Here is a 120,354-nt window from a genome sequence, read left to right on the forward strand (position 1 = left end):
AGCTTTGCCCCTCCTGAGGCATCAGGGACAATGTGGAGTTATTATTATGATTACATTTGTATACCACCCCATAGCCAAAGCTCTGGGCAGTTTACAACAATTGGACCTACACAATTCCGTTTAGCATGCCTTGATGAACTTTGCTCTTACGCAGTAGTGAATTGTCACACTTCAGCCAGGTAAGAGACTGTCATAGTTTGGCTTTAACCCGAGAGTCACTCCAAGTGTCTTGCTGTGGAAGCACCTTTCCTGTAGTATAACTGATTTCCACTTGGGGCATCATGCTGTACCTTGCACAGACCAATAATGAGGACACAGAGACTGCCAAACAGACGCCAGGCCAGAGACTATGGGGTGCAGCCCAGGGATGACGAGAGCTGGGAGTCCAGCAACAACCAGAGGGCCGTAGATTCTCCACCCCTGCATTAAAGTGTTGCAATGCTGCCCATTCCTGCACTCTATAATGCTTGTGCTCAAGTGGAGAAATCAACGGATGAACCAAAGCAGCTATACAACTACTGGCCTTAAAAAGGTGGAAGCTGCACCAAGGCTCACCAAGCTGGCTCTCTGTTCCTGCTCAAAAGGATTCTACTGTCACCAACACGGCCTCTCTGGGCAGTCCCAGCACCGGGAGTGGGGAGAAGAGGGAAGTGGCAACAATTTGTCTAGGCACTATCTACTGTCCCTAAAAACCCAGAGTGACAGCTAGACATTGCAAGATGATGCCGCAGCAAGGAGGTAGTTTTTAACATGTTCTTTACCCATCCAGAGTGTGTCTGGAAAAGGGTATGCCAAGTGACAGGAGGCACCAGCCACAAGTTCTCAAAGGCCACAGGAGAGCACAGACTGAGCTCTTGCACCTGCCGCCTCAACTCTAGACCATCTCCTCTCTACCCACCAGAGAGCAAACTTGAAACCTTGCACTGAAGGCTAGTATGGCCAATGAAGGCAACTCGCAGCCACAGCAGCTGCCCCACCTACAGCCAAGCAAGGAGATGAAATCAGACCACAGCACGGGACTCGTTTCCAGAAGTTGGCTTTACTCGGCAGTACAGAAGTCACCTGGAGCCTTTCCCACCAGACAGCAGCAGCCCAGGCTCCATCAAATCAATACTGCAGTGCAGTTTGGTCCACTGGAGAAGCCCACACGTGGTACAGAAAAGGGGGGGGGGAAGAGAGAGAAAATACTTGCACACACACCTTGCCTGTTTTGGAGTTTTGTTCTTGCACCAAGTTTTTTTTTTATTAGTATCGCCTTTAAAAACACAAAACAGTTGTGTCCCAACAGATGTAAACGGTTTGAGAAGCTTTTAGTAGGGGGGCCAGGGTGGAGGAAGAAGAGCGCACTGGGTAGAAATGCTTGCCACATGGCTACAGTTGCCATGGGCTTTAGCCAGAATGCAGCTTGCCATGACGTTAAGACTAGATGGGAAGAGGCTGCGTGGGATGAGCCCCTGGCAGATGTGCGTGGGTTGAAGGCAAGAAAATGGCCAGGAGGGCACCTCTTGCTTTCACTAAAGCACACAGACCAAAAGAAAGGGGGCGAGATGGGTGTTAGTGGTTTTGGCTTGCACCCCTCCCCACATCTAGGTCAGAGGGAGAAGTTTTAACATCTGCTTACCCTTAGCCAAGTTAGCAACAGCTTAAAAAAGTCAAGAGTGTCAGTCTCTGCCAATTTTTGACCCAGAAACCTTGTTTAACGAGTAATTAGCACATGATTATATCCAAAGAGGGGAGGAGCGTTTTACCAGTGCAGGACTCTTTTCAATCTCAAGAGATATGATTACAAAAAGCAGGCTTTACAATATTGAACTTCATATGGTGCTCACTTAAGTTCCTCTGTGTAGACACACACCCCAAACACCAGCCAATTTAGATCTCTAACTTTAAGACTTAAAAAGCACTGTTACTGCTGGTCCTCCTCTCCATAGATATCATTCTTCTTCCGCTTCATCTCTTCGAAGTCAAACTCTGATCCCATCATCCTCTTGTAAATGTCTTTGATGTCATCACATGTTGTCTCAAAGTGGGTGGTTGCATCATAGGTGCGAGAAATGAAGATCTAGGGAAAAAAGATACCAAGAAAAAAAAAGATACTCTTAAAGCCTCACCCTTCCCACCCACCCACGGGGGTTCTTTGCTTCCCGGTTCACACAAACCTGACTCTCTCTGCCCAGGTCGGTTGGCGCATACAGGTCGCTGACGATAACAAACCTAGGAAGAATGAGAAAAATCAGGTCACTCTGGGCATGTTTCTAGACTCTAGAGACACAGTATGGAAGATGGACTCTCATGTGAAACTACTTCATGTTAGGGGATTGAACCACATTTCTTCAATGTAGGAGGAAGACAACATGCATGTTGCTTGGTGGGGCCTATGGCTGATCTCCTGCTTTACTTGAAGACAGCCCTCAGTACCCAGGACCTCCAGCTGCAGCAACCGGGGAAAAGACTACGGAGACTTAAGAGCTGAGAATCTAAAGAGCGACTGGCCTCAACGGACCAATGGCCTAGCTCAGTGTAAAGGAGTGCCATGTTATGTGTTCTGCTGCAAGTGTATGCCTTGGGATGCTGCTAGGAAAACCTTGTGCACATCTTCCTACACCAAAGAGAATTGTGTGGGTCCCTCCCCAATCTCTAATCTGGAAAGTTACATAGGACTTGTGGTGCTGAGGGCTTCACAGCACCAGCCGTCAAGACCCATCACGGGCTTGATGCTTTTGTCGATTTGAATATCCAGACACACACCCACCCAAATGAACACCTCAAAATAAATGGTGCCTAGAATGTAGATGCTCAAATAGTGATGGAGATGATCAGATAACTCCCATTATGTATGGCACAGCATCGATGGCCTCCTTCCCCTGAGCAACCTTTCTTCGAGAGTTAACACGCCCTGTGCTCCCAGCTAAGATGGCCAAGACCGGAGCAGCTGAGCCCAACGGCTCCTGCAGGCTCCCTTACTTCTGTTCAATGGGCTCAAGGAGCTCTAAGGCAGGCTTGATCTCCTTTTCTGGGTCGCTCGTCTCCACAGTAGTGCTCACAATCGCGATGTACTTCCCTTGTGCTGCCACGTTGTGTGCAGATGAGATCATGCAGACATAGATGTCTAAGAGACAAAAAGGGAAAGGAGTTAGCAGCTCAAGTCAGAGACCTTTGCCTGCCCCATCCCCAGAAAAGCACAGACCAAGCGGAGCAGGAACAGACAGCACACGCTGCAGCCCAGGCCCTGTGAACAGATGGGAGAGTGCTTGCGGGGTGTGTGTGTGTGGCTCAGGCAGGAAGCCCCAGACTCAAGTGACAGGTGCAGCATGTGTGTCCTATCCACCAACAGGGAAGTTGCATCATCCTAAGAGTATCCCTTAGGATAGCCCCTATAAGTCACAAGTAGCAGCTAGTAGGAACCAGACTCATGCATGCAAAGAGCACTTCGATCCCCAAATCTAGACTCTGAGGCCTTAAGTACCAGGATTTTATCCAGCAAAGGACAGCCTTATTCTGCACTACATCCCATGGTGCCCAGGGATTTAATGAAATCTTTCTATTCCAGTTGGTCATTACACAAATTCTGTTAACTAAGAAAGAGTTTCGTAGTTCACTTTTCCCCTTTTTTCTTAGATTGTAAGTCTAAAAGGCAGGAGCTGTTATTGCCAACTGGTCTGGGAGCGTTTCCTTCAGCTGAACAAACATAATTTGAGCACTATTTGAAATAATGTGGTACAAACCCCCCCCTTCCCAGAAAACAAGACTGTCCAGTGTAGAGGCAGTAACCTGAATATGTAGCAAGAAGAGAAACAGACCAAAGTTTCTCCATCCGTTCCTGAAAAATCCATTGATGCAAGCTTGCCTCTTCTATAGAATTAGGTGCGTCTCAACAGGTACTCAACAGTGTGGTACAGTGGTTAAGGCGTTGGACTACAACCTGGGAGACCAGGGTTCTAATCCCCACATAGCCATGAAGCTCACTGGCTGACCTTGGGCCAGTCACTGCCTCTCAGCCTCATGACAACCCTATTCATAGGGTTGCCGTAAGTTGGGATCGACTTGAAGGCACTATAACGAAACAAATTACAACAGGTCTGGGCTACCTTGCTCAATGAAATGCCAATGGAACCCTAGGAAAGGTCTCCTAATCCCTGCAGGAATCCAAACTGGTTCACGCCATCTGTCAGTCTCACCTCAGACTACTCCAGGTTGCAAGGTTATTTATTTATTTATTCATTATTTATTGAATTTCTTAGTCACCCATCTGGCTGGTTATCCAGCTACTCTGGGCGACGTACAAAATAGGCATACAAATATAACAGACATTAAAAATCTAAAAACAATGACGGTAAGATCTAGACCACCCCAAAAGCCTGCCTAAAGAGCCAGGTCTTCACGGCCCGGCGGAAACTCATTATAGAGGGGGCATGGCGGAGATCATTTGGGAGGGAGTTCCACAGGGCGGGGGCCACAATTGAAAAAGCCCTCTCTCTAGTCCTCACCAGTCTGGCTGTTTTGACTGATGGGATACAGAGAAGGCCTTCTGAGGCTGATCTTGTTGGGCGGCATAGCTGATGATGCTGTAGGTGCTCCTTCAGATATTTATTTATTTATTTAATTTCATTTATAAACCGCCCATAGCCAATGGCTCCCTGGGCGGTGTACAGCATACAATAATACAGTAAGTCAGCAAAAATCACTAGATATAGGAAGGTTTTAGCCTGGCGCCGAAAGGATAACAACGTAGGCGCCAGGCGTACCTCCTCGGGGAGACTGTTCCACAATTCGGGGGCCACCACAGAAAAGGCCCTGGATCTTGTCATTACCCTCCGAGCTTCTCGATGACTCGGTACTCGGAGGAGGGCCTTAGATGTCAAACGAAGTGTACGGGTAGGTTCATAGCGGGAGATGCGTTCCATCAGGTATTGCGGGCCCACACCGTGTAAGGCTTTATAGGTCAATACCAGCACCTTGAATCTGGCCCGGAAACAAATCGGCAGCCAGTGCAAACGGGCCAGAACAGGTGTAATATGTGAGGACCGATTGGTCCTCGTCAATAATCTGGCTGCTGCGTTTTGCACTAGCTGCAGCTTCCAAACCGTCTTCAAGGGCAGCCCCACGTAGAGTGCATTACAGTAATCCAATCTAGAGGTCACTAGAGCATGAACAACTGAGGCGAGGTCGTCACCGCCAAGATAGGGGCGTAGTTGGGCTACCAAATGAAGATGGTAGAACGCATTCCGAGCCACCGAGGCTACCTGAGCCTCAAGTGACAAGGAAGGATCGAAAAGAACCCCCAAACTACGAACCTGTTCCTTCAGGGGGAGTGTAACCCCATCCAGAACAGGATGAACATCCACCATCTGTGCGGAAAAGGCACTCACTAACAGTGTCTCAGTCTTGTCTGGATTGAGTTTCAGTTTATTAGCTCCCATCCAGTCCATTATCGCAGCCAGGCAACGGTTCAGCACATCAACAGCCTCACCTGAAGAAGATGAAAAGGAGTAATAGAGCTGCGTGTCATCAGCATACTGATGGCAACGCACTCCAAAACTCCGGATGACCGCACCCAGAGGCTGCATGTAGATGTTAAAAAGCATGGGGGACAGAACCGATCCCTGAGGGACTCCACAATGGAGAGTCCAGGGTATCGAGCAATGCTCCCCAAGCACTACCTTCTGGAGACGATCCGCCAAGTAGGAGCGAAGCCACTGCCAAGCAGTACCCCCAACTCCCAACTCCGCGAGTCTCTCCAGAAGGATACCATGGTCGATGGTATCAAAAGCAGCTGAGAGATCAAGGAGAATCAACAGAGTTACACTCCCCCTGTCCCTCTCCCAACAAAGGTCATCGTACAGGGCGACCAAGGCTGTTTCTGTGCCAAAACCGGGCCTAAAACCGGATTGAAACGGATCTAGATAATCGGTTTCATCCAAGAGCGCCTGGAGCTGGCTGGCAACCACCCGTTCCAAGACCTTGCCCAGAAATGGAACTTTTGCTACTGGTTGATAGTTGTTCAAATTATCTGGGTCCAAGGACGACCTCTTCGAGGTCTCACTACAGCCTCCTTGAGACGACGAGGGACAACTCCCTCTCTCAAGGAGGCATTGATCACTTCCTTGGCCCAGCCGGCAGTTCCAGCCCGGCTAGCTTTAACTAGCCAAGAGGGGCAAGGGTCCAGTACCGACGTGGTTGCACGCACCAGTCCAAGCATCTTGTCAACTTCCTCAAGCTGCACCGACTGAAACTCATCCAACAACTGAGGACAAGACCGTGATCTAGGTACCTCAATGGGTTCAACTGTCCTAACATTAGTCGAGGTTCCTACGGATGCATGCGATTTTATTTTGGAAGTGCTCCGCAAACTCGTTGCAGTGGGCTTCAGATGACTCTGTGATATCCTGAGGGCCAGAGTGTAAAAGCCCACGTACTACCTTAAAAAGCTCCGCTGGGCAGCATAAAGATGATCTAATAGTGGCAGCAAAATAACACTTTTTTGCTGCCCTTACCGCTTCTATGTACAACTTAGTGGAGGCACTTACCAAAGCATAATTGCATCCGTCAGGAGTTCGCCTCCATCTGCACTCAAGCCTCCTCCTCTCTTGTTTCATCACTCTCAGCTCCGGGGTATACCACGGAGCTGTATGAGCTCTACATCGAAGGGGGCGTGCAGGAGCGATCGTGTCAGCAGCCCGGGTCATTTCCGTATTCCACAGTTCGACCAGGGCCTCGACAGGAGCACTAGTCTTATCAGCCGGAAAATCTCCCAGAGCCTTCTGAAAACCCAAAGGATCCATTAGTCTCCGGGAGCGGACCAACTTAATAGGTCCCCCACCTTTGCAGAGGGAAAGGGACGCCGTAAGCCTAAATCTCAGCAGGTGGTGATCTGTCCATGACAATGGGGTAGATGAAAAACACCCCACCGCCAGATCACCATCTCCATGTCCAGTGGCGAAGATCAAATCAAGAGTATGTCCTGACACATGCGTTGGTCCAGTAGAAAATTGAGACAGCCCCATTGTTGTCATGGCGGCAATGAAGTCCTGAGCTGCTCCAGATAAGACAGCCTCGGCATGGATGTTGAAATCCCCCAGTACCAAAAGTCTAGGGGATCCCAACAGCACCTCCGAGACTATCTCGGTCAGCTCAGTTAGGGAAGCTGTTGGGCAGCAAGGTGGGCGGTACACCAACAGAATTCCCAATCTGTCTCACTGGCCCATCACAAGGTGGAGACACTCCAAGCCAGTCGCCGTCTGGACAGGGTGCCTGGTGAGAAGAAAAGAACTCTTATAGACCACAGCGACCCCCCTCCCCGGCCCTTGGATCTACCACAGTGCTGAACGATATACCCGGGTGGGCAAAGCTGGGAAAGGGCAACTCCTCCCTGCTCCCCCACCCAGGTCGGCGCCCTCATCCACAATTATATCATGGACTAGGGAGGTTTTATTATATACCGACCTGGCATTTAAAAGCAGCACTTGGAGATCCGAGAGCTGGCTGATAGGACAACCCGAAATCCTGTGGATATGAGGAGAACCGGAACAAGCCACACACACGACTTGTCTGGGTCGAGTTCCCCTTAGACTGGGCCAAGACCGTATAGGGATTTAAAGGTCAAAACCAACACCTTGAATTGGGCCCAGCAACAACGGGTAACCAGTGCAACTCTTTTAGCACTGGAGTTATGTGATCTTGCCAGCGGCTGCCTGTAATCAGGTGAGCCGCCACATTCTGTAACAGTTGCAGCTTCCGGACCGTTTTCAAGGATAGCCCCACGTAGATCGTATTACAGTCATCTAAGTGAGAGGAGACCAGGGCATGTACCACCAATGGGAGCAGATGATGGGGAAGGTAGGGGCACAGCCTCCGCATCAGATGGAGTTGATACAGCGCCGCCCGGCTTACAGCCGAGACCTGAGCTTCCATGGACAGTTGGAAAATGATCCCAAGGCTGCGGACCTGGTCTTTCAGGGGCAATTGTACCCCGTTGAGCACCAGGTCCAAATCCCCTAACCTTCCCTTGTCTCCCATGAACAGTACCTCGGTTTTGTCAGGGTTCAGTTTCAGCTTAGTCCTTCCCATCCAGCCACTCACCGACTCCAGGCACTTGGACAGGGTTTCTACAGCCAACCTCGCTGAAGATTTAAATGATAGAGCTGCGTGTCATCCGCATATTGGTGACACTGCAGCCCAAATCTCCTAAAGATAGCCCCCAGCAGCTTTATATAGATGTTAAATAGCATCGGGGAGAGGATGGAGCCCTGCGGCACCCCACAGGTGAGAGGCCAAGGATCCGAAACCTTATCCCCCAATGCTACTCTTTGGTGCCTATCAGATAGGAAGGAATGGAACCACTGCAGTACAGTGCCCCCTATGACTAACCCCTCCAGGTGGTCCAACAGGATACCGTGGTAAACGGTATCAAAGGCCGCTGAGAGATCCAGGAGGACAAGGAAGGTGCTCACCCCTATCCAACGCTCTCCTCATATCATCCACCAAGGCTGTTTCAGTCCCATGTCCAGGCCTGAAACCCGACTGAAATGGATCCAGATAATCCACTTCCTCCAATTGTGCTTGCAACTGCTTCGCCACCACCTGCTCGACCGCCTTGCCCAATAATGGTAAGTTCGAGATTGGGCGAAAGTTGTTCAAATCTTGGGGATCCAAGGAGGGCTTCTTTAAAATTGGTTTTATTACTGCCTCGAGAGCTGATGGCATCAGGCCCTCTTCCAAGGATGCATTTACCACCGACTTGATCCCCTCGCCCAGTCTGTTCTTGCAGCTCATAATGAGCCATGATGGGCAAGGATCGAGTAAGCAGGTGGTTGGCCTTAAGGCTGAAAGCACCTTGTCCATTTCATCAGAGGGAAGAAGCTGGAACCGATCCCACATCACCGGAGAACCACTGGCCGACTCTGGCTCACTCACTGTATCCATAGCGTATGGAATCGTACTCTTTAGACCAGCCTTTCCCAACCAGTGTGCCTCCAGATGTTGTTGGACCACAACTCCCATCAGCCTCAGCTAGCATTGCCAATGGTCAGGAAAGATGGGAATTGTGGTCCAACAACATCTGGAGGCACATTGGTTGGGAAAGGCTGCTCTAGAGGGTTACAGGCTCTAACATCTTCACTGTAAAGGCTGCTTTAGACGATAAATTTTATCCGCAAAGTGCTTTGCAAACTCATCACAGGAGGTCTTAGAATGTCCCATCGGTTCTGAGGCAACTGGACCGACCAGGCTTCGGACCACTTGGAACAGCCTCCTGGGACAGCACTGTGCGGACGCAATAGAGGCAGCATAAAAATCCTTTTTTGCTGCTCTTATTGCCACATGATAGGCTGCTGCAGCTGCTCTAACCCATGTCCGATCATCATCAGAGCGAGATTTCCGCCACCGGCGTTCTAGCCGTCTCACCTCCCACCTCAGAGTTCACAACCGTGGAGTGTACCACGGTGCCGTCTAAGTCCTATTCAGGGGGAGATGGCATTTCAGAGCCACCCGGTCGAATGCCCCGGTGATCACCTCGTTCCACTCCTCAACCAGGGATTTGACCGGGTGTCTGTCTGCAAGGCTCCACATCAACACACATTAAGTTTTAATGACTACTATTGGAGTTGTCTTGGGTTACTCACTTGTGACCTACCACATCAACAAGAGTCCTGGTGAGGAGAGGCTGCAGGTGCTATGAGCATTCAGAAAGCTGATCACTCTCCCAACTTACCCGATTTCCGGTTAACCTGGTTCTGGGGAATGATGATCTGGCACGAATTGGCATCGTTGGTGTTCCTGATTGGGTGGCTCAAGATACAGATGACCCGGATCACCTTACCAACCTTTTTCACTCTCTCCGGGACATAGCTAGGGTCACAAATGAGCTGCTTGCAGCGGGCAACCTGCAAGGGAGGCAGCATAACGTTAGAAAACCTCCGGTTTTTCAAATTGAGCGGTGACCAAGGTTCTTCAGTAACACTAAAAAAATGTTACAGCAAAAAGCAAAACAAAACCAGCCAATATAGCTGCTGCTGCATCTCCTTGGGAAGTTACAAGGACTGCAGAGGGATGCAGCAGTGCTTCAGCCATGGACATGGGTGCTGCGGACAGCACTTCTTCCCATCCCACGCCCTGCCCTCATCAAGTCTTCAGACACCGACCTGCTGCAGTGGTCAACAAGAGTAACACCCTATGGTCAACCCCCTTCCCCTGCCCCCCAACTCTGTATTTGTCCCAGGGACTTTTCAAAGCTAGGGCATGGGGCCATATTTTCTACCAATATTTATGCCATCACCAGTTTCAACCCAGAGACTCAACAAAGGTGGAACGTTGCAACAAGAGGGAAGCATTAGCAGGACAATAAATCAACACCAGTATCTATAGGTACCAAGAGGCATTTCCCCCACAAATTTGGTTTGGAGATATATAAAGGAGAACAGCTGCACACAAGGGACGCCACTTCTATCCTCCATGCTACATGAGGGTCACATCCACGCCATGTGGAGGTTTGCTTAAATGACCTTCCCTACTTGCAGGTTAACTCTAATGGCCAGATAGGTTCCAGAGAATGGGCCATGTGAATCTGTTACAAGAAGAAACCAGAGTGTCTTTCTACGCAACAAAGAATCTTGTGGAACCTTGAATTCTTGGAGCATAAGCAGAGTCCACTTGTCAAAGCTGCTGCAAAGAATGCCAGAGCTGTCATTCGAAGAGGCATCTAGCCAAAGGAGGCCTGAATGGCTCTATTCAAGGCAATTCTGCCACTGACCAGTCATGTTTGGCCAAGTGTTATAGTGTGCTCAGAGGGACCTGCAGGCATCCCACCTTTTCAGCTCCATTTCCACATCCTCGCTTAGAAGCCGGCTAACAGCAAATAGCTTTGAGCAGATGAGAATATAAAGGAGCATTGCTGTACCTCCCCTTCCGATTTCACTCCAACCACTTTGCCATTTTCTGTGACAATCTCTTCAATTGGTTTGTTCAGCATGTAGGTTCCTCCGTAGATGGCGCTTAACCTGTCAATGAAGCAAATTTACCAAGATATCCAGTTGGTAAAGGCGGCTGATCACACGCTCCGGGGGTTGAGCCCCAACATTACCCCTGCCTCACAGTTCTGTCAACAGCAGCCACCACCACCGCGTCTTCCTGCAGTCGCTGGAACAGAGGAAGCTGCCTTACACTGAGACAGGCTGCTGGTCCACCTAGCTCAGTGTTGGCTAGAGCAGTGGTTCCCAAACTTCCCCCCCATGGACTAACTGAAAATTGCCACGGGTTTGGTAGCCCACTTAATAATTTTTCTGCCAGATGTAGCAACTGGAATGGGCTGTGCGCTTCTTTCATTTCTTGTACAGTAGGGTCCCACTCATATGGCAGGTTACGTTCCAGGCCCCCGCTGGAAAGTGGGGCCCTACTGTATTCCAGCTGCTGCGTTCCAGCTGTAGCGCGTGAGCTCCCTGCACTCCAGCTGTAACACATGATCAGCTGTAGCACAGGGAGCTCCAGCCACCGCACTCCAGCTGACAGCGATCAGCTGTAGTATGGGGAGCTCCAGCTGACAGCGATCAGCTGTAGCACGCAAGCTCCCCACGCTCCAGCTGACAGCAATCAGCTGTAGTGTGGGGAGCTCCAGCTGACAGCGAGCAGCTGTAGCACGCAAGCTCCCCACGCTCCAGCTGACAGCAATCAGCTGTAGTGTGGGGAGCTCCAGCCGCACTACAGCTGATCACCCCGCTGGTGCCACCATATTAGCGGCACGTCAAAAAGCAGGGCCCTACTGTATTACAATTTACATTCCATAGAATTCAAATTGTAACACAATATAAGAAAAATGCAATTAGAAATCAATATGAATACTTAAGGCAGACATGCCACAGACTACCCGAATGAACCTTGTGGACCACAGTTTGGAAATGCCTGGTCTACAGTTACTGATAGCTGCTCTCCAGGATCAAATCCAGACCTTCTGCATGCAAAGCATGTGCACTACTGCTGAGCTGCGGCCCTTCCCACTTCTCACTCCTCCTCCTCTCCCTACACCACCACCACCACATTGGTGCTCAGTCAATGCTGAACTGCACTGGGCAGGAGAAGCTGGAGCATGCCAGAACCCGACGACAGGCGTAGACACGTTAGCAGAGGGACCACGCTGCTAGAGCCATTTCCAATTGTCACGGCAGAGACGGGGAACCTTTTATCAGCCCAAGAGCAAGATTCCCCATAGGGAACCCTCTGGGAACGACGTGCCACTAGTGAGCGGGATCAGAGGCAAAAGCGCACAGAGCAATGGATGATGCTCATCTCTGCAAAGGATCCTACATTCCAACCATGTACAAGTGAGAGATTTCCATACGCCTCTCCATCCAGGCAAGCCAGAGGCATTGCTGCTGTTTCAGGACACATCCCAGCTGGGAAAAGACATTCAAGGAGGACATAAAGCAGGGCCAATGAAGAGAGTGCCCTGCGGAAGGGGCAACAACTCCCACCCCCCCCGGCCTGAGGTTCCTGACTCTTATGTTACAGCATGAACAGTTATCTCTGACGTTTTATGCAGGAAGTGCTGGAGAAGTCATTTCCTTGTCTTACTGTAACTGGAAGGTTTTTTACTTCAGGTATAAAAGTTTGACGAGAAAAACAAAATTGCAGCAGTGCTTTTACTTGCAGGCAACTCTGCTGGTAAGACATTGTAAGTCTTTAGGGAAACGAGCCAAGATTTCATTTATTTAAAATGGTTTCCTATTTATTTATTTATTACATTTGTATACCACCTCATAGCCAAAGCTCTCTAGGCAGTTTACAACAATTAGTTTGTCTACATCCAAGATGGTTGTACTGAGGACCAGCAGCAACTCATTTCCCTCTCCTAATTATTACCAGGCAGGTGGCCGTGTGTTCTAGCTGCAAGGTTCATTACGACGGCTGCCCCCCCAAAAAAACTCTATCAGGCAGGCAATTGCCTTTTCACATAGACACCACACACAGCTCAATGCTTCACTGAGGAAAACCATGGAAAAGGCAGCACCTCCCAACTGTTTTACAAATAGCACAGTCCCCTCCACTGGACAATGACACACAATTCCTCCACCAGCTGAATGTAACATCCCGTAGGAGTTCAACGGGAAAAGCAAGTGAAATCTGAAGCAGAATTCAAGGGTTCAAGCCCAAAGCCTATAGCACAAAGAATGAAAAAGGATTCTCTCACCTTGCAAACCCCTGGGGCAGCTCTCCCAGACCATAAAGGGGATACAGGTATGGACTTTTGCCATATCTAGCCAGAGACTCACTGTACAATTTAATCCTGTTGATTGTTTCTTGGCAAGGTTGGTCTAAGTAGCTGGGAGAGAGGGAGAGTTAGTATAAGCAACCAGTAATGACTGTCTGTTCTTCAGACACCTTGACTTTATCGCTGTCTCTGTGCATTTCCCAGTAATTCTTCCCTTACTTCTACAGCAGTTCATCTTTCTTTAAATGCTTCTTCCACCAAGTCAACCGTCAGTTATGCACTACACTGGAGACCAAAATACCCCCCCCAAGTTCCAAGATTCTCACCATAACAAGGTAAGGAAGTGAAAGCTGGTGCTGAGAGCAACAAAGTGCACAAGATGTGTGATTTCATGCTGTCCAGGATATCTGCCCATTTCCAGCTCTGCCCATAGCCTGGATTCCATTACACACAGAAGCCTGTTATCATCTTCCCTTAATGTACCTGATCTGAGAACTCTCAATAGTCATCTCTGTTCTTATAAACTTACCATCTCGGCACACAGAGGGACCACTTTGGCATTATTTATAAATTCCTATAATGCTAAATCAGTAAAAGTTCTCAAAGCAGTGTACATAAAACCAAAGGTAACACACAAAATGGGAAGTCCAGGAGAACAGAAAACTGGGTCACCTGGCAAGGGAAGCCTGTGTAAATAAAAACATTTGAGGTAAACACAGAAGACCCCTGCCTAATACATAAAGACAATGGATCCCACAAAATAGACGCTGCCACACTAAAAGCCCCATTCCTTATGGACAAATAGATGTCATGAGGGACAGCTGGCAATGCTTCTCCATCAGATCTCCAAGAACAGGCCGGAATGCATGGAGAAAGGTGGTTCTTCAGGTAGGCTGGTCCCAAACTGCTTCGAGTTTTATACACCAACAGTAACATTTGGCCCTGAAGTATATTGGCAGCCAGTGCAGATTCTTCAGCAGTAGTGTCACATGCTGTCAATAACCAGCTCTGGTCAATAGTCAGGCTGCTGCATTCTGCTCTAGCTGCAGTTTCCAAACCAACCTTAAGGGTAGCCTCGCATAGAATGCATTGCTATAATCCAGTCTTAAGGTGAGCAATGCCTGGATCATTGTGGTTATGTTATGTAGGTCCAGGAGTAGCCACAACTGTTGTACCAACCAAAGATGGAAAGAAGCACTTACAGCCACTGAAGCTACTCGAGCCTCAAGCGACAAAGATGGATCAAGAAGAACTCCAAGTCTGCAGATCTGCTCCTTCTGAAGGAGTGCAACCCTGTCCAGAACAGGCAACTGATCTCTCTTTCAAACATGGGAGATTAGAAAAGACAGCCACTTACTCATCAGTTCTGTACAGTGCAAGGGCATGGCCTGTAAAATCTATGACATCCTGGCCCAGGTCGAACTTCTTGTACACATCACGCATTGTATTCTTCTTGGGATCAACACCTTCGAAAGTGCGGGCATCATTCTCGTCAAAATTGGCAACATACACTAAGAATTTCCTGAAGCGTCTTTTCTCAAACAAGCCCATCAGACCTATAAAACCAAGAGACTGTCAGATCAGGGAACGTACCTTTGCCCCAACTGTGAAGTTAAGCCTTCTGCTTCCTATCATCAAGTTCTTCTGGATCCAGAAAAAGGGGGATTTCAGCACTATGTTACTGAACTTGAACTGGTGACAACACTGGCTCAGTTCAGGTAAGCCTCTAAACCATGGTTTGGAGAAGCATCTAAACTGAGCCACCAACGGCCCAGAAGACAAGCCAAAATGGAATTTTATTCTCACATGCACCAAATCCAATGTAGACTATTTGACAAATCCCAAAGAATTCTGAGTTTGTTGCAAGCTCTTCCAGGGGAGAGAAAAAATGGTCAGAACCAGGCTTTAAGCTGGGACCTTCATCAGTTCAGTTTTCCTGACTTCTCCTCCTCAGAAAATACTCAGCTGAATTTAACACACCATTTTCTTCCTTGCGCACCAGCAAAACACATAGTATTTAAGAGCGGCTGTCTACATATATGTGACGGTTACGTTGTTGAATTTGCATCCTTTCGGCCTTTACGTTTGGTTCTCGAAGACTGCTATGCCTGATTGAGAAATGCAGGCCAGTGTGTTTTATACCAACAGCATTCCTGCTGGAGAGCTCCACGCTAACAATTCCTTCTACCGGTTGAAGGATAAACCTTGTTTGAAGCCCTGCTGATTTGTTCAACGAAGCTTGCCTCACAATTCTGAAAGGGTGGGCTTAAACCAAGAAAGACCATCTGTCTTACTTAGCTTAGGGGTTTATACCAACGTGAAAGATCCTCTAAGTTACAGATTGCCAGCAACTGAACCTGTGCCTTATGCATGCAAAGCAAATGCTTTAGCACCAAATGACATGCCCCAAGTCTTAGAATTATTGGAAGGTGCAAATAGGCAGGCAGATAGGAGCGATCGATGGTAACTGTACTCATGAAGACCAACGCTACTGGACTTCCGGGAAGGGTGACTTCGCTTGTGCCTGCTTTTGAGACGGGCTCCCGCCTCAGAAGAAGCTTTTTCAGATATAAATGTCAGAACATTTTTTTTTTTGACTGATGAAATTTCTCCCGGGCAGGGAGAAACGTAGAGATCAACCTCAAAAGCCTGTTTTTGTTGGGAGGACTGGATTTCATTAATTTATGAGAAAAGGTCCAGCCAGCAATGCCGGACGGACTTCCGAACAAGCTCTATCTGATTAATGCGACATGTTTATCTTTTCTTCAAAGAGAAAATGGACTAACAGGCAAGCACCCTTCTTTCTATCTTTTTTTTTACTTGGTTTAAATTGTTGCAGCAAAAAGAGATTTGTCAAATGAATCAGCTTTAAAGAACTTCTGGGTGAGCTATAACTCTTCTCTGTTATTCACGAAATTAACAGCTTATCTCTGCTTCTATTGCAAAAAGCTGTTCTGGAAGTGCATTCTAAAGATATAAACAGAAGAGGGATTTCTATTCCGAGGAGAAAAAAATAAAAAATATGAACTTTGGAACATTATATTGACTGGGACCATTCTCTTTTTGGTCTATTTTATTTTGACGAATCTGCTTCTTCACGACGCCACTAACTGTTTTGATGCTGGGAACTAAATTTGTTTTGTATTCTTGAACATAGAGAGATAAGGCAGGCTGCTCTGTTTATACTGTGATGTCATCAAGCCTGGAATATTAACCCAATTGTTGCTGAAATAAGAAGTGGTTCTTCTTTATTTTTGTTTTGTTTTGTTTTCGTGGTTTTAAAAATGGCAATCAAGAAAGTGGCTGAGAATCTGGAAGTAACTATGTTTCAGAAAATAATGGATGAGATTGAGATAACGAAACAAACCCTGCGACAGGGCAGTAAGGAGCTGAAAATGGAACTGAGCAAAATGACGCAGGAGCTTAAAGAAATAGGGGATCCTGTGAGAGAGGAGAATGAGATCAGAGATGAGAAAAGACAAAATAAAGGGAAGATACAAGCCCTGGAGATTGGAACAAATGTGGAATTGGAAAAAGATCTGGAGTTTATGGATATTAGAAATAAAATCTACTGTTTGGAATTTAACGTTATCTCTGAAGAAATTAATGAAGATATTAGAGATAAAGTTATCAATGGCTTGGATAATTTTCTGGACTGGAATGACGTGATGGAGCTTGATGTAGAGAAAATCTATGGAATTAACTGCAGCCATGTGACAATGGAAAAACTCTCAAGAGATGAGCCAGTGCATTTTGTAAAAAAGAAGAACAGAGATATGACTTTACAACAATATTTCAGCAACTTATTCAGAATCGATGGCAAGAAAATATTTGGGATAGAGGAAATTCCCATCAGACTCTTATTATATGACTATGGCTATGACAGCAAGATTATTAGGGAATACTGATAATGGAAGATTGGACACTGAAATTACTGGACTTAACAGGACTATTGAAGATGGAAGATGGAATTAATATGGATAATGGAATAATGGCTATTGAAATTATTGGACCTAACAGATTTTGATGAGATGGATTAATCGATATGTTTATTTGGACTATGGTTATGACAATAAGATTATTATTATTATTAACGAGATGGATTAATCGACATGTTTATTTGGAGAAAAATTGATAGATATATTTCTTAAAGAATTGAAACCTCTCTTTGACTTTTTGTGGAAAGAATAAAGTAATGTTTATGAGATTTGATGATTAATTAAGATAACTACTGGAGGAAAGTGATTTTATAATATAATTTAAGAGACAGGATTGTTATATATTGTAGACCTATAACTGATCTGCGACAAATGGGAAGTCAACATTTTATTTTTTTGTTTAATCATTTTTGTTTTGTTTTGTTTTTTGTCTTTGAATGTTTTATGATTTTGTTTTGTTTGTTTTATGAAAATTTGAATAAAAATTATTGTAAAAAAAAAAAAAGACCAACGCTACTGTACCGCATAAGCTTTTCTAAGTTTATTGCTAGCTTATGGAATGGTATAGTGGTTAAAGTGTTGGACTAGGACCTGGGAGACCAGGGTTCGAATCCCCACACAGCCATGAAGCTCCCTGGGTGACCTTGGGCCAGTCACTGCCTCTCAGCCTCAGAGGAAGGCAATGGTAAACCTCCTCTGAATACTGCTTGCCATGAAAACCCTATTCATAGGGTCGCCCATAAGTCGGGATCGACTTGAAGGCAGTCCATTTCCATTTCATGGAATCATTAATACATAAGGTAGGGACGGTCACTGCACAGATTGCTTATAATGAGGCAAATTCAGGGAGGCTAAGTCTATGAATGGCTATTTGCTAGAAGTGGAAAGCCTCTAATTGCTTAGTGACAGACTGGAGATGGCCGATTGGGGCATCTGGCCAGCAACTGCTGGGAGAGTGAATAAGCAAAGGAAGGGCGCCATTGTAGAGCATCTGCTTTGCATGAAGAAGAGCCCAAAAGACATCTCCAGGAAGCGCTGGGAGAGATTCCTGCTGACACCCTGAAGCACTGCTGCCCGCCCACCCCCTGAGCTAGCAGGACCAGTGGTCTGACTCGGTATACGGCAGAGGCCTGTGTTCCTAACTGGCAAGGCAGTTCTTCTCTGCTACACTGTGAGAAGTGACAAACATTTTTCTAAGGCATGACAAGCTACGAATACTCTGGCTACTCTGCAGATAGAGAGATTTCATATATTCAGTTCAAGTCTGCCGCACAAATCCATGCATTTCTGATGAAGTCATATGAGCAACTTCCAGGAACTATAGAGTCAGACTCTCTTCATTTCTACACTTTGAACAAAACACTAGTACACATCCCTCAAACATTCCTGGTAAGTACAAGGAAGCTCTAGGAATCTCGGGCACCACGTCTTAGAGATCCAAGAGAAGTACAGAGAAAGCTCCTTCCGCTTACTGGATGCCAGGGCTTCTGCCTCAGTGGAAGGAACTTTGTAGATCTTTCCTCCTTTGTAGACAAAGCTGCCTTCAATCACTTTGAAGTCCAGGTAACGAGTGACTTCTGTGTACAGCAACATCTTAACCAGCTGGCCTGGAACCAAAACAAGGGCAATGAATGCGAGTCAGCTGGAGGCCACGTGCTAGAGGACAGGCGTAGACTTGAGAGGCTGAAGGGAGATGGTGGGGTGCTACAAACTCACTAGAAGGTGAAGGACTTTGGATGACCAGTCAACTGTCTATTTGCTGGTTCAAGAAAATGATGGCCTAAAGATGCCCTTGAGTACACATTTGTAAGCATTGCTTACAAAACCACATGCCTGATTATTTTTTTTTATTAAAAAAAGCAGGGGTGGCACAGAATTCTGAAACTTCAGCTACAGTCAAGCCGACAGTTACATTACAGCAGAACCCAAGGTCTCGGCCTGCTCTTATTCATATGAAAGTCAGCCCTGCAAGTGCCCTAAACTTGGCTTAACTCTTAAACTCTGGGTGGGCGACCTGTGGCTCTCCAAATGTTGCTGGACTACAGTTCCCATCATCCCTGACCACTGGGTATACTGGCTAGGGCTGATGGGAATCCAACAACATCTGGAGGTCTCCACAGCAGCTAAGTAGAAAACCCAACATGGCTTGTAAGAGGCAGTGGTAGCATTAAGCCCCTTACCGGAGGGAAAGGCTATCAAAGGTTTTGACCAGGATCAAACTTCTCTGTGGATGGACGACACAATGAGGCGCTCATCTCACAGCATCCCACACAAGCAAGCAACATTGTACCCCTTTGGAATGGCACTTCCATGAAGGTACGTAGGGCCCGTTTTAAAACGGATGCTATACAAACACTTCAGCTATGGCATAGCTTGCCCAAGAGCAGATCCTTTGGGCTAAGTGGACCCTAGCACTGTTGGGAAAGTGAAAAGGATAAACCAAGAAGCAGGCACCCGCATATCACACAAATCCACAAGGATTTGCTGAAAGACTGACATGCAGGGGACAGCAACATCCCCCAGGTATTTGAGGCATCAAGATAAAGAGGAGGAAGTCCACAGTTTTTTATTTCAGACAGGGGAAGGCCCCCAAGGAAGATGCCAGCCACTCACCATTAGCCATCAGGAACTTGGGGATCAAGTCCACATTCCAGTCTCTTCCTCGGCCCATGGACTCCGGTGGAGATCCTGGCAGGTTAAACCTTTTGTACAACTGTAAGAACAAAAGGTGGTAACTAGGACTGTGGTTATGCCCACAGGAAGGGGGTGGGGGTGTCTATCGACAATGAAAACTGCTTCATCCCCAAGGCCTTCATTACAATATGGGAGTGTGATGACCGAGCACCAGTCCCTTCGCACTCTTCACCGTCCCAGGAGCCAATTCCCCATCAAGGGTAAGTGATCCTGGCAAAATATCCTCACAACAACCCTGCAGTGTAGGTAGACTGCCACCACCCCTTATACTGGTTAACCACCTGGAGCCCAGGAGAAGCTCAGAGCCCAGGAAACTTGCCAGGGATCCCAAGAGTCAAGAGCCAAACAGGCACTCCTTGCTCTGAAGCCTTAGGCAATCACCCAAAAATGCACAGTAGTCATGGTCAGTGGCCAAGGTACCAGGTTCAGAACTACCCTTCTCCTGAAATGAACACACACTGGTAAATAGAAGTAACTTTATTAAAGAATAAGAGGTGCACAGTTACAGCAACAAATGATTCCTTAAAATCCACACCCAAAAGGGGCAAGGTAAATCAAAGGAGAGTTCAGTCACAACAGAAAAACAAGAAAGCTATCTAAACTAGCCTAACACTTACATAGAGGCACTCAGTTGTATAGCCCACCCCTCCTCAGAGAGATAAACAGTCAGGATAGTTGATGGCAAATGAAACCTCTCCAGGCAACATCAATAGGCATGATGGGACCCAGAAGAGGAACAAAAATTGAGGTTTGAGCCCCCATATTTATGGCAAAATCCCCAGCAACAGACCAGAGCTAATTATCCAATCAGGGGACTTCTTCGTGAGGTAAGAGCCCATCAATCAGGGAGTATTCTCCCTGAAACTTCCCAGACTACATGGCCTTGATGGCGCCAGGCCTTTGCTGATAAGCAGGTGTGTAGCTAAGCTTCCTTGATTATCCTCAGCTAGGCCATAAAACTGCCGAATCACGGTTCTAACACAGAGGCCAACTTTTAGCAAAGATGCAATCCCACAATTCCTTCCCACAAAGCCATTTTAAATCCAGGTTTTCATGACAGGGAGAAAAACCAGGAAGAGTACTTAGAGAGTGTAAAATACAGAGGAATCCTGAAGCAAGGACTTCCAGCTCAGCAGGGTCCCCAAGATCAGCCTCCACCCAATTCTTCTGTATACCAACCCTCTGTTGTTATTCCCAGATGCCATGCTGGGACTTTTGGGGGTACTCCTGGGATATACCGTTGCCGTTAGAGGCTACAGCGCCCTCTGAGGTGAACAGTGCTTTCTACTAGCTTTGTCTGGTAGGCCAGTTTCAGCCATACTATTTATTAACTTGATTACAATTGTGCTTTATGTGGGGCTGCCCCTGGGCCTTGCCTGGAAGCTCCAGCTAGCGCAGAATGCAGCAGCTAGACTGCTGATGTGGGAAAATGGCGGACGGCTCTGTTAAAATATCTCTCTGGCTGCCCAGATGCCACTGGGCTGAGTTCAAAGGTTCTTGAATTAATATACAAAAGCCCTGAACAACTCGGATACCTTAAGGACTGCGTGAGCCCTTGCATCTCAGCTCAGTCACTGGGATCATCCAGAGGCCCGACAGTCTTCAACTACAAGTAAGGCATCCTTGCGGCTAATCTTCAGGGGTCTCTTGAACACCTTTTTAAGCTTACAGGTCTATTCAGTTGTGACATTTTCTTAAGCTGAGCCAGTCATTTTGATGATTGTTCTTTGGATGCCCGGGCCAGCGCAAGAGAGGAGGTCTGACAGACACAGGGAGGGATGCAAGCCGCAACCACTGCACTCTTTAGCCCGGCTGGGTCTTTACCTGCCCCACACCTGATGTCATACATGACATCAGGTGTAGGGCAGGTGTGCATGGCTTGGCCAAGACAGCCTCATGGGAGAAATACGGGCATTCTGGTGGGCCTAATTAGTTCTGGACGCTGGAGCTTCCTCACCCCTGTTCAAAAACACACTCCTGATGCCCCCTCTTCCTTTTCAGTCCCTTCCTCAAAAGCAGACTTTTCCCATGAAGCCTTTGGAAGCTCTCCTTAGACTTTATGCTCTACCATAACATGGCTACGTACACGAAACTGAAATAATGCACATTTTCCTTATTTCCACCATCTTCCCTCCCTTTCCAGTTGTCTCCTGTGATGAATTATAGGTTGCCATCTCTCTGGGCCCTCTTGAACTCTGCAGAAAGCCCTGCACAATGGTGGAGCTCTAGTGTTTTATGAAGGATGCTCCTTCTCACAAGGGCAAAGTACCAGCCATATACTTTTGCAAGTGAACCAAATTTATATTAATCCCCGCTGCATTTACTCAAACCCCCATCTTACCAGCCACGCCTCAGCGGCAACCTATGATTTAAATCGGGTGGCGAACCTACGTCCCTCCAGATTCCCAACACCCACCTGCCCCAGTCAGCACGGCTTGGGATGATGAAGAGCTGTAGTGAAGAACGCCTGGAGGACACACAGGCTCCCCACCCATTTTAACTGGTACACTTGGGGCAGGGACAAAGTAAAGCAGTTCTGTGTACGCTGATGGTGCGGATAGAATGCTCTGTCTATTTCCAAAAGAGAAACGAAGCAGAATGTGAGTGTTCATTCGCGTAACACCTGGGGTACTCACATCTTCCAGGGGTGTAATCGATGCACTTTCACCTCCATAGTAAGCGTTGCGATCCATGTGGAGAACCTTCTTTCCATTCACAGACATAATGCCAGAGAGAATGCATTCCTGCGTAAGAGAGAAACAGCCACCGTTAACCCAGGGAAGCCCTCAGGTTTTATCCCTTTATTCGAGATGTACAAGAGCTTCCATGAGATGGGGGGGGCGACTTCCCTTGGGGAAAGGCCATAGCTCAGGGGCAGAGCGCCTGCCTTGCATGCAGAAGGACCCAAGTTCAATCCCTGGCATCTCCAGGCAGGGCTGGGAGGGACCCCTGCCTGAAACCCTGGAGAGCCTCTGCCAGTCAGTGCTGACAATACTGATCTAATGGACCACTGGTCTGATTCAGTACAAGGCAGTTTCCTCTGTTCCCATGAACCACCACCCTGTGCTAGTTTCAACCAAGACATCTCGCAGTGACTCTGCCAATTTGCTGCAACAGAAAATGTGGACTTGGGAACAGAAGACTAGCATGGGAAGCAACTAGGGAGGGTGCCAGATGTCACTTATTAACCACCTTCTTGCAGAAAACCTGCATCAAGGTGGAATCCTTTAGCAGGTACTTTATATAAAACGGCATTCAAAGCCAATCGAAAGACTGACGGCTCTGAACTCCCGGATCCACAAACAAAAAACCTGCAGGTATATTAAAGCCATGATACAGGGCAAACATATAAGCTAATGCAACCACATAAGGCACGTGATGAATGTACAGTCCATCTGCTAAGATGGGAGAACACTTGTTTGCTTTAGAGTTGACACCAAGTAGCAGACTACGCTGTTTTCTACGAACGTTTCACCAAGAAGAAGGCTGCCGAGACAGACCTGCTCAAATATTCCAGAATGTATTCCAACGGCTTGAAATATCAGGCTGCCAATGTTGCAAAGCTACCCTGCCCAAAGCAAGGGAGGTTTCCAGAGGTGTGGCTCTGTCGATGAATGAGTGGGTAGGGAAGGAGAATCAGTCACATGCCCAGTCACTTCCACTTCCTTTAGCAACTGACATCTCCCAAGTTCAGTTCTGGCTTTCCCCTGCCCAGAACCTAAAGCAGGAAGCTGGTGGTCAGGCTGGGGATGGGAGGGGGGGGGGAGAAAGCGGGGGAAATGTAAAGTAAAATTTGCATGTGTAGCTGGGAGGCAGCTCTTCACACGAACACCATCTTCTCTAGAATCATAAATTATTCCAGCAGTGCTGCCTGCCCAGATCACAGCTGCCAGGAGCCAGAGGAGATTGCAGAGAAATGGGCTATTTTCTCTGGGACAGCCAGTGTGGTGTAGTGATTAGAGTGCTGGACTACGACCTGGGAGACCAGGGTTCAAATCCCCACACAGCCATGAAGCTCACTGGGTGACCTTGGGCCAGCCACTGCCTCTCAGCCTCAGAGGAAGGCAATGGTAAACCCCCTCTGAATACTGCTTACTATGAAAACCCTCTTCATAGGGTTGCCATAAGTCGGGATCGACTTGAAGTCAGCCCACTTCCATTTTTTCGTTTTCTCTGGACTGACGTCTTCATTGTCAGCCAAATCTGCCTGCAACTTCTCTCCCCTTCCTCTGGAAAGAGATGTTTGGAACCTGGACTGTTTTGCTAATTCCAGAAGAGACAGCCCTTCCACACTAATACCCCTAATTATAGTGTACAATTTGTGTGTTCATTGTCAGCAGCTGTGGGAGCCAACATGGCTGAAAAGCAGGGTGTGATAGTATAATGTCTGTCTACCCAAAGCCCAGTGGCTTCTAGTTTTGTTGAAACTAATGAAAAGAATGCAACAGGGGTACAACTTGTCATTTTGCTTAATTCTAACCCTTTGCATAGTCCTGCCTTGAAGCTGCTTTTACAGGACTGAAGGATTCAAGCCTTTGAGCAATTTGGAGCCATCATCCCCCTCATTTCCTCCACAACAGATTTACAAGATGGCACATCAAAGGTTAACATGACAAAGTCAGCCAGTGCTGTTGGTTAATAATGGGCAAGGAAGATCCTGCCTACATGTTCTTGGTTGGTTCAGTGCCCAGTCTCAGAAACTTGAAAATCTAGATTTACTTAAGGATCAGCTCTCCCAAACCTAGCTGCTGTAGCTTACTGTAGCAGTGCCTCAGTTTTTGCCACAATAGTCCATTTTGCCAGCTTGGTTCAGGAAGGCTATAATCTGAACAGACCCAGGCAGCAGAGATGCCAATCCGTGTGGTGCCAAGAGGGTGCCCAGAAGCACACTGGCTTCAAGGGTCTCCACTTACTCCACTAAGTGCTTGCAAGTAAGTCTTGTTGAGCCAAATGCAACGTGCAACCAATACACAGGCTGAAAGGTTTTCAGTTGAAGAGTGGAAATAGGCCAAGAAGGACAGATCCAAGTATGTATTCCTAGCTTTGCAGCATACACTACAAAAGGTTAGATATTTAGATGTTGTAATAGTGCACTTGCTTATATTCATTAAGTGTTAAGGTATCTCAAAGCCTTTCACAATTACAAGCCTAACACCCAAACATCTTGGTCATCAGAACATGGTTATATAAAAGGACAACAACAAAATTCATTGCTGGAAGAAAATTCACTGAACAAAAAATTCACTGAGCAAGACATGATAGCAGCTCTCAAGTAGAAAATACAAGTTCTCTTGGCCTCATCAATGAAGTTAAGAATCTGTGTTTCGTTTGCCAACGTTATGGTGGCTAGGACAGTTTTACAGAGAAAGTGGTGGATATTCCCACTTGTGATAGAGCTTTCTCTAGAATCTGATCAAGGCCACTAGATAAGACAGCATTATGGTTAGCTGCTTGTCTGAAGTGCAAGCAAGAGGTTTTCCAAGGAAGTAGGTTGTTGGTGTGACTAAGGTACCTGGAGGTGGCCCAAGCAATGAACTGGTACACTGTTCAGCCCAAGTTTGCAACACTAGATTAATGTTATTACTGTGACAGGTTCTGAGATTAATGCTGCAATCCTAACCCCATTTACCTAGGAGTAAGCCCACTGATTTCAACAGGACTTGCTTCCAAGTAGACATTGTTAGGATTGCGCTATAGATTACTGTACGCCAGAGGTAGCTAACCTGTGGCCCTCCGGATGTTGTTGAGCTGCAGTTCTCATCACCCCTTACCAATGACCATGCTGGCCAAGGCTGATGGGAGCTGGAATCCAGCAACACCTGGAGTGTCACAAGTTAGCTATCTCTGCTATACACAGTGGCATTAGGAACTACACATATGGAAAGGTAGCTCATTTTCTGCTATTCCAACTAAGCAGTAATAGTTAAGCTGTTATAGCATAAAAATGTTATGCCACATGCAACTTTTATTCACTGATCCCTTGAACAACCTCTTATATAACCCAAGTGCAGTTTAAAAGCACATGGGCAAAATGTAAACTACTGATATTTAGATTCTGAATAAGTCTTGCATCTACCAGGCCAACAGATCAAAAGCAAATGTACTTCTAATCACATTTCAAAGTTATATGCAAGCTCACATTATGTTTAAGATCTGACAAGATTTCTCCCTCATTGTACCTAGCAGAGTCGGTTCTATGTGGCTCTCAGAGCTTTAGCAAACTTTCCAAACGGGCCACATTTGTTGTAATCCCATATTTCGTAGAGATCTATAAGCTTCCATCTGGGACTCCTTGACTACATTATATATGCTTTAGCCAGCTTTCACATTTTTGCCCACCATGGCAAGTGTGACAATGCTTCAAGGTGAAAAGCTGGGTGGGGATAATCCCAGCGGCTACATGGCATTCCCTGCCTCCCTCTGCAGCTCCGAAGTTGAGAGGAAGGATGGGGGTTGTTTCACAGCAGTGCTATACACCTGGAGCCCCTCAATGATGCCAGGCCAAAATGGCAAGCCCACCTTTCTTCTTCCAGAACAGGAAGGGAGCAGGGACTTCCTTGGCTGAGGTGCTCTGCACCCAGGGCACTGGGCCAAGCTAGAATGCTTTTTGCCTGCTGGCCACACAGCGGCTCAGCCGACAGCAGAGGGACAGGGACCTGGCAACCGCAAGGCTACCAAGGCCAGCCAAAAATTGTGGATCTCTGTACTTTACAGTTTTGGACAGTCAACTTATGTAAATGATTTTCTTTTTCACTGGAGAAGGAAGTGCTAGCTACAAAATGCATTCACTAACAATTAGAGATGTGAAGTAAAGGTAAAGGTGTCCCCGCACTTATAGTGCGAGTCGTTTCCGACTCTTAGGGTGATGTCTTGCGACATTTACTAGGCAGACCATATATATGGGGTGGGATTGCCAGTTCCGTCCCCGGCCTTTCTTTACCCCCCAGCATATGCCGGGTACTCATTTTACCGACCACGGATGGATGGAAGGCTGAGTGGACCTCGGCCCCTTTTACCGGAGATTCGACTTCCTCCTTCCATTGGAATTGAACTCCGGCTGTGAGCAGAGCTTCGGCTGCGTTACCACCGCTTACCACTCTGCACCATGGAGATGTGAAGGCCCAGAAAAAACCAGAACCCCCCCCCTTTTCTCAGTTCTTTTTATGGGAATGGATGCTTTATGTCTGCTTGACACTGTGGAGGACTAGCGAAGGCAAATAATTTTCTTTGTTATTAACGCTTATGGTTTCTTCTGATTTTTTTTAAATTGTTTTTTTGCCTGCTCCTCATAAAGTGGCAAAACGAAAGAGGTTCCTTACAGTTCAGGAGCTTGTAGATCCATTTGTTACCAGGGCTGTGGAGTCGGTATGTCAAACTTTTGACTCCTCCTCCTCCTCTATTTTTCTACTGTCCAACTCCAACTCCTTCATAAATGGCAAATGTACATTAATTTATTAATATTAATATTAAAATATTAATTTTATTTGAAGCCGGAGTTGGTACATTTCTACCGACTCGACTCCACCCAAACTTGCTTCCGACTCCAACTCCACAGCCCTTTTTGTTACCAAAAAAAGTAAAAAATTTAAAAAGTAAATTCAATTTGTAATAATTGTTTGAATAAAATGTATTTTTAATATACCAAATGTGATAATTTTATTGCATTTTTTCAATTTTTCCAAAAATTTCCATCTTTTTCTGAAAAGATTTCCAAAAATTTTACATCTCTACTAACAATGCATTTATAAAAACTACTACATTTCCCTGGGCTGCTACTCTAGCTACAATAACCTCCTTCACTTCTAAGTAATGCCTCGAGACCCAGGAACCAGCAAGTCAGTTTAATCTGTACTATATGTTTTATACAACACTGCTACTGTTGGAAGTCTCTACCGAGTCAGCCATCAAATGTAGAAAGTGCTGTGGGCTGAAGGACACTATAGTCAGATTCTTGCTATGGCACTGCTAGTAAGCTGTCTCTGACACCTAAGCATTCCAGCCTAGCTCTGTGCCCATGAACAATGTCATCGAATTTCAGTCTTGAAGACTGAGACCAAGCAGGTTGCCCAGAGATCTTTTATCACTCAAGCCTACTCTCACTGGGCTGCAAAGATGTCAGCAAAAAACCTTAGCTTAAGAATTCATTCTGTCCAGCAAGGATTCCTGAAAAGAACTTCTGAAGCCCAGTAACAATGCACTTCTATTACCAACTGCCAGCAAGCTTACTTACAAAGTTAGTTTGCAAGAGCTGCTTCAGGGACTTTGCCCCCCTATGCAGACCTTTCTTGTCAGAGTGTGAGTGAAATCCCACCGTTATTTTCTTAGGCTGTTTTTAAGATGAAAATGAAATGGACTGTCTTCATGTCGACCCTGACTTATGGCAACCCTATGAATAGGGTTTTCATGGTAAGTGGTATTTAGAGGGGTTTACCATTGCCTTCCTCTGAGGCTGAGAGGCAGTGCCTGACCCAAGGTCACCCAGTGAGCTTCATGGCTGTGTGGGGATTCGAACCCTGGCCTCCCAGGTCATAGTCCAACATTCTAACCACTACACCAATAATCATGTATAAAAACTGGTGGAAACTCATGTTTCATGAGAACCAATAATCCTATATAGAGACATGTTGCTATAGATTGGCAATCACTACCCCAAGCAGCAGCGTTACTCCTGGAGTGGAGAGAACGTCAGTAACAAAAACATGAAGTCACACCAAAAGTTTGAGGGCCAAATCAAATACAGATCTGAGGGTGAAACAAAGATCAAATTGCCAAGGAAGAACTACGCACGGATTGCAGACCAGAATTACACCATCTTCCACAAATACCATCAGGTCTGCAGCTGGAGATGTAACTGGGCCGCAATATATCTTCCTTTACTCCAAAGCAAGCTGCACAGAGTTCAGACTTGCTCCCAAGTCTCAATGGCATTTAAGCTGTAGTCACTATTTCATCACTTTGGAATATTTCCTACTTCAGATATCTCCAATATGACTAATGCTGGACTTCAACCTAAATTAAAGTTTCAGATGAGAAAGGGACTCTGTTTAACCACTCTTAAGACCTAAAATGATATATAAATCTAACTAAGATAAGGCAAGACAGAAGTGCAGACCTGGAAAAAGTAAAAAAAAACATACTGGCTGATTTTGGGGTATATTTGGACCCCAGTAAGATTTCCAACGCAAGTATGAGGCAATTTGCCCCTCAGAGACCACTTTATTATGTGCTGTCACCACAAGTGCGCTTGATAATACCAAAGCACTCTGAGCCCAAACGCACTTACTCAGAAGAGGTCAAATGTTTCTGAGATGGCACTTTCTCTATGCGTACTGAGTAAGCAACACAATTTCTGGGGTATTTTTGGATGCTGGTGGTTTTTTGTTTCCCGAAGGAAAACAGTAAGTGATAACTGGCTGAAATTTGGGGATGTTGTACAGATTAAGATTTGTGACAATGTCCTAGAATGACATCCCTTTAGGTCTACTTATGTGTAAATTACACAATGAAAAGTGCCAGCACTACACAAGTCTGCATGAATGCTACAAACTCTTTGCATCTTCATAAAAGGCTTTTAAAGTGGAGTTGTAAGGAATAGGGTTACTTTATTGCACCAAATCAGGTTTCACAGCCCGCTTGAAATGCTACATGCTGTAGAAGATCTAAGCTTAGATCATCCAAAAGCTTGCTTGTTAGTGATATGGAAAAGATCATCAGCCGGCTCAGTTCTTTAAAAGATGCCAAGTTTACAGACAAAGCCAGTGTATATTACAGCTTGGAGCTGAATACTCCAACATGTACCTGTTTTCACAGTTCCAAAGTTAGAGGATTCAGAGTTTGACAGCTCAGATGTAAGAAATCTAACCTTAACACAAGACAACTTGTTATTGTCAATGTACACATCCTGCTTAAACAGAACTGAAGCGACGCTTCTGTTACTTTATCTGTAAACGTTGACCAAGCAAAGCCATTTTATCGATAGCGTTTATTCTTGACAAAACCCTCAAGTCTTTCAACTATATCACAAAGCCTCAAAGGCAAGCTCAGCTAGACATGGGACAATAAGCTTATGGCAATCAAATCCTCTAAATAGAGAAGTACATGAAAGGTTTTTCTCTGGTGGAATTATGATCTAGTTTCAGTGCCGCCTAGCATTTCCTTTGAAAACAGAGGAAGCCACTATGAGCAAGAGGTCAAAATTCAGTCCAACGTGCACCCAAGGAAAGTGCTTTGCTGCCACATGCTTAGACAGCTGCTCATACCACAGCATGAATAGCAGTGTCCAGCTTTCTGCATGTGCTGTTCACTTGTTTCTCAACAATAGGCCTGTGCTAATGCACACAGCAAAACAAATGCCACTGGGCTAACCTGGACTCGAGCAAATTCCATTTATTACTAATGTCCTCCTTGTGAAGTCTGTAATCATGACAGTCAGCTGCTAACCACAGAAGCACTAAAATGCTGGAAATACAGCTCTTAGAGGAATGGCACCCAAGGGCCTCCAAAATCAGGGAGGAATGCAAAGCATGTTTCACAGCCAAAACGCAGAAATCTCTTGTTCTCTCCCTCCAAATTAATAAAGCTTAGGAAAGAAAAGCAGGAAAGAGCTGGCTTCAACAATTGAAGGAAGCTCACATTCATTCAGAGCCATATTTATTTCTCTCTGACCCCTGAAAAGAACAATGTTCCCTCTCATCCCATGATTTGCCATCCATCATTTATGCAGACCTGTTCTTTACGGCAAGAACTGAAAATCGCCAAGTTGTCAGTGGAAGAGTGAATGAAAAGCCATTTCATGAGCACAACACACACTGGGTTGTTGAAAGATCAGGCGACTCTTCTTCACTACGATTACCACCATTTATATACGCGTCTGCCTTACGCAGCAGCTTCTTAGCCTTCTCTGCAAGCAGCTCTTTATTACAGATCATGAAAGGCTACATAATGGTGTCTTGAGACTCATCCACTTCTGTATGATGGCGAAAGCCACCAACTGAAATCCAAGGCCTCAGGACCAGCATTAACCAACTAATGACAATTAGGAAAATGATTTGTAACAATACAACAAAGTCTAAGGCCTCTTACACCACAACAACTGATTTTACATTTCTGCATCAAGCTCTCTCATACACGGAAGACAGCCTTGTGGCCAAATTAAGGCACAAACACATGAGTTTTGGAGAGGCTGACCCCCTTCCACAGCAAGGACATCCAAGCAAGGCCAGTGTCAACTTGAGATTATAGTCTCTAAAGGTGATTACATTTAAAGGGGTACCAGAAAGCAGCAAGGCAAGAATCGATATTTGAGGAACTTTCGATCTTCCTGCGCTCTATATCCAGAATGCCTCGATGTGCCTCAGCAGCTGGCCTCCGCTTCGAAGCGGGCTTAAATTCCACTGAATGCTCTGCCTGGATTTATGTTTTCAGATTCTGGACCAATACTGCTTATGCTACCCATTCTTTAGGCTACCTAAATTTAATTTGGAAAGACCCTCACCTCAGCTCTTGGTCCAAAAATTTTAATGAGAAAGTAAAGTTACTTGGCCTATCACTGGATTTGCTTTCATTTATGGATCTTGACTCTGCTAATCACAGTATTGGCCAGCGTATCAAGGATATAGCCCTCCACTATTCAATGGCCAGTGCTTGAAAAACTTGTTCCCCTTTCTATTTTGGCCTAAGCCCTCCATTCCCTAAACCCATGGCCTATCTTGCCAATTTGACCATACCGAGTTTTCGTCATCTGTTTGCCAGGGCTAGATTCAACTGCCTCCCCTCGGCGCTCTTAGAGGGCCGCTTTCAAGGAACTCTATATGAAAAACAACTCTGTATCTGCAAGAAGGGGGAGGTAGAAACAATTGCTCATGGTCTTCTTACCTGTGACTTATATAAAGATGTACGTGCCAGATTTATTTCGCCATGGATCGAAGCTTTTCCTGGCAGGCCCACCAAGTGGTTAGTGAACCATCTCCTGTCTGATATAGACAAGCGTACCACTGAATCAGTCGCCCAGTTTCTAATTCTAGCTCAGAGCCTACGTAAAAATGGTACCTAACATTATGACTGATTGTTGTAGACTAATTTTTTTAGCTGATGATTCTGTATCGTCTCGTTTTAGTTGTTTTAATCTAAAACTTTAATCAATTGTATATTGGGTCTATGACCGCACAATAAAATTTGATTTGATATTTGAGGAATGCTTCTGACTTCTCCCCACATTTAAACAAGTTGCTTGCTCCCGTCATTGGAGCTAATGTAAACAGAACAAATCAGCTTGCAGTAAGCGCTCAGCTGATGGCAACCACAAAGTGAACAAGGCCTAAGATGTCACTCAGCTATTGCAAGGAAACACCTTTCCTTCAAAGCGACTAGCCACAGGAAGAAGTGAAAGCGGGGGGTGGGGCAAGAGGATGGCACAGTTGACAGGCAGCTGCAGGGGGAAAGAGGCAAGTTATACGAAGGGGAGGAAGAAGGAACCAGGTTACAAGGAATATAGGCATAACTGGGCCAGAAGGGAGCAGCATAAAGAAAGGGAGTTAAATACACGTGAGGGGACCAGCAAAAATGGAATGGCTTTGGAGCCAAAAGGACGTGCAACTTCCGATGCGACCAAATGAGAGTACAGAATGGTCGTTACCCTAAGGAATATATCAGCATTAATCAGAGGGTGCGCTATTGAGAGATGTACAGGAGCAACACATGACAATAAGAAATTTCTGAACATATGGCACAAAACGAGGGATTAGGAGACGCTTTAAAAGAATACCAGGGACTGAGAACAAAGGGATAGGATTCTGACTACTGAAAAATGAGGTAAGTGGATGTATGTGTGAGGAGGTGGTAAAGAGACGGGATACACCAAAAGCAAGGACTGGGAAAAAGAACAGTGGGAGGCCAAGGGAACTGGGATAAACGAGAGGCAAGGCAAGGGTGGCTTTAAGCAAGGAGAAACATGGAGAAGGCAGGAAAGCTAAGGAAGAAAGATCCAGAGTTTGAAAACAAGGACACAGCAGAAAGCTTTGAACAGACTAAAGGAAGGCAAAAACTGAAATGTTGTGTCAACAGAAGCCACATTCAAGGAAAGAAGAGTTCAAGTGAGGAATGTTTGACAGGAGAGATGGAGATACCTGCAATTTAAGAGGACCTACAGAAGGACCAGAAGAGGTAGGCTGTGAAAGCAAAAACACATTCAAGTTAAGGTGCTACAAAGAAGTTCCTAAGCTTCCATGATGGATTCATTTAAATCAGCAAGAAAGGAGCTTTAAATTTTTTCCCACTGCTACTTTATATTTCCTAAAGCATGCATGCAAATTAGAAAAAAACTGTAACCCAGAAACACTGTAAATATTCATGTGGGCTCTTCATTTACATAGGAAACCCTTTTTTAAAAATTTAGTGTACCTGGGTAGAAGACACTGATTCAGATTTTGAGGCTGAGGCTGCAATCCTGCGCCTCTAGGGAGTAAGCCCCATTAACTCAATGGGACTTACTTTTGGGTAGGTAAATATAGGACTACACTGCAACTGTAACATTCAGCCTTAATACTCACCAAATTATTATTTGAGAAACTTAGGATTTACAATTTGTTAAAAAAATAAAGACAGATGCTTTTATTTTTTTAAAAAAGCAATACTTTTTGTCCATCCTTCAGCTTTTTCAGTGATGCAGATGCAAGTGGAAGTGGATGAGAAGAGGGCACACAGTCAGGGGACAGGGCCACAGCTCAATCGAAGAGCATCTGCTTTCCATGCAGAAGGTGCCAGATTCAATCCTGGCATCTGCAAGTAGGGCTGGGAATATCCCCGTCTGAAATCCTGGAGAGCTGCAGGAGGGGAGAGCGCTCATGCACTTAGTGGGATTGTGGGCTTCCCATTGGGGCATCTGGTTGGCCACTGTGAGAACAGGGATGCTGGACTAGATGGATCTGATCCGGCAGGCTCTTCTTGTGTTCCTCTCAGCATAACTCCTCTCAGGGCTGTTGAGTAGGATAAAGACCATGTATGCTGCCCTGGAGGAAAGGCAGGAGGCACATACCACAAACATATGATAGAGGTGGAGAGAACTATTAAAGGAAGGGGCAAATTAAGGATGATGGTTGGAAGATGTAGGGAGTACTGTGAAACCACTGAAGAGTGTGCCAATTACAGAACTGAAAGGGTGATATTGGAGGGGATGCCCTTGTATGGGGTATGGGCTATAACAAAGAAAAATGAGTATGAAAGGGATGGGGGGGTGAGAAGTGAAGTAAATGGGAGGACATAAGGAGAGGGGTTAAAAGGAAGGATGACAGGAGAACAGCAGAGCCATGGGTGGGGAAGAACAAAAAGTATGCCAGATAAAGAGAAACATGAAAAAAATGAAAATGGACTGCCTCCTAGTCGATCCTGACTTATGGTGACCCTATGAATAGGGTTTTCGTGGTAAGCGGTATTCAGAGGGGGTTTCCCATTGCCTCCCTCTGAGGCTAGTCCTCCCCAGCTGGCTAGGGCCTGCTCAGCTTGCCACAGCTGCACAAACCACCCCTTCCTTGCCTGCAACTGCCAGCTGGGGGGCAACTGGGCTCCTTGGGACTCTGCAGCTTGCCCACGGGTGCACAGGTGGCAGGGCACGTCACCCCTGAGCCACTCACTGTGGGGGTGATCTTTAGCTGGCCCTTGACACCCAGGAGACATGAGAAGGGATTTGAACTCACAGACTCTGGACTCCCAGCCAGGCTCTCCTCCCCACTGTGCTATACCATAAGGGATAAGTAACATGGTACTTGAGGAGGCAGTCAAACCACTATAAAAAATATAAAAAAAGAATATGGGGAGCTGAAATAAGGGAGAAGGAAATAAATTAAGAATGACATTTTGAGGGGAAGAGGGTGGCAAACAAGAATGTGCCACAAAGGAACACAGGGTGGGTGGGTGGGAGAGAGAAATGCACAAGGTAAGTGGGAGGTGGGCAGGGGGCCGAGTTGTGAGATTTCACTTGAGGGAGGCACTGCTGCCAAACATGGATGACAAAACACAAATGCTCTAAAAAAAGGTTGGGGGGTCAGAACTGACAAGAGGAATATGGGGTGGTGAATTAGAGGGGCAACAGAGTGGCAGCTGCTGCCAAATAAAAGAAAGACATCACTATCAGGAAGGAGGGAAGACAAAAGGAATTTAGGGAAGGGGCTTGTGTGTGTGTGTGTGTGGGGCAGGCGAGGGATGCCTGGTAAAATGGTCAATAGCTAGATACTCTTGCTGAATGAAGATTTAGGACAGATGAAGGAAGTACTTCCTCACAGAATACACAGCCAACTTATGGAATTCACTTCCACAAGATGCGGCTCAGGACCAGCCGTGTGGACAGCTTAAAGAGCTATTAGACAACGTCTTGGCGGTCTTCCAAGGACTACTAATCACTTCCATGTCCAAAGGCAGCATTGGCACTGCAGAACAGCTGCTGGGGGCAACAGCAGGAATGGGCTACTGTGCTCATGGTCCTGCTTGCCAGCTTCCCAGAAGCATTTGGCTGGCTCTGAGGAGGAACAGGATGATGGCCTAGGCGGGCCTTTGATCTTATCCAGCTGCAGGGCTTTCCTTACGAGCCTGAGTTGAAGAAGAGAGATATTTCATGTGTGTCTGCTGCTAAAGATGCAGCAGGAAAGAGAACCAACCCACAGCTTTGTTGGGGGTAGCCTGAGATGTTTCTGCCGCTCCTGGCGCCTGCACCACACTGTATTTTGATTGGAAATTTTGTAATCGGTGTTTTTTTTAATAATGTTATTTGTTGTTTAATTTTGTAAATTGTATTGTTTTATGGATGTATTCCTGTATTTGTGTTTTTCTTGTAAGCTGCCTTGAGGGCCTTTTGGCCATAAGGAGGGATATGTATAAATAAATAATAGCAGTGGTAGCTGGTGCCCATTGGGACTCGTAGGAGGAAAGCCAGAAGATCAACAGCAGGTGGAGCCAGAGGCAACTAATTCTACTTGTGCCCCCATCCTCCTCACTCGCGAAGGCGACCCTGAGGAGGAAGTTGACAGCAACCACCAGGGTCCGGGCAACAGGCAGGTGGGGGCTGGCTGAGGGCAGATTGAGACTGGTGGGGCTGTGCCCCATTTGCCCTAATGCGACAAAAGGGTAAATGCTTGGAAGTGGATTAGGGGGGAAGGTGCATGCAAACAGACAAGAGGGGAGCAAGAGTGAGACGCACACACACACACGTGTGTATGTGAATTAAAATATGCTTAGTGCTATTATGAAAATCGACAGACTCACAGAAAAGGAGGACAGCTGTGGGGAGGGGGAGGGAGGACAAGAGGAAGAAATGCATTAGGTTAACCCTAACCCTTCAGGAGGAAAACTGGGGTGGGGATGAGAAGAGGGGGCACAACTACAAAGGGAGAGCAATAAAAAAATGAGCAGAGGCAGCACACAATCAGTGAGGAAAACGGGAGGAGAGTAGAAATAGGTAAAAATAAGGAGGGCACAAAGGGGGGAGGAGCACATGGTCAAACTGAATTAGGGCAACACTTGATGCCCTCCCCCGATTTACAGTTGCCAAAGCTGGAGGAACAGCTCTTAACAATAACAATGTCAATACCACGAGGAAGACGGCAAGGAGGAAAGAGCATAGAAGGAGCAATGAATGATGAACAAGGAGGCAAACGCGAAGAAGGCAGCGCTGTTAAGACATGGAAATGGAAGGAGGGTTGAACCCAGTTACACTGGGCGGCCATGACCAAATAAAGGGGGGGGGAGTCCATTCGTGTTGGGGGGGGAGAAGGAAGAATTGGGGGAAGAGAAGGGGCACAGAATGGGGGGGAATATGAATTAATAGGAGAGGGGGCGACTTTCCTGAAAGCGGCTGGGAGGGAGGGAAGAAAGGCGGGCAGGGCAGGGCAGGTGAGAAGAACGAGCGAGCATCCGGCATCCGGCCTCCGCCTTCCGGGGCCTCCTAGGCCTCGCCTCAGCCGGCCTGCCTTCCTTCCCTCTCCCTCGCGGGCGGGCTGCGTCGCTCACCGTCAGGCCGGTGCCGAGCACAATCACGTCGTACTCCTCATTCATGGCTGCGGCGAAGAGGAGGCGGCGGCTGCTGCTGTTGCTGCTGTAGAGCTTCGGCTCCGGGCTGCGAGGCCTCCCTTTCGCGTCGGCTCCTCCTCCTCCGTTGGCGGCAACTGGGGGCTGGGGTCGCGGCGGCAGGGGCGGCTGCTCTCCTGGTCCTCGTCGCGGGCCGCCGCAGCAGCTTGTGGAGGGCCAGGAGGAGGAGCAGAAAATGGAGGCGCCGCCGCTGTTAGGAGACCGCGCCAGAGGGGCGGAGCCGGGCCTGGGCGGGGCCTCCGCCGCCACCCGAGGAGGAGGAGGAGCTCCGAGCCGCCCCAATCTCATCCATCGGGCGCGGCGGGAAGGGGGGAAAAGGGCGTTGCCCGGGTCCGAGCTCTTATTGGTCCCCCGGGGCTACGTCAATCATCGTTGCTCCCCCCCCCGCTTTTCGCGTCCCCTATTCGCTGTCCGGCACGGTCGCCAAGGGGCGGGGCAAAGGCCTTAACGACGGCTCGATGCGACGCGGGGGCCCACCGTTCCGGAATTCTGCGCACGCAGGCGCAGAGGCACGGCCGAGGCGGCTGCCCTTCGTTGGGCTGCGAGGGCGAGCATTGCAAAGCCTGGCTTTGAAGAAGGGTTTGGTAGCGCCACGTGTTTCTCGGGTGGGGCGGACGGGAGAGGGCGAGCGAGCGCTACGTGGCCAGCCACACACACACACACACACACACACACACACACACAAAAGGGGGGGGCATTTATTTTTATTCCCTCCAGACGGTTTTGTCAAGGGGCGCCCGGAAGTAAATCCGAGTCTTGCAATCCAACATGTGCCTACTCACAAGTAAGTGCCATTGGGTTCAATGGGACTTACTCCCAGGTAAGCACGTGTTGGATTGCAGCCCGACTCAACCCTCCGCAGCAGTAATTGGCAGTCAAGCCCATTTGAACTCGGCATGTTCAGTCTGGTGAGGAGAAGGCTGAGGGGTGACATGATTGCACTCTTTAAGTACCTGAAGGGCTGTCACATAGAGGAGGGTACAGATTTGTTCTCTGCTGCCCCAGAGGGTAGGACTAGGTCTAATGGTTTTAAGTTGCACGAGCGTAGATTCAGATTGGACATTAGAAGGGGCTTCTTGACAGTAAGGGCAGTTCGGCAATGGAACCGACTGTCTAGGGAGGTGGTGGGATCCCCTTCGCTGGATGTCTTCAAGCAGAGGCTGGACAGCTATCTGCGGGAGATGCTCTAGCTGTGGATTTCCTGCTGTGAGCAGGGGGTTGGACTCGATGGCCTACAAGGCCCCTTCCAACTCTATGATTCTATGAACTCGGTGGGATTTATTCCTGAGTAAACCTGCAGACGAGCATGTTTGCACTTGCTGCAGAGGATGAGGCAGGCGCAGCGTGGCCCTCTAAACCATGGCTACTCAGAAGGAAGCCCCACCAAGTTCAATCATACAATAATAGAGTTGGAAGGGGCCTGTAAGGCCATCGAGTCCAACCCCCTGCTCAATGCAGGAATCCAAATCAAAACATTCCCGACAGATGGCTGTCCAGCTGCCTCTTGAATGCCTCCAGTGTCATTGGTTCTATTGTCGTATGGCTCAATTGGCTTTACTCCCCCAGGATTCTTTGAGGGAAGCCCAAGACTGTTTAAAGTGCAATGATACTGCTTTAAATCTGTAGTGCGGGGACGGGGCCTCAGTGCTGGGTCCCATTTCGTACCTTGTACCACACAGGAATCCAGCTGCTGTGCAAAGTTTTACTCACATTCTAGAAGGATGGGATCTATTCCTCATACTCAAGAATGTTATCTAATGAAAATTGTAACAAGTGTTCAGTCTGTTTGAAGGTAGACTAATTCTTTGAATTTGTCTTTCTTAATACATACACACAAGATCTGAACAGGGTGGTTCATGACAGATGCTATTGGAGGTTGCTGATTTATACGGTCACCATAAGTCGTAGTCGACTTGAAGGCACATAACAACAATACACACACACACACACACACACACACCTACCTTCTGTTAGATCTTAACAAGTTTACCTCTTCCGGAGGGGTAGGGAACCTTTCTCAGCTCAAGGGCCACATTCCCTCAGGGGCTACCTTCTGGGAGCCTTGTTTCGGTGGTGGGCAGGACAAGATGTCACAAGTGGGCAGACCAAGGGACAAAAGTGTGGAGACCTTTGTATCAAGGACGCATTCCAACTTGGAGAGGTATAGAGCAGAGTCGGCAACGAGTGTGGACTGAAGAGAGAGAGGGTGAGACCTGGGCAGGGGGCGTAGCCTAGGCAGAGGCCTGAGGGCCGGATAGAGAGGGCTGGAAGGGCCACATATGAACCCCTCCCCCAGTTCTGAGGTTCCCAGTCCTGCTCTGCAACATGTTTTAAGAGCATACTTCCACTTCCAGGCTTCCGCTCCAAACCAGATACTTGTTTCGAGAGAGGTGTGAGATAAAAGCACATGGTGTGCAATCTCACAGTTCTGTTATTGCAAGTCTACAGCACTGCCCAGTATGGCCATAGTTCAGTGGAAGAGCACCTGCCTGGCATGCAAAAGGTCCCTGGTTCAATCCCCAGCAGCTTCTCCAGGTAGGGCTGGCAGAGAACCCTGCCTGAAATCCCGGAGAGTCCCTTGCCAGTCAGCATGGATAATTCTGAGCTAGAAGGACCTGACTCAATATAAGGCAGCTTCCTATGCCTATTGATAGATCCATCACAAATTCATCTAATAATCTCCTTCGGAAGCTGTCTGTCCTAAGCCATTTTATAACAGGGGCAGCAAATCTCATCATTGTGCACTCTGTGGAGATGCATTGCCCTTTCCCCCGACCTCCATGCACCCCCTTATGTTTAAAGCAGACGGCTTCCCCCAAAGAATACTGGAAACTAGTTTACCCCTCATGGCGCTACAATTCCCAGCACCCTTTAACAAAGTACTATTCCCAGGATTCTTTGGGGGAATGTCATGTGTTTTAAAATGTATGGTGTGTACACAGCCTGAGCCTACTGAAATAGCTCAGCTGATTGATCCTAATTGCCAGTATTACAAGAGCAGTGGGAACAATTTCTCCGAGACTTTGGTAAGAGGCAGGGATGGCTCAAGATGTTTCGTTGCCTGAGGCAGGGCAGCACCTGATGCTCCATGAAAGGGGCATAATTAATACCCAAGGCTGGCCAAATTATTTTTGGCAAATGAGGCAGAAAAACTCGCAAATGCCTCTCCCTGGCAGTACAAATGTCAATGATAATACATTAAATAATTCAAAGTCCGGTACTTTTTCAAGGTGCCCCCACACCAGCTAGTTGACGGTAGGGCTCCCCTGTCCATCCAAGAGTGCAGCAAGTTTTTTGGGCCTCCTGCAAAACCAATTCAGACATTACTGCACAGAAACTAAGCTGGGGAGTGGCCAATTGAGGCCTTACTGCAGAAATGAGGCTTGGGTGGAGTTTTTAAGTGAACTTTGCTTGTGCTGATGCAAGAAACTACCACTCAGTGAGCCTCTCTGCCTTCCATCTCAAGCTTTTCCCCCCGACTGACTTCCTGTGCACAGCTGGAAAGAGAACGCTTGAATATTCTAATCGCCAATCATTTTCAACCAGCACTCACAGGGTGTCAATTTGTAATCCAATTTGCAAAGAACGCACAAAGGCACAGGCAGGAAAATGCACGGCTTACTCTTTTGGATGACTCTGCTTTTTGTTAGAACTGCAGGATTAAAAACAAGTAGGGCACTTTGTATAAGAGCAGATAGCCAAGGCCGCATCTGCACTGCACATTTAAAGCTGCATTATACCCCTTTAAACAGTCATGGCTTCCCCCCAATAATCCTGGGAACTGTAGTTTGTTAAGGGTGCTGAGCATTGTTAGGACACCCCTATTCTCCTCACAGTGCTACAATCCCCAGAAATCCCTGTGAAGAGGAATTGTTAAACCACTCTGAGAATTATAGCTCTGTGAGGTGAATAAGGGCTCTCCTAACAACTCTCAGTTGTTCATGTCCTTACATTATTCCTTGTTTATGCCACCCTCCTTCTGTCCTCTCCTCCATGGGAAGCTTCACACTGTAAGCACGTGGGGGCAGGGTCCTTAGTTTTTTGTTTTTACTTATGCTGCAAAGTTTCACATTTATTTCTTTATCTGAAATACCTGTACCTTGTCTTTCAGTTTCATCGTTCAAGACAAGCTTACACATCAAAATGAGTTAAACATGCAAGAAAAATACCCAAATGAGAAAAACCAGAAAATAAAATGTCAGCAGCTGAAAATAAGAGAACATCAACAAACATTCTGGTAGCTCAGTGGTAGAGCATCTGTTTTGCGTGCAGAAGGTCCCAGGTTCAATTTCCAGGTAGGACTGGGAGAGACTCCTTGTTGAAACCCTGGAGTGTAGAGACTGAGAACTAAAGCCAGACAGATCTAGATAGATCTGTCTAGCTGGATATAGGGCAGCTTCCTGTATTCCTAGATTTTAAAAGGTGCAGGTAAAATGGAAAGGCTTTTGCCTGGTGCCCAAACACTAGTAAATCTGGAGCTCGGTGAGCCTGCCTGGACAGAGCATTTGAAAGAACGGTTCAATCTGTCCCCGCAGGAGCCCAAAGGCAGCATAATGTAGAAAGTCAGCAGACAAACACAGCTTCAGAGTGATAAATCTTAGGAAATCGGCAACTCCTGGGTGTGGCTGCAGTTTTACAGTGGCAGACAGCTGTGTAACTTGAAAAAGAGAGCTGGGCAGAGCACGGCATTGCACACAGCCAGCATCAGGCTTCCCTAAGTACTTTGGCTTCTGCGTCTGTTGAACATATGAAAGGACCTCTGAAGGTTTCCCACGTTGTGCCAGCTTGTTCAGCAGTGCACCTTTCGCCTGCCTGCACGTGCAAATGAGTATTGAGCATCCAAACGTGCTGGGAGGATTACTGGTTTGCATTACTTTCAGCAGGAATGAGTGGCCTCCTTGTTTAGGACAGAGTTTGAAAATAAAAAAAAGGCAAGCCTTGCCATACCATTATAGAAAAGCTGAAGAGAGTGTGTGGGCTCATTTTTAGAATGAAGGTGTAAAGTTCTGTTCACCCTGTCTTGAAAAAAAAAATACATAAATCCCCAAATGATCAAACGATTGGTGCACCTTCCATACATGGAATGATAATTAAACCTTCTTTTCTTTTGCGTAGGGGGAACGGGGAAGATTTCTGGTTTAGAGGAAAACACACCCAAAGACTAAACTAGCTGCGACATCATTGCATGAAATGGTTTTATTTACTAAAGTAACTTATATCCTTCTACTCTAAAACTGTGCTCACTGGTGACTAACAAAAATTCAAAGAATTCAGTAAAACAACAACAATGAAAAGAATTTAAACAATTTAATGTAACAGAGATAAATTAATACTGGGGTCCCCAACATGGTGCTCATGGGCACCTTAGCACCAGCCCAGGCCACCTGCTTCCAATTTTAGTTTATTTTTGTTAGATGATGGGTGGGCTTTTTTTTGCTTTTTGCTGGTGGCGGCTGTTGGTTAAGGTGGATGTCTGCTGTTTTGGAGGGGGTGGTCTACTTTTCTGTCTATGCTTTATTTGTTTGTATGTAGGTATTTTGCCTATTGTGTGAAGAGGTCAGGGGTCGGAGCATCACCAGTTTTTCTTCTGTGAAATGGGTATTTTGTGGTGCCTCCCCCCATCACCGTAAGGTATGTCAAAACAAAAGTGTTTTAACTTTCCAGCCACACCAAATGAGAGTTGGTACTTCCTGGATCTCAAGGGGCAGAGAATTCCAAAGTCAGGGTGCCACAGCAGAAAAGGCCCTGCTCCAAGTCCCAGTCAAACAGACTTCCGTTACAGATGGTACAACTAATATGGCATCCCCAGCAGATCTCAGCTCATGGGCAGGATGGTACTGGGATCTCCCAGAAAAGCTGGAGGAGGTTTGACTTCTTCACAAGCTGCTGTGCATGTGTTCCAGTACTGTCTGGAGAATCCCGCAAGCCTGCCTGCAGGAGAATTTGCACACATGCTGCGTGCTGGCCTGCACAGGCCATGTGCAGGGCTGTGGGAAGAGAAGAAACAGACTTAACAGTGACATGGAGCATTGGGGAAGGGCTTGGTGGTCAGCAGGCAGGCTGCTGATGGTGTAGCACAATTTTGCTCTGAGCTGTCACCTGATTTATTATGTCTTACCTGCAGGAGTTTTCTGTTGGTCAAATCTTTATACATGTGCATAACACGAGAACCTGCCTTCTGCCAACAAACCACCTAGCTTAGTATTGTCCACACTGACTAGCAGCAGCAGCTCTCCATGGTTTCAAACCGGGAACATTCTCAGCCCTACCTAGAGACGCCAGGGGTTGACCTTCTGTAGGCAAAGCACGTCTTCTGCCACTGAGCTACAGTATTTGTGTAGATACACATTTAGGCCTCTGAGAAAGTTAAGACACTGGGATCTCACTGACACTGCGCACTGCAGCACGCCCAGCCATTCTGGACCTTTTGAGAGCCAGTGGGCACATCTGGAATTTTGAGAAAGTGCCATGGGCGCTGGGAAAAACAGAAGGGAGTAGAAAAAGAGGAAGGCCAAACAAGAGATGGATTGATTCCATCAAGGAAGCCACAGACCTGAACTTACAAGATCTGAACAGGGTGGTTCACGACAGATGCTCTTGGAGGTCACTGATTCATAGGGTTGCCTTAAGTCGTAATCGACCTGAAGGCACACAACAACAACAAGCCATGGGCGCCAGTCACAAAATGGCTGCCCTGAGGGTGTGGCACAAGACAAAATGGCTGTCACATCCCAAAGGGTAGAAAAAAGAGATGGGACCATTAAATGGTGCTGGCATGCTCCCATCAGCCGCTCCTATCAATGGGGGGAGGGAAGGCACCCGCATCAGCTACTGCTCCATTTGCTTGTAGAGAAAAGAAGCTTTTTGCATCTCTCTCCTGTTCAGAACAGATGGGAGGGTGGATATCCCATCCTGGCATCCAGTGAAACATGGGCATGTTTAAGAGGGTGTGTTTAATGTAGGAGAGGCCAAACCAGTAGAAAAGGAACTGAGTAAACAGTTTCATCCTGCTTTGTGGATTTTTGAGGAGATATTTACAGAGACCTTTCGCTGGCATCGTGGGAGGTAGCGGTGGGCACAACGGCGCCTGTGGGTGACATGTTGGCGACCTCTGCCACATTTATTTATAAAAGCGTTTATATAGCGCCCTCTCGCAAAACGTCAGGGCAGGGTACAGCAATATAAAAACATTTTAAAGCAATATAAAACAAAGATATACACTATTCGGGTGAGATAAAGGCTGAAGTACAGGAGGTCTGGAAGTACTGTTCCACTGTGGTACATTTCTATTTGATTTGATTTAGGTTATATATGAATAATTTAAGTCACTTCCTGGTTTTAAATTATACATACTCATATTGGCATTTTGAATTGGAAGGATGGATTTTAAGTGAACTGTAGATACAGAAATATGTATTTATGAATGCTCATTAATTAGTCATCAATTTATTACTTGAACATACATTTGCAAATAAAAAATTTAAAAAGGGAGGGAAAGGGCAGGAGATCTATATCCTGCAGCAAAAGACCCAGAACTCAGACCCACCTATCCGCAGCGCCCCTGCCACCAAATCCATCTCTTTTTTTGCTGCTTTCCCTTGCCTCTTATCCCTCCCAAGATTCAGACTCCTTCAAAAAGTGTTGGCTGTTGCCTTTTTCACATTTATACCACACCAAAGACCTCAAAAGTGCTGTATATCGTTCTCTGAGGCAAGTTAGGCTGAGATGCAGTGACCGGCCCCCAAAGGGCTTCATGGTTGAAGCAGGAATTTGAACTCTGGTCTCCAAGGTCCTGGTCTGGCACTCTAACCACTGCACCATAGTTTCCCCTCCTTACCCGCCATCAGTCAACTGCAGGTTGCCCTCATCAACATCTTGCATCTACTGGATGCTGATCTCCCACCTTTCTCTCCAAGGAGCTCAAGGTGGCATACAAAGTTCTCTTCCTCCTCATTTTATCCTCGCAACAACCCTGTGAGGTAGGTTAGATTGAGAGACTGTGACTGGCCCAAAGTCACCCACTGAGTGACATGGCTGAGCAGGGATCACACTGAAAACACACAAACATTATGTTTGGTATACTAACTTCCCTTCCATAAATGACGGAAGCAGGTGCCTCCTGCTTCCCTTGCAGTTCCCTCCCCCAATCCCTTGCGGTTTGGGGGACCTTTAGGAATGAAGTGGGACACGGTGCAAGGGGCTGCAGACAGAGGAGAGGGGAGTGTTGGGGCAAATACCCCCCCCGCACAAATGGAGGAAAGCAACTTAAGACTCAAGCTAACAACATTGCAAGGGTTCCTCAAGACCCAGACCTTGGCCGCCATGGGTTTAAGCAAATGCCTGATGTAACCCCATTGCAAAGCATGAAAGGGTCTTACCGGTTCGATTTTTCCCATCCTTTGCATTTAGATCGGCGCCAAGAGACAGAAGAGTCTTGATCGTGCCTGTATGTCCTTCCTGCATTATAACCGAAGAGACACAATTTTCATGCTCAGCAAAAAAAACCCCGTACCTTTTCCATTCTCTGTGCCAGGGATGGGGAAATCTGTGTGGCCTTCCAGACATTGCTGGACTACAGCTACCAGCAGCCCTGCTCACTGGCCGTGCCAGCTGCGGCTGATGGGAGTTGGAGCCCCGCAACATCTGGAGGGCAGCCACGGGTTCCCCCGCCTCCACTCTCCACTCCCATTTCCCTTATTGTTTAAGTGGACAGTAGAGGCAAGACAGCTTGGTGGTAGGTGATATACTTTGCCCAAAGGGGATGTCAGAAATGGCAGCGGAAATTACCACAACTCACATGATTGCCCAAGGTGAGGAACAGAAATCACGCAAGGAAATACAAGCGGAATTTGCTATCATTGTTTGAGTCCACAAACCCTACATAAATAATTATTTTAGTTTTTGCATTACTTGGCATTTCCCTTCCACTGAAATGCATTGAAGCTAATGACATAGTTAATAGCATTAGTGTCAACTGTCTGTGTCTGTTGGAATTGCTTTTTAATATGTTCTTAAACCTTTTAAAAATGTTTTTAATCTTAGATGTTTTGAAAGCTTTTTTTTAAAGAAACGTTTTTAAAGATGTTTTGTTTTAATGTGTTTTAAAGTCTGTTTTTATGATGTTTTAAAGTTTTTAGTGCTTTTGTTTGCCGCCCTGGGCAAGGAAGGGTGGGATATAAATCAAATAATAAACAAATAAATAAAAACTGTAGTGGATAGTGAGACGGATAACATAGGTTTTATCAGAAGCCAGATTGCAGCAGAACAGAAACAGTGATGAACACAGGACAGGATGGAAATGGCTTCCTCCTCATCCCTGTTTGCTCCTGGCATCTCCAGTTAAAAGCAATCTCAAACGGCAGGGCTGGGAAAGACCTCTGTCAGCTGTAGACCTTGAAGAGCCACTGCCAGACAGAGTGGAGAATACTGGAGTAAAGGGTCTGGATCAGGATAAGATAGGTTCACATGTTCCAATTGCGAATGATTCTTGTTGGCTATTCAGTTTAATGCCCTAATTATCTATTACAGGCCATGCCCTGGCAGTAATATAAAAGAATACCACAGAATTTCCACATTTTATAAGTATCAAAATAAGCCTTGCTCATAAAAATGAGCTGCAAAAACACAAGGAAAATTCCACATTGTAAAACAGCTAAACAAAATGTTCTCTAAACACCCGGAAATAAAAGATTACAAATGAAAGTCAACTCAACATTTTTAAAAAACATAATTGACAATTCAGCAAGAGAAGAGTTAAAGAAATACTTTTATAAAAAAATACTTTCTATGCCAACAGGCTTTGCAGCTGTTTAATTTTTATTTTTGATTAGCCATTCACTTTGATGATTATTTGTATTTTTAATAATTTTAAAAAATTAAGAGATATTTTTGCCGAGTTCTACAGCGGCAAAATGGAGGGTCCTCAACCACTCTGCCCTCCTGTGTCTGACAGATGCGCATCTGGCAACTTTCCTGTACTGGTTACATTCCTGTTCATGCCGGCATCTAATGGCGGAAGGGGACTGTTCCTGGCAACCTGGAGATCAGCGGATGCAGTAATGTCTTCAACTGTAAGGGTGCTTTCACACTGCACTTTATTCCGTTATTCTGACGATTTATTTCCTGTTAATTTGCGCATTAAATTTGAGCTTTCACATGACATAACGGGTAGTTCCGCAATTCTGGTGGAATGTAGTGGAAGTTTAGCACTAATTTCCGCAATAAATAATACCAGAAAAATTCCGATACCAGGCTGACAACCCGGAAGATTACGGGAGTTTTGCGCTAGCTGCTGCTGCTCACGTGACAGCCATCCCAGCATGCAATGCGTTCCCATCCTTACCAACAGCCCTCCCAGCATGCAGCCTTCGCTCAGCCTGTGCTGCTGCTGCCTGTGCTCAACCAGAGCCTCTGCTGCTGTGCTGCCGCGCCTCTCAGCTGATTGCGATAGCGCCTCTTTCAACCCCCCCCATGCACCAAAAGAACAAGCCTCAAACCAAAGGTAGATGAAGACCTGCTCATCTGGTGTCATGTGAGGCTGAATGAAGGGGGGGAGAAAAACTCTGCTCTGTGTGTGAAAGACTGTTGCGCACAATGCCGGTATAACAAGTACTGCAGTGTGAAAGGGATTTTTGAAATCCGGAACAAAGCGCTACCTTTTTAATCTGTTGAACTAGCGCTATTAGCCCCATCTGTGAAAGCAGCCTAAATGTGTTTTAGAATGTTTTCAGAATGCTTTTCTTTTTGTTGTGGTTAAATTGTTTTGTAAAGCTGGTATAGCACAGTGGGGAGGAGAGCCTGGCTGGGAGTCCAGAGTCTGCGAGTTCAAATCCCCGCTCATGTCTCCTGGGTGTGTAATAGCATTTTTGCTACAACAGGTGTCAAGAGCCAGCTAAAGATCCCCCCCCCACAGCGAGTGGCTCAGGGATGACGTGCCCTGCCACCTGTGCAGCCGTGGGCAAGCTGCGCAGTCCCAAGGAGCCCAGTTGCCCCCCAGCTGGCAGTTGCGGACAAGGAAGGGGCTGGCTTGTGCAGCTGTGGCAAGCCGAGCAGGCCTAGCCAGCTGGGGAGGACTAGCCTCAGAGGGAGGCAACGGTAAACCCCCTCTGAATACCGCTTACCATGAACACCCTATTCACAGGGTAGCCATAAGTCGGGATCGACTTGAAGGCAGGCCATTTCCTTTTTTCAAATTGTTTTGTTGGTGTGTTTCCACCCTGGGCTCCGTCAGAAGGAAGGATGGGATAGAAACCCAACAAATGAGTAAATAAAACATAGAGTTTTCAGCAAATGCTGAAGACACATCTCTGTACCCTGGCCTTTGATACCTGGACCTGAGATGTATATTGTTAGGACCCACCTTGCAATTGAAGCTGTTTTAAACTGTTTTTAATGTTGTGTTTTAAATTGTTGTGACCTTCCCTGGGACCTTAGGGTGAAGGGCGAGTAAACAGTAACAACAAGAACAACAACATTAGGAGCAACAACAATTTTTTAAAAAATGAATAGACGCTACTAATTCAATAGCAGTGCTGAGTGTCCCTCATTAGGCTTCTCTGCCTCACTCTGGGGTAGAGATGGGATCCATTGGCCAGCGCTGGTTTGAAAGCATTCTGTCAACCTAACAGGCCGGTATCGATTTCTTTGTCTGTTAGCTGATGGTTTTACTAATCCATTTTTCCCCTTCACAAAAAAAAATTAATACTGGTACTGAAATGTAATGGAAATATTGGTATTTGAAAGGAAATATCATTAAATGAAAGAAAATATTGATTAAATCATCATTCTTAATATCAGTATTTTAGATACATTTTCAAAAATAGCTGCAGAACACCACATAAAAATCCACGACTATAGTGGAGGAAACGAATTAATGGAGAATTCGGTACCAAATCCAAACTGGGTGGAATTCTAGCACATCTCAGAGCATGGCATCCTTGGCGAGTTGAGGTGGGAGAGGGCCTACACCACCACCACTTTTCTGCAGCAGCTAAGAATTCTTTACCAATTAATGAAAATTTTACAAAATTAGTTTACGTTTAACTGTTTCAAAAAAAAAAATGCCTCACTCTGAGGAAGGATTCCTCCTTTCTCAGAGCTAGGTGGAGCAGAGAGGGCAAAATCTAAGGGTGCCGGTGCATTAGCAATGACAATTCGGTTTAAAAGCAATCAACCGAGGTGAGAGGAGGCAGTGGTGCAGGAGGGGGGGGGGGGCGGTGGAACTGCCTGCCTTGGGGAACACTATGTCTTGCACCTGGCCCCGTGGGGACTGAATGAATCTCTCCTCCACCCCTATGTTCAACTGCCAGTCATCAAAAATAGCTAAATCATGATAGCCATACAGATGAAACAACCCAAAGGTTATCAGTGAACCCATCCCCAGAAACATATTGTCGAGCCCCAGCTCCCCCAAGTAGAGGAGTCAGAGGAGGATGAGGCTTTCAAGAGGGTTGGGGGAGGGGGAGATGCCGACAGTACGCAAGTTCCCATGGACACCCCTCCCATGGACACAGACCCCGCACCATCTATGAGTGCTTCAACAGAGCCGTTGGGAAGCGACCTCGCGTGCACACCAACTCCACCCCCCCCGGGATTCCCTGCCTGGCACTTCAAACATTTCCCCACCAACCTGTTCCCCACCCCCCGAGGTTGAGCTGGCACCTAGCGAGCCTGTGCTGTCAGATGGGCGGCTAGAGAATTGCCCCCCTTTGCCCCGCGTGAGATTACGCGAGAAGCGGGACTGTCAGAAGGTGATACTTTCAAAGAGATTACGGGCGAAGACCTTCCCGACTTAAGGCAGCACCCCCCTGATTGGGGTGCTGAGTCAACTTACTCCACACGCTGCAGAGCATGCCTAGATAGCTTAGGTAGAGCAAGTAGTGAGTTAGCATAGATAGGTCTATGAAGCACACTGCTTTTGATGTAAACGTTATTCTAATAAAGCAAGAATTAATTCCAGCCTCGCCTCCGTCTCGTGTCTCACGCTCTGGGCACACATCTCAAAAATGTAACATGCTGGCTCACTTCCTAGAGGAGTTGGTCTCTCCTGCATTGGAAAGTGGTGACCATGACATTTCTAAGAGCATGCAAACATTAAGGTTTGATGCACAGAGACAGAAACAGGCTAGAGTCAACACAACATCACTGTCCTATTGGCAGGTCTGGTCTAACACTGACTTCTAATGCAAAAATACAGAAAGCTTTGACCATAGACAAGCCAAGGCTTAGAGCAGGGAAACCCAACGTGCTGCCCTCCAGAAGTGTTGGACTACAGCTCCCATGTCAATTGGGCTTCCTAGCTGGGGCTGATGGGAGTTGGAGTCTAACATCATCAACTGGGCATTATGCTAGCAATCCCTGGCCTAGAGGTCTGGTATTCAGCAGTTAAGAGAGAATCATGGCCAGTGGTACCTTTTAGCTTATAGCGGGCGTTAAGACAGTGTGTTATTCTACTCTCTCTTTATGGTTTCAACTAGGATAATATGGACTTAGTGCACAGGTAGTCAATGTGGTGCACTCTAGGGATGTGCTTGAATTCCACCCAGTTTGGATTTGGCACCAAATTTTCTACTAACTCGCTTAGGACCCATCCAAACCTTTTAATCTGTGATCGAACCCCCTTGTGTGTCCATCAATTCACCGCTGTCAATATGACGTTCCCCACCATTTCAGACTTTCTCTAGAGAAATTTGCACTTCCCGTACTCTGCTATAAACTGATTTTTATTTCTGTCCCAATTATTAACCACTCTAACCTCTGTAGTGCGGATGTCTTGCCCCGTTTTTTTTCATTATGGGCAGATCACAGGGGTAGGTCTCACCCTCTGTCCATGCCTCCCTTACATTCTTGCTTCCAGTACTGAACTGGGGCACTTCCTCCTCGGGGCTTCTGTAGCTGTATTGCATTGCTTTTTTTAAAAAAACTACTATTTTGTGATCAAATGTAAGATAAACTTAAAAGCTATTTTGCAATATTATGCATTCATTGAAAACAAAGAATGAACATCTGTATCAGTAAAAGTTAAGTAGTATGTACTATGTTATATGTAATAACCCAGACAAGGGTATTTTATCTTTTTTAAAAAGTTTCAATAAAAGTTGTTAATAATAATAAATAAAAGTAATTCAAGCCTTCTGCAGTTGAAGGAATTTCTATTTAAACACAAACCTGCACATGTGCGTTAATTTTTTTAAAAATATACATATTTTCGCATGCTTCTGGAAAAGCGTGCGAAAAGCAAATTACAGTTTATGGGCCAATCACCGCAAAGGGGTGGACTTAGGGGCGTGACAAAATCCAAAAGCTAGTTTGACCAAAAAAAAAGCCCACATGTATGGATGCTTGAAAATGGGGTTTTAACAGATAAATCCGCCCACAAACATGACATGGTATGGATCTCGAGGCCACCAACAGAATATGAAAAATGTGGATTTGAAGGTAGGTATGGGTGGGCCCACATTCTCTATCATTGTGGATAGGATTTTTATGTAGCAATTTTCCACGGCTATTTTCAAAAATGGATTTTTTTAAAAAAAAAACCGCTTTGAAAATATTGATATTAAGAATGGTAATTTTATCGATATTTCCTTTCAAAATATCAGTATTAATATCAGTATTTTTGCAAGGGAAAAAAGGATTGGTGAAAGCAGCAGTCTGCGGACAAAGAATGGACTTGAATCAATACCGGCCTGTTGGGTCGACGGAACGCTTTCGAACTGGCACCAACCAACGGATCCCATTCGTAATTCTCTCCCAAACTTGTTGGCGTCCAGCTCTCATCATCCTTCATCGTTGGCCATGCTGGCTGGGAGTGATGGGAGCTGGAGTCCAGCAAAAGCTGGGGAATTCCATGCCAGCTAAGTGCAACATCATTGCACGGGCATAGGGAGTGATTTGGGAAAGCAGCCTTTGGATTTATCAAAAACCACCCTGTCGGGAAACTTCCGAGGAAGAGACAAAAAGAGCAGGGACCTTGGCAGCGTAATGCAGTGCGGTGAGGTGGAGCGAGGTGGCTCTCGCGTTCACGTCAACCCCAAGATCCGAAACGAGGAACTGGAGGGCGCCGTCCTGTGCTGTGACTGCGGCTTGGTGCAGTGGTTGAGCACCAAGCACGTCCCTGGCGCTGTAGCAAGCCTGAGGCAGAGAAGGCAAGGCTTTGTATGAGAATCCTGCACAACATCATGAGTCACAATCTCCCAGAATTATAGGCCACACCCAAATCATAAAATTTAAAGCAACATCACACCACTATGCCATGGCTCCCTCCACCACCCAGAATCCTGGGAGCTGTAGTTTGCTGAGGGTGCACAGAGTTGTTGGGAGATCCCTATGCCCCTCACAGAGCTACAGTTCCCAGAATGGTTTAACAATCAATCTCTTTCCCCAGGGAACTCCGGGAATTGCAGCTCTGTGAGGGGAATAGGGATCCCCAACTCCCTTCTTGTGCCTAGAAGGTGCACTTTTGGACACGTAAGGATCGAGGCCCTCAGAGAACGAGCATCTTGTTCATAACCTCAAGACTCAATTATTGCAATGCAATCTATGTGGAGCTACCATTGGTCCTAGTCTGGAGGCCCCTGCTGGTGCAAGATGTTGCAACTAAACTGTTGAGGGGGACAGACTATCACCAGCACAAAACTCCAGTGCTGAAAAGCTTGCACTGGCTGCCCATATGCTACTAGATTCATGGGTCTTGTATAAATGTACAGCTTGGGTTCTGGTACCTCAAGGACTTACTGCTGCCATACATCCCTGCACAATCACCGCGGTCTTTGAGAGATTCACTCTTAGTGGTCCTCCATGGCTCTGATGCACAGCTTGTATTCACCAGGAGCCGTGTATTCAGTAGAGTGGGCCCAATTTTAGGGAACTCCCTTCCAGCTGAGGTCAGACAGCCCCCTCCCTGTAAGCCTTTTTGTTTCAATTCCAGCAATCACGTTTAACTGAATTCTGATTTTATAATTTTAACCGGTTTGCCACTTTCATTGCTTTGCATCCCTTGTACACCTCTTAGAGACAACAATATAGGATTTCAGTTATTTAGCAAACAGAACACTACAGTCCATACACAAGACAGAAATTCTGATAGCAGATAACAAAAAGAACTTAAGATGCATAGGTATTTTTAAAAAATAAAATCATAGAATAGTAGAGTTGGAAGGGTCCTACAAGGCCATCGGGTCCAACCCCCTGCTCAGTGCAGGAATCCAAACCAAAGCATTCCCGACAGATGGCTGTCCAGCTGCCTCTTGAAGGCCTCCAGTGTCGGAGAGCCCACGACCTCTCTAGGTAATTGGTTCCATTGTCGTATGGCTCTAACACCTAGGAAGTTTTTCCTGATGTTCAGTCGAAATCTGGCTTCCTGGAACTTGAGCCCATATTTGGCCACCTCAAAGCAGTTGTAACATTAGATTGGTCAATTTAAATACTGCACAGCCTCTCTATCACGCGCACGTACCTTATGTTTTTCTAGAAGTAGCTGGGCGATATCAAGATGCCCGTGCTGGACTGCATCCATGAAAGGCGTGACTCCGCATTTGTCCGTGCTGTCAGGCCGATAGTGGCACCTTAGAATTAAGTACAGGAAGGACAGGCCTAGCCCAGTGAAATGCAATGTCTTCTCCCTCTCACCCCTTCCCCTTATTTTGCCCCCCCCCGATTTATTTATTTATTTTATTTACTGCATTTATTCAGACTCATAAAGCAACACACACACACACACACACATTAAAATACAATAAAAATTATATCTAATCAATTAAAAAAACACAGAAGCACAATTAAAATGCAGCATATAAATCAATTTAAAAGTAAGAGGCCCAGGCTCTAAAATGGGTTGGTTGACCTTGTCTTGGTCTAAGGGCCACATTCACCCTTGGCTAATGGCTAGTGGCTGAATGCCAGGTGCAGGTAGGGCCAGACGGGGATGTAGTCTCCCCACACCCTCACATGTACATTCTTGCATGCACACATGCACACGCACATGAGTCACATAGCCTCTTTTCCTCAGCTGATCCTTGGAGATCAGCCCGAAGAGGGAGAGGTCATCACCCTCCCTCCATTCAGCAAATGATTATAATCTGAAATCTGGGGAGGGGGTGATTTGTATCCTGCTCAGGGAACTAGGTTTCACCCACCCCAGCAAAGTGACTATTTTTTTTAAAAAAGTTTTGCCACGTTGCCAAAATCGGAAGGATCTTCGGGGCCAGAAAAAAATTGCTTGGGGAGCCAAATTAGTCTCCTGAACTGGAGGTTGGCCAGCTCTGCTGTAAAACCTGAATAGAAGGCTTAAGTGAACAGAAAAGGTCTTCAGCTGTAGCTGGAAATACCATCAGGCAACATATCCGGGAAGGTTGTTCCATCACTGGGGTGCCTCTGCTGAAAAGGGTCTCAGGGCCAAGGGCCAAATGTGGCCCTCTAAACCTCTCTGCCTGGCCCTCGCAACTCTACTAAGGCACGCCCCTCAATGGCCCAGTCCTGTCTAAAAGTCTTGGGGTTCTCTTCTGGACTGGTTTCCAGATCGTTTTTAATGGCAGATCAGCATACAGTGCATCGCAATAGTCTGTGACAATCGGTAACAGTTCATCAGGAAAGGACAGGAAGTCTGCTCACCTCTCCAGGAGCACTTTCACCACCCCCAGGCATCCGTGCATTGCTGTGTGACAGACAGGAAATTTATTATAATTGGGTTTGAAGACCCATACCAGCCTCCCCCAGCCAGTGCCCTCCAGATGTTTTGGACTACAATTCCCAACAGCCCCAGCCAGGCCACCTGACCATACCCTTCTCTGGTCATGAGTGAAAATCTCCATAGCTCTTATTTACATTTAGCTGTCAAGGGCCTCTGTGTGCAGTCAGTTATCCTGAGGTAACCCTTGAATGCCAGCAACGTGTCCTCTCGACCCTTGCCCTTCTTGGCTTATTGAAGCTTGACAAGGGGGGTTGACCGAATGGATCCAGGGTGTGGTCAATGCATCTTTGCAGGAGGGAGTGGTTCCAGCCGCCTTGAAAGAGGTGGTGATCCGACCACTCCTGAAAAAGCCCATCCTGGACCCATCGGTTTGCAACAATTACTGACCAGTCGCAAATACCCTGTTCTTAGGGAAGGTGATGGAGAGGGTTGTAGTCTAGCAATTTATTTATTTATTCATTATTTGATTTATATCCCACCCTTCCTCCCAGCAGGAGCCCAGGGCGGCAAACAAAAACACTATAAAACATCATAAAAACACACCTTAAAATACATTAAAACAAAACAACGTTAAAAACATTTAAACAAAAGCTTTAAAAACATAGTTAAAAAGGGTTAAAAACATATTGTTAAAAAAAAAAAACATTAAAAAGCAATTCTAACCACAGACTGGGATAGGTCTCAACTTAAAAGGCTTTTGGAAAGAGGAAAGTTTTCAATAGGTGCCGAAAAGATAACAGAGATGGCGCCTGCCTCATATTTAAGGGGAGGGAATTCCAAAGGGTAGGTGCTGTCACACACATCCGTTTCCTATGTTGTGCAGAACGGACTTCCTGATAAGATGGTACCTGCAGGAGGCCCTCACCTGCAGAGCGCAGTGATTGACTGGGTATATAAGGGGTAAGGCGGTCTTTCAGGTATCCTGGTCCCGAGCTGTATAGGGCTTTGTACACCAAGACTAGAACCCTCTTCTTAGGGAAGGTGATTGAGAGGGTTGTGGTGCAGCAATTGCAAGTACTCTTGGATGAAACAGATTATTTTGACCCATTCCAGTCTGGGTTCAGGCCTGGTTGTGGGACTGGATTGGCTTTGGTTTCCCTGATGGATGACCTTTATCGAGAGGACAGGAGGAGTGCAACCCTGTTACTCTTATTTGATCTCTCAGTGGCTTTTGATACCATTGACCATGGTGTCTTTCTGGGCTGACCTGGTGAGATGGATATTGGCGGCACTGTTTTACAGTGGTTCCGATCCTATCTCCAAGGTTGTTTTCAGAGAATAGCATTGGGTGACTGTCTTTTGGCCCCTTGGCAGTTATGCTGTGGGGTACTGCAGGGTACCATCTTGTTCCCCATGCTGTTAAACATCTATATGAAGCCCTCAGAAGCAGTCATGAGGAGATTTGGGGCGAGGTGTCAGCAGTACACTGACGAAACCCAGCTCTATGTCTCTGTAACATCTGAATCGGGAGAGGGCGTGCAAGCCCTGGACTGCTGCCTGGACTGGATGAGGGCCAATAAACTGAGTCTCAAACCTAGCAAGATGGAGACACTGTGGGTTGGTGGTTCCTGATTTCAGATAATTGGTCAGTTGCCTGCTTTGGATGGGGTTGTACTCCCTCTGAAAGAGCAGGTCCGTAGTCTGGGGGTGCTCCTGGATCCATCTTTGTTGCTAGAGGCCCAGGTAACCTCCATGGCTAACCAGCTTTGGCTGGTTAGACAGCTGTGGCCGTTTCTGGACTGGGATAGCCTGACCACTGTTGTCCACGCACTGGTAACCTCCAGGCTGGATTACTGTAATGCGCTCTACGTGGGGCTTCCCTTCAGGTTGGTCCCGAAGCTGCAGCTGGTGCAAAATGCGGCAGCAAGACTGTTCACTGGGGCAGGGTATCACCAACATGTCACCCTGCTGAGGAAAGAATGGCACTGGCTACCTATTAGCTGCCGGGCTAAGTTCAAGGTTCTAGTTTTGGTGTACAAAGCCCTATACAGCTCAGGACAAGGATACCTGAAAGACCGTCTTACCCCTTATATACCCAGTCGATCACTGCGCTCTGCAGGTGAGGGCCTCCTGCAGATACCATCTTATTAGGAGGTCTGTTCTGCACAACGTAAGAAACGGACCTTTAGTGTGGAAGCACCTACCCTGTGGAATTCCGTCCCTTTGAATATTAGACAGGCGCCATCTCTGTTATCTTTTCGGCACCTGGGGAAGACCTTCCTCTCTCAACAGGCCTTTTAAGTAGAGACCTTATCCCAGTCTGTGTCTGTGCTGGAATTGGTTTTTAATATGTTTTTAAACCTTCTGTTTTAAATAATATGTTTTCAAACCTTTTTTTAAAGATGTTTTGTGTTAATATATTTTAAAGTCTGTTTGTATGATGTTGTAAAGTGTTTTTAGTGCTTTTGTTTGCCATCCTGGGCTCCTGCTGGAAGGAAGGGTGGGATATAAATAAATGAGTAAGTAGGTAAGTGGGCTGAGGAACCTGTGGCCCTCCAGATGCTGTTGGACCCGGGCTCCCATCAGCCCCAGCCAGCATGGCCAATGATCAGGGGTGATGGGGAGTTGTAGTCTAGCAACTTCCAGAGGGCTGCAGGTTCCTCGCTCCTCCTGTAAAGGGGATGGGAGCTGATGGGTGAAAGCACCAACTCCCTGTCCTCAAAGTTCTTTCACTACGAAGGTGTCGTCTACTGAAATCAGACAGGCACCTACAGCTTTGATATTTCATTGCTTGCTGGAAATGTTTTGGTTTTGCCAAACACTTTTAGAGGATTAATTTGATTCAGTGTTGATAATTTGTTCTGTATTTTATGATTTTACACTTTTATGGTTTTAATTACCCTATTGCACCTCTCTATGGGTTTTTAAAGGAGTTGGGGGTATATAAGTATTTTTTAAATAACTAAACAAAAATAAACTAGGGGAGCTGGTCAGCATTATTCCAGTTGGCCTCAATTTGACTCAGAAGCCAGCAGTTTCTGATCATAACACCCTTGTATTTTAGCCAGAAAGGCCCAAGGCAACGTAACAAGATACAAAGACAGGATATTCAGACTCCAGGCTCCAGAAAGAGGCTCAGACTGAGAACTGGGTAGGAGCAGAATATATACATATCGTGATGCTAAAATGTGTACATGAACAAACTGGAACTTTAATCCCACAGTGGTTTTAGCCATATCTTTACTGTATATTCAGATATTTTGTGGGATTAAAGTTGCATTTTATTCATGTGCACATTTTAGCAGCACTTTATATACATATTTATACATTTTGCTTTTACCAGTTCTGAATCTAGGGCCAAAGCAATGCACCATCTTGTTCTCAAGTGGCGGGACTGCAGTCTGTGGGAATATGGAACTTCTTATTGTTGAGGTGATGCATTGCCCTAAGGATATTATGTCAGCTAGCACACATCTTACCTGCTGTATGTAGGGGAGTCCTCTTGATTTTGCTTTCTGTGTCCCAGATGCCAGGCGAGACATCAAGTAAGTACTGGATGACTTGAGGATCCCCTTCACGGCTAGCGATATGGAAACAATTCCAGCCATCTTTGTTCTTCAGTAACGGGTTTCCTCCATGCTGGATAAGATCCTGAATGACCTCCAGATTCCTCCTGGTACAAGCCATCATGAGGGGAGTCCTAGAATTGGAGGGCAGAGTTGTGGGAGAAACAGAGTTCACAATTTATTATCAGGGATGGAAAAAAATATTTCCAATTCGTAAGAGCCAGCATCCAGTATTTTAGAGCCAGCTAGTCAGAAAACTTCACATCCTGAAGAGCCTGGAAAATAAGTCACATGGCAAATATCCAGTCCAGCTTTTATTAATCTGTTAAGTAGTCAACACTTCTTGAAGACCTTTCTTTTTCAGTAAGTCTTTCAAAGTGGAGGTTTTTGTCCCAGTCTGTAACTGTACTGTGTTTGAAATGCTTTTTATATATTAAATTGTTTTAATCATTTTTGTGCATGAAATTGTTTTATATATGTTTTATTGTTAAATTACTTATGAGACGATTTGCAGGAAGAGATTCATAAATGGAATGGAACAAAAGTAGTCTGGGAAGTGTTGCACAGTCTCTAGTTCATTCATCCCAACAACTCTTGTGAGGTATCACATACTTCAATATTTTATGGAAAGCTGGTTCTTTAAGCAATATCCGATGGCGATTTTTTGGTGGGGGCAACACCAGCCAGTCTGACCTCAAAAAATGCCTTACTAAGTAAGGAACTTGAAACATGCTGGGCAAGGGTGGGTGTGAGAGGGGTTCCACGTGGGGAAAGCCCTTTGTAACAATTCAGACTCACAAAATGTGCTTACTCTGTTAAAGTCATCAGTTGAAAGCAACAGAAGTTGTCTGAATCATCAGAGGAAGCTGTGCCTAACATTTGCTTTCATTTATTTATAAGAGTATTTATAAGCTGCCAACTCATAAAAAAATCAAGGCAGTATACAATAAAATCTTAAAATAGCATATAGAGAGATAACAGAGGGCCACGATTATAAGAGGCAGGAGCATCCTTGCGCCAGGAAGCACAGTTAGGCTAGACCGTTATGCATCACAAAAAGAGGGCAGAAATTTGCATATGCTAATTTATATGTATAGATGATCATGAAGAAACAATTACTATAATATAAGTAGAAACAATACATCTCACCAGAACAGGGAACAAGACTATGACCAGGTGACCTGCCCCCTCAGTGTGCTGTCCAGGTGCTAACTGGGGATGAGCAACTTCAACCCACCCACTTCCCTTCTTATGTTTTTTTATCTTTAAACCAGACTTGAACAGGGAAGCTCTTCAGACAGAGAACTGTCCCCTGTAAAGTACATCACACGGCCACCCTAAGTGCGAAGTGAAAAGATTAGCAGTCACACAAGAGCCAGTGTGGGTGTAATAGTTACAATGTTGGACTGTCCATTGAAACCATAATATGAAACCACGGTTTGGTGCAGCCCTGAGCTTGCACACTCCCTCCCCATCTCATGTACTCTAATTGCTTTGGTTACTTCCTGGTTTGTGGCAAACCATGTCTTATCGTTGCATCAGAACTAACAAACTATGGTTTGTGCTTGCACAGCAAGCCAATTGGTAAACCAAAATTTAATCATGGTTTTCAGGACAAGCACAAACCATGCAACTATAAAGCTTACTGAAAACCAAGAATTAATATTACTACTAAGTCACAAATAATTAATTTGTTAGTAAAGGGGTGTGGGGAATGCACAAGCCTCTTTCCAGGCTTGTACTTGTAATCCCAAACCATGGATAGGTGCTACCTCTGAACAAAGCTATCGTGGAATTATAGCATTTTTCCTTTTCTTCATGCCACCACCATAAACTTAGAAGATGGCTGTTGACAACCCCCTTTTTCTTTCATCCTCAGGAATGCCAAGATACAGCACATGTTAAACCCTCCAAACACTAAAAAGGGACTTCTATATCATATATTCAAGCTGCTCCCATCAGCTAGCTGAGGCTGATGGGAACTATAGTCCAAAACAACTGGGAAAACATCAAGCTGGCAAAGGCTGCTCTAAGGGGACAAAAGCCTCAAACGGCCCAATGAAGACTGAGCGTGCTCAATGGGCACAAACTGCTGACTGGCTGTTTGGGGGAGTGGAATGGAGTACCCTGGAAAAGGGCATGCCTGGCTGGTTGACCCCCTGAACAGGAGCACTCCACACAGCAACATTTTGTTGCAGGTCCAACTGGTAAGTATGACCAACGCTGCAACTGAAGACAAAGCAACATCCAACGGAACATACCAATCTGCTTTCTTCAGGCAATTGACAGTAGCTCCTCTGTTCAGCAGGTATAAGACGCAGTCCCTGTGACCCATGGAGCCTGCTTCGTGGAGAGGCTGTTTGTAATCGTTATTAAATAGTTCAGTGTCCATTTCCAGAGTCTCAACTAAGTAGCTGAGGATGCTCAACTGGCCATGCCTGGCCGCATAGTGGAGCAGTGTGTCCCCAGACCTCCCAAAATGCTTCCTCTGCACATCCTCGCTCAGATTCCCAACATTTTCAATCTCTTCTTTCAAAAGGGCGAGCTGCCCTTCTTGAATTAACCTGGGGAGCAATTTCTGGAGTTCCCCTTCTGCCATCGCTGACCACCACGGCTGTAGAACTTAATGGCTCCTAGCAGGGCATAAGAATCCACTGTTAGAAGGAGGACATCTCAGCATATATCAATATTTAATCACACCTGAAAGGTGCTTCAAGGGCACCTCCAGACTGTCAGTGTTTTGGGGGGAGGGATTCAAGTGTGTACTGGAAATTTGGATTTGCCTAATTAAAGTGGATTACTCTGTCATCCTAGTCAACGAATCCAGTTTAAAAAAGAAACAGATTTTTTGTGGCTAGAAAAGTGATGGGGAAATGCATTTAAAAGTCTGGAATGAACAAATTATTAATGGGAGGGCTTTGCATTTTAGATACTTCTAATAAATCAATGGCTACTCTATGGAAATTATTCTCTGTCTCCCAAGATGGACTATAAGGGGTTAAGGCTGCAAACCTAGACATGCTTACAAGGGAATAATCAGGTCCTGGCCACCGTCAGAATGCAAACCCCCAAGTTTTTGATGCATTTTCCTGCCACTTTCCTCGTTGGAATAAGTCAGATTTGGGGGTGGGCATGGGGGAGAGAGTGCAGGTTTGTTGTGCAAGAGCTTCAAAACAACTTTAATCACACAACCTAAATTTGCTGGCATGTGATTGAATCCCACCCCCAAACAGCAAGTCTGGAAGCACCCCTAGATTAAAACAAAGCAATTCAAGGAAACATTATGGTTGCCCATGCAATTCTAAGATACGAATGCATTCTAGTGAATAAATGAAGGATCTGAACAATGCAATACAACGTCAGGAACGATTGTGAAAAGACAGGAGACTTCTCCTCAAAGCATAAGCCCTGGAGAGCTGCTGCCAGTCAGTGTAAACAATACTGAGGTAGCCAGGCTAATTGTCTGACACAGTATAATGAGCTTCTTCTCTTCCTATGTTATTCTTGGTAATTGAGAGATCTGGAAATTAGTCCAATCCTATGGCTATTTACTTACAAGTAAGTCCCACTGATTCAGTGGGGCTCTCTCTCAGGTAAGTGTGCAAAGGACTGCAACTTTAGTGGGAAGGCGCAAATTTTTGCTACATTTAGCAGCTTTTATGAGGGTTGCCTTGGATTGGAGCAACACAACTGTCAGTAAACTGAATCCACAACATAACTGTCACGCCCACCAGCAGCTGCAACAGTCCTTCCTTCCGGGGCACTAAGCACCTCCCCTTGGCCAACGCATCCCTACTCAGCTAGGACAAATAAAACATTTACCCTACAAATAGTACAGGCTTCTCCATGCAGAAATGCAACAGGCTTACTCCCTCCTGCTCTCCGTTGTATTTATTTATTTGTTATTTATTTGTTAAATTTTTTATACCGCCCCACTAGCATAGCTCTCTGGGCGGTGTACAGCAAAAATACAGATATATACAATAAAAACCCATACTATAATACAGCAAGGACGCATATAAGAGAATGAAAGATCTAAAATCAGTTACAGCAAATTTTAAAAACTAAATTAAAATTAAAGTTAGATTAAAATGCCTTAGAAAAGAGGAAGGTTTTAACTTGGCGCCGAAAAGATAGCAATGTCGGTGCCAAGCGCACCTCATCGGGAGGTATTTTGGCCCCAGTGTCTAAAAAACAGAAACTAAGGGGGTGGGAAAGATGAGAGAGGCTCCATTGAGACACATGAGTAGGCAGCCTGATGAAGACGAGGACAGGGCTCTTGCATCTTTAATTACTTGCTACACTTGCTGAAATAGCCTCTTCTACACAACTAAAGGTGCAGGAGCCTTATCTGCATCTGGGTACCCTTTGAGTGTTGCTTCACTGCTACACTTTTGTATTGCTACACTCACCATGAGCCTAAGTTTGTTGTTGTTATATGCCTTCAAGTCGATTGTGACTTATGGCAACCCTATTAATCTTTTTTGGATATATTCATAGGGTTTTCATGGTAAGAGGTGGCTTACCATTGCCTTCCTCTAAGGAGAGCCTAAGTAGACCCCCCTGTTAAAGGACTGTGTTTCAACAGCCGAGAGCAGAAGCAGGTTTTTCCAGGGAGCACAATAGATAATTATTTGTTTATTTATTAGATTTATATCCCACCCTTCCTCCCAGTAGGAGCCCAGGGCGGCATAGTATAATTCTATATATTATTGGCAAACATTCTCCAAGCGCACATTTGTGTGTTGCCAAAACACAACCACAGACACACATCCCACAGGATTGGGGGAACCCTCAAAGTTTGCAGATGTACAAAGAATATTTAAGGGGGAAGCCAAACAGGGTTCTTTCCAAACAGCCCAATGAGCACGTTCAGCCAGCGCAGAATGCTGACTTGACTATACGGGATGGGGAAAAAAGGAACGGAAAACAGAAGCAGGAGAATGGAGTATCCTGGCAGTGGGCATGACTGGCTGCAACCCTGAAGAGGAGCACTCTACTGTGCAACATCTTGTTGCACGTCCCACTTGGAATATTTACACCCTGATCTCCTAAGAAATACCCAGGGTGATTTATGAGGAAGGGAGCTTGGAAAAGTTACTTTTTTGAACTACAAGTCCCATCAGCCCAATCCAGTGGCCATGCTGGCTGGGGCTGATGGGAGTTGTAGTTCAAAAAAAGTAACTTTTCCAAGCTCTGAATCCACAGGAACATGTTAAAACAGGCATGGAGAACCTTTGGTCTCCAGATGTTGCTGCGCTACAACTCCCATCAGCCCCAGCAAGCAAGGCCAATGGCTAGGAATGACTGGGAGTTGTAGTTCAGCAGCACCTGGAGGGCCAAATTCCTCACACCTGACACAGAGTCATGGCCAGACTTTACCCCCACCCTCTGCCACCTACTCTATATGATTTTAGCTCTCAGGAAGCCTTACTCTGAGGACAGATATGGAGATGATGATTTATTTCATTTATGAATGGCTTTCCATTACGCATTCTAGAGGACTGTCCCCTGTAAAGTATGTCACACAGCCACCCTAAGTGCAAACTGAAAAGATCAGCAGTTGTTCAGTCACACAAGAGCCAGCGCAGGCGAAGTAGTTAGAATGTTGGACTGCCCATTGGTTGTAATATAATATGAAACCATGGTTTTGGGCCGCCTTGAGTTTGTGCATTCCCTCCCATCCTCATGCACTCAGGTTCCCCACACATGCATTAAAAAATAAAAGATACAATATTAAAAACACAGACCTAAACAAACAAACCACCACAATGAGGTGTCATTAAAACAATTAAAAAGAGCAGCAAGATGTTAAAAGCCTGTTTAAATTAATGTTATTATTAAATTGTTGACGTATTTACATATCACACTTTCATAAAAAATACAGCAAGCCAAGACGGTATACAGCATACAAAATATCTTCACTGTCCGCCTGAAAGTCAACAGTCAGGCATATAGCAACCCCACCTGCTTTATTTAATTCAGCTTTTAAAATAAACGCACACACCGATCCCTAGCTGCTTTGCCCCACACATGGATAGTCGTCCAACCGCTGCGACGGGAACCGGAAGTGAAAGCTACGTGGAACTCTCGGTGGTCCTTGTTGTTTTTAATATCTCTTTGGGAAAGGGGCAAGGACATGGCAACAAACTCTGGGCAATGTTTCACTCGTCCTCTGAGAGCCATAGCAACAGCTCAGCTGAACCCGGAAGAGCAATGGCCCAGTGATCTCCGTGGTTAGCTAGAAGGAGCGTCAGCCAGTCGGCTGGCGGGCGGGCTCAATTTCCCAAGCGCGTAGCAAGGTAGGCTGCGCGAGACGAGGGGCTGGGAGCCGGTTTGGATGCGCGCGCAAAGGAGGAACTGGGAACTTCCTTTTCTACTTGCAAGGTTCACCAAGATCAGAGTGAGAATCGGGGAAGGAAAAGGCGGAGAATGGTTGACCCAAGCCCCGACTAACTGTTAACTTGGACTAATGATTTTAGGGTCCATGGGGCTAGATATTTAGGGCTATCCACTGCTGGTATAGAGAGCCAGTGGTTAAGGTGTTGGACTACGACCTGGGAGACCAGGGTTCGAATCCCCACATAGCCATGAAGCTCGCTGGGTGACCATGGGCCAGTCACTGCCTCTCAGCCTCATGAACACCCTATTCAGAGGGTCGTCATAAATCGGGATCGACTTGAAGGCAGCCCATTTACATTTCCTTAAGCCAAGGTTGCTGTAAATCCTAATTTGGGAGAGGCAGAATTTGGTTGTGCTGCTTGTGGGGGTAACTTAAAAAATTCCAGGCATTAGGCGAGATTGGGGAGTGGGAGGGCATTATTTTCTTGTGTATTTTAATTATGGATGTTTATATTTTAATGCTTGCGTAATTGCTTTTTATACTCGTAAGATAGATCAGCATCCTAATACTACAGAAGTGTGTGTAGATGAGAGAGAGGGGGCGGCAGAGGTGAGATTTGAACCCAGGACTTCCATATTCATAGCTCAGGCTGCAATCTAAAATTCAGTTACTAGGGAGTTAGCTCCACTGAGCACCGAGCGAGACTTCCTTCAGAGTAAATGTGCATAGAATTGCGCTGCTGCCAATTCTCTTAGCTGCTGTTCTGGGTGAATTGCTGTCAGTTCTCTTAGGGATCTTCTTGCGTGGGTGGATCCCCTTTCGCTTCACCTGCCGTGCTTCCCCAAACTGAATTAAAACTAACCAAAGGGCAATTTTGCCCCTCTCTTTGTTGGTGACAGTGAGACGTTATAAGCAGCTCCGCCTAACAGCCAGTGACTGTGAGGCTCTGAACCAGAGTCCAGAAGGGGCCTCATCCTTGACACAGCCTTTGGGGCAAAGGCGGTCAGGTGGGCAAGACGTCAACAAAGGCCTCTACCCGACTTTCCGGATTAAGAAGCGTCCCAGAGGTATGGCGGCATCCTGACGTGTTCTGCTATCGGAGGTGGTGGGGAAAATGCGCGTGTTGGTCTTGCTGAAGACAGGATTGCTGAGTTGCAACTTGAGATTGGGGCAGGCACAGACAAAAATCTTTCTTCTGGTAATCGGGACAGGGGACCTCAGGTCCAAGGGCCAAATCCAGCCCCTCCCCAACGCTGCTTTGCACACTCCTTGCGTGTTTTTGCCTGGCTAGAATGTGTTTATTTGTTTCTTATTTGATTTATATCCCACCCTTCCTCTCAGCAGGAGCCCAGGGCAGCAAACAAAAGCACTAAAAACACTTTAAAACATCATAAAAACAACCCTTAAAACACATTAAAACAAAACATTTTTAAAAACATTTCTTAAAGAAAGCTTTCAAACCATCTTCTAAGATTAAAAACATTTTAAAAAGAAGGTTTAAGAACATCTTAAAAAGCACAGACTGGGATAAGGTCTCAAAGGCTTGTTGAAAGAGGAAGGTCTTCAATAGGCGCCGAAAAGATAACAGAGTTGTGTTCTTGAACTCAGATCATGCCTCTGGCTTGTCTGGGTGGAGGACAGAGAGGGTGTCTGGAAATAACCTGCTGTTATAAAGATAAAATGTACATTCGTTGCTCTGCCATGGAGCGACTGCCTGCCCCAGTTGAGAGTTGAGGAACTGGGGAGCTGGTTCATGAGGGGAGTGTGAGGAATAAGACCAGAGAATAGCCGAGGGAAGAACCGAGGCCTGTCCGCGGCTGTCCAGGGTGCTGCTCATGCTTACCTGGGGAGGTTCGGGACTGAGCCCGGGACTGAGCTGGTCTGAGAGGCTGCCCTCTGGAAAGGTCTCACCAGAGGGAAGGGGCACAAGCAGGCGTTTAAAACTGGCTAAACCGTCCTAGCAGCCGGAAGAGCAACCAGAGGAGCTTTGGGAGGCAGAGGCAGATTGGCCCCAGTAGCTGGACTGGGTTGTTGTGGGAGCCACTGGCTGGGGTGGCAGTTTGTAGGGAAACTGGCCGGAGGCAAAAGCCCTTAGAGGCTGGAGTCAGCAACGGTGTCTGGGGAGTCTTTAGAAACTGTCCACAAGTGCCTGAAAGACCCAATATTAGTGTCAGTGTTCCCTTCTGTAAATCCTGTAATTAACCTACAATCTTAGTTTAAGGTTTACCCTGTCTCTAGTTTTGGTGTTCATCTCCCGCCTAAAGCCTACTATACACACTGCTAGGAGGTTTTTAAAGTATTCTGGGTGAATTGGTGGCAGTGAAGAGTTAAGGAAGCCTCTCTGTTAGAGATGATGTGAAGGCAGAGCAGCTAGCAAGGGTCGGCATTCTTGTCCCAGACTAAGCAGCCTCGCAGGGTTCTTGTGATGAGAGAATCGGTACAGGAGATATTTATGACAAAGAGTGAGCCCTTAGAACAGCCTTCCCTGACTTGCTGCCCTGCAGATGTTTTGGACTACAACTCCCATCGGCCCCAGCCAACGCATCCGTGCTAGCTGGGGCTGATGGGAGTTGTAGTCCAAAATGGCCATGCTGGCTGGGGCTGATGGGAGTTGTAGTCCAAAACCACCATGCTGGCTGGGGCTGATGGGAGTTGTAATCCAAAATGGCCGTGCTGGCTGGGGCTGATGGGAGTTGTGGTCCAAAACGGCTGTGCTGGCTGGGGCTGATGGGAGTTGTAGTCCAAAATATCTGCAGTGCACCAGGCTGGCAAAGGCTGCCTTGGAATATGGCTGGAAAGGAATGTATGTCGTGACAATCGGGCATTCTGTTGCAGGCCGCTGTAATTTTCTTCCTTTTCAGTCTCAGTTGGAGAAGCAGGCCACCAAAGGAGCATCACTGACTACTTCCAGAGTAAAACTCATCCATCAACATCCGCAGCTGACATGGCAAAAGGTGATGAAATCAAAGGGAAGGAAAAAGACTCTCTGGAATCCTTTTTTGCTCTCAGTGACTGCTTAGACCCAGAGGATTCCTGCTCTGTTCTCAGGGGCAAAGAGGACTCGGCCCTGGCAACTTCCAGAAAACGGCGGCGTTTCTCCCTGAGCCCCAACATCCAGCCCATGGACCATGGCCAGTGGGACCAAGATGAGAAACCTGAGCAGCCCCCGGATGACAGAAACATTAAGCAGGAAGTTGACAATGTGGAGATTGAACCTCTCCCTGATGCCCGTTTTGGGCTCTTGGGGACTACATGTTGGGAGGTGCCCCAAGGACACATTGATCAGCTGCCTGACGAGGTCCTCAGGGAAATCTTTGCCCTCGTGCCTGCTGTTGATCTCTACCAGAGCCTCAGCCTGGTGTCTTGTCGTTGGCGACGGATCATCTCTGACCCACAGGTGAGCGATGCCTTATCTTAGTCTTCTCCCAGCCCAGCGCCCTGCAGATGTTCTGGACTACAGTTCCCATCTGCCCTAGCCAGCACAGCCATGCTGGCTGGAGCAGCTGGGAGATGTAGCCTAAAACGGCAATGCCAGCTGGGGCTGATTTATTTATTTATTTTATTTTATTTAGACCATTTATATTCTGCTTATATTTTAATAAATCTAAGCGGTGTACAAGTCAAAACATCTTAAACCACCATAAACATTGCATATAAAATTAAGTACAAAAGAATACAAGAAAAAAATCATAACATGCATAATAGACTAAACAGAATATTCCATAAGCTTCAAGGAAAAAAAACAAGTTAAAAGAAGCTTATTTTTAAACATAATAGATTAAACAAATCAGCTCATTTCTTACTCACAGTATAATAAAAAGCAAAACAATTAAAACAGGCAGCCCCGTTTATAATTTTGTCTAACTTCAGTTGAAAAAAGAGATCATTTCGTTTACTCAAACACATCCTTACAAGATCAGCACATTCACATTTAAACTTAACAACATTCTAAACCAACACACTCACCTCAAATCACACTTTACAAGCACTCACATAATTCAACCTCACATCCTAAAAACAGCACGCTCACATAACCATACCATGAGAACCACTCAAATCTACATACAGCCAAATAATGCACACTCATATTCTAAGCACGACATTCATATAAAACGCTCTCCCTTGTCTCTCACTCAAGGGGGCAGAAACTATGCCCACCAGGCCCTCACCCTGGGGGTTTAGAAACCACTTTTTCCAACATAGTAGGCTATGACATTTCCCTTATCTCTCAGCTGAGGAACAAAAATCATTCACATCTCAAATATGCACCCTAAAGAAGGGCAGGCGTTCAATCACAACAACTGGTTGGTTTGCCTTCTCTCTCCAGCACTTGCAGCAATGATTTTTCTTGATGGGTGGTGGTTTCCAGACCCCGAGACGACACTAAGTGCACAGTTAGCATTACAATTTGCACGATGCTCAGGCGCTGCCTCAGGCAGCCCCTCCCCTTTATATACCTGGAGCAAAAGAAGAAAACATGGCAAAGTTGTGGGCAAATGGCAACAGCTGCAGCAACACACAGAGTCCTTCCAAACACACACATGTGATGGGCATGACGTTGGCTGCCTTATCCGTTCATTGGCTTGTAATATATGCTAGAAGAGTCCCCAAATTCTATACTCAAGTGGCTGGTGCATACAAGCCAGGCTGCGTTCCATCAACTAGCCCGAAATAGCATACAGTAGGGCCGTACTCATACAGCGGGTTACGTTCCGGACCCACGCTGTAAAGCGAAAACCACTGTAAAGCGGAACGCATTGAAGATAATGGTGCACATTGCGTGAAAATAGCGAGCGACGAGCAAAAAACGCCATAAAAGCGGAACAAGCGCCGTAGGAGCGGGGCCTTTCTGCAATTGACAACCGCTGTAAAGTGAAGCGCTGAAAAGTGGGGCCCTACTGTATGCGTCACTCCCTGGTAATACTAAAATGTGTCAAGTACATCCCTACATCTTTGATAAATGTATCTTTGTGTCATTTTGTATGCAGTCCTAGATGTTTAAACTGTTTTATATATTTGAAAGCATCTCTAAACCTCTGAATATCTAAAAATCTCTAAGCGGCATAGAAAAAGACAACATAAAAGCAGAGATGCAACATAAAAACCTGTAAAACATCATTATAAAGACAGATTAAAAGATTATTATAATTGGGTTGTGTCCAGTGCTATCTTTCAGTTTGTGGAAGGCTCTTTGAACTAGTGGAGGCTTCTATGACCGGAATGGGGAGGGAAACAATTTTTGCAAATTCCCCCCTTTTTTGGCAGCTTCTCGTGATGTTCCCAACCCTCTAGAGCACATCTTCTTTTGGTGGGAGGGGGGGGCACACAAATAATCTGTAACTTCTAAGAGAGTAAAATTTAACGTAAATGTGACTATGCAAATATATTCGAAGGATTGCATCGTATTACATTGTTTTCAATCAAAATACATGCAAGATGATGTCACATCGCAATCAACAACAGTGGTTAAATTATAGCTAACACTTGTTGCATAACATTTCCTTCAGGTTTAAACCTATACCAATAATTAATAAAAGGAGATAACGTTATTAAAAAACAACAACAGTTGAATGTATTTGCCCATCTTGCAGATGCCTAACATCTGAGTCAGGAGACGCTGAGCATGATCTGGACCGTTGTCTGAGCACAGTGGTGGACTAGATGAGAGCCAATAAACTGACCGTGAACCCTGGGAAGATAGAGGCACCGTGAGTGGATGCTTCCCGTGTCCGGGAGATTGGCTAGTTGCCTGTTCTGGATGGCGCTGTGCTCCATCCAGAAGAGGATCATAGCTCCGGGATCCTTCTCTGTCACTTGCGGCTCAGGTAGCCTCAGTGGTTGGGAGCTCCTATTATTGTTGTTGTTATTTTATTTCTTACCCACTATGGCTGGTACACCAGTTATGACCATCCCTGGACAAGGATACCCTGACCGCACTGATCCATGCATCAGTATCCTCAAGCCTTGACTATTGCAACACATTCTATGTGGGGCTACCCTTGAGCCTGGTCCAGAAACTCTAGCAGGTGCAAAATGTTGTGGCTAGACTATTGGTGAGATCAGACTACTGCCGGCACGTAACTCTGGTGCTTAAAAGCTTGCATTGATTGCCTGTTACGGTACCAGGCCAAGTTCAAGCCAAATCATATTCTCTCTTCCTAAAAAGACAGTCGCCATGGGGCCCCCGTAATATGAGCACTGTTGTGGAGGACAGGTATATCAAGATTTAGTAGCCAACATGGCTAATAATCATACCTCCATCTTCCGAAGCCACATATGTCTAAATACCTGGAGGAAAGTGGCTGTCTGTCAGAGACAGTGTTGGACTTGATTAGGATTCCATGTGGCCCTCTTTAGATGGTGCTGGACTCCAACTCTCATTGGCCACAGCTAGCGTAGCCACTCGTCAGGGATGATGGGAACTGGAGTCCAGTAACACCTGGAAGGCCAGTAGTTTCCTGTCCCCGGGTGGTGGTGTTAACTACAAACCAGTTCTTATGTCTGCAAGACTGGCACTCAGTGGTACCAGCTTTGCATGCAGAACCGGCTTTTCATGCAGAAGATTCCAGATTCAATCCCTGGCATCTCTAGGAAGGGCTAGGAATGTCCCCTGTCTGAAACCATGAATAGCTGCTGCCAGTCAATGTAGGCTGATCTAGATGGACCAGTGATGCGACTCACTAAAGCAGCTTCCTGTGAGTTGTATTCAATCCTAATCCTATTTGGAGCAGACATTACTAACTTGGGTTCATTAATTTCAATGGGTCGGCGCTGAGTAGCGCTGTGTTCCTATGTAAGCACACCACCGCTAAATGACAATTCTTCATCTGGTTCACACTGTAGCTGAACTTCAGATTAAAGACACAGCTTTTGCCATCGCGATAGATTTGCAAGGTTCACATTCCTACCTTCCAATCAACTGTTTTCCATTCACTCTGAAGGGAAAGGATCAATCATGCAGCTTTCTAATGACCACGCCCTATTAAGGTCAAAATTTCACTTCCTCTGGTTACCCTGGCAACCGAACATGCTCAGTTTGTTCCAGAGTAAGTTTCATTAAAAAAAAGAAAAAACCCTGAAGTGCGATTATTTGTATTTTCACAGTCCAGCTGAAATACAAATATTTATTTGAACAGTGTTATGCTTTTTTGCGCAAGTTAGGGGGGAAAGAAAAATAAAGTACTGTTTGCAGCAGGCTTGCAGAACGGGAGCCAGCAGGAATTGACATGAACAAAGGGAGGGAGTGACACACCCACCTAAAAGCATTGGAGCAAAGTGTCTGCAAGCCCTAGAGATAGGGAGCGAAGGCGTTCTTTCCTTCCCTTTTCGGATTAGAATTGGATTGGTTTGATACGGAAAAACTGTGTAATAGCTTCTGATTGCCTGCAGCACCATGTGAACCATGCAAATTAAACAGGGATTCAAGTAGCACTAATCTCACAGTAAGTCGCTGTGTGAACGAGCCCTAATACTGTTCAGTAAATGAGTCCCGCACAAGAGATGTTCCTTGTAAGTGATAACCATAAAGCTGAAAATTCATATGTTCGACTGCATCTAGTTTCAAAAGGATCTGATGGATTGATTTGGCATTTCAGTTTATCCCTTGGAAAAAACTATACCACCAGTACTTGAAGGCTGAGACTCAGGCAACATTGACTGTTAAGGCAATCCTACAGCGGTATGGCTTAACCCAAGAGCAGAACCAGTGCATGCTGGGATTTATACGGTGAGTCGTTCTTCAAATGTACTTACCTATAACATTTGCAAACATTGATCTTAGCAGTTTTGTTACAATCAAGCGATGTATAAATTGTTACATAAATAATTATATAATCATAATTAACTAGGCACAGAACCAGAAATGTATGGGTGGTATGTATTTCTTTTCTAAAACTAATAAACATTATTATTTCATATAGTTGATACACAATCTACATATTAAAAAGTTTAAAAAATTAATTAATTTTTAAAACTTTTGTAAAAATGAGCAATTTTACTTTCACAAAACTAGGATAAATATTATAAATTGATATAAATATCTGTTACTTAATAAAGGGGACAGATACTTCAGCTGGTGTCTAACTTGTTCTTCATTTTGTTTAAAGCTTTCAGCTTTTCCTTAAATGCATTCATTTCATATTTTCATAAATATGCATAATCAGTTCCCTGCTCTGAAATTCCAAACTTTATTTTAACAGGATGAGTTACCAGCTTCCATTTCTTTATGCTTGCTCTCTCCCTCCTTAAGGAGAGCTCTTGGCTTAACAATGTATAGCTGTTTCCATACCATCCTTATTACATCTAGTTTATTAAGCTTCTGATTCCCCCCCACATCTTTGCATAAAGTATCCTAGCTATAGTTATAATGTAGATGGCATATATTTGTGTAGCTTGCTAAACTCCTTTTCTAACTTGGAATACATCACAAATGCAGATACAGGCATTGTGGTTTATTATCATCCCTGTTAAGGCGATCGTTTTGGTTGCCCTTGGGAAAAAGGCACTGCCTTTTGTGGGAGTGAGTTCCATAGGTTAACTATGTGCACTTAAACAAAGAAAGGTGATAGGAAGGTCAGGACTGAAGGGCACACTGCCAGTATTAGCTACCGGGCTAAGTTCAAGTTGCTGGTTTGGACATATAAAGTCCTATACAGCTCAGGACAAGGATACGTGAAAGTCCGTCTTACCCCTTATATACCCAGTTGATCACTGCGCTCTGCAGGTGAGGCCTCCTGCAGATACCATCTTATCAGGAGGTCTGCTCTGCACAGCATAGGAAACGGACCTTTAGTGTGGCAGCACCGACCCTGTGGAATTCCCTCCCCTTTAATATAGTTTGTGTCTGTGTTGGAATTGCTTTTTAATATGTTTTTAAAGCTTTTTTAAAAAATAGATGTTTTTAAAGCTTTTTTAAATGTTTGTAAAGATGTTTTAATATGTTTTTAAAGCCTCTTTTCATGATATTTTACATTGTTTTTAATGCTTTTGTTTGCCGCCCTGGGCTCCTACTGGGAGGAAGGGCAGGATATAAATAAAATAATAAATAAATAAATAAACCCTTTGGAATTCCCTCCCCTGAAATATTAGACAGGTCACAGGCGCCATCTTTGTTATCTCATCAGAAGATCTGTTCGCACGGTGTTCACCTGTTGTTATGTGTTCAAGTCAATTATGACTTGTGGTGACCCTATGAATCAGCAGCCTCCAATATAACACCTATTCTGGCCCGCTTGCACTGGCTTCCAATATGCTTCCGGGCCAAATTCAAAGTGTTGGTATTGATCTATAAAGCTTTATACGGCGCGGGACCTCGGTATCTGTTGGAACGCCTCTCCCGTTATGAACCGGCTTGTGCACTACGGTCTGCTACGAAGGCCCTCCTCCGGGTCCCGACCCATAGGGAGGCCCGGAGGGCAGTGACAAGATCTAGGGCCTTCTCAGTGGTGGCCCCCGAACTATTGAATAGTCTCCCCGAGGAGGTCCGCTTGGCGCCGACACTATCATCCTTTCAGCGCCAAGTTAAAACCTCCGAGGCATTTTAATTAATTTTTTGTTAATGATTGTACTGTTTATAATTTGATCTTATTTTATGCAGTTTTAGATTGTGAAATTTGATTTTTAGATTGTGATGTTTTTGTACTATATCGTATTTTATTGTATGTATGTTCACCGCCCAGCGAGCTATTGCTAGTCGGGCGGTATATAAGTTTTAAAAATAAATAATAAATAAATAAATAGCATCTGTTATAAACCACCCTGTTCAGATCTTGTAAGTTCAGCTCTGTGGCTTCCTTTATGGAGTCAATCCATCTCTTGTTTGGCCTTCCTCTTTTTCTACTCCCTTCTGTTTTTCCCAGCATGATGATCTTTTCTAGTGAATCATGTCTTCTCATGATGTGTCCAAAGTATGATAACCTCAGTTTCATCATTTTAGCTTCTAGTGATAGCTCTGGTTTAATTTGTTCTAACACCCAATTATTTGTCTTTTTCGCAGTCCATGGTATGCGCAAAGCTCTCCTCCAACACCACATTTCAAATGAGTTGATTTTTCTCTTATCCACTTTTTTCACTGTCCAGCTCTCACATCCATACACAGAGATCGGAAATACCCTGGTATGACTGATCCTGACTTTAATGTTCAGTGATACATCTTTGCATTTGAGGACCTTTTCTAGTTCTCTCATAGCTGCCCTCCCCAGCTCTAGGATGCAGCTCTAAGATCCTCCTCTAGGATGCACACCTTAACGTGGTGAGGGGTTTTGAGAGTGTTGAAGAAGCTAAGAGCAATGCCGCCAAGAGGCTAAACCAAGAGGCTAGACTCCTAGCAGGGTCACCCAAGGCGGAATGGTCAAAGCTGAGACACCAGAGCTAAGATGCATCCAGACTCAGAGGAAGGCAATGGTAAACCACCTCTGAATACCTCTTACCACGAAAACCCTGTAAACAGAGTAGTGGCACCTACCCTTTGGAATTCCCTCCCCTTAAATATTAGACAGGTGCCACCTCTTGCCTTTTCAGCACCTGCTGAAGACTGTCCTCTTCCAACAAGCCTTTCAAGTAGAGATCTTACCGCAGTCTGCATTTGTTTTGGAATTGTTTTAATATGTTTTTAAAAGATTTTTAGAAAGACTTTAAAAGATGTTTTAGTGTTTTATTGCTTGTTTGCTGCCCTGAGCTCCTTCTCAGAGGAATATACATTTAATTAACAATAAACAAACAAATAAATAAATACCCTTGCGCAACCCTAGCCTCGCTGCCATCCTGGCCTGCCTCAAGCCATCCCAGTAAGTGGTTGCAACCATGGTTTTGGGAGGGCTCCTCTGCCCTGGCCACTCCTGACAGTCAGCCTGGCCTGGTATATAAGGCATCTTCCTATGTTCAGTGTTTTATTTTCACACAGGTGTGTTGCTTCCATCAAGAGCCATTGCTGCCGGGACCCTGAAGCCATCCTCAGGTGTTTGAAAAGCCACTCTCTGTTTCCCAAGGCAGAAATCTGCATCACCAAGAGGCTGCCTGATCTGGAAAGCCCCAAAGCAGGAGTATGTCCAGCATCCTTAAAACAGTAACACTTTGTATATTCCCCTACAATAAGGCTGCAATCCTTTATACTCTTACCTTGGAGTAAATGGCCATTGAGCATGTTGTTATGTGCCTTCAAGTCAATTACAACTTATGGCGACTCTATGAATCAGTGACCTCCAAGAGCATCTCTCATGAACCACCTTATTCAAATCTTGTAAGTTCAGGTCTGTGGCTTCCTTTATCAAATCAATCCATCTCTTGTTTGGCCTTCCTCTTTTTCTACTCCCTTCTGTTTTTCCCAGCATTATTTATTTATTATTTATTATTTATTGTACTTTTAGACCGCCCTTTAGCGACAAGCTCTCAGGGCGGTGTACAACAGAATAAAAACACATTAAAATACAGGTGAGTGAGGGTACAATACAACAATAAAAACATTTTAAAAGCAAGGTGAAGACAAAGATTAAAATAAGATTACAATTAAAATTAAGATTAAAATTAAAATGCCTGGGCAAAGAGGTAGGTCTTTACCTGGCGCCAAAAAGATAACAAAGAAGGTGCCAGGCGTATCTCGTCAGGGAGGGCGTTCCATAATTCGGGGGCCACCACTGAGAAGGCCCTAGATCTAGTTATTGCTCTCCGGGCCTCCCTATGAGTTGGAACCCGGAGAAGGGCCTTCGACGTTGAGCGTAGCGAACGGGTAGGTATATAGCAGGAGAGGCGTTCCACCAAGTATTGCGGTCCGATGCCGTTAAGGGCTTTATAGGTAAGAACCAACACTTTGAATCTGGCCCGGAAACATATTGGTAGCCAGTGCAGTTGGGCCAGGACAGGTGTTATATGGTCAGATTTTTTAGTCCAAGTAAGAACTCTGGCCGCAGCATTCTGCACCAGCTGAAGTTTCCGAACCGTCTTCAAAGGTAACCCAACGTAGAGTGTATTACAGTAGTCCAATCTAGAGGTTACCAGAGCATGGATAACTGTGGCGAGGTTCTCCCTGTCCAGAGATAGGGTCGTAGTTGGGCTACCAGCCGAAGCTGGTAGAACGCATTCCGTGCCACCGAGGCTACCTGAGCCTCCAGTGACAGGAGTGGATCTAATAAGACCCCCAAACTACGGACCTGCTCCTTTAGGGGGAGTGTAACCCCATCTAGGGTAGGTCGGACATCAACCATCTGGGCAGAGAGCCCCCCCCACCAACAGCATCTCAGTCTTGTCAGGATTGAGTCTCAGTTTATTAGCTCTCATCCAGTCCATTATCGCGGCCAGGCAGCGGTTTAGTACATTAACAGCCTCACCTGAAGAAGATGAAAAGGAGAAGTAGAGCTGCGTATCATCAGCATATTGCTGGAAACGCACTCCAAATCTCCTAATGACCTCACCCAGCGGCTTCATATAGATATTAAAGAGCATGGGGGACAGAACTGAACCCTGCGGGACCCCATATTGGAGTACCCAGGGACTCGAGCATTGCTCCCCAAGCACCACCTTCTGGAGACGATTCTCGAGGTAGGAGCACAGCCACTGCCAAGCAGTGCCTCCAACTCCTAAATCTGCAAGTCGCCCAGAAGGATACCATGGTCGATGGTATCAAAAGCCGCTGAGAGATCAAGGAGAACCAGCAGAGTTACACTCCCCCTGTCTTTCTCCCGACAGAGGTCATCATACAGGGCGACCAAGGCTGTTTCTGTACCAAACCCCGGCCGAAAGCCGAATTGTCTTTTCTAGTGAATCATGTCTTCTCATGATGTGTCCAAAGTAGGATAACCTCAGTTTCATCATTTTAGCTTCTAGTGACAGTTCTGGTTTAATTTGTTCTAACACCCAGTTATTGGTCTTTTTCGCAGTCCATGGTATACGCAAAGCTCTCCTCCAACACCACATTTCAAATGCGTTGATTTTTCTCTTAGCTGCTTTTTTCACTGTCCAACTTTCACATCCATATGTAGAGACTGGGAATAGCATGGTCTGAATGAGCCTGACTTTCGTGTGCATAGTGGCATTTAATTCCAAGTAAACATGTATAGGATTGTACGGTAAGAAATTGGATTGTTCTGCAGTGTTTCAGTTCTCAGGCCTCCTCCCCATTTGTGTGTGTTTAATATGAGGGTGTCACAATGGGGGCATTGAGGTCATTGAAACCCTGGTTAAAGTGAATGCTGAAAGGTGCAGAATTGTACATTCATGGTACTGGGAAAGTCTGTAGATTACCCCAGTGAGGTGACAAATATTCATCAAGACAATATTTAGCTCTGTGATTATACCTATTTTTATGTTGGTGTAGCAGTTTAGATCAGGAGATGTCTCTGTCTACCCCACAATCTGCAATATGGGGAGGAGAAAATAATTCTGGTCTACCTTTCAGGGTTTTTGTAAGGATTGCAACTAGACAATGCATCAGAGGTGCTTTGAGCGCCTGAAACTGCCTGCAAGCTCCGCCCTTTTGCCGCTGTCTCCTTTTTGAACATGCTGAGATAAGCCAGGAAATCTTCGGTTCATACCCATAGTTTCCCGTTACATCCAAACCAGGGAACTCTGGATAGCAGGTTCAGAATTACCCAGGACCTGTAGTGGAGGATAGATATAAAGTTTGAAGTGGGTTAAGATCCTGGCCTGGTCTGAATAGTTTCCTGGTTTGGATGTAACGGGAAGCTATGGTTAATTAAAACTTCCAGATATAATTGTGGGGCGCTGACAAGGGAGGAGGGGAAGGGTTGTGGGCACAGGCACAAGGTTCACTGATATCTTGTCTTATTGAGCCATTACGTGATTGTCCAAGTAAGGTCAATGTTTATGTAATGCAGCCTTCCCCCGCTTGCCTCTCTCTCTATGTTTTGGACTCCAGCTTCTCTCAGCTGTGCTGGATGGGGCTGATGGGAGTTGTAGTCCAAAACATCTGGAGGGCATCAGGTTGAGGAAGGCAGCGGTCATGCTTCAAGTGCTCAAAACACATTACGTAAAATGTGAATTGTCGCTGTCCCTTGACAGACGGTTCTATGATTCCGTGTTGGAACTAGCCTTAGTAAATCCATGTCCAAAGCCGCCTCTGTGTGATACACCTCATTTTTTTTTAATGTCCTCCCCAGACTCCATATGTTTGGGCCGTGATGTCCGCCATTGTGCTGCTCTCCGGAGGCGTCTCTGACATCCAGGAGCTGGTGGCTTGTCTTAGGAGACCCACCTCCACCCTCTCGCTAATGGACATCCTGGATGCTTTGTATTGCATGGCCGTTGTGCTTTACGCCATGCGGGAGAATAAAGTTTGCATCAGTAACAGGTATGTCTGCAAAGGGAGAGGCACTCGGTACTGAAAAGGGGGTGGGTCATGGGAATGGCGGAACTAAGTTACGTCCTTGAACACAGATGCACGGGAAGCTGCCTTGTGCCACATAAAGTCATTGGTCCATCAACTGACTTTATTATTCTCCCCCCCCAAAACTGGAACAGGTTTCTCTCTGTCCTGCTCTGTAATCTCCTTTTAAACGGAGATGTCAAGGATTAAAAACGGGACCTTCTGCAATACAAAGCATGTGCACTACCATTCCAGCTATGGTTTTCCATGTCTTGAATCCTAGAACTATAGAGTGGGAAGGGACTTTGGAGGTCATCTATTCCAGCCCCTTGCTTAATGAAGGATCTGTAATGTAGGATGCAATGACAGCATCCCTTACAGGTGGGCGTTCAACCTTTGCTTAAATACCTCCAAGCGAAGGCAGTCTGTTCTACTGTCAGTGTCAAACTTCCTTACCGTTAAGATGTTTTTCCTAACATTTTGCCAAAATCTGGTTCCCTTTAACTTCCACAAAGAGCGTGTCTTCTCCATCTTCTGCGTGACAGCTGCTGGGAAGGGCTATGGCTCAGTGGCAGAGCATCTGCTTTGCATGCAGAAGGTCCCAGGTTCAATCCCTAATGGCATCTCTAAGTAAAACTGGGACAGACCCCCTATCTGAAACCCTGGAGAGCGGCTGCCAGTCAGTGCAGACAGTACTGAGCTATGGTCTGACTCGGTATACGGCAGTTTCCTTCGTTTCCTAGATATTTAAAGAGAGTTGTTTATCATTATTTTTATGGTTTATTTATTTCTATGCCGCCTTTTGGCCAAAAGGCTCTCAAGGCGGCTTACAAAAAATAGACACAAATGCACATCAATAAAAACCATACAGTTTATAGAATTAAATAACAACATTATTAAAAAGCAGAACAACTTTCAATGGCAATACAATAACAAATCACACTTTCCTTTCCTAATAAATTCCTAACAATGAGACGATGTCTACTAGTTCTTACATCAATATGTCGACATCAGAACATGCTACCACTGGGGTGTCCTGCTGGTGCTGCACCTGCCAGTCCTGATACAGGAAAAGGAGCAGGAGAAGTCCAGCCCTTTGCCAACACAGACGGGGTCCACGGTTGGCAGTACTTCAACTTGATCACGGGGATGGGTTATGTCTCACTCTCCTCCAGGCTGAAGGGACCCAGTTCATTCAACGGTTCCTCATAAGACTGTTTCCAGACTCCTCATCGCGCTCCTCTCAACACCCTCCAGTTTGTCAATGCCCTCCCTGTAATGTGCTACCTAGAACTGTACACGCTCCTTATTCCGTGTACTAAATCCGGCCATCGGTCCATGTCAAGTACGTGCTCTCTGTCCCAGGAGTAGAGAACCTGTGGCCCTCCGTGTGAGGCTGGACTCCAGCTCCTATCATCACACTGACCACTGGCCGTGCTGGCTGGGGCTGCTGGGCGCTGGAGTCCCAACAGCATCTGGAGGACCACAACCATGGTCTGTTTCAACTATTCAGTTGTGGCTAGGCTGATCTTCCCTTGCTAGCGTTCTTAGAATCATAGAATAGTAGAGTTGGAAGGGGCCTACAAGGCCATTGAGTCCATCCCCCTGCTCAATGCAGGAATCCAAATCAAAGCATTCTCAACAGATGGCTGTCCAGCTGCCTCTTGAATGCCTCCAGTGTCGGAGAGCCCACTACCTCTCTAGGTAATTGGTTCCATTGTCGTATGGCTCTAACACTTAGGAAGTTTTTCCTGATGTGCAGTCGAAATCTGGCTTCCTGCAACTTGAGCCCATTATTCCGTGTCCTGCATTCTGGAACGATCGAGAGGAGATCCTGGCCCTTCTCTATGTGACAACCTTTCATGTACTTGAAGAGTGCTATAGCAGTTGGTGGCTCTTATTCCTGTGGCTGATGGATGGGGCCAAGCTGTCCTTACCTCTTGCAGCTTCAATCCCTGGAATGCCCAGTTGTTTTTTTAAGGATCCTAAAGCTCAGAGCCTGGAAAGCAAACCCCCCTGTATGGTCCAGCCTCTGTACAGCCGCTGCCAATGAGAGCAAGCCATACTGAGCTCGATGGACCAATGAGCTGACTTGTTACATTACAGCTTCACATGCTCCTAGACAGATTCCTCTTGGCACTGACTTAGAGTGGTGGTCTTCAGCTGGTCAGTAGAGCCTCAGCCTGCAACACGAGGCCCACTTTCAAGAGTCTGCGCGCCTAGGGGAGTGGGGCCCAGCGATAAATGGGTGCAGCCTACCCTCAAAAAGAAAATGGTGGCAGCACCATTGCCACCCACCTGAGGGTGATGCAGTGCCTGCTTCTGGGTCTCCACCTGCTGAAGACAAGTGGCCTAGGTTTGCTTTATCCACTTCTTCTCTGTGTCCTCGTAGGATTCACTACAGCATTTTCTACTGCCTCTACCTCCTGGAGAATACTAACTGCGGCGCAATGGTCATCAAGCCAGAATTGTGCAGCTCCGGATACGAAAGAGACCTTACGTGCAGGTACTAATCCCATCTTTAATTCATGTTAAAAGTTGAGATGAACTACGCCTGTTGGCAGCTCGTCTTCAAGCCCTCCAGCCAAGCGGTTGTGGAGTATTCACAAACATTCCAACTGCTTGGGAAGTGGTGTAAGTCCTATCCACTCATTTCCCTCCCCTCCCTCCGAGGCCCTGCTTGTGGGCTTCCCATGGGCAACTGTTTGGCTGTTGTGAGAACAGGATGCCAGACTAGATGGGCCCCCCTTTGGCCTGATCCGGCAGGCTCTTCTCATGTTCTTATGCAGTATAGTAAATGCAGAGAGGGAGGGAGGCCTACAGCCACCGGCCCTATGCAGCGTCTGAAAGGGGAGCCTAAGCATGCACATACGAACACCTTTTAGATGTTGTGCAAACGGTGTGATACTGGGAGCAGAGTCAGTGGGTGCAATGTCGTTGGGATGGGGCCAGTGAGAGCAGCCTTGTTTCCTCTCCGCGCATTTAATATCCACATGGTGAGGAAATCAGTGAACGAGACAGCCTTCCCCTGGCCCTGACTTTGTCATCCTTCCGGCATCAGGAAAGGTGTTATTATTCTCCCTAGCATTTGGACAGTGCTGGTGGTCTGGCTTTTGGTTGCTGATTTTTATTTATTTATTTATTATTTGATTTATCTCCCGCCCTTCCTCCCGGCAGGAGCCCAGGGCGGCAAACGAAAGCACTAAAAACACTTTAAAACATAAAAACAAACTGTAAAACACATTAAAACAAAACATCTTTAAAAACGTTTCTTAAAAAGCTTTCAAAACATTTGGCTGTTTGGGGAAGGGCCATAGCTGTGCATGCCAAGGGTCCCTGGTTCAGTCTCCAGCATCTCTAGGTCAGGCTGGGGATGTCCCCTATCCTGAAGCTCTGGTCAGCTGATGCCAGACACATTGGACAACACTGAGACAGATGGACCAATGATTGACTTGCTATAAGGCAGCTTCCTGTGCCCCTGTTGGGAAGGGCCGTAGCGCAGTGGTAGAGCATCTGCCTTGCATGCAGAAGGCCCCAGGTTCACTCCCGGCCTCTCCTGGTATTGCTAGGAACGTCCCTTGCCTGAAACGCTGCTGCCAGTCAGTGTAGACAGTCTTGAGCTGGATGGGCTAGCATTGCCAGCTTTTTCTGGCAGGGCTCTTGTGCTTTTAAGCGCTGTAAGAACAGCGGAAACACACCTGGTAAACGCTAGCGGGAAGAGCTTTGCTTGTTGAATTTCTCTTGATCGCGCAGATGTTTAAAAGCATAGGAGATGCATTTCCAGAAATAAAAACAAAAGCTTGGCTATACCTTATAGCCAGCCCACAGGGATGTAGGGCATACAGCCAACTCTGTTGGATTGATTTGAGATTTGGGGGTCAGCTCAGTCAAGGTGCATGCTGGGGAAGGGCCAGAAGGATCCTGTCCCCAGCTTCAGGCTTTGCTTCCAGGGGTGGGGGCTGCTACAGACTCGGGGAACGGTGGCTCACGTGAGTGCAACGTCAGTCCTCTGTGTGTTATGTGCCTTCAAGCTGATTTCGACTTATGGCGACCCTATGAATCAGTGACCTGCTGTAAACCACCCTGTTCAGATCTTGTAAGTTCAGGTCTGTGGCTTCCTTTATGGAATCAATCCATCTCTTCCTCTGTTTCTACTCCCTGCTGTTTTTCCCAGCATTATTGTCTTTTCTACTGAATCACGTCTTCTCATGATGTGTCCAAAGTAGGATAACCTCAGTTTCATCATTTTAGCCTCTAATGATAGTTCTGCTTTAATTTGTTCTGACACCCAATTATTTGTCTTTTTCGCAGTCCACAGTATCCGCAGAACGTTAGTTCTAGCGCTGCGTTAACCATTTTGGCTGTGTGTGGGGGTGTTTTTTTATTGTTTTGTATTATAGTATGATGTTTGTTTTCGTTTTTAACATTGTTGTAAGTTGCTTGGAGACCTTCGGGCAACAAGCGACTAATAAATTTAATTAATAATAATTTTGCGTTTGGTTCTGTTTCATAGCAAACCTGGTATACAGCTCACTTGTGAACAACGACAGATCTTAAATCATGCCATTGCGCCAAGACAAGTTGTAAAAATCATGGCTTTTGCAGGTAAGGTCGATTAACTTGTCGCAGAACATACCTTTCATATTTTCCATGGCATTGCACACATACATTATAATGGCTGCTTGATGGTGTCTGTGGTGCTCTTGCTACTTCTGATAGCGGTGGTGGGATTCTCTGGTGGCCATTTATTGGTTTATGTAGGCCAGATCCTAATCTTCCTCAACCCCCGTGGGCCATCGTGACAGGTGTGTGTCCCCCCTCTTTCAATCATATGACATCAGATGAAGTGTTTTCCTTTGCCCGTTTGGTTTGAAATCAAGCTGCGCAGGCATAGGCACAGGGCCTTACAGCTGCTGACGATCGGCTGATCAGTGATGCCTGCAAACTTCCTTTGCTGGTGTGGTTTGAAGTACAATCACATGGGCAAAGGCACAAAGCTTTGCAGGCACAGCCAATCAGCTGTCAGGGAGCCAGGTCTTTACTTGCCCCACACCCGATGTCATATATGATGTCATGCTGTTCGGGTCTATGACCGTAATAAACAAATTGAATTGATGTCATGCTTAGGGCAGTTGGGCATTGCGTGGCTTGGGGGAAAATGGCCTTGCAAGTCTAATTAGGCCAGAGGTTTCCTTTCACTGATGTTGGGGCTGCCCCAATCTATCTTGCAGTACTTGCAGTTCAGGTAGCCATAATTCCAAGCAACTCTCAGTCCCAAGCTGTTTCTGCTGCTTCACCATAGCAACAAGAGATGCTGTACCTGTGAGACTTCTGCCTTCCTCTTTGGGACATAGAATTATTCTTATTATTATCTTTATTTATCCCCCGCCATTTTTCCAAAACTGGATCTCGCGGCGGCTTCCAGATAAAAAATACAAATAATTAAAAACATACAAAGTCTACATTAAAAAAAGATTAAACTATTTCCATTATTAAAACCATACACACATATAGCTAAAAAAGTTCAAACTAGTTTAAAAACGACATAGTAGACATTAGCAATGCAGCACCCTTCACGCCCTATCCGTAGCCTTCAATTCCAAAGGCTTGTTGGAATAGGAAGGTCTTTGCTTGTCAGCGGAAGGACTGCAAAGAGGGGGTCATTCTTACCTCCCTAGGAAGGGAATTCCAAAGCCTAGGGGCAGCCACCGAGAAGGCCCTCTCGCGTCCCCACTAGTCGTACTTGGGAAGATGTGGGTATTGAGAGAAGGGCCTCTCCTGAGGATCTCAGGGCCCGGGCAGGCTCATACAGGGAGATACGGTCTGATAAATAGCCTGGACCTAAGCCGTATAGGGCTTTATAGCCCAGCACCAGCACTTTGAATTGTGTCCGGAAACAGACTGGCAACCAGTGGAGCTTTTTTAACAGGGGGGTAGTACGGTCCCTGTAACCAGCCCCAGTTAGCATTCTGGCTGCAGCACGTTGTACCAACTGAAGTTTCCAAACAGTCTTCAGAGGCAGCCCCACGTAGAGCGCGTTACAGTAATCTAAACGGGATGTAACTAAGGCGTGTGTCACTGTGGCCAGATCAGACAGCTCAAGGAACGGGCGCAGTTGGCGCACTAATCTTAATTGTGCAAAAGCACTCCTGGCCACTGCAGAAACCTGGGCCTCCAAATTTAATGCTGAGTCCAGGAGCACACCCAAACTGCGAACCTGTGTCTTCAGGGGGAGTGTAACCCCATCCAGCACAGGCTGTATCCCTATTCCCTGATTTGCCTTATGACTGAGCAGGAGCACCTCTGTCTTGTCTGGATTAATCTTCAATTTGTTCACCCTCATCCAGTCCACCACTGACGCCAGACACTGGTTTAAAACCGAGACAGCTTCCTCGGAATTAGGTGGAAAGGAGACATAGAGCTGGGTGTCATCAGCATACTGATGGCACCGAACCCCAAACTCCCGGACAACCTCTCCCAGCGGTTTCATGTAGATGTTAAATAGCATAGGGCATAAAACTGAGCCCTGAGGGACCCCACAGGTCAATGGCCAAGGGGTCGAACAGGAATCCCCCAGCACTACTTTCTGGGTTCGTTCCTCCAGGAAGGAATGGAGCCACTGCAAAACAGTGCCCCTAAGTCCCATCCCAGCAAGGCGGCCCAGAAGAATACCATGGTCGATGGTATCAAAAGCCGCTGAGAGGTCCAGCAGAACCAACAGGGATACACTCCTCCTGTCCAGTTCTCTGCGTAGGTCGTCCACCAAGGCGACCAAAGCCGTCTCCGTCCCATAACCAGGCCTGAAACTGGATTGAAATGGATCCAGATAATCTGTTTCATCCAAGAATCCCTGGAGCTGGGAGGCCACCACATGCTCTATTACCTTACCCAAAAATGGAATATTGGACACTGGCCGGTAATTATCCATTATGGAGGGGTCCAGGGAGAGCTTTTTTAACAAAGGCCTTACAACTGCCTCCTTTAGGCAACCTGGAGCTCTGCCTTGGTGTAAGGAGGCATTAACCACTACCCTCACCCACTCAGCCAGTCCCTCTCTGGCACTTTTTATAAGCCAGGAAGGGCAAGGGTCTAGCAGACATGTGGTGGCTCTCACCTCTCCAAGGATCTTGTCCACATCCTCGGGCTGTACAAATTGAAAAGAATCCATCATTATTGGACAGACAGGAGCCAAAGTTACATCCCCTGAGACTGTATCAATTATAGCGTCTAAGTCGGAACGAATCTGAGCGACTTTATCTGCAAAGTGCTGTGCAAACTCTTGACAGCGGGCTGTTGAGTGCTCTATATTACCCTCTCGGGGGCCAGAATGTAAAAGACCCCTGACCACTCGAAACAGCTCCACTGGGCGGCTCCCTGCAGATGCAATGGTGGCAAAAAAGAATGATTTCTTTGCTGCCCGCACTGCCACGGAGTAGGCCTTCAAGGAGGCTCTAGCCCGTGTTCGGTCAGACTCGCTCCGAGTCTTCCGCCAACGTCGCTCTAGTCTCCGTCTCATTTGTTTCATCACCGCCAGCTCCTTGGTAAACCAAGGGGCTGGTTTGGCTCCATTTCGTGAGAGGGGACTCTCAGGAGCGATCATGTCCACCGCCCTGGCCATTTCCCCATTCCAGAGGTCAACCAGAGCTTCGACAGAATCGCCTGCTGAGGTGGCAGGAAAATCCCCAAGAGCCATCAGGAAACCATTCGGATCCATCAGCCTCCTGGGGCAGACCATCCTAATCGGTCCCCCACCCCTGCAGAGGTTCCGAGTCCCAGTGAGTCTAAACCCCACCAGGTAGTGATCTGTCCATGACAACGGAACTACAGAGAGTTCCTCCACACCAAGATCACCATCATCCCCCTCCACACAGAAAACAAGGTCCAGGGTGTGGCCAGCAACATGAGTGGGGCCAGATACTACTTGGGACAGACCCATGGTTGTCATGGAGGCCATGAAGTCCTGAGCCACTCCCGACAGGGCGGCCTCGGCATGGATGTTGAAGTCCCCCAGCACCACAAGCCGAGGGGACTCCAACATCAGCCCCGAGACCACCCCGGCTAGCTCAGGAAGGGCGATTGTTGAGCAGCGGGGTGGGCGCTACACCAACAGAATGCCTAATCTGTCCCGACCACCCAACTTCAAATACACACACTCACACCCTGGACACTGTGGGGTAGGGCACCTGGTCAGGGAGATAGTATCCCGATAGACCACTGCGACTCCACCTCCCCGCCCCCCAGGTCTTGCCTGCTGCTGCACAGAGAAACCTGGTGGGCAAAGCTGAGACAGATTAACCCACCCAGCTTCATCCAACCAGGTCTCAGTAATACAAGCCAGGTCGGCATGCTCATCCAGGATCAAGTCCTGAACGGCCGTTGTTTTACCATTCACCAACCTGGCATTCACAAGCAGCAATTTCAGCCTGGGGGGAATGTCACCACGGCTATCCAGGCTATTTAAATGGGGAGACAGTTTGGGGGCAACCAGCACTCTGTTGCATACCCCTCTCCCCTGATAACATAACTGCCTCCCTACTCCGTATCTCCCTCTGCCCTCTACAACACTAATGGTAGCCCCCTGGATCCCCCTCCCTCCTGTCTTGTAGTGAAGACACATCCTACCGCTATAAGACAGACAAAAGCGTTGTTCTTGAGCAAACACACTACTAGCAAACCAGTATAAACACGTAGAAAACTGCTGGAGTGGGTCACCAAAACTGCTGAGTCAGGGCCTAGCTCTTAACCCTGAGTCAGGCCTTAGTCATAGTCCTACAAAGCAGGGAATCCCAGAGGCGAGGCTGGGGACCAAGGCAGCCGAAGTCCAAGACAGACAGAGTCCAAAGTCTCACTCTTGGTAGGCTTCCTCTTTTATGGTGATGGCTGATGTTATTAATATTATTATTACTGTAGTTATTAGATACTCAGCGTCTCCTCTTCTTCTCTTCACGGCTGTTCTATATCCACGCCAGAGCTTTACTAGTCTCTGTTAAATTATATTATGTCCAATTCACTCTCACTCTCAGGAAAAATTCCTCCACTATGATATTCTAGAGGAGTGTCCGGCTTTCACCAGCTGCTTTTATCTTACTCAGCTGTTGTTGTTGCTGTTGCTGGAATCCTTATCTCCCTTGTAATAGCCCAGGCTCTGAATTTCTCCACTGCACTCCCTCCGGTTGCTGATATCTCCGGATTTCATAACAGAGTTCAACAGGCATAACAAGGACAGATAATTAAACTTGCTGTAGACTTGCTGTAGTTGTGTTCTTGATTGTATTCTTGATTGCATTTAGTTGTAATTTCAGCGCTGCAGAGCACTCATCAAACACGTCCACTGTTCAGGACGCCATAGAAGTGAATGTGTTGGGCCTTGATGCATCTGCACTCAAGCTTCTGAAGTGTCATTTAAATATAAGCGGTGTATACGTTGGCTAAATAAATGATATAAATAAAAGTTTACATGTTCAGTTATTTCCATGGTTGACTCCTGCTTAAAAGAATTGAAAGCCCTTCTTCCAGTAGCATAGCTGTTTGTCTCAATGAGGTGTGGGGAACATCGGTGGTCCTACAGCTTTTGTGGGACTCCAACTCTCATCACTCCAGACAGAATGGCCAACAGTCAGGGATGATGGGAGTTATAATCCAGCAACATCTAGAGCAGCCTTTCCCAGCCTTTGGGTGCCCAGATGTTGTTGGACTCCAACTCCCATCAGCCCCAGCCAGCATGGCCAGCGGTCAGGAATTATGGGAACTGTAGTCCAGCAACATCTGGGGACCCAGTGGTTGGGAAAGGCTGATCTAGAGGGCCAAAGTTTCCCGATCCCTGATGTAGACAATGGTTTTGGAATCATTGATAAGAGTTTCAATTAACTCCTCAGGCACTGGGAAGACATCCACTCTGATCAGGTACGCGGAGAAGTGGTCCAACCTCAGATTCCTGTATCTGGCATTCAACAAGACCATTGCGTTGCAAGGGGCTCAGGTCTTCCCCCGAAATGTGACGTGCAAGACAGTCCACTCCTTGGCCTTTTCGGAAGTCGGCAAGCTGTAAGTGGCAACTTCCTCGTTGACGTCCGAGCCTAGGAAAAGGCAAGAGTCCAAAGCACAGAGGCCATTGCTTCTCTCTCCCTCTTCCCACTGCCCCTGTTTTCACACGCAGCTGTAGGAACGTAGGATGGACTGTTTGCCCATCTTAATTCAGGATGTTCTCCTCTGACTGGCAGTGGATCTTTTCCATTGTCTGCTGCCTGGTCCTTTTAAAAAAAATCTGTAGATGCCTAGAATTGAACATGGCACCTTCCATGTGCAAAACAGATGCTCTACCACTGAGGGGGAGAGGACACTGCCTTCTGTTGAGTCAGACCCATTGGCCCATCTAGCTCAGTAGTACCCACACTGACTGGCAACAGCTCACAATTTCAGGCAGGAATCTCTCCCAACCCTCCTTGGAGATGCTGGCAACTGAACCTGAGGCCTTCTGGATTGACTGATGGATTAAATTTATATCCCTCTCTACCTCCCAAAGGAGCCCGAGGTGGCAAACACATCCATAATTAAACAAATACACTTAAAATTAAAATAAAAACTTATTTAAAATGTTTCAAAGCATCTAAAAACTATAAAACATCTAAAACAAATTTAAGAGCAGATGTCACCAAATCACCCCTCAAAGCTTAGACCCATGACCAAAGTAACCTCACAGTAGCCTCAAAGTTAGCCTAGCTTTAAAACCCTTGAGTGCCTTTCCCTGCCTTGTGGGATGGTGGAATCTGCTTGCTTGTGCTCTTACTGGGAGTTGTCTCTAGGGCCACATTCACACCAGACATTTATTCCACTATTACTCCACCTTAAACAGTCATAGCTTCCCCCAAAGAATCATGGGAAGTGTAGTTTGTGAAGGGTGCTGAGAGTTGTTAGGAGATCCTTATTCCCCCCATAGAGTTACAGCTTGTCAGAGTGGTTTAAGAATCATTTCCTTTTTCCAGAAAACTCTGAGAATTGTAGCTCTGTGAGGGGAACAGGAATCTTCTAACAGCTTTCAGCACACTTCACGAACAACACTTCCCAGGATTCCTTGGGGGAAGCCATGACTATTTAAGGTGGAGTAATACTGGAATAAATGTCTGGTGTGAATGTGACGTAGGTGTGATACTCTGTTCTGGGGCTGGAAAGGAATTAGATTTGGCTCACGAGGCTCCTTCGGACTCCATGGTTTTAAAGTCTGTTCCTCCTCCTTCCCCCGCCCCCCTTTCAACCTGCTGCAGCTACAAGCAGAAGCTAAATGCTGGCTCGCTGACATCCTACTGGATCAGCTTTGCTCTCCGCAACCGTGAGGGGCAGTCTCCGTACATAAGAGCCAAGACAGTTGCTCAGACCCTCACAACGTTTTTTGCTTCTGCTGACGAGACCATTACTTTGGAGCACACGCCCATCTGGTGCAAGGACAACAAGGGCCAGAAGGTTCTCGTGCGGGAAGAGGAGAAGAGAGTGAGTATTCACTAGGAGAAACCGGGCTGCGTGTTTATGGCACAGGTAGGAAGGTATTGTGGACGTGTGGATGACTTACTAACCTTCATATTTTTAAAATAAAACATAGGAAATGCTGGTGGCTGCTGTTGCTCTTGTATCATATGTGAAGCTCACTGCCACAAATGCATTTTCTTTTGTTGTTTATTGACCATCCGTTAACAACGTCCCCCTCTGGGTGGTTCACATGAATTCAAAACATTGCAATATGTAACAATTAAAAAAAGAAAGAAAACTCTTAAATCCACATAGATAGCCTTGCCATCTTGGTTCATGCATTGGCAACCTCACAATTTGACTGCTGTAATGTGCTGCGTGTGGGGCCACCCTTGCACTTGGTTTAGAAGCTGCAGCTAATGCAAAATGCAGCTATTAGGATGCTTAGTGGGACACCCAGATTTACACATATTACACCAGGGTTGAAAGATCTGTGTTGGCTGCTTGTTAGCTACTGAGCCACGTTCAAGGTTTTGTTGCTGACATCTAAAGCCCTAAACAACTTGGGACCAGGATACCTAGCAGATCTCCTGCACCCGGTGCAGACCAAGCCAGTCTTCAGAAGAGTGCCTGCTGCTTGTTCCGTGTCCAGATTGTCACTTGGTAACTGCATAGAAGCGGACCTTCTCAATGACAGCACCCATCCCCTCTGGAATGCCCTCCCTCAAGGATTTGTGAGGCAGAGAGGGGAATGGCCTTCAAATACCTCCTAAAGAAACTCTGCATTTACCCGAGTTTTTTCCGGAATCTTGACTCTTAATTTTTAATTCTTTGTTTTATGGATTGCTCAGTTTTATCTGCGATATGTAACAGTGATTCCCAAACTGTTATTCTCCACAGACCAGCTGAAAATTGCTGAGGGTGTTGGCGGACCACTTAATAATTTTTTTCTGCATGTTGTAGCCATTCCAATGTGCTGCGCTACATGCTGTACAATTTTTCATTGTACTTTTACTGCTTTTTTAGTTCTTGCATATTATGTTTTATTGTGTTACAGTCGGCATTCCATAGAATTCAAACTGCAATACAAGAACTGAAAGAAGCAATTAAATGCAATTAAAAGTCATTATGAATATTTAAAGTGATGGATGCGCTGTCTCCCGTCTTCAAGCCACAAATCCACAGACACGCCATGAACCACCTGAACGAAGGTCATGGACCGTTGTTGGTCCACGGACCCCAGCTTGGGAACCCCTGATACATAGTTTTATTCTGTTCCTCCTTAGTTTTGGGGAGAATTTAATTGCATGTTATTGTTTGTACTTTTAGACAAGTTGAAGCAAATGTTTCATTTTTTATTGTAAACCATTTAGAGATTCTTATCAGGTTGAGCTGGAACAGGGGTAGCCAATGCAATGCTCTCCAGATATTGTTGGTACTCCAACTCCCATCACCCATTTTCGCTGGCCATGCTGGGTAGGGCTGAGGAGAGTTGGCATCTGATAGCATCTGGAAGCACTGGAAACCTGAAGCTGTTGGCAGCTGTCTGGCACCCAAAGACACAGAGTCGCTCTCTTGCTCTGCTTGAGACTGCTGGTTAATGATATTATTTATGCAACATATTTTTAAACTACCCTTCATCTCCATGGAGATCAGGGTGCAAATTTAACTATAATCATTAAAAAAAATGCAGTTCAACAAAATACCATTATCGTATGATAGCACTCTTCAAGTACATGAAAGGTTGTCACATAGACGAGGGCTGGGATCTCTTCTCGATCGTCCCAGAGTGCAGGACATGGAATAATGGGCTCAAGTTGTAGGAAGCCAGATTTCGACTGGACATCAGGAAAAACTTCCTAACTGTTAGAGCCATACGACAATGGAACCAATTACCTAGAGAGGTAGTGGGCTGTCTGACACTGGAGGCCTTCAAGAGGCAGCTGGACGGCCATCTGTCGGGAATGCTTTGATTTAGATTCCGCCATTGAGCAGGGGGTTGGACTCGATGGCCTTGTAAGCCCCTTCCAACTCTACTATTCTATGATTCTAAGACAGAGGCAGCTATAAACAATTGGAACAGCCTAAAGTCAGGATCATTCAGACCACGGTATTCCTAGTCTCTATGTATGGATGTGAAAGTTGGACAGTGAAAAAAGTGGATAAAAGAAAAATAAACTTATTTGAAATGTGGTGTTGGAGGAGAGCTTTGTGGATACCATGGATGGTGAAAAAGACAAATAATTGGGTGTTATAACAAATTAAACCAGAACTATTACTAGAAGCTAAAATGGTGAAACTGAGGTTACCATACTTTGGAAACATAATGAGAAGACATGATTCATTAGAAAAGATCATCATGCTGGGGAAAACAGAAGGGTGTAGAAAAAGAGGAAGGCCAAACAAGAGATGGATTGATTCCATAAAGGAAGCCACAGACCTGAACTTGCAAGGTCTGAACAGGTTGGTTCACGACAGATACTGTTGGAGGTTGCTGATTCATAATATAATAATGGACTGCCTTCTAGTCGATCCCGACTTATGGCGACCCTCTGAATAGGGATTTCATGGTAAGTGGTATTGAGAGGGGGTTTCCCATTGCCTCCCTCTGAGGCTGAGAGGCAGTGACTGGCACAAGGTCACCCGGTGAGCTTCATGGCTGTGTGTGGATTTGAACCCGGTTGTAGTCCGGCACCTTAACCACTTTGCCACAATGGCTCTCCGCTGATTCATAGGGTCGCCATAAGTTGAGATTGACTTGAAGGCACATAGCAACAACAAAAATAATAAATCAGTTTTAAAACTTTTAAAATGCCCAGGGAGATTAGTTTCGACTGAGCTCCGAAACGACTGTAATATTGGTGCCTGTCAGAGTGGTCCATGGGGCGGGGGAGCCCAGGATCTGGCTTGCCACTCAGCCCCAGTTCTCCACCTCTCAACAAACCCAACCTGGTGCTCTCCAGAGATTTTGGACTCAAGCCCCAGCCAGCATGGCCAATTGTCTTCAATGATGAGAGTGATGGGTCTAGAGGGCAATAGGCTGAGGAAGACTGTTCTGGTCCCAGGGAAGTCCAACTTGCAAGAGAAAAATAGCTGCTTTCTGCTAGCAACCGGGCGAGTCCCTTTATCAGCAGCTGCCTTCACACGGTGGCTGCTGTAGCTCAGTGGTGGAGTGCCTGCTGGGCATGCAGAAGGCCCGAGGTCCAATCCCCAGCATCTTCAGGTAGATCTGAAACCTTGGAGAGGTGCTGCCAGTCAATGCAGACAGTACTGAGTTGCATGGATCAGTGGGTCTGACTTGGTTATAGGGCAGCTTCCTACGCTGGCTCTGGCATGTTGCCTCCTTAGCCTGATTTAGCAAAGCAGCATTGACCTTCCTTTGTCTTCTAGGTCATTGTTGAAGAAGCAAAGCAAATATGGGCCAATATGAAAATGCTCAGCCCAACCAGGGAGATGGCATACAAGATGAGCCACGATGGTAAGTGGGTGACTGGAGGGGGGCACAGGCTGCGCTGTGCTCCCTGCTTTGATTTGTGCCTACGTTCCTGTACTCACTTCCCGCAGGCAGTGGGGGTCTGGGAGGCAGCGGGTGTCTAGTCTGCGAAGGAGCAGAGGCTTCTTTAGGGACTCATGCAGTCAAGGTTAACAAAGGCCAAGATCTAGAGGGGGTGGTGGAAGGTAGATTCGGATCTGCTAGTGGAATTGCAGTACTGGTGGCTGGTGCCCATTGGCACTAGTGGGGTGGCAGGCAGGGAGCCCAAACAGCAGGTGGAGCCAGAGCCAACGATAGGCGGAGCCAGGTAATTCTAGTTTTGCCCCCATCCACCTCCCTGCTGAGTTCTGCAAAGGTAACACTGAGACTCGGGGGGAGGAAGCTGACAGGCAGTGACACCCCCTGGACTGGCAGCAAGTAAGAAGGCAGACAGGTGGGCAGCAGGCTGAGGGCAGATTGACAGTGGGGCTGTGCCCCATTCTCTCTAATGGACCAGCCCCAACTTAGCATTTGAAGTAGATTGGCAAGTGTTTCTAACTCCCAGTTACTTTAATATTGCTTCTGGTTTGGCTCTGAGATCACCAGAAGACTGAATTCTGTGTCTTGTGCATATTGTCCGCCCCCTCTCAGAAATCTGAGTTTGGGGGGGGAGTAAGCCTTTAAAAAAAATTAACTAATTAATGCTCTCAGAATCAAAAAACAGTGCATCTCCAGGTCACTTGGATATCCTTAGCAGAGACTCCTCTGCAAGGCTCAGCCAGCACCATAAAGAGTCCATAAGAGATGCTAGTCCACAAGAATTTACCATTTTGATAAATATAACTGGTATACTTAAGTATACATAAAAATAACCACTTTGAGATCTTTCAGACAGTACAGCGGTCTATAAATGGCAATATTTGTTGTTGTTATGTGCCTTCAAGTCGATTACGACTTATGGTGACCCTATGAATCAGTGACCTTCAACAGCATCTGTCGTGAACAACCCTGTTCAGATCTTGTAAGTTCAGGTCTGTGGCTTCCTTTATGGAATCAATCCATCTCTTGTTTGGTCTTCCTCTTTTTCTACTCTCTTCTGTTTTTCTCAGCATTACAGTAGGGCCCCACTCATACGGCAGGTTAGGTTCCAGACCCCTGCCGAAAAGCGAAAACTGCCAAAAAGTGGATCAGCTGTAGCGTGGGGATCTGGAACCTAACCCGCTGATCACGCCGGAGGAGGAGGAGATCAGCTGTAGTGCGCTACAGCTGATCTTCCCCTCCTCCGGCGTGATCAGCTGGAGTGCGGGAGTCTGATTGTGCCAGAAGAGGAGGAGATCAGCTGGAGTGCTCTACAACTGATCTTCCCCTCCTCCGGTGAGATCAGCTGGAGCACGGGGAGCTCCAGCCCCCCCTCCAGCTGATCGCCCCACTGGCACCGTATTAGTGGAACGCTGAAAAGCGGGGCGCTGAGAAGCGGGGCCTTACTGTATTGTCTTTTCTAGTGAATCATGTCTTCTCATTATGAAATGGCAATATAAATAAATAAAATAAATAAGAATTTTACTCTTCCTGGGGCTATGCTGATCATTTGTGTCCTTGTTGAAATTCCAAAGGGGTGCTATGGTTTGCTGTAGTGTAGAGGCACCTTTAGGCTTCAAAAATGTGTGTGGTATTGTATTGTACCCTGATTAACTGTTATTATTTCCAAGTATCTTATCTTCCTTTCTAGGGTACTTGAAGCTCTGGCAGCTTCAGAAGCCTTCTCTTTCCTACTATGACGCCATCTTCGTGGACGAGGCCCAAGACTGCACCCCTGGTGAGTCACGTGATGGGCCACGTTGGAATGTGTGTGGGAATCCCCCATGGAAAGCAGCCCTCCCATTTTGGCAGTCATTTGGAGGGGATCGCAGAAAGAGGGGTGAACACGTTGTCTTCCTTTAAAATGGTGGGGAAATCTGCAGGTGAAGTCTGCTGTGGCTGGTGCTTGGCCAAGACAGGCCAAGATTGGAGGGCATGCAGTTTTGCAGTGACAGGCTGTGCTTGCTGGCTCGCCTTTGGGGTATCTGGCTGGCCACTGTGAGAACAGGATGCTGACTAGATTGGCTCCCTTTTGCCTGATCTAGCAGCCAGGCTCTTCTGGTATTTTATGGTTCACCCGTATGCTACGGAAGTTGCTGTTTTGGTGAAAACTTCGCCCACCTCCAAGGGTATCTTCTGCTGCTTGCTGTCCCCACCATCACCAGTCCGTGGTGTAGCTGTAAATGCAGAAGCGCAGGTGCTCTTCATGATGACCCCCAAATTCACGTCCCCTTCTAAGCCTGTACACCAAAAAATCATTTTTGACCAATGCGGACGTTACGCCTTCAATACGAAGCCAGTTTTTTCTCTCCCTGTCCGTTTTCGCTTTGCTTAACATCCGCCTTTGGTGAAGAGCTCTGGTGGACTCAGAAGCTTGCTTGCTACTTGGTGATGTTCTGGTCAGCAAGTAGTAAAGGGACTTTGGGGATTTTTCAGAACCGAAGTGGCTGTTCAGCCCTCAGCCACATGTGCTGATGTAGCCCACCTCTTCCTTTGCTTAGCTCATTTGATCACCATCATCATCATCACTGTTTATTTGTATGCCGCCTTTCCATAACAATTTATGCACAAGGCGGCTCACAACATGAACAGAAAAAAAGTTACACAACTCACTGTAAGAAATAAATTCAAATGGTCAATAAATTAACAAAAACATCCTAAAAACATACAATAAATTGATACATCCTTATAATTCCTAATAAAACCCAACAATAAAATACAGAAGCATGATCCCAATAACAGCAAAACAAAAAACCAACCAGCAGAAATTAATTTTTTACCCAAACAGAAGCCCCTAAACAACACCCCACAGTCAAGGTGGTCTCTGGCATCTTCAGGTAGTGATCCCTTTTACAGCTGCAGTCAGTCAAGGCCCCACTCTTCCAGGCCAGGTGGAAAGAGGCCAGCAAGCAGGGAGAGGGTCTTGCAGCCAAGATGGTATTCTCTTTGAGAAGATGGGCTTCTCTTTGAGAAAAGCCTGTTTATTTGGCACTCAAGAGGATTGGCAGATAGGAAATGGCATCATTTTTCATTCTTTTTTTTTCATTTCATTGGTGATCACTCGTGGCCGAGTAAGATTGTCTTCCAAGACAAGGTCTTTAACGGTGGGTCCGTAGGTGATTGTGGAGGCCAATCCTAGATCCACACAGCCTCCCACAGTGAGGACATAGGTTTCCAGATGGAAGATAGTCACAATGAGGTTTTGCTTGAGGTGCCTTCCGCTTAGCTCGTTTGTCCCTTTCGCCCTGTACTCGTGCTTCTTCAAAGTCCATAGCACCTTTGATAATGGCTGGCCTCCAATTGGGACGCTCATGGACCAAGGCTTCCCAGTTCTCGATGTCCATTGTCGCTCTGCTGTACCATGAAAATTTCAGCACAGTCTGCATGAAATACATAGGAAGTTGCCTTAGGCTGAAACATACCATCGGTCCATCTATGACAGTATTGTCTGCACTTAATGGCAGCAGCTCTCCACGGTTTCAGGCGGGGTCTCTTGGAGATACCAGGGCCTGAACGTTGGCCCTTCTGCTTGCAAAGCAGTGGAAGGCTTCTCTTATCTTTCAGCCTCTGCGTGTCTCATTCCTCTTCCTGTAGCGATCATGGACGTCGTCCTTTCCCAGCAGTGTGGCGTGGTCTTAGTAGGAGACCCGCACCAGCAGATCTACACCTTCCGGGGCGCTGTCAACGCTATGTCTGAAGTGCCTCACACCCACATCTTCTACCTCACGCAGGTAAGCCTGGGCAACCGTTCACTTCAGCCTAGGTGAGGTGCCTCCACTTTGAATTGTGGAGGAGGGGGGAGACCAGCTGGCTAGGGGTGCAGAGTAGAGCGGGGGGGAACATATTTCAGCCTGAGGGCCATGTTCCCTTCTGGTCAACCTTCGAAGGGCCATATGCCAGAAGCAAATGTGGGCGGGGCAAATAATGCCTTTTGTATACTAGGTCAGTTTCTACACATGCTCCATCCAGGCAAGCGAGATGCATTACAAGAGCTTAAGGACACAGTTGGTCCAGGCAAAAATACTTTGGGTGCCAAGCAGGGCCAGTGCAGGATGTGGCCTGGGGACAGTTCCAAGGGCCAGGTGAAGAGGCCTGGAGGGCCGCTTTCTACCCCTGTATTCCACCTGCGGTTCCCCACCCCTGCAGTAGAAATCTACACCCCAGATGATCAAGGAGCAATCAATGGCTAGTAGCCATGATGGCTGTACTCTGCTACCATAGTCAGAGGCAATGTGCTTCTGCATACCAGTTGCTGGAAATGGCAGGAAGGGAGAATGACACTCTTGTGCTCAGGTCCTGCTTGTGGGCCTCCCATGGGCATCTGGCTGGCCACTGTGAGAACAGGATGTTGGACTAGATGGGCCGCTGGCCTGATCCAGTAGCCAGGCTCTTGTTATGTTCTTATGATCTAGAGCAACTCCCCTATGAGGCAAGGTTGCAGCATTTGGGACTTCTTAGTTTAGAAAAAGTTTAGAAACATGGGAACAAGGGAGAGGGCCTTCTCAGTGGTGGCCCCCAAATTATGGAATGATATTCTTGACGAGGTGTGCTTGGTGCCAACACTGTTATCTTTTCGGCGCCAGGTTAAGACTTTCCTCTTTTCCCAGGTATTTTAGCATGTGTTTTTAAATTGCTTTTAAAAATGTGTTTTTTAAATTTGTTTTTAAAGCTTTTAATTGTTGTGAACCACCCAGAGAGCTTTGGCTATGGGGCGGTATATAAATGCAATAAATAAATAAATAAGGCAAGTAAAGGGGGGGGGGGAGCCATGACAGATGTGCATAAAGTTATGCATGGTGTAGAGAAAGCGGGGAGGGATAATTTTTTCTCCTCCTGTCATAACCCTAGAACTCGGGGTCATCTTAGAGGGTTGGACTTGACGGCCTTATAGGCCCCTTCCAACTCTACTATTCTGTGATCTAGTGAAGCTGAATGTTGGGAGATTCGGGACAGACAAAAGAAAGGACTTCTTCACTCAGCACATAAACTGTGGAACTCGCTGCCACAGGAGGCAGCGATGGCCACCAACTTGGCTGGCTTTAAAAGAGGATGAGACAAATTCATGGAAGAGGATAAGGCTATGTCAGTGGCTATGTACTTCCCGTGATAGGAGTGGAAGTCCAAATCATCTAAAGGGCGCCAGGTTGGGGAAATCTGGTCTAGTTTCTTGAGTGTCTCTTTTTCAGTACCACCCCCTCCCCTTTCTTCCTTGCTTCACTTCTGCAGAGTTTCCGGTTTGGTCCCGAAATAGCTTACGTTGGTGCTACCATTCTGGATGTCTGCAAGAAAGTTCGAAATAAGACATTGGTGGGCGGCAACCAGGAGGGTGAGACATTCAGCCCAGGTGCACTGCTTTTTAAAAAAGGCTTTCTTTGCTCTTGGTTCAGTCTGGGACAGACGCTTTGCTATGCTTTTGGCAGGTGATGTCAGCGGGGTTGGCGTGACGGGAAAAGTGGCTCGCCTGTCCCGGTACAACCTAACTGTCTTCGAGGATGCCGTGAATGTTACCAGTGGAGAACTACCGGCTAAAATACACTTGCTTGGGGTAAGTGCAACGTGCAACTAGCTACCTACAGGGTGAGATAAATTATGTTGGGGTTCTATTTGGAGCAACAGCTGGTATAGCACAGTGGGGAGGAGAGCCTGGCTGGGAGTCCGGAGTCTGTGAGTTCAAATCCCCGCTCGTGTCTCCTGGGTGTCAAGGGCCAGCTAAAGATCACCCCCACAGTGGGTTGCTCAGGGGTGACGTGCCCTGCCACCTGTGCAGCCGTGGGCAAGCTGCATAGTCCCAAGCAGCCCCGTTGCCCCCCAGCTGGCAGTTGTGGACAAGGAAGGGTCTGGCTTGTGCAGCTGTGGCAAGCTGAGCAGGCCCTAGCCAGCTGGGGAGGACTAGCCTCAGAGGAAGGCAATGGTAAACCCCCTCTGAATAACGCTTACCATGAAGATCCTATTAATAGGGTAGCCATAAGTCGGGATCGATTCAAAGGCAGTCCATTTCCATTTCAATATACACCTTTTGGACCTGCTGGCCTTATATAAGAACCAGTGTGATGTAGTGGTTAAGGTGTAGGACTATGATCTGGGAGACCAGGGTTCGAATCCCCACACAGCCATGAAGCTCACTGGGTGGCCTTGGGCCAGTTACTGTCTCTTAGCCTCAGAGGGAGGCAATGGGAAACCCCCTCTGAATACCGCTTACCATGAAATCCCTATTCAAAGGGTCACCATAAGTCGGGATTGACTTGAAGGCAGTCCATTTCCATTTTCTATTTGGAGCCTTGTATTCCAAGGGTCCCACACAGCCATGAAGCTCACTGGGTGACCTTGGGCCAGTCACTGCCTCTCAGCCTCAGAGGGAGGCAATGGTAAACCCGTCTGCATACCATTTACCATGAAAATCCTATTCATAGGGTCACCAAGAATGGGAGGAAGGGAAGTACAGTTCACATATTCCTGGGCCAGTTACACACCAGAGCGATCTGGTTTTGGGGACGCTTTATCTGTAGCACCATCTCAATAAGTTCCGTACAAGGTCAGTCAGCTGTACATAATGGATGGATAGGATTTGTTCTATTTAGAGGACATTGGCCCTCTTTTATGGAGGAACACAGAGGTGCAGCAGTAAGTGACTAGCACAGGATTATTCAGTGCATCCATGGCACAGAATTTATAAGCAGAAAATAGAGATGTCTCAAAGCTTTCTCTTTTCGATAGGGGCTTACAGCCTTTGGCCTTGACAAACTTCATGATATCTGGAAGCTCCTCCATCCTGAATGTGAGTATCTTGGCATGTGCATGAGGTTTCTTTCTGAGTCTCTTGTCTAATCTGGGGAAAGTCAGGCCGTTAAATGCATTTGTGATCTTCCAACATAATTCCAGAAGCATGAAGCTGTACTAGTGCATTTGCTCCTTCTAGAAGCAAACTCAGCCAGTGAGTGCCGACAGAATTGTTGCTGAAATGGGGCCTCTGGGAGATGAGAGGGAGGTATCGGCATGCTTGAGGGAGCCCTAAGGTTCGCAGAAGCACAAACGAATAACCTAAGGGAGCAAGAACAATCATCTCACGTCAGCCCAACAAATACTGTTTTGTGATCACAGAAAGCAGAGTATTGGTTGAAGAGGGGGAATGGAAAATTAAGTGGGATTGGGAATGAAATGGAGCATCCTCATAGAAGGCATGGCTGGCTGGCACGCTGAACAGGAGCACTCCAAACTGCAACATTTTGTTGTAGGGCCCATGTGCATCATCTACTTCAAATAAATTCTTCTTATACATAATTGTGAATCTGGCTTAACACTAAACCATGTCTTGTTAAACTAATAGTTTATTAAACCACGGCTTAGCATTGTGTGTGAACCCTCCCCAGTGGCTTAACTTTGGTTTGTTTACTGCCAGTCAACCATGATCTGAAGCCATGGTTTGTTTTTGGCTTATGAACCTTGGTTTGTTTTAACTATGGTTTGTTGTTATATGTAACCTCAGCACTGTTTCTTAGTCATGGCTTGTTTGATGATCCATACGCTCACTGGAGTATCTGTGGGACAACTCATGGCTAATCTATGGTTTGGTAAACAAACCATGGCTTGGCGTTATGTGTGGACCTGGCGACTGTGTCAGGAATGGGGCCCGTGCTTCTGGCTTGTTTATGGACTAAGGTAAGCTGGTCCAGTGTCTAGTTGGTAACATATGTAAGATGAGGAACTTGACCATGATGGGCCTCGGTTCGGAGACAAGGCAGGATCAGATCCAGGACCAAGCAAAGTGTGGACTGGGATCCACGCAGAAGGACCAAGCAAAGGACAGACCATGGAAGATGCAAGGCAGGATGTCAGATGAACGGATAGGCTAGTTCAGGCAAAAGAAGCTGCAGGCAGAGTGGATCAGTTGATCCATTGATGAACTGTCTGCCAGCCAGCCAGTTGCCTCTTCCTGTTTCCTTTTGCAAATACTGGTAGGAGGAAGGTGGAGCTCCCTGCGGGGCTGCCATTTTCAGCGACAGCCTAGTGTTCTTGATATCATTTATTTCCTTCCTTGCTTTGTCCATGTTGGTGCGTTCTCAGTGAAACTCGAAGTGAAGGACCCCTTTTTGAAGAGGTGGGTTGAGAAGGGCTTTGCAGGCATCAAGGACTACGCAGTAAAGGCTGAAGATAAGCAGCTGGAGATGAAGATTGCGATAGTGGAGAAATACAGAGACCGCATTCCGGAGCTGGTGGAAAGAATATCACGATGTCATGTGCTTGCTCCAGAGACTGCAGGTAAAGGAGTGCACAACTTTTTTTTGCTTTCAAAAAGAGGTAATAAAGTGGCGGATTTTTTAAATAAAGATAAAAACAAAACAGGAACAGGCTCATCAGTGAACTTGTAAAAGAAAGAGCCACGTATGGCAAGGCAAGCCATTGGTTCGCTTTACCTAGTATGATCTGCTCTGACTGGCAGCAACTCTCCAGGGCCTGTGGCAGAGAAGGGTGTTTTCTCCCCTGCTGCTACATCTACTGTTGGGAAGGGCTATAGCTCAGTGGCAGAGCAAAAGGTGCCTGCACTGTTCAGGTGTCCACTTCTGTGCTGGATCAGGGGCGATCCTAATCCATGCCTACCTTGCTGGGCTGTTTCCAAGATGGCAAGGATCATGTATATGAAGTACTTGGATCGCTCTGTTATAAATGTGACCTGTTGATGTTTGGCTTTGCATGGTTTAGATTATGTCATGGGGACCGTACATAAGGCCAAAGGGCTGGAATTCGACACTGTCCAAGTAGCTCATGACTTTGTGAGTGGTATGAGTGTCCCTTTTGCCCGGCACGGTCTGGAGAGGATGCCTGTTTTCCATACCGGTAAGGAAAATACTCCCCCTCATCCCCTTCATATCTATCCCACCTCCTCATTTTATCCTCACTACAATCCTGTGAGGTAGGTTATGCTAAGAGACAATGACTGGCCCAAGGTCATCCTGTGAGCTTCATGGCTAAGTGGGGATTTGAACCCTGGTCTCCCAGAACCTAGTCCGACACTCTAACCGCTACACCACAGTGGCTCTTGTTCTGAGTAACAATCTAGCAGCTATGATGTTCATTAGCTGTAGTTTCCTACTGAAGACCTTTCTCTTTCAACAAGCCTTTTAAGTAGAGACCTTATCCCAGTCTGCGTCTGTGTTGGAACTGCTTTCTAAGATGCTTTTAAAAGATGTTTTTAAAAATGTTTTAGTATATTTTAAAGTCTGTTTTTAAGATGTTTTAGAGTGTTTTTAGTGTTTTGTTTGCTGCCTTCTGGGAGCTCCTTCTGGGAGGAAGGGCAGGATATAAAATTTATTATTGTTGTTGTTATTAAAATACTACTACTATTACTAGTTTCTGATCTAGCAGCTGTGTTCTGCACTAGCTGTAGTTTCTGAACTGTCTTCAAAGGCATCCCCATGTACAACACATTACAGTAGTCTAATCTAGAGGTTACCAAAGCGTAATTATACAGCCACAAGACTGGCTGTATACTATAGTCAGCATGGATTTTTCGCATTCCGCAATGTTAAATTGAAAATACCCCCATGCCATTCTGATATTTCCCATAAGCTCATTTCAAAACAAAACCTTACAAAACTTATAGTCCTGAACTCAGAAACGCTTTCTTAACAACCCTCTAAATTTTCATGGCGATACACAAAACAGTCAGAGACAATCGAGAGTTCAAAGTGTAAAAAGAGAGAGAAAAAACAGACTCCTTTTGGACTTTTTTCTGTCAAAGTTCTCATAATCTGTTGAAATTAATTATAAATCAGCCATGTTCACAGAGTACCTGTAATCCTATTACTGACCTTGCCCCATACACTGACCTTCATCTTCTGCAGTTTAAAAGTTTAAAAAATGCCTAGTTGATTTTTAATTAATTTAAGAAATTTTGGCTTGAACTCAGTGATAATGTCGGGCATGCTCAGTAAGAGGCAACTGTTTGTGTTCTAAAAGCCAGACTCACAGCTGCTGGGCTTGGCTAATCAGGGGGCCACACGCAGGCCAGGCCTTTATTTCACTTGAGACAGTCATGGCTTCCCCCAAAGAATCCTGGGAAGTGTAGTTTGTGAAGGGTGCTGAGAGGAGACTCCTGTTCCCCTGACAGAGCTCCAGCGGCCAGAGTGGTTTAACAGTCAGCTGCTCTGACTGAAGCTCTGTGAGGGGAACAGGGCCTCTCCTAGCAACTCTCAGCACCCTTCACTAGCTACACTTCCCAGGATTCTTTGGGAGAAGCCATGAGTGTCTCAAGTGAAATAAAGGTCTGGTGTGGATGTGGCCAGGGACAGCTCTAGTTTAAATTTGGGTGGGAGAATATATGTGCCTGCTGTAGAATAAAAAGATGGGAGAAAAGCTTCCCTTCCCTTCCTCTTCCTTCACCCCTCCCCCCTCCCCTTCTAGTTCCCTCCTTCCCCCTCACACTCTTTCTGCTCCCCTCTCCCCCTTCCTCCTTCCCTCTACTCTCCCCTCCCGCTCCTCCTCCCCCATGGTCAGTTTTACCTAAGGTAGCTATGATTGCACAGGAGTAAATCCCATTGAACTCAATAAGCATGCAAATGATCAGACCTGCCTTTTCCCTCCTTCCCCTCTCCTCTCCCTTCGTCCTCCCTTCTTCCTCTCCTCCCCTGTCCCTTCTTCCTCCTCCCATGCCTGCTCCAGGCTTCCCTCCCCATGGTCAGTTTTACCTATCCTAAGCATGTTTGCATGGGAGTAAATCCCACTGAACTCAATAAACATGCAAATGATCAAATCTACCCTCCCCCTCCTGCCTGCTCCCTTCCCCTTCCTCCCTTCCCCATCCCCTGTGGTCAGTTTCACCTATCCTAAGCATGATTGCAGGGGAGTAAACCCCACTGAACTCAATAAACATGCAAATGATCAAATCTACCCTCCCCCTCCTGCCTGCTCCTTCCCCTTCCTCCCTTCCCCATCCCCTGTGGTCAGTTTCACCTATCCTAAGCATGATTGCAGGGGAGTAAACCCCACTGAACTCAGTAAGCATGCAAATGATCAATCCATTCTCAGCAAACTTGTACAGGATCCCATTTCTTACCTCCCGGACTAAAAAGCAGGGAAATTCACTAATAGGCAAAAAACATTGTGGTTTAAGAATGTACCTATAGCCCACAGATATTTCTATCAAACTTTAAAAAGCAGGGAAATTGGGCAGCTATAGTGAATGCACCAGGGGAGCAGGAGACCTGACCTCCTCTCTGAGATATTGTACTGCCCTACAAATCTGTCAAAATACAATTTGGGTTGGTCTTTCACAGTCCAATCCGCTTCCTGTGTAGCTTGGAAGATTTTTTGCCTATTAGTGAATATGATTATTTGAACACAGTATCTCCCGGGCTTGGTGTCCAAAGAATCGTGGGACTTACCATTTAGTCACTTGCATATCTTTGTAATGAGGAGACTGGGGTCTTTAAGGAGACTGAGGTCTTTGAGGTGTAACTGGTCTAGAATTCTGTTCTTGCAGAGAAGCCAGTCGGATGCCTAAGGGAAGCCCCCGAGCAGGACATGATGGTGGGATAACATCCAAACAGACTTGTCCTGAGAGATACTCACTAAGCTTTGCCACTGGCATTCCATTCCTGATCTGCCTCCTGCCTTTGTCCCATTTCAGATGTGATCCCCGATGATGAATGGAACTTGTTGTATGTTGCCGTCACCCGTGCCAAGAGACGCCTCATCATGCCAAGATTTCTAACCCATCTTCTGACACTGGCTGGGGTGAGTTGAAGGGGAAGAGGAAGAGCCGCGTTCCTATCAGTGCTAGGGCATCAGCTCTGCAGGAAAAGACTCTTGTCGGAGACTCAAGTGAGCTGCTGCCTGTCAGCGTAGACAATACTGAGCTAGATGGAACAAGGATCTGAGTCAGTATAAGGCATCTTTCTATCTTCTTGTTTAAACCAGCCCGTCAGAATCATGAGGACTGGCATCTTGCTTTCTTTTTTGGGAAAGGCCCATAGTTCTGTGGTAGAGCACCTGCTTTGCGTGCAAAAGGTCCCAGTTTCAATCTCCAGTTTGTGCTGGGGGACCCTCTCTGAGTCCCTGGAGTGTGCATTACAGTAATATAATCTGTACGTGGCCAAAACATGTGCAGCAGTGGCCATATCCGCTTTATCCAGGACAGGGTGCAGTTGGCGCACCCTAAGAAGAAGAGTCCTAGTGGAACAGGCCAAAGGGGCCCATCTAGTCCAGCATCCTGTTCTCACTGGGGCCAGTCAGATGGTTCTCTATATATGTATCTGCACCCTGGGAGTGTGGCTGAAGGACAGTGCATAGATTTCTAAAAAAAAATAAAAATCCTACGGATGCTTATTTATTTATTTAAAATATTTCTATCCTGCCATTCTACCCTATAATAGGGCACTCAGGGTGGCTTACAAAAATAAAATCAAACATGTACATAATAAAATTGTAAACAATAAAATCACAAAAACATTAAAATAAATTAAAACACATAAAATACAATATATATATACACAAACGTAATTGTGATTAACCAAACAGAGGTTTTGATTATATTAACAAAACGTTTCAGCTGCCAACATACAAATGCTGTTACCAAGGTGGCAGTTATAGAGCTTTGAGGGTGGAATGCTCAGAGGGGCTTCCTTTGCAGAAGCTGAGTAGTGGTGGTACTGTCCTCCAGGTTCAGGCCATGTGGTGCCAATGTGTCCAGAGAGTAAACCCAAAAGTTCTCCCTTTTAGCCAATGCTGCTGGATCTGCTGGCATCTCCATCGCTGTAATGGAAAAGTCCAACAGGCTGTGACCCTCGATGTTAAAATGCTTTGCAACTGGTTGCTCCACTTTTTTTGTCAAAATTGCCGACTTGTGGTTCCTGAAGCATGTGTGTAGGTCCGTTGTCGTCTTTCCTACGTATTGGATATGACATCCTGGTCTTTTGCACTCGATGATGTAAACTATATTGCAGGACCTGCAGGTGATGTTCTGTTTGATGTAATAGGTCCTGCCTGTCCTAGTGCTTGTAAAAGTGGCTGTCTTCCTGAGGTACACACAGGTGATACAGTGTTTGGAGTGACAAGGATGAGACCCAGGATTGGTGATAGGTGGCTTAAGCACAGCTGTCACCAACAGTCTGCGCAAATTAGGAGGTTGGCGAAATGCGATAACAGGAGGCCTGCTGATGGCTCTGGTAAGATGTTCAGAGTTTGCCAGCGGGTAGCTCTCCCTGATTGCTCAGTGATAGTTAGGAGATGCTGGATGGAAATCTACCACAAATGGAATCCGTTGCTCTCTGCTCTTTGACACCTCAGTATGATGGAGGAGGTTTTCTCTGGACAGAATGGAGGCTTGGTGAATGTTGCAATTCATAATATGTGGAGAATATCTTCTTTGAAGAAGGCGTTCTTTAAGTTCACTGATCCTTCTCTGGTATTTATCTTCAGTGTTGCAAATAAGTTTGATTCTCAGAGCACAAATATATATAGGGATTGATACTAAAGGGACTACAAAGGTAAAATTTAACATAGAAGGCATAAAATCAGTGTCAGGCTCTACCTTCAGTCCCTCCCAAAGGCTCTCCGGAACAAGATCGTTTTCAGAAGTCTCCGGAAAACCAACAGGGAGGGAGCAGAGTGGACTTCTTGGGGTAGGGTATTCCAAAGCTTCAGGGCCACAGCAGAAAAGGCTCTCTCCCGCATGCCTGTCAGTCTAACATCTTTCACTCCAGGCACGCAGAGGAGACCCGAGGCAGATGATCTTAAATCCCGGGCAGGTACATATGGGCGTAAGTGGTCCCTCAGGTACATTGGTCCAAGGCCGTTTAGGGCTTTAAAGGTCAGAACCAGCACTTTGAATTGGGCCCGGAAACAAATTGGGAGTCAGTGGAGTCGATAAAGCACAGGGGTGATATGCTCCCTTCTGAGTACAGATGCAAGGGATTGGGCTATAAATGGGTGGGCTGTCAAGCCTTTGCAGTATTCCTTGCTGCTTTAAACAGGGATGGGCACCTTTTTCAGACCAAGGGCCACGTTCCCCTCTGGGGAATCTTCTGGGGGCCACATGCCAGGGGGGTGGGCAGGGTTGGAGGCAAAAGCGGGCAGCACAAACAATGGATTTTTTGCGCCTTTGTAGGGTAGGGTAGTTTGTACCCCTACTCACGTGCCTCTTCTCCATCTGGGCAAGCAAAGGACACTGCCAGAGTTGAAGGGCACATTTTGGCCTGGCAAATAAACACTCAGTGAGGATCTGAAGGAGGGCAAGTGTGGGGTGTGGCTGAGGAGGGTGTGTGTCCTGGCGAGAGTCCCGAGGGCCGGATTGAGAGACCTGGAGGGCCGCATTTGACCCCTGTTGCCTTATGTTTCTCAGTCACGGCTTCCAAGCTTCTTCCGTATCTCAGCTTAATTTTTGTCTCCAGGAGTACTATTTACGGCCTGAATTAACTAGCGAAGTCTGCAAGGAGGCGACGGTTTGGTGCTCAGCGCGGGGCTGCTGCAACTCCATCCCCGGCGAATCTCTCCTCACCATGAAGAAAATGCCTTTTGTTTACGTATGTCTCCCTTCTTACTTAAGTGAGAGCTTTGAGCAGATGACACAAGATAGCTCACCACCCTATCCCATTCCTTGTTTGGTAGCCCCTGTGTAAAATGTTGACTGGTCCTACAGAACTGGAGAAGTTTGTTCCAACCCATTATACATACCAGTGACTGACCTGTTCTGGAGTTTATCTTTGCTCTGTAAGTCCTTCCATTCTTATGACGGCTGTCGCACTTGTATTCTCTCACATTGTGCCGCTATTGTGCCATTTGTTTCAGCATTAGTTTAGAGGCAGCAAATAGCACTATAGTGGCACCTAGTGACAGAAAATGAGCATTACAGCATAGTGTTACAATGCTGGTGTTAGGTGAGAATGAAGAAACACTCACATATTCCTATACAAGGTGTGCATGTTTAAACCAACAGTTATAGATGGCTGCATGGATACTGTGTCAGAATAGCAATCGCACACATTTAATCAGTGCAAAACCAGTAGACCTCGGGTGAAAAGAAGTTCTTCTAGTAGTGGAATAACCACTTTTGAGAACTTTGGCATCTGAACTTGGTGCAGAGATGGTGTTGCTAAGACCAAGAGGGTGTGCTCACCCAGCCTGAAGCGACAACAGACGTCATACTTTCTCTGTGGGAAGCTCCTTGCAGATCTCTAAAGGGAAGATGTGAGAGGAAAACAGCATTGCATCCCCTAGTTTACCCCAGTATGCCTGCTGGCCACGCCCCTCTGACTGCTACGTGTACAGGATTAGCATGAAAGGGCTTTAGGTACATAGAGCTCTTTCTTGCAATGTGAGAACCCTGATTGGCCAAAGGTAAGCTCTCTAGATGAATAGGACTGTTTCAAGCTAATCCTATATGGGCGGTCTATCTAGCTTAGATAGGAAGGCCAAACAAGAGATGGATTGATTCCATAAAGGAAGCCACAGATCTGAACTTACAAGATCTGAACAGGGTGGTTCACGACAGATGCTCTTGGAGGTCGCTGATTCATAGGGTCGCCATAAGACGTAGTTGACTTGGAGGCACATAGCAACAACAATCTACCTTAGAAATGTCTACACCAGCGGTTCCCAAACGGGTCTGTGGACCACCGGTGGTCCACAAGCTTTATTCATGTGGTCTGGGGTGTGCCCACATTAAATATTCATATTGATTTTTAATTGCATTTCTATTGCTTCTTTTATTTCCTATATTGTATTTTTTTATACATTACAATTGGAATGCAAACTGTAATACAATAAAATGCAATGAATAAGAAATAAAAGAAGCAACGAATAGGCCAGCCTTTCCCAACCAGTGTGCCTCCAGATGTTGTTGGACCACAACTCCCATCAGCCTCAGCCAGCATTGCCAATGGTCAGGAAAGATGGGAGTTGTGGTCCAACAACATCTGGAGGAGACACACTGGTTGGGAAAGGCTGGAATAGACCATTAAAAACCACACAGCATTAAGTGGTCCACCAAAGCCCTCGCTGGTTTTCAAGTGGTCCGTGGGGAAGACGTTTGGGTACCATTGGACTACATCATGGCTGGGGAAGTTGCGGCCCTGCAGATGTTGCTGGACTCAAGCTCCCATCGGTCCTGGCCATTGGCCATGCTGACTGGGGCTGTTGGGAGTTGAGAGTCCAACAGCATCTGGAGGGCACCGTGCTGGCTCTCTGTCCTAGTTGCATAGGATCCTTCCGGGCCAACTGTGCATGTGTGGCTTCCAGAGGGGCATGGCGAGCAGGTGTGGCAGGGGAAACAGGCACTGTCTTCCTCTCGTGCATTCTGCCTTCCTCTCTTCCTCACATGAAGCGGGTGAGCGCGCTTTATCTGCAGAGCCCTGTGGACCTCATAGGTTCTCTGAATCTTTTCCCGGCAGAGTGACGGCACCAAAGATCCCGAGGGCTTCCTTTGCCACTTCTGCGTGCAACAGCGCCTGGGACCTCTGGTGTGGCTGACCGTGACTCCTGAGGTGGTGGAGATGATGGACTCTCCAGAAGAAGTCTTCGAGATCCCGCAGAATGTCCGGATCCTCTTTGAATGGTTTTGAATTGGAGAAGGCTGTGCTGGGGGGGATTACATTTTGACTGGGAGAGTACTTTTTTTTAAAAAAAAACAACACGCCAAACAAATGAAAGACTGCGGATGAGAATGCGATTTTGTTAGAAATGGCTTCTCCAGGCGCTTCCTGGTAGAACTCGGTTGGCGTGAGCCAAGGAGAGCAAAGGAAAAGAACAGTCTGTAGAAATGTTATTGATCAATCAGGAGTTTGGCATACCTCTTTGCAGTGTTTTTGGGGGGAGAGGCAAGCTTGTTTTGCCTTCACCCTCCAAGTTGCTGTTGTCGGACATGAGATACCCCTGCTAGTTCTTCCATGTACATGTAACTACCAACTTGTGCCTGTTGGTGCCATGTGGCATAGGTGGAGCTTGATGGGGAATGTGGTTAGGATTTTGTAGCATAATGGCCAATGTATTACTCATCTTGCACTGATATTTTATTTGTTTCATTTTATTTATTTGTTTCATTTATAAACCGCCCATAGCAAATAGCTCTCTGGGCGGTGTACAAAAAGGTAGGGATTGGGATGTCTTGGGATGAGATTCAGAGGCCAAAGGATGCTGCTCACTCCTATAGCAGAAGGCCTAGCTTGCCAGTAGCACAGGGATAGCCAACATGGTGCCCTCCAGATGTAGCTGGACTGCAACTCCCCATCATACAAGTTGGCTTGGGCCCGTGGGAGTTGTAGTCGAAAACGTCTGGAGGACACCACATTGGCTCCGCCTGCACGACCAGGGTTGCTTCTTCCAAGTTATTCCACGAGGCTGTGCTACTTGCTTTATTTTTATTTTTTACCTGGGAATGTGATACTTCCAGAACAGCACCTGTGAGCAAGATTAAGATTCCTGGCCAGATTCTGCTCAGATTCAGTTCTAGAAAGGTTACATAAAGCATCCAAGTTTTCCCCACCATGTTTTTCAAGTCTCCAAATTGGGGGTCTTGCTGGTACCTGCATTTTACCTCTGAAGTGTTTGGGGTTGCTTTTTGAAATTACAAAAAAATGTTTCTTTCCAAAGAGGAATCTTGAGCCATAAATTGCAGCATTTAGGGCAGAACTATGCAGTGCAAGGAACCTGCGGCTCCTGCCCCATGCAGCAGACCTGTGTCAGCCTTGCTTTTTCTCCATGTTGAATGGGACAACTTAGGCTGAATCCTGATGTCCATTACAGTGTGTGTGTTTTCTTCTTCCCCCATCATCATCAGCCAATCAGGTAGAGGGGGATATCCGGAAACACGCAGCTTGATGATGTCAAGTTGTACCAAGTGCTGCAGAGGAGTGTGTGAGTGTGTGTGTGAGTGAGAGTGTGAGTGTGTGAGAGAGTGTGAATGAGTGTGAGTGTGAGAGTGAATGTGAGAGAGTGAGTATGAGAGCGAGAGAGTGTGAGAGCGTGTGTGTGTGAGAGAGTGTGAATGAGTGTGAGTGTGAGAGTGAATGTGAGAGAGTGAGTGTGAGAGCGAGAGAGTGAGAGCGAGGAGAGTGTGTGTGTGTGAGAGAGTGAATGAGTGTGAGTGTGAGAGTGAATGTGAGAGAGTGACTGTGAGAGCGAGAGTGTGAGAGCGAGGAGAGTGTGTGTGTGTGAGAGAGTGTGAATGAGTGAGTGTGAGAGTGAATGTGAGAGTGAGTGTGAGAGCGAGAGAGTGAGAGCGAGGAGAGTGTGTGTGTGAGAGAGTGTGAATGAGTGTGAGTGTGAGAGTGAATGTGAGAGAGTGTGTGAGAGCGAGAGAGTGTGAGAGCGAGGAGAGTGTGTGTGTGAGTGTGAATGAGTGAGTGTGAGAGTGAATGTGAGAGAGTGAGTGTGAGAGCGAGAGAGTGTGAGAGCGAGGAGAGTGTGTGTGTGTGAGAGAGACATATGTGCTCTTGGTAGTAGCATCTAAACTTGCCCTTAGGCATTACTGTCTTAATTTGGGATGTGTATCCTGTATAATCTTTCAGTGTGCCTGTGACGCCCCCTGCCCATAGTTTCACACAATCTTAATGAATGTGCTTTTATATATTTGAGTCTTGTCCATGAGCCTCCCGCTTGGACACCTTGGAGCCAAGCTTTTAGGAAGCTAAACTTTTTTTAAAAAATTGTGTTTGCAGGTGGGAAGGGGGAATCAAACAAGGGTGGCTTTTGTGATCAATGTCAGAGATAAGGAGGGAAATGTACTTTTTAAAAAATACAGAATTCTTTATTAGAATAAAATAGCGATATATACGAATGCTGAGAAATGGGTTAATGAAGGATGGGAGCTTGTTCTAATGACTAAGCTAACACCCTTTTGTATTTGTTCCCTGGATCTAATTAAGACAAAACCACTTTTGTGATAAAGTTAGATAATAGAGTTAAGAAATACAGGTTATTGGCAAATGCAGGTTATGAGTTCACAAAGTTTTGATATTACCATGTATAAGATAAAACTGGATTTTACTATTATATGTAGGCGTTACCCAGTAAGATAGTTTATTATTAATTATGGATTATATTCTACTCAGAATAGATCCATTGAAATTAATGGCCCTAGGTTAGTCATGCCCATTAATTTCAGTGACTCTCCTCTGAAGAGGACTTAAAGTTTGATACAACCCTGTGTGTGATATTAATTTGGGCAATTTTGTATATGAATAACCCTTGATCCCACCCCGCAATTTTTTCTACTTGTTAAGCTTTTGTTAAATTGGACAAAAACCTGTGAGTGGGCTCCTTCTGGACGGAAGGACAGGATATAAATTTAAGAAATGAAGTGTGTGTGTGTTTTAATTGGTTTATTCCTTTTGCAAACCAACCTGGGAATATTAACTGAAGATGGAATAAAGATCCATGTGATATATACATAAAGGGTTGACTCCTAATCACATCCTTACTAGACAGTAAGCCTCATTGAAATCCATGGGACACACGAGTAAACAGGAGTATCATGCCTCACACTTGAGCGTGCCCAGTTCCAAAGGCTCAAGATGAGCAATGATAAAATGTGTGTTTTTGTTTAAACTTAACTTCTCCCTGTTAAAATGCCAAGAGGTAGTTGGAAGGGACCCTATTCTTTCTTTTTTAATCAGTGTAGCTTCTCTGAGAATCTTTATCTTTTATTTTGTAAAGCTCAATAAACTATAAATTTTCAAATATATACATACACACATGAACACCCCAATTTGTTGTTGTTATGTGCCTCCAAGTCGACTACGACTTATGGCCACCCTATGAATCAGCGACCTCCAAGAGCATCTGTCATGAACCACCCTGTTCATATCTTGCAAGTTCAGGTCTGTGGCTTCCTTTATGGCATCAATCCATCTCTTCTTTGGCCTTCCTCTTTTTCTACTCCCTTCTGTTTTTCCCACCATTATTGTCTTTTCCAGTGAATCTGGTCTTCTCATGATGTGTCCAAAGTATGATAACCTCAGTTTCATCATTTTAGCTTCTAGGGACAGTTCTGATTTAATTTGTTCTAACACCCAATTATTTGTCTTTTTCACAGTCCATGATATCCGCAAAGCTCTCCTCCAACAGCACATTTCAAATGAGTTGATCTTTCTCTTATCTGCTTTTTTCATTGTCCCAACTTTCACATCCATACCCCAATAATAAATAGGCCAAGTCCTATCCAGTATATTTCAGTGTATACCAGACACCTTTTAACATAAAAGTCTTCATCTGTGGTCTAATTAACAACAATGAAACAAACACAACAAATCTGTTGTTTAAAAAAAAACCCAGAAAAACTTCATTAACAGGCCAGCACTTGCAGAATACAAAACAATAAGCTGAAATTCAACAAGGGGCGTTGACCCTTGCATTTAAAACAGGTGGCTGACCCTCCAGATGTTGCTGGACTCCATCCCCCATCCCTGACCACTGGACATGCTGGCTGCCAGGATTTGGAGTCCAACAACATCTGGAGGGCCACAGGTACACCCCATCCCTGATTTAAAAATGCCAGCTTTCTGCATTTTATTTATTGTGCTGCATGTACAGAGCCAAGTCCTCAGTGGCCACTAGATGGCAGGGCTGATGTGCGAAAAGGAAAGCAGCTCATCTCCAGAGTTAGCTTTGGGCTTATCCACATGGGAGCATTTCTTTGTAGCAAATACACAGCTTTTACAATCATAATAGATTTGCACTGTCAACACTTCCTCTGGGAAGGATTAGTGTCGCTGTTTCTTTCTGGCCCTGCCCTCTAATTTTGCATTTTTACTCCCTCTGGTTTCTCAGTTACTGGGCATGTGCAAATATTTTTGACCTGCGCAGTATTTCTACTCCTTCCTGCCCCCATCGCTTCCTGAAGTTTGGCAGATGAAAAGAAAGTGGGGTCATCTGCTCTCTGCTCTTCTTCCTTTTCCCAGCTCACCATTGCTGATCTTTCAGTCATGCAAGCAGCCCTCTCCTACCTTTTACACTAGTGTGTTAGGAGGAGATAATGTATTTTGGGAGTTGATGAGAAGTGGGGTCACCATGCGGCACCTCTTCTCCCTGGTCCTTCATAGGGATGAGATCCTCTCCTTTTTTTATGTTCAGGTTTTAAGTGTGGCCCCCTGGTGGTTGTTAATGATCCTTTTCCTTTCAGTATCTTACCATTTTTCCAATCTTCTGCGTAATTTTTTGTTTTGCTTTGTGGAGAATTGTCCGTATTATAATCAATATTTATGAATTTCCACTGGTATAAATGTTTATTCTCAACTCTGTAATGATAGAAAATACATCGATAAAAGTATTGATCCTATTATCAATGATTTCAAAGTGATTTTAAAAAAAAAGGAATCGGGGCGAATCGGAAACCAGGTGCGCAGAGATATTATTTCAAAATTCTCTCAGAATGGTAAAATCCGATGGCAATTCTGATTAGCATTACTGTGGAAACAGAGCCCATCACTAGTCTGTTACAAGAAGATATTTTGAAAGCTTTCTTAAACGTTTTTAAAGATGTTTTGTTTTAATGTATTATAAAGTCTGTTTTTATGATGTTTTTAGTGTTTTTAGTGCTTTTGTTTGCCGCCCTGGACTCCTGTTGGGAGGAAGGGCATGATATAAATCAAATAAAAATAAGAAGTGAAGGAAGTTTCCTTGGGAAAGAAGGGAGGGCTGCATCAAACTGTGAAGGGAGGAGGACAGAGCAGTCAGAAGTTGCTAGAGAAATCACTGGAAGCAAAATGGAATTCATGGGAGAGTTAGTGGGTGGAGAAAGGGGAGTAGCAGAATGTGATGATTCATCCGCTCACTAAAGAGCATAGAAGCAAGCCATCTAAAGATGCGTGGAGCAAAATGGAGCCGTATTCTAAACTTTTCATATTGTCAGTGGATTGATATAGTATGGATTTACAGAGGGAAAACTGCACGATAGCTTCTGTTTGCCGGTAACGTCATGTGAACCATCCAGATTAAAAGGGGATGCAAGTAGCACCAGGCACACGGCAAACCACCATGTAGATGAACCCTTTTAGGGTTGCCATCTTTTACTCGGGCACAGCATTTGTGGCTTTTAAGAGCTGCATGTCAGGCAGGAATTTAACAGGCATGGTTTCCCCCAACTGTTTCTCCATGCTGGAAAAAGCTTTACCAGTTGAATACTCAGGTCCCAATATTCTCAAAAGAACTTGTTTCCAAGCAAGTATGCTTATAGCAGTGGCTCTCAAATGTTTTCCCACACAGACCGCATGAAAATTGCTGATGGTCTTGGTGGCCGCAAAATTATTCTTCTGCTTGTTGTAGCAATTGTAACGTGCTGTGCTTAGGTGCTGTGTGATTTTTAATTGTATTTGTATTGCTTACTTTATTTCTTCCATTGTATTTTACTGTATTACAACTTTCATTCCATGGAATGCAATAAAAGAAAATACAGGAAATAAGAGAAGCAATACAAATACAATTAAAATCAATATGAATATTTAATGTGCACATGCCATGGACCACCTGAATGAAACTTGCAGACCACTGATGGTCCGCTGATCACAGTTTGGGAACTTCTGGCTTACAGCTGGTCCAGTGGTCTGCAAGGTTCATTCAAGTGGTCCGTGGCGTGTCTGTAAAAATACAATGAAAAAATCATACCATCTAGCACAACACATTACAGTTGCTACACAGGCAGAGGAATAATTGCTGAGGGTCTTGGTGGACCTCTTAATTTGTGGGGGGAAAGTTTGGTAACCTCTAGTTTATAATTACAGCCTTAAATGACAGCTGGAAAGCTTGAATACTGGCTCAGTTTACTTATGGGTGGAGTTAGAAAGATCTGCTCAGACAAAGACAGGTTGATTTGATTAACAGTTATTTGTATGCAGCTTTTTCCAAGGTCAAAGCTGAGCTGAAAGCAGCTTGCAACAGAAACTAATGAATTAATGACTCCTTGTGTGAATAACTCTCAACTTCCGATCAATCCCTCTCACGCCGGAAAAAAAGGGGACAGCTTCTTGAAAGATAGGACTAAGTCCAGAGTGGATCCCACTACTCTGCAGACATGGAGTCACCAGCTCCCACTGCCTGTAACACATTACATGAAAGTAAGTCCCAAGCACAAGTCTCATTCAGTACAATGGGCCTTGCTTCCCATGTTGCCTCAAACCACACTGCCTGTGTCTCCAGGCCAGGTCAAGTAATGTTTGGGCAGGTGAACTTTCTATAACTTCCTCAACGAACAGACATGCATTCCCATGTCATACACAACATTTCCTAAAAAGCACAGTCCATATTAACACTCCAGGACAGCTGAGCCCAATTCCTTCCCAAGTCGCTTCATACACCTTTCAGGAAATGGATCTGTGACTTTAAATGGAAGGCCCCCTCCACAGTTGCACCCAGTTCTTAGCTAGCTATAAAGCTAGTGGAGGAGGGTCTGAGAGTTTGTTTCTAGGAAAACTGCCGCCTTGTCTCAATGGTATGGTTGAACATTATGGGAGGTATGAGAGCCAGTGTGGTGTAGTGGTTAAGGTGTTGGACTACAATCTGGGAGACCATGTTTCAAATCCCCACATAGCCATGAAACTCACTGGGTGTCGGGATGCAGGATTGGGGCCCTGATGTTTCAGAAGATGAAGAGGGGGAGGGGGTCATTTGGCCAGAGCTGTGTGAAGAAGACGCAGAGGAGGGGGAGGGAATCTCAGAGATAGAACTGTCTGGCAGCAAAGACCTTGAAGGTCCCACAGACATATATCCTTCCCAGGAGTTTCCCACACACCCCCTCCCCCTTCGAGCTTAGAGCAGTTGGAGAAGGAGGGAGGGCAAGGGGGAATCCAGCCTCCTCCTGACCCAGGGAAAAGCAAAGAGAAGCAGCCAGACGGTTTAGGCCTTGCCCCCCCGCTTTCCCCCATACCTGAATCAGAGTCCTCAGAAGGGGAGGGGGCAGTAGCACCTCCTTCACCACGTACAAGGAGACAGCCAAAGAGACAACAAAAGAAGGGGGAGAGGAGGGGGATGGATGAGAGCACTTTGAGGCGGAGTGAGAGAATTCGCGCTCGATTTCCCCCTTCTTAAGGGACGGGGAATAGTGGTTCCTTGTTCTGTCAACTCTCTTCCAAGTCACAGGTTATGTTTTGTAGTGAAACTTCATGAGAAGACGTAGTCTTTGTCTGGATATTACTTTAATAAAAACTGAATTGCTTTCACCAACTGGTCTGGTTCCTGAGTCCCAACCTGGATACGATAGCTTGACAGAACCACCTACCCAACAATCAACGCTTTCACCACTTGAACGTGACAAGATGGAAAAGGGAGCAGCAGGGGGGACAAATCCCACTTCTGAGGCGGAGGAAGTGCGACGGCTGAGGACTACTGTTGCAGATTTACAGGCAGATGTCCAAACCTTGTTGGCGTCAGTTAGGGCATTGAAAACTGACAATCAGACCTTGAAAGTCACGATAGACCAAATGCGGACAGCCCCTTCAGCCGCTGTGGTTAAGATCCCGATTGGACTACCACCTAAATATGCAGGACAGAGTGATCAACTCTCTACCTTCGTGGCTCAATGTGAAATGTATCTGGACATTAGGAATGCAGAATTTCCTAGTGATGCAGCCAAAGTGGCCTTCGTGATCCGTCTATTGGAAGGGGAAGCGGCCAAGTGGGTCACTCCCTATCTGGTAAGAAAGGATGCCATTCTAGGAAGGTATCAAGGATTTATGCAAGCCATGACCGAGAAGTTTCAGGACCCTCAAAGAGCTGAGACTGTGGCGAGGCAATTGGGCGCTTTGAAGCAAGGGAAAGGAACTGTTTCAGAATATACCAATGCCTTTAAAATTCTGGCTCAGGAAACTGGTTATAATGACTTAGCCCTGATGTTTATGTACCAAAGTGGACTGCATGCTGAAATCTTGGATGATCTGGCCAGAACTACACCCCCAACGAATCTGCCTGGGCTTATTCAACTGTGCCTACAAATCGACAACTGGTTGGAAGGAAGGCACCTAGAGAAGAAACAGGACATACAGAGGTACTCAGCTTCAGCCTCTCGCAGTAAAATCCCTCCGACTCCCGGGGTGATGAGAAGGGTTGGGAGGGGCTCGTCCGAAGCTCTCGGAGGAGGAAAAAGAAAGGCGTCATTGGGAACATCTCTGTTTTTATTGTTCCAAGCCGGGACACGTCGCTAGGGAATGCAGACTTAAAGCAGATAAAACAGGGCCGTCGGGAAACTAAAATACCCAGCTCTCATGCAGGCCAGAGGACTGGGTGCCGCGGTGTATAAAGGGCCTCCGGTAGCACAGCCCCCTTCAAAAGGGGTATTGGTGCTACCGATTAGGATTACAACTTCCACAGGAGAAATGTTCAACTCTACAGCACTGATTGACAGTGGAGCCTCCAACAATTTCATTGATGCAAAGTTGGCAAAACGTCACCAAATCTCCCAATGGAAATTAGAAACCCCCTTGTCAGTTGAAACTATTGATGGCAGACCATTGAAGTCGGGTGGAGTGACTCGAGCCACAGAGGAATTGAAGCTAGAAATTCCTGGGCACGAAGAGCACATTTCTTTGTATGTGTCAGATCTCTTGAACTTTGATGTGATTCTGGGAATGCCCTGGCTAGCAAAGCATGACCCAAAAATAGCCTGGAAGGATGTGGTTGTATGGTTCACTTCTCAGTACTGTCACGAGAACTGTCAGCCAGAGATAACCGTAAAAGCCCTGGCAGGAGCTGTGCAAGAGGCCAAGGAAGTGGTACTTCCCTCGAAATATGTGGATTTTGAAGATGTGTTTAATGAAAAGGAAGCAGAGGCGTTGCCCCCCCCATCACCTTTATGACTCTGCTATTGATTTAGTGCCAGGAGCAAGCATTCCAGCTGGGAAAATTTACTCCCTTACAGGGCCAGAGAGAGCAGCTCTGAGAGAGTTTTTGGACAAAAACCTGAAGCGAGGATTTATCCGTCCCTCACAATCACCCGCAGGGGCCCCCTTGCTGTTCGTGAAGAAGAAAGGAGGTGAACTCAGACCCTGTAATGATAACCGCGACTTAAATCAAATCACCATACCTAACAGTTATCCCTTGCCCTTGATTCCGGAGTTGTTAGACCGACTGCGTTCTGCAACAATCTTCACGAAATTGGACTTAAGAGGGGGCGTATAATCTGATTCGAATGAAGGAGGGGGATGAATTGAAGACCGGGTTCAACACCTCTTATGGTCAATTCGAATACCTGGTGATGCCTTTTGGGCTATGTGGGAACCCTGGCGTGTTTCAGAAGTTTATGAACGAAGTGTTTAGAGACCTCTTGGATCAGTACGTGATTTGTTATCTGGATGATATTCTGGTGTTTTCAAAGAACCAGAAAGAACATGATCAACACGTGAAAACTGTGTTGAAAAGACTGAGAGAGAATCACTTGTATGCCAAGTTAGAGAAATGTGGGTTTGACTTGTCATCTTTGGACTTCCTTGGATACCGAATCTCGGCAGGAGGAGTAGAGATGGATCCAGGAAAAGTGAGTTGTGTATTGGATTGGGGCCAGCCGACCACCAAGAAGGACGTACAGCGTTTTTTGGGATTTGCCAATTACTACAGAAAATTCATCTTAGGCTTTTCCAAGCTAACAGCCCCCCTTACTGACTGTTTAAGGGGAAA

The 120,354-nt window shown here is 46.2% G+C and overlaps 3 protein-coding genes across 14 annotated transcripts; 1 reads left to right on the plus strand and 2 right to left on the minus strand.

Moving 5' to 3' along the window:
• Positions 1-1,020: 1,020 nt before the first annotated feature.
• Positions 1,021-37,206, minus strand: GDI2 (GDP dissociation inhibitor 2). Its single transcript, XM_061638054.1, has 11 exons — positions 36,826-37,206; positions 22,467-22,574; positions 19,750-19,849; positions 18,609-18,743; positions 14,556-14,754; positions 13,178-13,309; positions 10,895-10,994; positions 9,710-9,881; positions 2,965-3,109; positions 2,160-2,214; positions 1,021-2,062 (listed from the first exon to the last, which is right to left on the minus strand). The coding sequence occupies exons 1-11, from the start codon at positions 37,189-37,191 to the stop codon at positions 1,907-1,909; spliced, it is 1,668 nt and encodes a 555-aa protein (XP_061494038.1). The 5' UTR covers positions 37,192-37,206; the 3' UTR covers positions 1,021-1,906.
• Positions 37,207-42,191: 4,985 nt separating this feature from the next.
• On the minus strand, positions 42,192-64,263 carry ANKRD16 (ankyrin repeat domain 16). Of its 8 annotated transcripts, none has more exons than XM_061638063.1 (8): positions 64,106-64,258; positions 60,360-60,731; positions 58,012-58,232; positions 54,514-54,556; positions 53,360-53,468; positions 51,874-52,035; positions 45,282-45,360; positions 42,192-42,890 (listed from the first exon to the last, which is right to left on the minus strand). In XM_061638063.1, exons 2-8 carry the CDS (start codon positions 60,695-60,697, stop codon positions 42,724-42,726), a joined length of 1,119 nt encoding a protein of 372 aa, XP_061494047.1. In that variant the 5' UTR covers positions 60,698-60,731; positions 64,106-64,258; the 3' UTR covers positions 42,192-42,723. The 8 variants fall into 8 exon arrangements, with proteins under 8 accessions (XP_061494047.1, XP_061494045.1, XP_061494048.1 ...); XM_061638061.1 differs by having other exon boundaries at positions 64,066-64,258; XM_061638064.1 differs by lacking the exon at positions 64,106-64,258 and adding an exon at positions 63,960-64,015.
• A 153-nt stretch (positions 64,264-64,416) lies between these two features.
• Positions 64,417-115,206, plus strand: FBH1 (F-box DNA helicase 1). 5 transcript variants are annotated; one of them, XM_061638055.1, is made up of 21 exons: positions 64,417-64,501; positions 65,341-65,508; positions 67,303-67,838; positions 72,037-72,167; positions 75,342-75,480; positions 78,550-78,740; positions 81,148-81,261; positions 83,269-83,360; positions 88,631-88,799; positions 90,017-90,239; positions 93,606-93,693; positions 95,417-95,503; positions 97,360-97,496; positions 98,992-99,091; positions 99,186-99,310; positions 100,480-100,540; positions 101,827-102,021; positions 102,463-102,597; positions 105,389-105,495; positions 108,150-108,281; positions 110,148-115,206. In XM_061638055.1, coding segments are annotated over exons 1-21 (3,102 nt in total). In that variant the 5' UTR covers positions 64,417-64,500; the 3' UTR covers positions 110,319-115,206. The 5 variants fall into 5 exon arrangements, with proteins under 5 accessions (XP_061494039.1, XP_061494040.1, XP_061494044.1 ...); XM_061638056.1 differs by lacking the exon at positions 102,463-102,597; XM_061638057.1 differs by lacking the exons at positions 64,417-64,501; positions 65,341-65,508 and adding an exon at positions 70,033-70,149 and having other exon boundaries at positions 67,754-67,838.
• The last annotated feature ends 5,148 nt before the right edge of the window (positions 115,207-120,354 follow it).

Source organism: Rhineura floridana, chromosome 8, assembly GCF_030035675.1.
Source record: "Rhineura floridana isolate rRhiFlo1 chromosome 8, rRhiFlo1.hap2, whole genome shotgun sequence".
Classification (NCBI taxonomy): domain Eukaryota; kingdom Metazoa; phylum Chordata; class Lepidosauria; order Squamata; family Rhineuridae; genus Rhineura; species Rhineura floridana.

Excerpts from the sequence above, each read along its gene's own strand:
- GDI2 (XM_061638054.1), bottom strand. The coding sequence starts at position 37,191 with ATGAGATTGGGGCGGCTCGGAGCTCCTCCTCCTCCTCGGGTGGCGGCG. Across the intron at positions 13,310-14,555 it reads GCACTGTACAGAACTGATGA|CTACTTAGACCAACCTTGCC; the intron begins GTAAGTGGCTGT and ends CCTCTCTCCCAG. Across the intron at positions 9,882-10,894 it reads GAGTGAAATCGGAAGGGGAG|GTTGCCCGCTGCAAGCAGCT; the intron begins GTACAGCAATGC and ends CCTCCCTTGCAG.
- ANKRD16 (XM_061638063.1), bottom strand. The coding sequence starts at position 60,697 with ATGGCAGAAGGGGAACTCCAGAAATTGCTCCCCAGGTTAATTCAAGAA. Across the intron at positions 54,557-58,011 it reads GACTCCCCTACATACAGCAG|CAATGCACGGATGCCTGGGG; the intron begins GTAAGATGTGTG and ends TCTGTCACACAG. Across the intron at positions 53,469-54,513 it reads GTGAAAGTGCTCCTGGAGAG|GTGCCACTATCGGCCTGACA; the intron begins GTGAGCAGACTT and ends CTTAATTCTAAG.
- FBH1 (XM_061638055.1), top strand. Across the intron at positions 72,168-75,341 it reads TGCATGCTGGGATTTATACG|GTGTGTTGCTTCCATCAAGA; the intron begins GTGAGTCGTTCT and ends ATTTTCACACAG. Across the intron at positions 99,311-100,479 it reads CTAAAATACACTTGCTTGGG|GGGCTTACAGCCTTTGGCCT; the intron begins GTAAGTGCAACG and ends TCTTTTCGATAG.